This window comes from Prionailurus bengalensis, chromosome X (assembly GCF_016509475.1).
Source record: "Prionailurus bengalensis isolate Pbe53 chromosome X, Fcat_Pben_1.1_paternal_pri, whole genome shotgun sequence".
Lineage (NCBI taxonomy): Eukaryota > Metazoa > Chordata > Mammalia > Carnivora > Felidae > Prionailurus > Prionailurus bengalensis.
This window is the reverse complement of record NC_057361.1, coordinates 103,803,182-103,947,360: the sequence shown is the minus strand read 5'-3', so window position 1 is coordinate 103,947,360 and position 144,179 is coordinate 103,803,182.

Genomic DNA, 144,179 nt, shown 5'->3' with positions numbered 1-144,179 from the left:
TTACTTAAGCACTCTGTTTCTCTGGTTTCTGTAAATTTAAAATAATAATAGTAACCTACTTTATGGATTTAGAAAGTTAAAGAAATCAATACATGTAAAGAACTTTAAAGAGGCTGTAGAATATCAAGTACTATGCCAGTGTTAGCTTTTGTTGTTGTTGTTGTTGTTATTAAATTTTATTTCAAAATAATGGGAACAAAGAGCGATCTCATAAAAATTTCATTTTCCAAAGATACTTTTAACAATTATATAGCAAACACTGGAGTAAAGAAATGCTAGAAATGACCCTGTTGCTGTAATCGAAAGATTGGATGATAAGGACAAGAGAGGTGGCACAAATGTTGAATGAAAGGGCAGAAACCAGAATAGATTTTATGGTGGGAAATGTACAGATCTTGATAGTGTGAAAGATGAGGGATAGTAGAATTGGGGAGGCTGGGAGATTGGTGGAGCCAATTGTAGTGAGAAAATTAGTAAGGGGCTGACTGTTGGCAGGAGGTTGGGGGGCATATTAAGTTCGAGGTATCATTTAGATTCCAAAGAGAAATGTCATGTGGATGATTGAGAATGTGGGACAAAATAGAGGAAGAGAGATTAGCGTTGGAGCTGTAGATCTAATAATTATATTTAGGTAGTTCCTGAAATCATGTATGTGTCTCAATTTTTTTTATTTGATCACAATATCTTTTTCTCAACTTTTTTAAAAAAGCTTCCAAAACTGTACTTGTTCCAAAATACAGACTTGGATTGAAAATGAGAATTTGAGGATGAATAAAGAATGCTGATTTACATAAAATTATTCAAACAACTGAGGAGAAAATGAGATGCATAACATAGGCATAATAAAATCAACAAGAACTGCCTGATAGTGTATTCTGATCTCTGAAACAATTGCCCAAATTATACTCCAATCTAGATATTGCCTGCACTTGGAAAAAGTAAACAATAATAAAGTACTCATTTTGAAATATTGTGTCATTCAACTAAAGTAAAACTATATTTGAAAAGTTAGAGTTGCAATATAGTATAAAATAATATTTTCTCATTCCTTAGAAAACTGGTCATTAATGCCAATCTCTGTAAATCTATAAAGATGTACTTTGTTTTGTGAAATAGATGAATTCCTGAAAAATTGTATGCAAATACATTATATCTTAAATGTATTGGAATGGTTAATATTTTATAAGAAAACTTTTATCTGATTAATTATAACCTAGTTTATCTGTGTAGCTAATTTGGAAATCTATGTGATTTAAAAAATAGATTATTTTGTCTAAAATTAAGATAATTAAGAATAGTGGGCTACTGGGTAATGTACAGAATTGTTGAGACATTATATTGTACACCTGAAACTAATATAACACTGTGTGTTAATTACACTTCAATAAAAATAAAGAAAAGGGAGATAATGGCATTAACTCTCCTAGGGTTCTTAAAATTAAAGGAAATGATGCCTACAAAGTCACAGCATAGTGCCTGGAACACACAGAATATGTCTAATAAATGTTTAATACAGTGTTTAAACCATGATAGTTATTGTTTTTAAGTTAATCAAGCATTATTAAATGGAGTATATTTTCAAAAGCAAGAAAAAAAAGAATAGTGGGCTATTATATGTCTACTTTTGTCTGGGAAAGATTTGTTTCTATGCCCACTACTAATACATAGGTGTGGGCTCCCAGAAGCCATTTATTGTACTTTGTGATTGAACACTCCTTATTATGTGTGAACTAGATGTGGAAGCCTGATCACAGTTATTCAGATAAGAATATTTCCCCTAGAAATTTGGAATTAGGACTTAGTATTAGACTGTAGCGGGAAATGTATCATGTACATTAAGAGCTGAAGGGTTGCCATAGTTTACTGAATGGAAGGAAAAACCAAAGCTCAACTGAATAAAGAAAAGAGAGAAAGAAAGAAAGAAAAAAAGAAAGAAAGAAAGAAAGAAAGAAAGAAAGAAAGAGAGAAAGAGAGAGAGAAAGAGAGGGAGGGAGTGAGGGAAGGAGTGAGGGAAGGAGGAAGGAAGGAAGGGAGGAAGGGAGGAAGGGAGGAAGGAAGAAAGAAGTACAAAACAAATAAGTAGATGTAAACAGAGATGAGAGATGAAGAGATGAAGCCTTTTCAGTCTTTGTTTGGCTCCAGTCACCCTCTGCGGCCTGGTAAATATCTGCCCTTCAGCTCTGTGAAACAATTCCTTATCCTTAAACTTTATTCCTCTTTCTTTCTCTCTTTCTTTCTTTCTTTCTTTCTCTCTTTCTTTCTTTCTTTCTTTCTTTTTTTCTTCCTTCCTTCCTTCCTTCCTTCCTTCCTTCCTTCCTTCCTTTTTCTTTCTTTCTTTCTTTCTTTCTTTCTTTCTTTCTTTCTTTCTTTCTTTCTTTTTCTTTTCTTCCTTCCTTCCTTCCTTTTTTCCTTCCTTCCTTTCTTTATTTTCTTCTTTCCTTTTTTCTTTTCTTTTTCTTTTCTTTTTCTTTTTTTTTTTTTGCCTAATCTGGTTTGGTTTGGTTTTGCTACTTGCAACCAAAAGGTCTTACTAGAGTAACTGGTATCAAGATGCAACTGCCAAAACATGGAATTAGTTGAGCCAAAATTATGTGAATCATAGTGAGGATTTATGCTTCTCATGATTTCTCTAGATGGGGAGTTAGCCATCCATATAAAAAAAACTAGGAAAACAGCTTTTTAGAATATTGTCTCTTCCCTCTTGGCATAAGACTAATTGTACCCCATGGGTAATATTCAATGGAAAATGGCTACAGATTTGAAGATAAGAAAATGTCTTAGTTACTCCATGTAGTGTTCAATAAACTATAATGAGAAAGAGGACAGTCAAATCTAAGGTTGTCAAGTTAGAAACAGATGGTTGAAAGTGAGATTGTCTAACTTGAATCTCTGAAGTCTACACTTTAGAATATTTCACATGTAAATTTGTATACTAAAATAGACAATTTTTTAAATGTTTCCTCTTTTCTAAGAATAAGGTTGATGTTTCACTTGGGAAATAGTGGTATTTTGGCAATTTCAATAGGCAAATCTAAGAGGAGCCAGAGATTTTAGAAAACTCAATTCCAACAGGTTTCTCCAGTACACTTTTCTTTGCACTCTTCAGAACTGATTCATTCTACCCAATGTTAGGTATGTTCCACTACTTAAGTTAAAATACAACATGGAGGCAAGATCATAATTTTGAGACAACTTAGAATGCAAAACCAATTAACTAAATCATTTATTCATTGCTTCATTTTATTTTTTTATTTTTTTTCAACGTTTATTTATTTTTGGGACAGAGAGAGACAGAACATGAACGGGGGAGGGGCAGAGAGAGAGGGAGACACAGAATCGGAAACTGGCTCCAGGCTCTGAGCCATCAGCCCAGAGCCTGACGCAGGGCTCGAACTCACGGACCACGAGATCGTGACCTGGCTGAAGTCGCCGCTTAACCGACTGCCCCACCCAGGCGCCCCCATTGCTTCATTTTAAATTGAGGTGAAGAGCACTACCACTCAAGCTAAATTACTTGGATTCTTGGGGCGCCTTGGTGGCTCAGTCGGTTAAGCGTCTGACTTCAGCTCAGGTCATGATCTCACGGTCTGTGGGTTCGAGCCCCGCGTCAGGCTCTGCGCTGACAGCTCAGAGCCTGGAGCCTGCTTCAGATTCTGTGTCTCCCTGTCTCTCTGACCCTCCCCCATTCATGCTCTGTCTCTCTCTGTCTCAAAAATAAATAAACATTTAAAAAATTAAAAAAAAATTACTTGGATTCTTTTCATGCATTCACTTCTTAGTTGTCTGATCTTAGGCAAATTGTTGACTGTATTTCTTAGTTTCATTGCATTTAAAATTGAGCTAAAAACTGTATCAATCTCATTGTATTTTTAAGGAATAATACAGATAAAAAGGCTCCATGCAATGCATGGTATGTGGTAAGAACTCAACAAGTAATTATCATCACCATTCTCATCCAATAATTATTTCTATGTTCCTTCTTTTTGCTAGTCACTATCCTAGGTGCTAGGGACAAAATAATAAAAAGACAGACAAGGTTCATATATTTAGAGAGTTTGCATTGTAGTTGAGACAGGAGAAGACCAAAAATAAATGAATAAAAATAAAAAATAATTCCAAATAGCATTAAATGTCATGAAGAAAATAAAAACAGGATACTGGGATAGAGAGTGGTGAGAGTGGGGGTGAAAAGGTTCGATACAATGATCAGGGAAGTCCTCTATGAGCTAAGATATGAATATGAAATAAGTTATGAAACAAGTTAGGGAAGTTTTTTGAGAGAAGATAGCAAATGGAAAACTCTGATTGGAGTTGGAAATAGTAAGGACTCAGTGTTTGAGATAAAGAAAAAAAAAGGTCTTTACAGCTATAATGTTGTGAGTAAAAGGAAAAAGAGGGACCAGATGAAGTTGGATATCATACAAGGACTTTAAGGCCATGCTGAAAGTGTGAATTTTTTTCTAAGTGCAATGGAAAATTATTGAAGGGGTTTTAAAAGCAAAAAATTATTTTAGAGGAACTATCTTATATCTTGAGAAAAACATAAATGAGGTAATTCTGGATACCTAGCATAACACATCACTCATAATCAAGTTTTGATAGACTCTTGTTTCTGGAAAGATATGTAATGCAACAGACTTAGTTATCTTTGTCACTTATTATCAGTGTAGCCTTGGGAAAGTTACTTAACTTCTGCAATATAGTGTCTTCACTGATTCTGAAGCATTAGGAATAATCACACTGACATCACACAGTGTTTGAGGATCAAATTTGATATTTTATTTACTCATTCAACAAATACTTACTGAGCCCTTACTATGTGGCAGGTACTACTCCAAGAGCTGAGGATACAGCACTGACTATAATGAATGGTTGGCTTTCATGGAGCTGACATTCAAATAGATGAAATAGATAATAAACACAAATAAATGTTTATAATACTATACGCCATAAAGAGGAAAAAAAGGGTGAGAGAATAGAGAGGGATCAAGAAGAGTTTTTCTGAGAAGTTGACAGATCTCCTAGGCAGAGATCTGAATGAAAAGAGACTTTGAACAATGCAAATATCTGGGGAAGGGATTTCCATAAAGAACTACAATTTCAAAACTTTCAGATAGGACCCTGATTGTTATACTTAAAAGACATCAAAATCTGCATGTTTTGAGGTCAAAGAATAAAAGGAAGAGTGGTACAGAAAAGGAGCTCAAAGAGATAACATGGGGGCAAGATTATTTAGAACCTTGTATGCGAATATAAGAACTTTGGAGAATGACATGATCAGAATTACTTTTTCACAAGAACACTGGCTACTGGGTAGAGAATAGATTTTTTATACATTAGTAAGGGTGGTTTAGATGTCTAAACTCAATATTTAGACCCTTTGCTGTATAAAGTTATAACCATAAAAAGATGGCACAGAACTCAACTTCTGTGAATTAACAGAAACTGAAGCCTCTCCATGCTGACTGGGGTATTTGGAAATGAGATATCTGTAGCAAAGCCTCCTCCACCTCCTCACAACATGGCTAAAAATTCTGGGGTCGCTTCCAAAGGCTGTAGTTAGTGTCAATCTGTTGCCAGAAGAGTCAAGAGGTAGCAAGCCACCTTCTGCTCTAGAACAAGCTCTGAAATTTTCCTCTAGGAAAAGAGATCTCCAGCCAGAAAGCTAAGACCTGGTTTTAATCTAAGAAGTCTGATTGGTTTGGTGGAGGTAAATGTAAAATCTTTAGACACGCAGAGATAAGAAAAGGGAGAAAAAACACACATCAAAAAATATCAGAGAACAGAAGAAAGACCCACTAAAGATGAGCCTGTAAACTGAAAGTTCACAGCAGAGAGGAAAACCGTGTTATGAAAAATACTTAATAAGTGGGTGAATCACTTATAAGGGTTTTCACAGTATAGAACAATTTTCCATAATGAATATTTAAATGAATATGTTTTAAAAGGAATAGAAGGGATTTTCCTAAACTGACAAACCACATAGACTAAAATTCTACATTTAACATCATGCCTAATAGTGAAGCTTGGAAGAGAATGCCCATGGATATCAGAAAATGACAAGAATTCCTGCTAACATCATTATTAAATATTTTAGTGGATAGTCTGGCTCACACATGGGAAAATAAAGAAGACATAATAATTGTAAGAATTAGAAAAACCTAATTGTTATTTGTAGTTGATCATTTTTTTACATTGTAAATCTAAGGGAATCTACAAATTTTTATAACTAATAAAAGGCTTAATCAAATTTGCTGAATACAAATCAACAAACAATAATCAACAGTACTATATATCAGTAATGACCAATTACACAATGTAATAGTAAAAAATAACCTATTTTATAATAACAGAAAAAAAGACCAACCCAGAACTATGATATACTTAGACATGAATTTGGAAAGATTCTATATCATAAAGGTGTTAATTTCCCCAAATTGTCTTGTAAGTCTAATGCAGTTCCACTCAATATCCTAACAGGACTTTTCATGTAGCTTTTGCCAAAGGCTGTAAATTTAAAAGAAGGCATTTTTATTTAAAAAATGACTGAATGTAACCACAATAAGGATTCATGAAGCACAGAATCAAATAGATGATATAGAAGATAAATTTATGGAAAATAAGGAGGCTGAAAAAGAGAAACAAAGCTATTAGATCACAAATATATCACAAATATAGGGAAATCTGTTATTCCATAAAGCACAATAATATCTGTATCATAGGAGTCCCAGAACAAGAGTGTGGGAAAGGGAGAGAGGGTTATTTGAACAAATTATAGCTGAAAAATTCCCTAATCTGGGGAAGGAAACAGTTATTCAAATCCAAGATCCAAGAACTCTACTCAAAATCAACAAAGCAGGTCAATACCAAGGTGTATAATAGTGAAACTTAAAAAAATACAAAGATAAATAGAGAATTCTGAAAGCAGCTAGGGACAAAAGGTCCTTAACCTACAAGGGTAGACACAAAAGGTTAGCAAATCTGTCCACTAAAACTCTGCAGGCCAGAAGGGAATGGCAGGAAATATTCAATGTACTGAATGGGAAAAATATGCATCCAAGAATTCTTTATCCAGAAAACCTGTCATTCAGAACAGAAGGAGAGATAGTTTCCAACACAAGCAAAAACTAAAGGAGTTCATGAACACTAAACCAGCTCTTCAAGAATTATTGATGGGGACGCTTTGAGCAGGACAGAGACCAAAAGCAATAAAGACTAGAAAGTAACTGACAAAATACAGGAACAGCAACCCTACAGGTGATACAATGGCCCTAAATTCATATCAATCAATAATTATTCTGGATGTAAATGGACTAAATGCTCCAATCAAAAGACACAGGGTATCAGAATGGATAAACAAACAACAACAATTGATATGCTGCTTATAAAAGACTCATTTTAGACACAAAGACATCTCCAGATCATAAGTAAAGGGGTAGATAACCATTTATTATGCTAATGGACATTAAGAGAAAGCTGGAATAGCCATACTCATATCAGACAAACTAGATTTTAAAACAAAGATGGTTGCTTGTTCTAGCTTCGAGAAGAATGCTGGTGCAGTTTTCATTTGGATTGTATTGAACGTGTAGATCGCTTTGGGTAGTATTGACATTTTAACAATATTTATTCTTCCAATCCATGATTACGGAATGTTTTCCCATTTCTTTGTATCCTCTTCAATTTCCTTCATAAGCTTTCTATAGTTTTCAGCATACAGATCTTTTACATCTTTGGTTAGGTTTATTCCTGGGTATTTTATGATTCTTGGTGCAATTGTGAATGGGATCAGTTTCTTTATTTGTCTTTCTGTTGCTTCATTATTAGTGTACAAGAGTGCAACTGAGTTCTGTACATTAATTCAAAAGACCCCGAATAGCCAAAGTAATTTTGAAGAAGACCAAAGCGGGAGGCATCACAATCACAGACTTTGGCCTCTATTACAAAGCTGTAATCATCAAGACAGTATGGTATTGGCACAAAAACAGACACATAGACCAATGGAATAGAATAAATACTCTAGAATTGGACCCACAAATGTATGGCCAACTGATCTTTGACAAAGCAGGAAAGAATATCCAATGGAAAAAAGACAGTCTCTTTAACAAATGGTGCTGGGCAGCAACATGCAGAAGGATGAAACTAGACCACTTTCTTACACCATTCACAAAAGTAAACTCAAAATAGATAAAGGACCTGAATGTGAGATGGGAAACCATCAAAACCCTAAAGGAGAAAGCAGGAAAAAACCTCTCTGACCTCAGCCTCAGCAATTTCTTATTTGACACATCTCCAAAGGCAAGGGAATTAAAAGCAAAAATGAACTATTGGGACCTCATGAAGATAAAAAGCTTCTCCACTGCAAAAGAAACAATCCATAAAACTAAAAGGCAACTGACAGAATGGGAAAAGATATTTGCAAATGACATATCAGACAAAGGGCTAGTATCCAAAATCTATAAAGAACTCACCAAACTCCACACCCGAAAAACAAATAATCCAGTGAAGAAATGGGCAGAAGTCATGAATAGACACTTCTCTAAAGAAGACATCCAGATGGCCAACAGACACATGAAAAGATGCTCAAAGTCACTCCTCATCAGGGAAATACAAATCAAAACCACACTCAGATACCACCTCATGCCAGTCAGAGTGGCTAAAATGAACAAATCAGGAGACTATAGATGCTGGCAAGGATGTGGAGAAATGGGAACCCTCTTGCACTTGTTGGTGGGAATGCAAACTGGTGCAGCTGCTCTGGAAAACGGTGTGGAGGTTCCTCAAAAAATTAAAAATAGATCCACACTATGACCCAGGAATAGCACTGCTAGGCATTTACCCAAGGGATAAAGGAGTGCTGATGCATAGGGGCACTTATACCCCAATGTTAATAGCGGCACCTTCAACAATAGACAAATTATGGAAAGAACCTGAATGTCCATCAACTGATGAATGGATAAAGAAGTTGTGGTTTATATATACAATGAAATACTACTTGGCAATGAGAAAGAATGAAATCTGGCCTTTTGTATCAACATGGATGGAACTGGAGAGTGTTAGGCTAAGTGAAATAACTCATATAGAGAAAGACAGATACCATATGTTTTCACTCTTATGTGGATTCTGAGAAACTTAACCGAAGACCATGGGGGAGGGGAAGGAAAAAAAAAAGAGAGGTTGGGAGCCAAACCATAAGAGACTCTTAAAAACTGAGAATAAAACGAGGGTTGATGGGGGGTGGGAGGAAGGGAAAAGTTGGTGATGGACATTGAGGAGGGCACCTGTTGGGATGAGCACTGGGTGTTGTATGGAAACGAATTTGACAATAAATTTCATATTAAAAAATATATTAAAAATATAAATAAATAAATAAATAAATAAATAAATAAAAGAAAAGTCTCAAATACACAACCTAACCTTGGAAAAAGAACAGCAAATAAAGCCCCAAACCAGCATAAAATGGGGAATAATAAAGATTAAAGCAGAAATAAATGATATAGAAATTTAAAAAAACAGCAGAAAAGACCAACAAAACTCGGAAGCTGGTTCTTTGAAGGAATTAACAAATTGATGCACCCCTAGCCAGACTTATCAAAAATAAAAGACAAGGGATCCAAATAAATAAAATCATGACTGAAAAAGGAGAAATCCCAACCAACACCACAGAAATACAAACAATTTTAAGAGAATATTATGAGCAATAATATACCAACAAATTGGGCACTTTGGAAGAAATGGATAAACTCCTGGAAACATAAAAACTACCAAAACTTAAAGAGGAAAAAGTAGAAAATTTGAACAGACCCATAACCAATAAAGAAATTGAATCAGTAGTCAAAAATCTCCCGAAACAACAGCCCGGGGCTAGATGGCTTCCCAGGGGAATTCCACCAAACATTTATAGAAGAGTTAATACCTTTTCTTCTCAAAACTGTTCCAAAAAATAGAAATGGAAAGAAAACTTCAAAACTCATTCTATGAGGCCAGCATTACCTTGATTCCAAAACCAAAGACCCCACTACAGACCAGTATCCCTGATGATCATGGATGCAAAACTTCTCAACAAGATACTAGGAAGTTGAATCCAACAGTACATTAAAAGAATTATTCACCATGTTTAAGTGAGACTTATTCCTGGGCTGCAAGTCTGGCTCAATATCCACAAATCAAGCTACATGATATACTACATTAATAAAAGAAAGGATAAAAATCATATGATTCTCTGAAGAGTTGCAAGAAAGCATTTGTCAAAATATAGCATCTTCTTGAAAACAAAAACCCTCAACAAAGTAGGGATAGCAAGGACATACCTCAACATCTTAAAGGCCATATATGAAAGACCCACAGCTAATATCATCCTCAATGAGGAAAAAATAAGAGCTTTTCCCTAAGGTCAGGAACATGACAGGGATGTCCACTGTCACCACTGTTGTTCGACATAGTACTAGAAGTCCTACCTCAGCAATCATACAACAAAAAAGAAATAAAAGGCATACAAATTGGCAGGGAATAAGCCAAACTTTCAGTATTCACAAATGACATGAAACTTTATATGGAAAACCCAAAAGACTCCACAAAAAATTGCTAGAACTAATATAAGAATTCAACAAAGCCTTAAGATATAAAATCAATGTACAGAAATCCATTGTGTTTCTATACATCAATAATGAAACAGCAGAAAGAGAAATCAAGGAATTGATCCCATTTATAACTGCACCAAAAACCATAAGATACCTAGGAATAAACCTAACCAATGAGATAAAAGATCTGTACTCTCAAAACTATAGAATACTTATGAAAGAATTTCAAGAAGACACAAAGAAATGGTAAAACACTCCATACTAAGGGATTGGAAGAACAAATATTATAAAAGTGTCTATATTACCCAATGCAATCTATACATTCAATGCAATCCCTAGCAAAAAAAACACCAGCATTTTTCACAGAGCTAGAAAAAACTATCCTAAAATTTGTATGGAACCAGAAAAGACCCTGAATAGCCAAAGTAATGTTGAAAAATAAAAGCAAGCTGGGAGGCATCACAATTCCAGACTTCACATTATATTACAAAACTGCAATCATCAAGATAGTGTGGTACTGGCACAAAAACAGACACACAGATCAATGGAACAGAATAGAAAACCCAGAAATGGATCTACAACTATATGGTCAACTAATCTTCAACAAAGCAGGAAAAATATCCAATGTAAAAAGGACTGGCTCTTGAACAAATGGGGTTGGGAAAAGTGGACAGGGACATGCAGAAGGATGAAACTGGATCGCTTTCTTACACCACACAAAAATGAATTCAAAATGGATGAAATACCTAAATATGAAACAGGAAGCTATTAAAATCATAGAGAAGAACATATAGGCAGCAACCTCTATTAAAGTCATAGAGAACATAGTCAGCAACCTCTTGGCCTCAGCCAGAGCAACTTCTTACTGGACACATCTCCAGAGGCAAGGAAAACAAAAGCAACAATGAACTATTGGGACTTCATCAAGATAAAAACTTCTGCACAGCAAAGGAAACAATCAAGAAAACGTAAAGGCAACCTATGGAATTGGAGAAGATATTTTCTGATGACATTGGATAAAGGGCTAGTATCCAAAATATAAAGAATTTATCAAACTCAACACTCAAAAAATAAATAATCCAGCTAGGAAATGGGCAGAAGCATGAACAGACACTTCTCCAAAGATGTCCAGATGGCGAACAGACACATGAAAAAATGGTCAACATAACTCATCATCAGGGAAATATAAATCAAAACCACAATGAGATACCACTTCACACCTGTCAGAATGGCTAAAATGAACTCAGGAAATAACAAATGTTGGTATGGATGCACAGAAAGGGGAACCCTCTTACACTGTTTGTGGGAATGCAAACTGGTGCAGCCACTCTGGAAAACAGTTTGCAGCTTCCTCAGAAAGTTAAAGACAAATCTACCCTATGACCCAGCAATTGCACTACTAGGTATTTACCCAAAGGATACAAAAATACTGATTTGAAGGGGTACATGCACCCCAATGTTGATAGCAGCATTATCAACAGCGGTCAAATCATGGAAGGAGCTCAAATGTCCATTGACTGATGAATGGAGGAAGAAGATGTGGCATATATATAATGGAACGTTACTCAGCTATGAAAAATAATCTTGCCTTTTGCAATGACATGGATGGAACTAGAGTGTATTATGCAAAGCAAAATAAATCAGAGAAAGAAAGATACCATATTATTTCACTCATATGTGGAATTTAAGAAACAAAACAGATGAACATAGGGAAATGGAAGGAAAAATAAGATAAAAACAGAGAAGATGGCAAACCATAAGAGACTTGTAAGCATAGAGAACAAATAAAGGGTTGCTGGACGGGAGGTGGCTGGGGGGATGGGCTAAATGGGTGATGGGCATTAAGGAGGGCATTTGTTGGGATGAGCACTGGATGTTATATGTAAGTGATGAATCACTAAATTGTACTCCTGAAACTAATAGTACACTATATGTTAACTAAGTTGAATATAAATAAAATCTTGCAAGAAAAAAACAAGTCATTTGTGAGGTGTGATTCAGTTAGCCCAGCCTTTGAAAAAAGGACATAGCCCTACAGCTAGTACAGGGTATTAATTATACCTCATGGTATTTTTTCCATATGTACTTTTTGATATGTTAATTAAAGTCCTTGAATTTTAATATACTAATATTCCAATGTTAAGAAAAACTCTCTTAGAAACATTAATTGAATTATGGGAAAAGCAAAATACCTGTGGAACAAAGAAAGTTGTTATCTGTCAAAAAATGTTGGAAAAGATGCTTACCAAATAGATGTTCTAAGCAATAGAAAAACCTTAAGCACATTTTTAAAATATAATCTACAGTATGTTGTTCTGGATGTTGAAGACTCTCACCTGCCTGAAGACAGGGGGCTGGATATGATGAATTCTGGAAATTATTTACTAGTTCTAATCCTATCTTCCTAATCTCATGTTAATGTTAATATTCGGTCAGAAACGTCAAGAGTAAACTTCCCTGCTCATTTCTGCTTGCTGTCCTCTCACATAACTCTGTCCTGCTCTTGACTGGGGTCACCCTAAGCAACATGCCTGGATGAGTTTAGTGTATCACCTTTACCAATCTTGTCATTTTTTAATTTTCTGATAACTAAAAATTTTTATTTCTTCTCTCTGAATCAGGTCATGTAATAACAGGTATTTGTGGCTCTTATATTAATTAGTGCTATGCTATGTTATTAAAAGATGATGAAATGACATATTTTTATAAACAATGTAACCAATTTTTGCAATAGTTTCTACTTGGTTGGGTGTAAATGTGAAACCACTTTATGCTTTTTCTCCATTCTCTGCCTGCACCTGAGCTATTTTGCATCTCCTTGTCCTGTCCTTTAATGACACCTTGAGTAGATTACACAACTCCCAGTCATGTGTGGTTATTAAAAGCTTAGTTTAGACTATAACTAATTCAAATTTTCCTCTCTCCTATTGTTAGCCAGGATTGTGTATATACAAATGAACCTGAAATGGGGAGGAATGTGTAGTCTGATACTTTTCTTTTGTTATCTTGCTATCTTTTTCACCTTAAAGTGGTCAGCCTCTAAAAAACCTATTCCCACCTCCTTCCCTAGGTTCTGGCTTTTTAAATGTGTTGAAGGGTAGGATCATGATAGATGATAGATTAGATAGATAGATAGATAGATAGATAGATAGATAGATAGATAAAGGAAGAACAGGCAGGTGTCTCTTATTTAAGTGGTCATTGATTACAGTCTTCTACATGCTGTTGCTGCTTTTCGGGCAAAAACTATATAGTCATTAGAGCTAGGATTATAGTGATACAAGTGAGACATTCTACTGGGTGCAAAATTTAAATAAAAACAAAATACTTAGTAATCAAAAATAAATAATGTTTTAATACAATTTTTCCTGAAAGTCAAAGTTAATGCAAAAATCTATGATGGAGAATATATCACACAGGAAGGTTGGTCATCCTGATGAAGAGTTCAGTGAAATTGTGAAAAGAGTGGCAATGACCATGCAGGGTAATTCCCAATGATATTGGTGAGGGAATTTTATTTCCAAAGAATGTGGGACGATTCAAATATGTTGATTTACATATTAAAGGAAAGGATGACCCACAAATCCTGGAACATGTGGAGATATTTAGGTTGTATACATAATGCTCCAATGAACAACTTTTAGCTTCAGATAAATTATTTATTAAGAATTACTTCTTATCAGTGGAATTTCTGGGTTAAATGCTAGGAATGTTTTATGATTTGTTTTTAGAAGCATAATCTAGTGGAAAGAACTTGGCTGTTGGATTCAGACAGACTGGGTTTCAACTCCTGCTCCATATTTGTTATCTTTGTGATTCTTGACAACTTACTAACCTCTTTTAGAATCAGTTTCTTTGTCAATAAAATACATATAATTATTTCTACTTTATCCAATACTAGATAAATTTTGGAGAACCTGCCCCATGATTCCTTCACAGAGAATATACTCTCTCCACAGTTTTTAGCTAAGCAGTTGGTGTGCCACATGGCCAAGCTTTATGGCCATCCTTTTATTGAACCAAGAGTAAACATGGTTTATCCATAAGGTGGCTAATGTGTGCCTGATGGGGACTGACTCAAGAAGAAATAAGTTTATCAGGATATCATGTTTAAGAAACTTGAATTAAGAGTAGAAATAAGCAATTAGTCATAGAAAATTGACCTTTTTGGTATTTCTGTTAGCAAAAGAAGTAACAATTTGGGGAGCATTTTACAAATAAGGAAGGGAATATATAGAGACAGATACAGAGAGATATGTGTTGTGTGCATATACAAATATGTGTATATGTGCATAGAGAGACGGAGATAGAGAGATACAACTACACAGACAGATATTCAGAAAAATACTCATGTACAGACAGCCAGAGAGACATTTGGAGAAAAACAGACTCACTGATCATATACAAAGAGATGACAGAGAAACAGACAATCAGAGATGATTCATACATACAGAGTAACAGAAAGAGATACACAGACTCAATGCGCCACACAGAGAGAGAAACTAAAGGAGAGAAATAAATAAAAGACCCAGAGCAAAGAGCAACAGAAGGAGACAAAGGGAGAGGCAAACAGAGTGAAATATATAATAGAGACCTAAAGAGAAAGAGAGCGAAAACACATTCTCACCTAAAAACATAATGAGAGTGACGACATAGACAGAAAATGACAGACACACAAAAAGAGAGAGAGACAAAAAAAGAGATACAGACACAGAGAGATAGACACAGATACAGGACACAGATACACTGACACAGATAGGCAAAAAGAACTGATGCTGACCCAGAGAGATGAGACATCCTGAAAAATCTAGAAATGGAAATGGGAAGAACATGAGTTCTGGTACTCACTTGATTCCTAGTCTCCCTGTCACTGGGTCAGTTCTCTTTTACTCAGTTACCATGGAGCTTTCATTGGTATTCCTCTTGATTTGCAATAGGTTGAGTTTTCTCTTCCTAGAACCCAAAGAGCCCTTGATAGCATGATAGACACAAAGCCTGATTTCATGCCAGTGCCCACTAGTACTGTGTTAACGTTAGTCCCCATACTTCATGTGACTATGTTGCTTCATGAAATGCCCAACGAATTGACAGAGCAATCAGCAGTTAAGGAATATTGCAAAAATTATTTGAAATAGGACTGAAGAATGGTCACTTTCTCAAAAACCACCGAATACTAAAATTAATCAAACAGAAAGAAACAAAACTATTTTTATCTGAAAGTGAGTAACCAAGCAAACAAGTATTAAGCATTCTCATTCTCTTTTAAATCAGTTTAATCTCAATATCCAATTCCTACATGAGAATACACTTCTAAAGCAACCCTTCACTTCTTTTGCCTGCACTTCTCCCTTTCTCAAAATCCTTCCGCCCCTACATTTTTTCCCATCTTTACCCCTGACCTGTATCTGAGTGACAATTCACCAGTGGTGGTAAGGGTTCAGGATCAAAAACAGTAAAAGGGACACACACACACACACACACACACACACACACACACTGCTCTTGCACTGCTGAAACTCAATGCCCTTATTGAAGTCTACTGCTTCAGAGAAGTCTTCAGAGAAGTCTTTTCTGACCTTAAGATTCCCTCACTCCCAGTCTGAGTTAAGCATGCCTTCATCTGTGCTACAACTATTGATGAACTTTACTAAATGGCACAAAATCTTTACATGCCTATTTTCTCTACTAAACATATGAGTTTCCCAGGGGATCTGACAGTATCCTATTCTCCAATTTATCCATAATTATATGGCACAATGTTTGAAACACTATAGAAACGCAATAAGGGCTTGAAAAATAAATAAGATGTTGGGGCACCTGGGTGGCTCAGACGGTTAAGTGTCTGACTTGGGCTCAGGTCATGGTCTCAGGGCCCATGAGTTCAAGCCCCCTGTCAGGCTCTGTGCTGCTAGCACAGAGCCTGGAGCCTGCTTTGGATTCTGTCTCCCTCTCTCTTTGCCTGTCCCCTGTTCATGCTTTGTCTCTCTGTCTCTGTCTCTTTCTCAAAAATAAATAAATATTAAAAATTTTAAAAACAGTCTTCTCCAAATAAACTTGTACCCCTTTAAACTCCAAAAAATTTTAATTTTAAAATATTTATAAAATGAAAAGCTTGTAAAAATGTATTATATTCCTTTTTAATAAAGAAAATACTAAACACAAGGGACAGTACATCACACTGCTCATACTGGATAAAAAGCGTGTGTTGTAGAAACAGCAAAATTGAGTTTAATTCCTTATTCTGATCACTTACTATCCATATGATCTTGATCAAGTTACTTAATCGCTCTAAAGTTCATTTTCCTCACCTGTAAAAAATGGAAATAAAAGGACTACACATATAAATAAAAAGTACTGTGAAATCAAAATGAGTCAATAAATTTAAAAAGCTTAGAAAAGTACTTGGCATATAGTAAGTGCTCAAAAAATATTAGCTATTATTATCTTCACCTTTCCCTTAAGATATCAGGAACTGACATACGTGTCTGTTTTATGCAATGCTTTAATAAAGTGATGCATTTAGAAGCTATTGGGATATGTAAGGACGTTTGCCCTTGTATTAAATTGATTCAGATTGCTGAGGTTTTAAAATCCTTATGTCTATCATTTTCCTGTTTTCTTTCTTGCTATCAGCTGCTACTTCTTGCTAATACCAATGTCTCTCCATGGCACTCCCACTACAATTTTTATATAAGATATTTAACATTCTATGGATTAGGAAAACACATTACTAAGCTTCTTAGAATAGTGTTTGAAGTAAGAAATAAGGGACTATGAACAAAGTCTTAATCAAAGCAATTTTCATGTGAAAAAAAAAGTATGTTATTGCATGGACATATTGATTTCTCAGATGCATTTTGTGCTTTCTTCCTGAATGTCAACAGAAAATACTCTAAGTTTGTGCGTAATAGACTTCTGGGATAATCAAAGTAGTATCTCACTAATATGCCATCTGTAAAAAGATAATATGGCATAGTGGAAACAGCAAAGATAACACAGATCTAGAACTAAATCTTTATTTTATTTTCCCACATTAACTTGATCAATTTGTTTAGAATTACTGAGCCTCCCTTTCTTCACATTAAGAAAAAAACAGCCTTGAAAAAAGAAGAAAAAAACAGTCCTAGAATAATAAGACCTATAGGATTAGAAATTGTCTGTGTACATGTGGCAATAAACAATAGGGCTCAATACACAATAATTATTAAAGTTATCTTCTGTCCACCCATAATTTTCTTTAGATCATCATCCAAATATTTAAATATTTTAACTTTTTATAACTTTATATTGAACTCCCTGAAATACCTCTATTTTGGTTTATAACAAATCTAAATATTTTACTGGATCAGTAATGCCTTGATAAAATGAATTATCTCAGTCTGCTTTTATTTTTTAATCTCCATTTTTAAAACAATGTTTAATATTAAAATTTTAATCCAGTATGTTTAAATTATTTACAGGTAGTTTCAGTAAAAGAATGAAAACTTTCATTTCTTTTGTTGTCTGCCTTGATTTGAATAATTTGAATGGTTCTGGCTTGTTGGCTAATACTCATCCACTATGTATTCTGCTGATGGCTTTCTTTGAACAGTTCTGTCTCCATCTGTCTCCAAATCTGTCTTGCATTTTTCAAATAAATATTAATAAATTATAGATGTTTTTGTTAAACAGACTGAATCAATAATAAAAGGAAATAAGATAGGAGTAAAGGAGAAGTATATAAAATGAATTCATTCCATGCCAATTAATATGACATCAATGGTTTATCTAATTTTTAGGGAAGCAGCAAGCATACAGTTTATGTAAGGAACATTTTTTTATTGCTTGATCTAGCTATTTTTCAATATTCATGTACAAATAGTGATATCTAATGTATATAGCAGGTTATAAATTCTAATTTAGATCACAACTTCCCATTCTTGGAGCGATAAACTACAATATTTATCATCATGTCATGTACAAGACACATTGGGCCATCTTTTTTTGATTAACTTCCAAATATAGTCTAAACTAAGGCAGAATTGTCACTTTTATTCCTCTTGAAGATATCTGAAAATTTAGAGGTGGGAAAGGGAGGGAATTGATATATTGTGACAGGATGGTTATCTCTGTCTGATTTATTACTCCTTAGTTTGAGATGTCTACATTTTAAACTTCTCATTATTTGTCCTCTCAAATGAAATATATCTTTCAGATCTCCAGAACATATTTAAAATTAAATTTTATTATTTTAACATTTGAAAGTAGAATTTCTGCTAGCTTAGATTCATGACTGATTTTGCTGTGTCACCTAAAATTTAATTATAAAGATGACACTTTAATCCTAGTGAAACTGTTTTGGTTTGTTATAAGTGAAGAACAAAAATGTCAACAGTCATATCAGAGCTCCAGAAATATTTTTGATTTTTTCCAACAGAATGAGTTCTATTAAATTGTAAATGTACGCAACAATAAACAATTGGTATTCGTGTAGCTATAAACATTCATAAGGTCAATGATACCTGACATTGTGGTTCCTTTTAAGGCACTTAATGACTTGTTGGATCATTAAACATCGTTTGCTCCCTGCTTTTCATGGCCCCTAGAGCTAGTCATTAACTCCATAGTAAGGAATGTGGACAATAGAATTATTGCCTAATTGTAGTTACAATCCATTCTCATCTGTTTAACTTGTATCTATATCACTAATACCAGAAAGTTTGTGATTTCTACTACTGTAGTGACTGATAGTTTCACTAAATGATTTTTAAATCATTGTTTTGTAAGAGAAAATTGTTACAGATATAAATTAGATACACAGAATTTCATTTTTCAATTTTCTGGAAGATAAACAAAATAAAATAATCCATATAAAAATAACAATTTAAAACTGACACTTGAACAGTACTGAGAAAAATTAATGTGGAAATCTATATTTGAAATAAATTTTGCTTTCTGATTATTAATTAGCTTAGTTTATATATACTCACTTTTTAAACTGAACTATGATTTACATATATATATATATACTCACTTTTTAAACTGAACTATGAATTACATATATCATATTAGTTTCAGGTGAATAACATAGTGAATCAACAATCCCATACATTAGGCAATGCTCACCACAATAACTATAGTCACCATCTGTCACCATACAATATTATTACAATATTATTGACTATATTCCCTATGCAATACTTTTCATCCCTGTGACTTATTTATTTTATAACTGAGCTTGTACCTCTTAATCTGCTTCACCTATGTTGCCCATTCACATACCTCCCCCCCACCCTTCTGGGAACCACCAGTAATGATTTCACTTACATGTGGACTCCAAAAAACAAAAGAAATAAACAAACAAAAATTACTGATTTTTGTTTCTTACCCAATGAATAAATATGTGATATATGAGTACATATTCTATCATTTTAATGGTGAAATATTTTAATGTGTATTTTTAAAGTAAAAATGTATACTATTTTAATTTAATATATTTTTTAGATGCAGAAGTCCTCAACAAAATATTAGCAAACTGAATCCAACAACACATTAAAAAAATCACCACGATTAAGTGGAATTTACTTCAGTGATACAAAGGAGGTTCAATGTTTTCAAATCAATCAACATGATATATCACATTAAGAAGAGAAAGGATAGGAGTTCAGATGGCAGAGCAGCATGGAGAATTTGAACTTGTCTCCTCCCATAAATGTAGCCAGATCATCACCAAACCAATTTGAACACCTACGATATTGATTTGAGGATTAACACAACAATCTGCATAACGTGAGCCACAGTATTCAGCAGGAATTCATTCCGAAAGAGAGTAGGAAGAAATGACAGTCAGGGGTTTAATCAAAACAGATATAAGCAAGATGTCTGAACTAGAATTTAGAACGACAATAGTAAGACTACTAGTTGGGGTTGAAAAGAGCATAGAATCCCTTTCTGCAGAGATAAAAGAAATAAAATCTAATCAGGATGAAATTAAGAAAGCTATAACTGAGATGCAATCTTGAATGGATGCCACAGAGACAAGGATGGATGAAGCAGAGCAGTAAATCAGTGATTTGAAGATAAAATTATGGAGAATAATGAAGCAGAATAAAAGAGGCAAAAGAGCATGATACAAGACTTAGAAACACAGTGACTTATTAAAAAGGAATAACATCTAAATCATAGGAGTCCCAGAAGATGGAGAGAGAAAAATGGGCAGAATGTTTATGGGAGCAAATTATAGTGGAACAGTTTCCTAATCTGGGGAAGGACACAAACACCAAAATACAAGAAGCACAGATAAATCCCATTGGATTCAACAAAAGCCGACCATAAAGCAGGCATATCATAGTAAAATTCACAAAATACACTGACAAGGTAAGAATTATGAATGCAGCAAGGGGAAAAAGTCCTTAACCTACAAGGGAAGACAGACTGGGTTCACAGCAGACCTATACAAAGAAATGGGGAAGGCCAGAGAGGAGTGGCAGGATACATTCAATGTGCTGAATTGTAAAAGTATGCAGCCAAGAATTCTTTATCCAGCAAGGCTGTAATTCAAGTAGAAGGAGAGATAAAGAATTTCCCAAACAAAAACTAAAGGAGTTCGTGACCAATAAACCAGCCCTGCAAGAAATTTTAAGGGAAAACCTTTGAGCAGAGAAAAGACAAAACAAAACAAAAAATACCAAAAGCAACAAACACTACAAATCACCAGAAACACCAACTCTACAGGCAATACAATGGCGCTAAATTCATATTTTGCAGTACTCACTCTAAATGTCAATGGACTAAAAGCTCCAATGAAAAGACACAGGGTATCAGAATGGATAAGAAAACAAAACCTCTCTATATGCTACCTACAAGAGACTCATCTAAGACCTAAAGACACCTGCAGATTGAAAGTAAGGGGATAGAAAACCATATATCATGTTAATGGTCATAAAAGAAAGCTGGAGCATCCATACTTATATCAGTGAAACTAGATTTTAAAACAAAGACTGTAACAAGAGATGAGAAAAGGCAGTATATCATAATTAAGGGGTCTATCCACCAAGATATCTACAATGGTAAATATTTCTGTCCCCAATAGAGAAGCACCCAAATATATAAATCAATTAATCACAAACATAAAGAAACGCATTGATAATGCCATAATAGTAGGGGAATTCAACACCCCACTTACAACAATGGACAGATCATCTAAGTAGAAAATCAACAAGGCAACGATGGCTTTGAATGACACTGTACCAGATGGACTTAACAGATATATTCAAAACCTTTCATGCTTTAGCAGCATAATACACATTCTCGAGGTACATGGAACATTCTCCAGAATAGATCACATACTGGGACACAAATCAGCTCTCAACAAGTACAAAAAGATTGAGATCATACCTTGCATACTAAAGAATGAATGGGTTAACCAAGAAATGAAAGAGGAAATTAAAAAATACATGAAAGCCCATGAAAATGAAAATGAATACAATACTGCCCAAAACCTCTGGGATGTAGCAAAGGCAGGCATAAGAAGGAAGTATATAGGAATATAGGCCTTCCTAAAGGAGGCCTAACCTTACACATAAAAGACCTGGAAAAAAAACAGCAAATAAAGCCCCAAACCAGGAGAAGAAGTGAAATAATAAAGATTAGACCAGATATCAGAGATACAGAAATCGAAAAAACAGTACAACAAATCAAGGAAACCAGTAGCTGGTTCTTAGCATTAACAAAATTGATAAACCCCTAGCCAGTATGATCAAAAGAAAAAAGGTAAGGACCCAAATAAATAAAATAATGAATGAAAGAGGAGAGATCACAACCAACACCACAGGAATACAAACAATAATAAGACAATATTATGAGCAATTACATGCCAACAAGTTATGCAATCTGGAAGAAATGACCAAATCCCTAAAAACATATAAACTACCAAAACTGAAACAAAAAGAAATAGAAAATTTGAACAGATACATAACCAATAAATAAACCAAATCAATAATCAAAAATCTCCCAACAAACAAAAGTCCAGGGCCAGATGGCTTTCCAGGGGAATTCTACCAAACATGTAGAGAAGAGTTAACACCATTCTTTTGAAGCTGTCAAAAATATACAAATGGAAGGAGAACTTAAAAACTCATTCTATGAGGCCAGCATTACCTTGATTCCAAAACCAGACAAAGACCCCACTAAAAAGGAGAACTACAGACCAATTTCCCTGATGAACATGGTGCAAAATCTCAACACGATACTAGCAAACCAGATCCAACAATACATTAAAAGAACTATTCACCACAATCAAGTGGGATTTATTCCTGGGATGCAGTGCTGGTTCAATATCAGCAAATAAATCAATGGGATGCATTGCATTAATAAAAGAAAGGATAAGAACCACATGATCCTCTCAATAGATGCAGAGAAAGCATTTGAGAAAATATAGCATCATTTCTTGATAAAAACCCTCAAGAAGTTAAGGATAGAAGGATCATACTTTAAGATTATAAATGCCATATATGAAAGTCTCACCACGAATATCATTGTCAAAGGGGAAAATCTGAGAGCTTTTCCACTAAGGTCAGGAACATGACAAGGATGTCCACTCTCACCACTGTTATTCAACACTGTTGGAAGTCCTAGCCTCAGCTCAGAAAACAAAAAATAATATAAGGCATCCAAAACAGCAAGTAAGGAGGAAGTCAAACTTTCACTTTTTGCAGATGACATGATAATATATGTGGAAAACCCAAAAGACTCCAAAAATTTCTATAACTGATAGGTGAATTCAGCAACATTGTAGGATGTAAACTCAATGTTCAGAAATCAGCTGCTTTTCTGTACACCAATAATGAAGTACCAGAAAGAGAAATCAAGGAATTGATCCTATTTACAACTGCACCAAAAAACATAAAATACAGAGGAATAAACCTAACCAAAGAGGTGAAAAATCTGTACACTGAAAACTATAGAAGCTTATGAAAGAAATTAAGAAGACACAAAAAAATGGAAAAACATTCCACGCTCATGGATTGGAATAACAAATATTGTTAAAATGTCAATACTATCCAAAGCAATCTACACATTCAATGCAATCTGTATCAAAATAACACCAACCTTTTCCACAGATCTAGAAAAAGCTATCCTATAATTTGTATGGAACCAGAAAAAACACCAAATAGCTAAAGTGGTCCTGAAAAAAAAAAACCTCAAAGCTGGAGGCATCACAATTCCAGACTTCAAGCTGTATTACAAAGCTGTAATCACCCAGACAGTATGGTACTGGCACAAACACAGACACACAGATCGATGGAACAGAATAGAGAACCCAGGAATGGACCCACAAATGTATGGCCAACTAACCTTTCACAAAGCAAGAAAGAATATCCAATGGGGAAAAAAAAAGTCTCTTCAGCAAATGGTGTTGGAAAAACTGGATAGGGACATACAAAAGAATTGAACTGGACCACTTTCTTATACCATACACAAAAATAAACTCAAAATGAATGAAAGACCTAGATGTAAGACAGGAAGCCATCAAAATCCTACAGGAGAAAACAGGCAACAACCTCTTTGACCTTGGCTACAGCAACTTCTTACTTGACATGTTTCCATAGGCAAAGGAAACAAAAGCAAAAATGAACTATTGTGACCTCATCAAGATAAAAAGCTTCTGCACAGGAAGGAAACAACCAGCAAAGCTTAAGGCAACCAACGGAATGGGAGAAGATATTTGCAAATGACATATCAGATAAAGGGTAGTATCTAAAATATATAAAGAACTTATCAAACTCAGCACCCAAAAAACAATAAACCAGTGAAGAAATGGGCAAAAGACATGAAGAGACAATTCTCTGAAAAAGACATCCAGATGGCTAACAGACACATGAAAAAATGCTCAACATCACTCATCATCAGGGAAATGTACATCAAAACCACAATGAAATACTACCTCACATCTGCCAAAATTGCTAAAATGAACAACTCAAGGAACAACAGATGTTGGCAAGGATGCAGAGAAAGAGGAAATTTTTTGCACTGGTGGTTGCCATGTAAACTGGTGCAGTCACTCTGGAAAACAGTTGGAGGTTCCTCAAAAATTTTAAAATAGAACTACTCTATGACCCAGCAATTGCACTGGTAGTTATTTATCTAAAGGATACAGGAGTGCTGATTCTAAGGGGCACAGGCACCCAATGTTTATAGCAGCACTATCAACAATAGCCAAAGTATGGAGAGTCCAAATGTCCATCAACTTATGAATGGATAACGAAGATATATATGTGTGTGTATAACACACACACACACACACACACACACAATGGAATATTACTTGGTGATCAAAAAGAATGAAATCTTGCCATTTGCAACAATGTGGATGGAACTAGAGTGTATTGTGCTAAGTGACATAGGTCAATCAGAGGGGTGCCTGGGTGGCTCAGTCAGCTAAGCATCTGACTTCAGCTCAGGTCATAATCTCATTGCTCATGAGTTCGAGACCCACATCGGGCTCTTTGCTGTCAGCACAGAGCCCGCTTTGGTTCCTGTCTCCCTCTCTCTCTGCTCCTCCCCAGTTTATGCTTTCTCTATGTCTCAAAAATAAATACAAAACATCCAAAAAAATTTTTAAAGAAACAAGTCAGTCAAAGAAAGACAAATATCATATAATTTCACTTGTGGAATTTAAGATACAAAACATGAACATAAGGGAAGGGAAGAAAAAATAAGATAAAACAGAGAGGGAGACAACCTATAAGAGACTCTTACATGCAGAGAACAAACACGGTTGCTGGTAGGGTGCTGGGTGGGAGGAAGGGCTTAAGGGATGAGGTGCATTAAGGAGGACACTTGATGGGATGAGCACTGGGTGTTATATGTAAGTGATGAATCATTAAATTCTATTCCTGAGATTAAAATAATTTTAAATAAATAAAATTTTAAAAAACAAGAGAAAGGATAAAAACCTGACGATCATCTCAAGATATACAGAAAGCATTTGACAAAGTACAACACCCATTCATGATAAAAAGTCTCAACAAAGCCTTTGACAAAGTGCAATATCCATTTACGGCGAAATCTCTCAAAGTAGTTTTAGAGGGAACACACCTCAACATAATAAAGGCCATATGTGATAAAACCATAGCTAACATCATACTCAATGGTGAAAAACTGAGAGCTTTTCCTCTAAGATCAGGAACAAGACAAAAGAGTTCCACTCTCACCAGTTTTATTCCACATAGTCCTAGAAGCAGCAATCAGACAAGGAAAAGAAATAAAAAGCATCCAAGTTGGTAAGGAAGAAGTAAAATTTTCACTCTCTGCAGTTGACATGATACTATATACAGAAAACCCTAAAGACTCCATCAAAAAAACTATTAGAACTAATTAATTCAGTAAAGTCACAGGATACAAAGCTAATATACAGAAGTCTGTTGCATTTCTATACATTCATAATGTATTAGCAGAAAGAGATATTAAGAAAATAATCTCATTTACAATTGTACCAAAAATAATAAAATACCAAGAAATAAACAAGGAAATGAAAGGCCTGTACTCCAAAAACTATAAAATATTGATTAAAAAATAGAAGATGACACAAAAAAATGGAATCCATATTCATGGATTGGAAGAATCAATATTGTTTAAATGTCTATGCTACCCCAAAAAAATCTATAGATTCAGTGCAATCCCTATCAAAATACCAACAGCATTTTTTCACAGAACTAGAACAAATAATCCTAAAACTTGTATGGAACTACAAATGACCCCAAATAGCGAAAGCAATCTTGAAACAGAATACAAAACTGGGAGTTATCAAAAACACAGATTTCAAGATATACTTCATAGCTATAGTAACCAAAACTTTGTATGGTACTGGCACAAAAACAGACACATAGATCAATAGAACAGAATAGATAGTTCAGAAATAAGGCCATGCTTACAGGGCCCATTAATATGACAAAGAGGGACAAAGTACACAGTGTAGAAATGACAGTCTCCTCAACAAATGGTACTGGGAAAACTGGATAGCTATATGGAAAAGGATGGAACTGAACCACTTCCTTTCACTATACTCAAAAATAAACTCAAATTAATTAAAGGTCTAAATATGAGATCTGAAACCTTAAAACTCCTAGAAGAAAACATAGGCTGTAATCCCTTTGAAATCAGCCATAAAAGCATTTTTCTAGATATGTCTCCTCAGGTAAGGGAAACAAAAACAAAACTAAACTATTGGGACTACACCAAAATAAAGAGTTTTTGCACACTGAAGTAAACCATCAACAAAACAAAAAGCAACCTACTGAATGAGAGAAGATATTTGCAAATAATATATTGGATAAAAAGTTAATATATGAAATATATAAAGGCCATATACATATCACTGAAAACATCCCATTAAAAAATGAGCAAAAGACCTTAACAGGAGTTTTTTCAAAGAAGACATACAGATGGTCAACAGACACTTGAAAAGATGCTCAACATCACTAATCACCAGGGAAAAGCAACTTAAAACCACAATGAGATACCACTTTACACCTGTTAAAACAGCTGAGGTCAAAAACACAAGAAATAACAAGTGTTGGTAAGGATGCAGAGAAAAAGGAACACTCATGCACCATTGGTAGGAATGCAAATTGATTCAGCCACCGCGGAAAACAATATGGAGGTTCCTCAAAAAATTAAAAATAGAATATCCATATGATCCAGTAATTCCACTAATGGGTATTTACCCAAAGGAATTGAAAGAATATATATATATATATATATATATAACATATATATACATATATATACATACATATATATATACATATACATACATACATACATATACATATACATATATGTATACATATATATACATACATATATACATACATATACATATATACATACATATATATACATATATATGTATATATATATATGAAAGAATATATATATGTACATATATATCTATATATACATAGATATACATATATACATAGATATAGATATGGATATATATTGAAAGAATATATATATGTATATATATGTACATACACACACACACACACATACACACACAAACACACAGACAATGGAATATTATTCAGCCAAAAAAAGAATGAAATGTTGCCATTTGAGACAACATGGATAAACATAGAGGGTATAATGCTAAGTGAAATAAACAGACACAGATAAATGCCATATGACTTCACTAATGTGTGGAATTTAAGAAAGAAAACAAATGAACAAAGAAAAAAGACACAAAGAAACAAATAAAAAACAGACCCTTAAATACTGGTGGTTGCCAGTGTTGACAGTATAACACTATCAATTATACTTTAATAAAAACTTAAAAAATTAAAAATATTTAATTTAAAAAACAAAAAATTAATTTGAAGTTCAGATAAATAACCTGGGACATACATAAAAATTAAAAAAAAACAATGAGTATGCCATTGGGAATAAAGCAAACACAAATCCTCACATTTGTAGAATTTATATTCTGGAAGTGGGAAACAGATAATTAGAGCATAAATATGCAAAATGTATAGGAATTCAGATGTTGATGTGTGCTATAGAGAATAATAAAGCAAACAGTTGACAGAGTCCACGGTGGAGAATTGAAATGAAAACCAACATAGATAAGGAAAGCTTTAATAAGAAGACACATTTGAACAAACACCTGAAGGAGATGTGGTAGCTACATATACATTTTGCTGTATTGCAGAAAGAGGGAAAGGGAAGGGCAAAGGCCTTGTGACAGGACTATACCGGGTATGTTCAAGGAGCAAGACATTGGCTGGTATGCCTGAATTAGAGTGAATGAGAGAAAGAATAATAGGAGATGATGTCAGAAAGTTAAAAAGAGTCAGATGGGGCATGGCCTTGTTTTTCATTATTATGGAAACCATTAAAGTGTTCTCAGAACAGAAATGACATGATCAGGCTACTAAGACTATGAATGGGAAACGTAGTAGTAGCAAGGCTAAGATACTATTATAATAATTAAGATGAGGAATAATGAGGGGTTGGATAAGTTTTGGCAAAGTAGATATAGAGAGATGTTGTTCAATTATGATATATTTGGAAGAAAAATTAAGAGGATGTCCAAATATTTGTAAAATACGGGATAAAAAATGAGACCAGTCAAAGATGACTATAAGGTTTTCTACTTAAGAAATTATAGAAGTGAAGTTATTATTTACTAAGGAGAAGCAGATTTGGGGATGAGGAATATTTAGAGTTGGGTTTTAAATAAATTACATTTGCAATGCCTAATAGATAGCAAATTGGATATTTGCCTCCTCAGGGAGGCAGTTGTGTATATGATTTTGGAGATCAAGTTTAGAAATACAGAAAGGACTTATATCCTGAGACTGGATGAGATTAATGAGAGAGTGAGTTTAAATGGAAATAGTATAAATAGTATAAATATAAAAGTGAAATATTCCAAGAACTAAACTCAAAACCACTCCAAAGTTTAGAGGCCAGAGAGTAGAGAAGGAACCAGCAAAGTAAATTAGAAGGAGCAATAGCTAAGGTAGGAAGAAAACCAAAAGATTATTTCCCCAGAAGCCAAGTGAAGAATGTGTTTCAAGGGGACAGGAATTAATAATAAATTGTGTCAAATAGATATGTCAAGACAGATGAGGACTGAGAATCAAGAAATGGATTCAATACAATGGAGGTTATAGGTGACTTTGGTAAGAGACATATCAGTGGAATGATAGGGGATTCATTGGAGTGGGATCCAGAATGAAATGAAAGGAATTGAAGACAGTAAGTGACATTCTCTTTTTTTTAAAGAGTTTTGTTGTCAGAGGAAGAACAAAATGCCATGGCAGCTGAAGGGTATCAAAGGATGTGGTGCATAAAAAAAAGTTTTTAGTTTTTGTTTTTTCCCAAGATAAAAGGATATCTCTGAGTTTGACGGAGATGATACTTTACAAAGGAAAAATTTATAATGTGGGAGCAACTTTGCAAAAATTGCTGAAAACTTGTCTTTGAACTTGCTAGAGGGAACAGGATCTAACGAACAAATAGTTTAGATTTTTTTTTCTAGAAACATAATTCATTTATAGAAGGGAAGACATCTGGGTACAGATGCTGGTATAGGCAGATGGGCAGATATGGTGATGGGAGATTCTGGAAAGTCATTTCTGATTGTTTCTATATTCTCAGTGAAATTGGAAGAAAGATTGTCACCTGATAATGAGGAAGAAGTGATAGAGACCTGTGAATAGAGGGCAGGTGTGAAATAGTCATTTTGGTGAGTAAGAAGGTGAATGAATGCAACCTGTCCTGACAAATAAAAAAAAATGGAGAATCTTGGCCCACATTTCCATGTCACAATATGACTTTCAATTGTACTCTTTCATGTGTGGGAAGGGGGGCTGAACAAACATTCACAAGAAGTAACTAAATTTCAAGTGATGGCAATGATGACAAGGCATGCTGCTATTTATTGAGCATCTACTATATACAAAACATTTTACATACATAAACTCTAATTCCCACAACAACCCTGCCAAGTTCATAAGTATTAATATCCTACGTTCACAGAAAAAGACCCCAACTTTAGAGAAGGTAATTTAGTTGAGATTCCACAACTAAGAGCATCACATTATCACTTAAACTCTGATCTGTTTCTTTTGAAAGAGTATTTGAAAGTGATCACCCTAGTTCAGTGGCTTTTATCCTTTTTTTTCTGTTCCAAGACATCTGAGAAATAGATAAATTCTCATAAGTAACAGTGGAACTGTGTTTCCATCAGTAATAAGGAAGAACTTTGAGCAAGACTGTCGAAGGGAAGCATAGTTTGAAAAAAGAAATGATAATTTTTAAATGGTTAGAGATCTCTCAGTACAAAAGAAATATGTCTCTCACCTTCAGTCTCTTTTGTTCAAACTCATTCTCCTTAACTGGCAAATTTAATGTAAATCTACTTCTCTGAATATATTTTCAACTTGTAAAGCCTTCTCATTTAATTGTGCCACTATTTTTTGTTAGAGTTTTCAAGTACTTATATAAATATGTCATGTTTGATATAAAATATTAAAATAAGCTCAATAATAAATGTAAATCTCCTTGCCTAAGTGAATGCATACCAAAGTATGATGAGAAACTGCAGAAATTGAACAGTCCTTAATAAGTGACAGTTGAGGACTGTGGAAAACGGGACAGATCCTTAAAGACTAGGAATGACACTTTACCAAAACTCCAAGAATGTCTAGTGACATTGACATCGATCGTCAACAATATTCTGTATTATTAATATAAGGAAGCAAGATCACTTAGAAAAATAAATGGAGACTCTTAAAGCCAACACTACTTACTAAAACTGTCATACTAGATTATTATTTCCTGACTGGTTGCTCAAAGAAACAGAGTACATTTCTTCAAAATAAATTTCACGAGACTCTTCAGGTTATCTTTATGAAAAGATTGAGAAGTATACACTTTATGGTAGTACAAATAGGTGAAAAATAAATATTTACATAACTGCTACTCAAAGGGTATAGGTTGATTTGGGCAACTGGCCAGGGATAGGGGGCTTATGCTTTACCTTATGGAGTAAGGAACATCTGTATATGTGATTTGGAATTCTTCCCTGAGGAAAATTTGTCATTTCATCCCTGCTTATTTATTTATTTATTTATTTATTTATTTATTTATTTATTTATTAAATAATTTATTTTATTAGTGCCAACCTGAATTATAAATGGCAGCTCAGAAGTATAGTTGTTTTTAGATGCAGAAGAGGAGTTACAAGTAAGAATGTTGCTATAGTCAGTTTTTTCCTGCATTGTAACTAATAAATCATGTTGCTATCACCACAGTCCCTACATCATGATGCAAGTTGACTTCTACCTTATATATTCATTTCTACTGTGGAAATATTATTATGCATCTGATAAAGATTATAACCTAACATTCTATTTTATTTTAAATAAACATTCATAAAGCAAAAAGTAAAATACTGCCATCCAATAAGAGAATAAACATTACCAGGGTGCCTGAGTGGCTCAGTCGGTTAAGTGTCCATCTTTGGCTCGGGACATGATCTCACACTGTGGGTTCGAGCCCTGCATTGGGCTCTGTGCTGACAGCTCTGCCTTTCAAAAATGAATAAAAATTTAGAAAAAATTAAAGAAAGAGAATAAACATTACCTAAAAATAGATAGAGAACATTAATCAAAACAATTTGTTAGATCAACACATCTCAATAATTTTAAATACAAGTTATACAGTATATGTTTGCTGATCACAGAAACATTAAATTAGGAATTAATACATGGAAGATATCTGGAAATTTATAAAATATTTATAAATTAAACAACACATTTGAAGTAAACCATAGGTCAAAAAGGAATTCATAAAGGAAATTAGAAAAAGTTTCAAACTGAATTAAAATGAAAATAAAACATATCAAAATTTATAGATATGCAGATAATACAATAGAATGCAGATAATACAATACTTAGCAAGAAACTCATAGCTTTATTTTTTTATATATGAAGTTTATTGTCAAATTGGTTTCCATACAACACCCAGTGCTCATCCCAAAAGGTGCCCTCCTCAATACCCATCACCCACCCTCCCCTCCCTCCCACCCCCCATCAACCCTCAGTTTGAAGAAACTCATAGCTTTAAAAGCTCATATATTTTTAAAAGTCTAAAAGCAGTGATCTAAATTATCATCTCAGAAAGATAAATATAATTAAAACAGCAAGCTACCCTAAGTAAGGAGGAGGGAAATAAATTTAAGAATGGTAACCAGTGAAAGAGAAAAGAGAGAAACAATAGAGAAAAATTAATAAAACCAAAACCTGGTTCTTTGAAAATATAAACAAACTAATAAACTTCCAACTAATTGATTAAGACTCAAATAAAAATATGAGAAATAAAAGAGAGATCATTATTATTAATCATATACAATTTAAAAGAAAAGACGTAAAAATTTATGAAAATAAATTTGAAAACTTAGATGAAAGGAACACACTTCTTGAAAGAGTTAAATCACTAAAATTGACACAAAAATTAGAACATGAATAACTTTATATTCATCAAAGAAACTGAATTTGTAATTTATAACGTTCTTAATAACAAAATTCAGTGCCCCTGAGAATGCAAGCTGGTGCAGCCACTCTGGAAAACAGTATGGCAATTCCTCAAAAAACTAAAAATAGAACTACCCTACGACCCAGCAATTGCACTACTAGGCATTTATCCAAGGGATACAGGTGTGCTGTTTCAAAGGGACACATGCACCCCCATGTTTGTAGCAGCACTAAACAACAATAGCCAAAGTGTGGAAAAAGCCCAAATGTCCGTCAATGGATGAATGGATAAAGAAGACGTGGTACATATATATAATGGAGTATTACTCGGCAATCAAAAAGAATGAAATCTTGCCATTTGCAACTACATGGATGGAACTGGAGGGTATTATGCTAAGTGAAATCAGAGAAAAACAAATATCATATGAATTCACTCATATGAGGGCTTTAAGAGACAAAACAGATGAACATAAGGGAAGGGAAACAAAAATCATATAAAAACAGGGAGGGGGACAAAACAGAAGAGACTCCTAAATATGGAGAACAAACTGAGGGTTACGGGAGGGATTGTGGGAGGGCGGATGGGCTAAATTGGTAAGGAGCACTAAGGAATGTACTCCTGAAATCATTGTTGCACTATATGCTAACTAATTTGGATGTAAATTTTAAAAAGTAAAAAATAAAATTTAAATAAATAAATAAATAAATAAATATTCAATGCCCAGACTGTTGCACAGGTATTCTTTCAAATAATTAAAGAAGAAATAATACAAAGCCCACAGTTTTTTCTCAAAAAGTATAAGATAAAAGAACTCTTCTCAACTCACTCTCGGAGTTCAATATTGTCTTTATGCCAAAGCCAGACAACTTTATAAGAAAATTACACAGCAGGGGCGCCTGGGTGGCTCAGTCAGTTAACTGTCAGACTTCGGCTAAGGTCATGATCTCACAGTTCATGAGTTCAAGCTCCTCGTCGAGCTCTGTGCTGACAGCTCAGAGCCTGGAGCCTGCTTCAGATTTTGTAACTTCATCTGCCCTTCCCCGACTCATGCTCTGTCTGTCTGTCTCTCTCTCAAAAATAAACATTAACAAAAATTAAATAATAAAGAAAATTACAGACCAATATTTCTGATGAGCACATACTCAAAAATCATTAACAAAATATTAGCAAATCAAACACAAAAAAGATATTAGACAATACATTCTGACCAAGTGGATTTATCCTAGAGATGCAAGTTTGATTAACACTCAAAAATATATCAGTGTAGTTCTCCATACTAATATAATAAAGGGAAAACACCCCAGAGAATCATCACAACTTAACTAAAGATGTGCAAGATAAAGATTATTGTTACACTGAAAACTGAGATATTGCTGGATAAATGAAAGAAAACCTAAATAAATTTACAGATACACCATGCTCATGGATTGGAAGACTCAGTATTAAGATAGATGTCAATTCCCCCTAAGCTTATATATATTTGATGCAATTCTAACTAATATCTCAGTAGTCTTTTTCATAGAAACTGACAAGTTGATTCTAAAATTTATATGGAAATGCAAAGGACAGAGAATGTTAAAACAAATGTGAAAATAAAGAAAAAATGAAGGAATTGTTCTACCTCTTTGTTAGTATTTTTCTATCACAATCAAAAGAGTGATATATTGCTGCAAAAACAGATCTACAGATCAATTAATCAGAATAAACAGTCCAGAAATAGACCTTCACATTTATGGCCAATTGGTTTTCAACAAAAATGTCAAGATAATTCAATGGGGAAAGCTTTTCAAAAACTGGTGTTAGAACAACTGGATATCCATGTGGGAAAAAAATGAACTTGATCATTACCTTATATACCCAAAAAGAAATTTGAAATGGATCATAAACCCAAATGTATAAGTGAATCTATAAAAACATTTGGAGGGACGCCTGGGTGGCTCAGTCATTGAGCATCTGACTTGGACTTGGGTAATGATCTCATGGCTTGTGGGTTCGAGCCCCAAGTCAGGCTTTGTGCTGACAGCTCAGAGCCTGGAGCCTGCTTCGGATTCTGTGTCTATCTGTCCCTCCCCCACTTGCACTCTGTCTCTCTCTCTCTCTCTCTCTTAAAGTAAATAAACATAATAACATTTTTTTTAATTTGGAGAAATGAGAAGAAAATTTTTGTGAATTCAAGTGAGGCAGAGGTTTATGAGATAGGGCACAAATGTCACAAATCATAAAAGAAAAACAAAATTTGATTTCAACAAAATTAAAAACGAAATTTGATTTCAACAAAATTTAAAATGTCTGCCTTTAGAAAGACAATTGGGAAAATGAAAAGCAGGTTAGAACTTAGAAAAATATTCCCAATGCATATATCAGATAAAGAGTTTGTATCAAGAGTATATAATTATAACTCACCCAATATGACAAATAGATGAAAAACAACTCCCATTAAAAACAGGTAAATGATTTGAACAGACACTGCACAACAAAAGATGAGCATCTTATAGGTATGCAAATTTTGAAATGTTCAATATCATTAGTCATCAAAGAAATGCAAATTAAAATCACAATGTAATATCATTACATACTCACTAAAATGTGTAAAATTAAAAGGCTGACAGGTATTCATGATGATGTGGAGCACCTTCAGCTTTCCTACTCCTCATAGGAATGTAAAATACTTCCATTTTGGCAGTTTATTGTCATATGAAAAATACATTTGCCCATTTTGGCAGTGTATTGTCATCTGAAACATACATTTGCACTTATTATATGACCTAGCAATTCCACTACTAGCTACTAGCTTCAAAGAAATAGGGGCGCCTGGGTGGCGCAGTCGGTTAAGCGTCCGACTTCAGCCAGGTCACGATCTCGCGGTCCGTGAGTTCCAGCCCCGCGTCAGGCTCTGGGCTGACGGCTCGGAGCCTGGAGCCTGTTTCCGATTCTGTGTCGCCCTCTCTCTCTCTGCCCTTCCCCTGTTCATGCTCTGTCTCTCTCTGTCCCAAAAATAAATTAAAAATGTTGAAAAAAAAAATTAAAAAAAAAAAAAAAAGAAATAAAATACATTCAAAGACTTGTACAATAATGTTCCTAGCAGCCTAATTTATAATATTCCCAAATCTAGAAATAACCTAAATATACATCAACAGGTGAATAAGTAAACCAATTGCAGCATTTCCATAAATGGAATATCACTCAGAAGCAACAAAGGAATACAACTGAAACAAACAAAAACATGGATGAATCTATAAAGCATTATGCTAGTTAATGGAATCTATGTTTGTGTCCCTCTAACATTCATATGTTGAGACCCTAACGTCCAGTGTGGCTGTATCTGGAGGTAAGACCTCTAAGGAAGCAATTAAAATTACATAAGGTATTAAAGATGGGACTTTAATCCAATAGGATTAGTATCCTTATAAGAAGAGACACCAGAACACTCTCTTGCTCTCTCTCACTCTATGTTTCTCACTTTCTCATTCATGCTTTTATGCTCTCTCTGAATAACACACTGAGGAAAAGCCATGTTCGAGAATACAGCAAGAAGGTGGCTGTCTGAAAGCCAGGAATAGAGCACTCATTGGAAACTGACCCTGCTAACACCTTGATCTTGGACTTCCCTGGAAGTGTTAGAAAATAAATTTTCATTATTTAAGGTACCCAGTCTGTGGCATTTTATTACGGCAGACTGAACAGACTAGCATTGTCAATGCTTGTAAAAATCCATATACAAGAGAATACATAATGTATGATACCATTTATATGAAGTTACAGAATAGGGAAAAAACTAGTGACACAAATCAGATCAAGGATTGCCTGAACCTAGGAGTGGTGGGAAGACTGAATAGGATAGGGTAGGGAAACTTTTGAGGTGATGGACATGTGCTAAATCTTTATTATGGTGGTAGTTACACAGGTTTGTAAATTTGTCAAAACTCATAGACAGTACTCTTAAAGTGTGGATGTTTTGCTATGTGTCAATCATGCTTCAAAAAAAAAAAAAACAAAGCTTGTTTGGAAAAAATGTAATTCAAGCAAAAAAAAAGCCAGATTATATAGAACAAAGTGAAATAATCATATCAAAATTTCTAACTTCTATACCACATCTAGGGTACTGTAAAATTTTTGGGAAAAATACTACAAAATATCCAGAGGAATGCATTGAAGATTCTTAATAGCTTGAAAAACATATCCTGTGATGAACAATTGAGAGAAACTGCATTGTTCAGCCTGGAAGAGGAATAACATGAGAGTGAGATAAGGCAAAGATAGCGATCTTCAAATATTTGGTAACTGCTATATGGGAAGTTAAGTGACTTAGAGTCTGTGTAACTGCACAAAGCAGATATGGATTATGATTAGATAAAAGTTGCAATGAAAACTTTAAGACTCAATATGATGAAGCACTTTCAAATAATTAGAGCTTTCCAACAAAATCCTTGGACCCTAAAAACCAGTGATTTGGTCAGGGGAAAGTAATGCCAATTACTGTCATTTTCCACAATATTTTTTGAATAATTACCATGCACCACATTAATAATTTTGCATACTATAAAGCATATGTCAATTTAAATTTGTTGTGAGTTTTATTACTATACTAAACCCTGTCCTTGCATTCTGTTTTTAATAATCTTACTACTCATCCTCAACTCATATGATAAAACAATTAGAATATTGCTCACCAATACTACGTATGCTTGCTAAATGCTGTAGAAGTGAAAAATTCACTTCATGTTTCTATGTTGGGCTAATTTTTGGTACATTTATATCAAACAGATATAACTTCCAATATAAATACTTGAAAAAGCCATCTTTATGTGCTGACAGTGATATAGTGTTATCACAATGAGAAGAAATGGTGGCACAGCTGAGAAGTTATTTATTGTGATACTTTGTGTTCCATTTTAAAATGTAAGTATACTCAGTTTAGATGTCAGGAAAAAGAAAAGAATTATTTTTTATCATTAATGGCAATAAATCATGAATCAATTGTACAATTAATTTCTTTGTTACTCTTGTTTTGAAACTTGAGAAAATTAACACATGTACGTGAATCATACATATGCAACTATATAAATCACAAATAGAACTTCCGACGCATGTAGGTTTCTATCTTACTTTTTTTAAAACCATCTTAACCAGGGGCGCCTGGGTGGCGCAGTCGGTTAAGCGTCCGACTTCAGCCAGGTCACGATCTCACGGTCTGTGAGTTCGAGCCCCGCGTCAGGCTCTGGGCTGATGGCTCAGAGCCTGGAGCCTGTTTCCGATTCTGTGTCTCCCTCTCTCTCTGCCCCTCCCCCATTCATGCTCTGTCTCTCTCTGTCCCAAAAATAAATAAAAACGTTGAAAAAAAAATAAAAAAAAAAAAACATCTTAACCATGTTTAGGTGTAAATTTTGGTGGTATTAAATACATTCATAATGTTGTGGCAACCATGGCCATCATCCATCTCTAAAACTCTCTTTACTTGTAAAACTGAAGCTCTATATCCACTAAACAATGACTTCCTATTCTCCTCTCTCCCCAGCCTCTAACAACTACCACTTAACTGTCTCTATAAGTCTGATTACTCTAAGTATCTCATACAAGTGGAATCATATACTACTGGTCTTTTTGTGACTGGTTTATTATGCTTAGCATAATGTCCTCAAGGTCCATCCCTATTGTAGCCTATGTCAGAATTTCCTTTAAGGGTGAAAAAAAATTCCATTGTATGATTACACCACATTTTGCTTTGCCATTTATCTGTGAATGGACACTTGGGTGGCTTCCATATTTAAACTATTGTGAATAATGCTGCTATAAACATGAGTGTACGAATATCTCTTTGAGACTCTGCTTTCAATTCTTTAGCTATATACCCAGAAGTGGAATTTCTGAATCATTTGGTAGTTCTATTAGTAATTTTTTGAAGAGCTGCCATACTGTTTTTTATAGTGGATGAACTATTTTACACTTCCATCAATAGTGCACAAAAGTTGCAATTTCTCAATATCCTCTTTAACACTTACTTTGTTTTTTTCATAGCAGTCATCCTAATGGGTCTGAATTGGTATCTCATTGTAGTTTTCATTTGCATTTCCCTAATAATTAGTGATATTAAACATTTTTTCATGTGCTTATTATACACTTGCATATCTTCTTTGGAGAAATGCCTATATAAGTCCAGTTATTTATTAATCAATTTGTTTGTATTTATGATGTTGAATCTGTGATGTTCTCTGTATACTTTGGATATTAACCTCTTATCAAATACATATTTTCTCCCAATATGTCAGTTTTTTATTCTATTGTCTTCTGACATAAAAATATTTTTAATTTTATAAATTCAATTTCTCTATTTTTTCTTCAGTTGCCTGGCCTTTGGTGTCATATTCAAGAAATCATTGTCAAATCCAATGTGATGAAGCCTTTGCCCTCTGGTTTTTCTAAGAGTTTTATAGTTTTGGGTCTCATCTTTAGGTCTTTGGTCCATTTTGAGTTAATTTTTGGATGTGGCATTAGATAAAGGTGAAACTCCATTCTTTTGCTTGTGAATATCCAGTTTTCCCAGAATTACTTGTTGAAAGACCCTCCTTTCCCCCATTGAATGGTCCTTGGCAACCCTGTCAAAAACATTTGAATATGTAAGTAAGGGCTTATTTCTGGGCTCTCCATTCTATTCCATTGATCTGTATGCATGTCTTTATGTCAATATCACACTGTTTTGATTGCTGTAACTTTGTGGTAGTAACTTTTGAAATCAGGAAGTGTTAGTCCTACAGCTTTATTCTGCGTTTTCAAGATTGTTATGGTGATTCAGGGTCCCCTGAAATTACATATGAATTTTAAGATGGATTTTCATATTACTACAAAAACATCACTGAGAATTTGAGAGATTGCACTGAACCTCTTTGAGGTGTAAGGACATCTTAAGAATAGTATGTCTTCCAACTGATAAACATGGGATGCTTTTCCATTTATTTATGTCTTCTTTAATTTCTTTCAGCAATATTTCATGGTTTTCATATTACAAGTGTTTCATCTCCTTGGTTAAGTTTATTCCTAAGTATTTTATTATTTTCATTCTATTGTAAATGGAATTGTTTTCTTCATTTTCTATTCAGATTTTTCATTGTTAATGTATAGAGATGCAACTGATTTTTGTATGTTGATTTTGTATTCTGAAATGTAACTGATTATGTTTATTAGTTCTATGAGTTTTTGGCGGAGTTTTTAGAATATGCTATATATAAGAAAATGTCATCCACAAGCAATTTAATATCTTCCTTTCCAATTTGGATGCCTTCTTCTCTTTTTCTTTCCTAATCGCTCTGCCTTGGATTTCTAGTACTGTGTTGAATAGAAGTGGTGTGAGTGGACATCCTTGCTTTGCTTCATATCTTAGAAGAAAACTTTCCAGTTTTCATTGTTGAGTATGATGTTAGCTGTGGGGTTTTTCTATATGGTCTTTATTTTATTGAGGTGAGATCTTTCCATACTTAATTTGTCAAGAGTTTTTTATCATGGAAGAGTGTTGAATTTTCTCAAATGCTTTTTATGCATGTATTGAGATAATTACATAATTTTCTCTTTCATTCTATTAATATGATGTATCACATTTAATGATTTGTATATGCTAAACCATCTTTGCATCCCAGAGATAAATCCCACTTAATCGTGGTATATAATCCTTTTAATGTGCTGTTGAATTTAATTTCTTAATATCTTGTTAAGGATTTTTGCATCCTTGTTCTTCAGGGATAGTGGCCTGTAGATTTCTTTTCTTTCCCTTTTTTTTTTTGCCTTTGTTAACAGAGTGACGCTGGCCTCCTAATATAAGTTTGGAAGGGTTCTCTCTTCCTCTATTTTTTGAAGAGTTTAAGAAGGGTTATTGTTAATTCTTCTTTAAATGTTTGGTAAAATTTGCCTGTGAAATCATCTGTTCTTGGGTTTTTTTCTCTACTAGGAGATTTTTTATTACTAATTCAATTTCCTTATTTGTTACTGGTTCAGATTCAGTCTTGGTGGGTTGTATGTTTCTAAGAATTTATCCATTTCTTCTGCATTGTCAAATATGTTGGTATACAATTGTTCATAATCATCCCTTATGATCTTTTTCATTTCTGTGGGATCAGTTGTGATATCTTCTCTATTATCGCTGATTTGAGTCTTTTTTTTCTTAATCTAACTAAAAGTTGGTGAATTTTGTTTTTTTTTCAAGAAACCAACTTAGTTTTGTAAAAAAATTTAAAGAGTATTTCTATTTCTTATTTCATTTATTTCTGTTCTAATCTTTATTTCCTTTCTTCTGCTGACTTTAGACTTAGCTTGTTCTTCTTGTTCCTTGACATGAAATTAACGTGTTTATTTGAGATCTTTCTTCCTCACTTAACATAGACATTTATCAATGTAAACTTCCCTCAAAGTTCTGATTTTTCTATATCCCATAAGCTTTGGTATGCTATGTTTTCATTAAAATTTTTTTAATGTTTATATATTTTTTGAGAGAGAAAGAGAGACAGAGTGCGAGTGGCAGAGGGGCAGAGAGAGAGGGAGACACAGAATGCAAAGCAGGATCCAGGTTTCAAGCTGTCAGCACACAGAGCCTGACACAGGGCTCGAATTCATGAACTGCAACATCATGACCTGAGCCAAAGTCAGACGCTTACCTAACTGACTGAGCCACCCAGCTGTTTTCATTTTTGTTTCAGGAAATTTTCTAATTTCAGGGTGCTCAGTTAGTCACGCGTCTGCCTCTTGATTTCAGCTCAGGTCATGATTTCACGGTTGGTGAGTTTGAGCCACGTGTCATAGAGCCAGGCCATATGTGCTGACAGTGAGCAGCCTGCTTGGGATTCTCTGTCTCCCTCTCTCTCTGCCCCTGCCCTGCTCATCTCTTTCTCCAAAACTAAATAAATAAACATTTAAAAAATAAATTTTCTAATTTCACTTTTGATTTCTTCTCTGACCCAATGGTTGTTGAAACATGTCTTTAAGGGGAGCCTGGGTGGCTCAGTCAGTTAAGCATCTGACTCTTGATTTCAGCACACGTCATGATGCCAGGGCCTGGGATCAAGCCCTGGGTTGGGCTCTACACTGAGTACGGAGTCTGCTTAAGATTCTCTCTCTCCCCGCCCCTGTCCCTCTCCCTGTTTCACTATCTCTCTCTAAAAAAAAAAAAATTTAATTAAAAAAATGCATTTGCATTTTAAGTTTTCCCAATTTTTTTGTTATTTATCTCTAATTTTATTCCATGTGGGACCAAACCAAATGTCTAAAAACAGAAGACTGAATAAATTTAAATATATATATATATACATATATATATATCCATATAATGGTTTACTACAATACAGTGATACTGAATAAGTAATAATTATGTACAATGATATGGATAAATATTTCAAACATAACGTTGAATGAAAAAACAAACCACAACAGATTTAAGTCATATAACAGCTCAGAAAAAAATATAATATATGATTTTAGAAGTAAGGACAGTGGTTGCTTTGGGGGAATAGGGTTGAGGTAGTGATTGGGAGGTAGACAAGAGTGACTGGTGTGCTGGCAATGCTCTATTTCATGATCTGGGGAGTAGTTACATGGATTTATTAATTTTTTAAAGTTTATTTATTTTGAGAAAGAGAGAGAGAGGAATAGAGAGATATTATGGGAGGGGCAGGGAGAGAGAGAGAGAGAGAGAGAAAGAGAGAGAGAGAGAGAGAGAGAGAGAGAGAGAATCCCAAGTAGGCTCCATGCTTGGCACACAGCTCAATGGGGAGCTCGATCCCATGACTGTGAGATCATGACCCCAGCCAAAATCAAGAGTCAGACACTTAACTGACTGAGCCACGCAGGCACCCCTGGATGTATTAACATTTTAATAATTAATTGAGTTATGATATGTGTACTTCTTTGAATAATTCAATAAAAAATTAAATATAAAATATATTAAATATATATAAAAACAGATAGTAGACAAGTATTAGCAGGTTTACTGGAAATGAATCATTTTCTGAATTTCAGATTTAGATATAGAATTGTACAATTGCCTTTCTATAAGTGATACAGTTCTTTGGGATTTTTCTATAATGGGCCAAAAAGAGAGTAAGAGGGAGAGAAAGAGGGAGAAACCTAGAGTTTCTTCAAGTTTAGATTTGGAAAGGTGTCTCTTTTAGTGCCACTAGGATTTCTGAAACAGGAATGTTTAGAGTAGTCTGTAGCAATAATGCTTAAAGTTCTTGATAGAAAACATCTTGTAACTCTGAATCTAAAGCACATTTAGGCTGCCAGTGACACTTCTTAAAATCAGACACTTTAAAGATAGCAATCTGTGTTTTATTAATTCAATTTTTATATGCAGGTAGTCAGTTTCAGTGCTGCATACCTTCTATTGTAGAGCAATCATCCATAACTTTGAGATAGGAAACATATGCTACCCATTTTTCAATATGAATATTCAGGATATAGAGTCAGATTTTTTCCAATAAAAATAACAAATCAACCTGATGTTTTGGACATTATTTTGATTTGCAAATGCTTTTATTCTTTTCTTCCACGTTTCAGCACCTTTCCCATAGACAGCAGAGGGTTTCAAGAAATGTCCCATTGTCATTCTTTCTTGTTTTTCTTGTTTTGAGTTTTATCAAATATAATGCTCATATTACAAGTATGTTATATACATATTTATGAAACTTTACATCTAATATCACAATTACTATGGTATCTTTCATGAGTTTTAATTTCAATATGTTAATGTTTTATGAAGATGATTTAGGTTAATTCTGCTGTGTTGGGGGTACAGGAGATCCTGCTATGCTGATCAATCTATGATCTTCAACACTGGCAGAAAAAAAAATCATGATTAAATATGCATTGTAAAGGAAAGGGGAAGCAGCAGATAATTTAAAAAATCAATTGAGAGGGATTGAGGCTCAGCTGTGAGCCATCAGCACCCTATACTCTTGTCTGCTGAAGGAATGAGTTCTTCCACTCAGAGGGGAGAAATAGCACAACACAACATCCTTCACAAGGGGGCATGAAAACAAAAACTAAGCTAATTTGAGTTCTTGTAAAATCTGAGTCAGAATTTTCTAAAGTACATTCTGTGATATTCTGTTACCTATGTTGTTTTCCAGAACACTGAATGTAAAATCTTGATCCAAGTAAATAAAAATATGACAGTATGACCTCAAAATTGGAAAGGCTCTTAAAGCAGTGTTCCTCAAAATCTCGAGATACATGCTAAAAATGCAGACAAGACTCCATCCTCAGAGTTGCCGAAGAAGGACTCTGTATTTTAACAGGTTTCTCTAAGAATTCTTATGTGCATTAAATCGTGACAACTACTGTCTTAGAGAACCACAGCCTATTGTGGTTTCTCATTTTCTAGATGGAGGAATGATACCCCACACAGCTAGTTAGAACAGAGACAGGATGTTAACAGAGCTTTTCCAGGCTTTTAGTCTTTTCACATTGCCGTGATGTTCCCTATGGCAATTTATCATTCACAAGTACCTTTACAAATACTATTGTAACTTATTCCTTCAATATCCTAACAGGTAGGAAGGTCAGGTTATTATTTAACCCATTACACAGATAATATACGTATACATGGATGGATGGATGGATGGATATTCATTCAATCAGTATCTTGAATTAGCTGGACTCTGTAGAGTAAGCTTTTGGATAGTTTTTGTTTTCATGCCTCCTTGTGAAGGATGTTGTGTTGTGCTATTTCTCCCCTCTGAGTGGAAGTACTCATTCCTTCAGCAGACAAGAGTATAGGGTGCTGATGGCTCACAGCTGAGCCTCAGATAAGGCCTCACCTTGAACAAGGCGCCACCCTCTTCCCAGGGGTAACCTGATTGCAATGACTGTTGATGTCTGGGTCACAAAGGCTCAGCTGTATTGCTTCAGTTTTGGAACTGTTACAGAACCAGGCTGGAATGCTGGTGGAAAAACCAAGCAGCACTCAGAGATCTTGGTGGATCAGAGATTTATTTAACACCGGCGGGCTCAGAGGAGACCGTTTCTCCAAAGATCTGAGCGCCGAATGCAAGTGGGTAGGGTAATTTATAGTCATCAGCTTCCATATCTGTGGGGGGTTTTGTGCACACAGCAAACAAAGGAAGAACCCAGAGGAGGGGTCTCTATGCTAGAGACCAGAGCTTGTTTTAGCCTCATTGGCCATCTTTGGTGCAGTACTTTATTCACTTCTCCAACAGAACCATCTGGAAAGGTCATGCCAGTTCCAGAACTTTCGGTCAGAATGGTGAAGGCCTTTGTTGCTACTGTTTGACTTCAATCTCTACCCAGTCTTTCATTCTTCACCCCTCACACCTATTACCCCAAGTACTTTTAAATAAATCTCCTGTATGTGATTTCTTTTTTAATTTCAAGTTTTTATTTAAACTCCAGTTAGTTAAAATACTGTGTATATTAGTTACAGGAGTAGAATTTAGTGATTCATCACTCACATACAACACCCAGTGCTCATCACAAGTGCCCCCCTTAATACCCATTACTCATTTAATCCATCCCCCTGCTCACTTCCCCTGTAGCATCTCAGTTTGCTCCCTATATTTAAGAGTCTGTTTTATGGCTTGCCTCTCTCTCCCCCCGCCATGTTCATTTGTTTTGTTTCTTAAATTCCATATATGTGTGAATTCATAAGGTATCTGTTTCTCTTTGACTTATTTTGCTTCACATAATACTCTCTAGCTCCATTCATGTCATTGCAAATGGCAAGATTTCATTCTTTTTCATGGATGAGTGATATTCTTTTATATATATATTTACTACAACGTGCTTATCCATTTATCAGTCTATGGACACTTGGGCTATTTCCATAATTTGGCTATTGTAGATAATGCTGCTATAAACATCAGGGTGCATGTATCCCTTCAAATCAGTATTTTTGTATCCTTTGGGTAAATACCTAGTAGTGCAAATGTTGGGTCATAGGGTAGTTCTATTTTTAACTCATTGCGGAACCTCCATACTGTTTTCCAGAGTATCTGCACCAGTTTGTATTCCCACCAACAGTGAAAAAGAGTTACCCTTTCGCCCATCCTCACCAACACCTGTTATTTCCTGTGCTGTTAATTTTAGCCATTCTTACAGGTGTGAGGTGATATCTCATTGTAGTTTTGATTTGTACTTCTGATAAGTGATGTTGGGCATCTTTTCACATGTGTATTAGCCATCTGGATGTCTTCTTTGGAAAAATGTCTATTTCATGTCTTCTGTCCACTTTTAAACTGGATTACTTGTTTCTTGGGTGTTGAGTTTGATAGTTCTTTATAGATTTTGGATACTAACCCTTTACCAGATATGTCATTTACAAATATATTCTCCCATTCCAAAGGTTGTCTTTTAATTTTTGATTGTTTCCTTTGCCGTGCAGAAGCTTTTCATCTTGATGAAGTCCCAATAGTTTATTTTTGCTTTTGTTTCCTTTGCCTCAGGAGACATATCTAGTAATAAGTTGCTGTGGCCAATGTCAAGGAGGTTCCTGCCTGTGTTCTCCTCTGGGAATTTTATGGTTTCCCATCTCACATTTGTTTTTTCATTCATTTTGAATTTATTTTTGTATATGGTGTAAGGAAGTGATCCAGTTTCTTTTGTATGTCGCTGTCCAGTTTTCCCAACACCATTTGTTGAAGAGACTGTATTTTTTCCATTGGATATTCTTTCTTGCTTTGTCAAAGATTAGTTGACCATGTAGTTGTGGGTCCATTTCTGGGTTTTCTATTCTGTTCCATTGATCTATGTGTCTGTTTTTGTGCCAGTTAAATCTCCTATAATGAATTTATGCTTAAGAGTCAGCTTCCCAGAGAAGTTTACCTAGGACACCTCTGAATAAAATCTTGGGCAATCCCTCAGCCTTTTCAGCCATTCTCATTCAGAACAAGAAGACTTATTTCGGTAATTAAATTTTCTAGTGGAGAATACTTCCTATTTCACATAAGTTTAAACTTTCTTCTTTCCCTAGCTTGAACCTGTTTCAGACTTAGAATCTGACTATGGGAGACAAGGTCGTGTGGTTGCTCTCTTTTTCTCAGTCCAGCCTTTCCCTTCATTCTCACAGTTTCTTACCCCTCCAAAAAAGGGGCCTGAAGAGAGGGTGAAATTTGGAAAAAAAATAATAGTCTTACATGGAAACAACTTAAGTGCCCATTGATGAATGAATGGACAGATAAAATGTGGTATATATATATTTTAATGGAACATTTTCAACTATATAAAAGAAGGAAATCCTGCCATTTGAGACACCATGGATGGACACTGAAGGTATTATGCTAAATGAAATAAGTCAAAGGCAAATACTGTATGATCTCACTTATATGTAATGTACCCAAAAAAACCCACCCTCAACAGAATTCAGTGATATAGAGAACAGATTGGTGGTTGCCAGAGGTGGATGTGGAGAGATGGAAGATGAGTAGGGAGAGGGCAAAACAGGTCAAGGAGGTCAAGGTGATACAAACTTCCAGTTATAAGACAAATAAGTTCTGGGATATAATGTACAGCATGGTGACTACACTGAATGGTACTGTATCGTATATTTGAAAGTTGCTAAGACAGTAAATCTTAAAAGTTCTCATCATAGAAAAAGATTGTAACTATGTGGAAATTGATATTAACTTACTAAGGTAGTTGTTTTGTGATATGTACATGTATTTAATCATTATGTTGTACACCTGAACCTAATATAGTATATCAATTATATTTCAATAATAAATAATGTAGAAAAAAAGGAATAGTCTTAAATAGTTGGAATGGTTCCTACCTAGCATCTGCATCCTATGGGTGACAAATGTATTGCCGACTCCTCTTATAGGACATTTAAAAGGTATTGTTTATTTTTTAAAAAATTTTAATATAAATTACTGTCAAGTTAGCTAACATATAGTGTATACAGTGTGCTCTTGGCTTTGGGAGTAGATTCCCATGATTCATCACTTACATACAACACCCAGGGCTCATCCCAACAAGTGCCTTCCTCAATGCCCATCACCCATTTTCTCCTCTCCCCCACCCCCATGAACCCTCAGTTTGTTCTCTGTATTTAAGAGTTTCTTATGGTTTGCCTCCCTCTCTATTTGAAACTATTTTTTCCCCTCCCCTTCCCCCATGGTCTTCTGTTAAGTTTCTCAAATTCCACATATGAGTGAAAACATATGATATCTGTCCGTCTCTGACTGATTTATTTCACTTATCATAATACCCTTCAGTTCCATCCACATTGTTGCAAATGGCAAGATTTCATTCTTGCTCATTGCCAAGTAGTATTCCATCATATGTATAAACTACATCTTCTTTATCCATTCATCAATTGATGGACATTTGGGCACTTTCCACAATTTGGCTATAGTTGATAGTGCTGCCATAAACATTGGGGTACACGTGCCCCTATGAATCAGCACTCCTATATCCTTTGGATAAATTTCTAGTAGTGCTGGGTCATAGGGTATTTCTATTTTTAATTTTTGAGGGACCTCCACACAGTTTTCCAGAGTGGTTGCACCAGTATGCATTCCTACCAACAGTGCAAGAGGGTTCCCATTTCTCTACATCCTCACCAACATTTGTTGTTTCCTTAGTTGTTAATTTTAGCAACTTGACCAGTGGGAGGTGGCATCTCAATGTGCTTTTGATTTTCATTTCCCTGATGATGAGTGATGTTGAGCATCTTTTCATGTGTCTGTTGGCCATCTGGATGTCTTCTGTGGAAATATTAAAACAAAACCTCATGTACTTTTTCTGCTTTGACAATTATCAACATTTTGCCAATATTGTTTCATCTACATCCTCTGACTATTACTATTTATTTGTTTGTTTTGTTTGCTTGTTTGCTCTCTTCTTGGTTTCTAGTGTATTTTTAAGCAATCCCTGACTAATAAATGCCTGATTTCACTCTTGAACACTTAAGTATTTATTGTCTTTACAATATGCTATCTGTTGGCAAACTATAATACCATTATAACATCTAAGAAAAGTAATTGTCCTTTCTTGACATCATCCAATAGTGGGTCATATTCACAATTGATCAAAGATTTTTAATTTTTCAAGAATAGGATCTAAACAAGTTTTGCATTCAGTTGATATGCCCCTTGTCTCATTTCCTCCAATCTTTTATTTTCTCATGGCATCTATTTGTTGAGGAAATAGGGTCATTTGTCCTATAGAGTTTCAACTTGCTGGATTTTATTGAGTACAAATGTGTACTTTATAGTTTTTCTCTGTCTTCTATTTCTTCCTATAAAATAGGAGGTAGATATAAAGACGAATTAGATTTAGTTTCAGGTTGTTGGTAAGAATACATCATAGGGGGTACTACATATTTCTTATTCCATCACCTCATGAAGCACATATGTGTAGTTGTCCGAATTTTATAGATGTTAAGTTTGATCAATGAGTCCAGGTATTATCAGCAAGGTACTATCAGTTCCCACCCAGCATAAAGATTCCCCCATCAAATTTTTACAAAATGATTTCAGCATCCATTGATAATCCATTTCCTAGGCTCATTATCTTATTAGAGGGTACAAATATGACATATTTAAATTCTATGAATCCTACATTAATTACCTAGGATTCTTCTATAAAGAGGAAATTTCCCTTATTAACTATTAATAGCTTGGAAATATAATTCATACAGTAAAGCTATAAAAATGGTTATTATTGTTGTTTACTTATTTTTAGGATAATGAGTTGGTGGTCTAGCAACCTATAAAGATGATTGTATTACTTTCCTAGGGATGCCATAACAAATTAGCACAAACTGGGTGGCTTAAAATAACAAACACTTATTCTGTCAGAGTTCTGGAGGCTAGAAGTAAAACATCAACGTTGGCAGAGACATCCTCCTCCTGAAGGATCTAGGAAAGTATATTCCCTTGCCTTTTCCTAGCCTATGTCGCGGGCTGACAATTCTTGGTATTCCCTGGCTTGCAGTTGCATTGCTCAAACATCTGCATCTGTCTTCACAATACTGTCTTCCCTCTATGTGCATATGTGTGTCTCTGTGTCTCTCGCTCCTTACAAGGACAACAGCCATTGGCTTTATGGCTCACCCTAATCAGGTACGACATTATCTCAACTTGATTCCATCTCTAAAGACCCTATTTTCCAAGTAAGGTCATATTCACAGGTATGGGGGGGGGTCAGGACTTCAACATATCTTTTTTTTTGGGGGGGGGACACAATCAACCCACAACAATGACCAGTGAGGTTTTTGTTGTCATTATTTTTACATATTATTATGACTTCAAAATGTATATAATTTGATATGGTTCAATGCATTCCAATTATTACTAATGATGCTAAAATTGACCCATCTTTGGTCAGTGAGAGGCTTTCAGATTGCCTCCTCTATCTTGTCTGTTGACATGACCTCAGTCGTCTTCCATAACTTCCTTCCTGTCTAGTATGATGAGATTTCCCATGCTCATCTTATACATTTCCTGTTCCAGACCTGGATTCAGCCATTTCTTCAAGGAAATCATATTTTGAGACCTGTGTTTAGGCTACATTGTTGATGTAGTTTTAGACTCCTTCCGTGGAAATTTGGAAACACATACATATACATCTTTGAAAATGAAAAATAAATTATTTTATTTCCAATCACATTTAGGATTACAAGTCCTAATTTAAGTCCTCTGAGTTTATTTCCATCTTACTCTAAAAATTTTGGTAATTAAAGACATTTTTGTACTTAATTGTTTTACCTGATATATATGTTAGTGTTAAAATAACTTTGTTATCACTACGAATACAAGAATACCCAATTTAGTTTTTGGATTTCTTCACAGTTCTTTTTGTCCTTACTATATATCCCAGTAAAAATATATAGCCAAAATATTGTGTTTTAAAGTCTTTAAAAATATTTCTCATTTCTCCAACTTGAGGTATATATAAGTTTATTTACTTTCATGTGGTTTTTTTTGGTTTAATTTTGTCATTTTAATTATATGAAACATTGGCATGTGCTATAGGAAAACTTTCTCTACTCATAACACTCCTGACATCAAATGTGTGGGTTCTGCAAACCAAGCAGACACCAACTGGGTGTCCTAAAACTGAATTCAATTCTGACACTATCTACCTGGAGTTAGTATCATATTCCACAGATCAAGGGCTCAGTCCCACAAGACCACCTCCTACTTCAGACATCAATTGCAAGTATTGGGTCCCCAAGTTACCTATATTTCTGTATGATTTGTCTACAGATCAGGAATCCCTACACCCTGTCTTCAGTTTTAATAATTTTCTATAATGTTTCACAAAACTTAATAGTAAGTAAAGTGCTTCCCTGTTTATTATAAACAGTATTTATTATAAAGAATACAAACAAATAGCTGTATGAAAAGTTACACAGGACAAGGTTGACAAGGGTCTCAATTACAGTAGCTGTTCTCCCCATGGAGTTTAGTATGCAACACCCTTCTGACACATGAATCTATTCACAACCCTGGAAGCTCTCCAAACCCCTTCATTTAGGGTTTTAATGAAGGTTTCATCATGTAGGCATGATTAATTAAATCACTAATCATAATGATAAACTCAACATGAAGCTCCTCTTCATTCCTTGGAGGTTGAGGTAGAAGTGTGGATGGAGTAAGAGGCTGAAAATTCCTACCCTCTCATCACATGGCTGGCTCCTGTGTCAACCAGCTCCCATCCTGAAGCTATCTAGGGGCTTCTAGTCACCAGTCATCTCATTAACATAAACTCAGGTATGGTTGAGAGAGGTTTGTTTTATATAACAAAAGATGCTTCTATCACCCCTATCACTCAGGAAATTCCAAGGGTTTTAGAAGCTCTGTGCCAAGGACTGGGGACAAAGATCAAACGTATATTTCCTATTATATCACAACATCACATGTACCAAAATATAAAAAAATAAACAATAAGTAACTTCAGAAAAGTATACTTCCTGGCCCTTACCTATATTTATCTACATGTGTGTGTATAGCCACTTATATCTATTATCATGTTACCCTACTTCTCTTCATAAAAGGTAGTATAATAATAAAAATATTGCTCTGTATTTGGTCTTTTCCATTTTTCAATATATTCTAGAGCTCATTCCATGGCGTTATTTAGAGAACTCCCTCATTCATTTTTACACCTTCATTGTACTCCACAGTGAGGCACGTATAAATATTCCTTGGAGATTCTCAATTAAAGACCCACCTCTGAGGTCCCCCTAGCATAGGCAATGCTTCTGATCTCTTTTTAGTCTATCTGACGGGACCTCTTCAGTCGTGTAAACTTTCCTTTTTACTAGAGAAAATGCCATGTTGGAGAAAGTATAGTTTGCTCCAGATGCATCTGTCATTTGGTTTCATCATTTCTGACTGACCGAGGCTCAGTCTCTTAACATGTTTTCCTTTTTTAGGTGTGATTCCAAAACCAGGCCCTGCATTCTCCTCATACCAAGAGACCACCTTTCTGAGTGGTTCTCTTGAAGCTCCCTCTCAGTTGGCTTAAAGTGAGGATAAACACTGATTTCCATTCTTTCCTAAAATGTTGACAACCCACTCCAAATGTTTTCTCTTGTTATCTCTGTTCCCCCAACCTTAACCATTTATGTAGCATTTCAGCATGTCCTGCAAATATACAAGGTCCAACACCGTGCTTTGGGAAGTGGAGATATTTCTTGCTTCTCCTTGTATTGGTCTCAGCTTTTGGTGTCTCTGATGAATATCTGAGACAATAGGATAAAGATTCTCATTTATTTTTCTCATCCATTGCTAAGAATAAGAAGCTGTGTTGGGTAGTCTGAAATGAGTAAATAGTAATCCTTTAAAAGGAGTATATAGTGATTAAGGGCACCGGTTCTAGAGTGAGATTTAAATCCAAGCTCTTTGACTTATTGGGTATATGAAATTTGGCAATTTTCTTATAAAATCGGTGCCTATAGAGGGTAATACCTATATCATGAGGTTATTATGAAGACTAACTGGATTAATATTTGTAAAGCAATTAAAATAGTGCCTGGCATATGATAAATGTTCTATATGGAATAAATTTAAAATATTAAATAAATGAAGAAGTATATTACTTGGCCTTTGAATTTTGGCTGCTCCAAAGACCTGAATATTAATTACTCACTTGTTTTGAGATCTGAAAACATGAACTTTTGACTGTTTACTAATTTGAATCTCTAATAGTTTTACGACACTTAGCTACTAGCCCAGCTAGTGCCCTACTTATGACACATGCCACCAAATGCTTCCATCTCTTCAAATTTCCTTGGCATGTTATGCCATATTTTTTCAAATTTTTAATTATTTGTTTCCTTTGCCTTAGATCAAGACCATATTTAGCACCATACTCCTAAATGGGTGCAATGTTTTCAAAATTAGGTTATTAGGAATATGTGAAGTTTTGATTCAAGATTATTTATTGAAGATATGCAGGAAATGGAAGATATAAAGTGAGCCTGAGACATAAAGTAAGGAAATAATGAGACAACCTATTGTATGCTATACTTTCTCTTTTTAGATTTTTTTCAACTTTTTTATTTTTATTTTTTTACATTTATTTATTTTTGATAGTTGGAGAGAGACAGAGCACAAGTTGGGGAGGGGCAGAGAGAGAAGGAGACACATAATCTGAAGCAGGCTCCAGGTTCTGAGCTATCAGCACAGAGCCTGATGCAGGGCTCAAACTCACAAACCGCAAGATCATGACCTCAGCCAAAGTCAGATGCCTAACTGACTGAGCCACCCAGGTGCCCCATGTTTTTTTTCAAAATTTTTAAATATTTATTTTTGAGAGAGAGACAGACAGAGTGCAAGCAAGGGAGGGGCAGAGAGAGAGGGAGACACAGAATCCAAAGCAGGCTCCAGGCTCTGAGCTGTCAGCACAGAGCTCAACGCAGGACTTGAACTCAGGAACCGTGAGATCATGACCTGAGTGGAAGTCGGGTGCTTAACCGACTGAGCCACCCAGGTGCCCCTCTCTTTTTAGATTTTTAAAATCTGTATGTATGAATCTATTATAATTGGAATATAAAATCTACTCTGACTACACTCAATTGTAGATACACAATAAACTTTAAATACCATTAAATCCAATATAACCCAAGAACTTCTAAAGTGCAAATACCTCTCTAGAATCAGTTACTGAGCATATCTTTTCTACATATTAATACTTAGATATAATTTTGTTTTAATGTTAAAATAAACTAGCTAATGTTGACAGGCAATGTTAGAACTTTGGCTTCAATATATAAGTGAAGTTACATCATTCTGTTTCTGAAGTGACATTGCTTCTGACCATCAGCTATATGCATATGCGGTTGCACAAAAGATAAAAAAATATAAAGGCAGTGAATTTAAATTAGGAAACTCATCAAGAAATTAACAGAATAACAATAACCTTCATAATCTCAAAATGTATATTCTGTGAAAGCAAAAGTATTAGAACATTGTATCATTGGAGTGGACCATGATGACCAGTATATACCAAAGAAGATCTTTGAGATGAGACATAACTTCTCTAAGAACATTTGCAGGTTGAATTTAGGACTACTACACCAAATTCTCTAGCTGCCATGAATTCACAACTAGAGCCAACCTGCCTAATCACATTTTTTGTCAAATAAATTTTCTTTCTGCATCTCTTCCACACCCTTGTAGCAGTATGAATATACTTGCCTCAAATGCTCTGAAAGCAGAAGGATATCTAATTTCTATCCTCATTCCTCAGCAGACTGTGACAATAAATAGGAAACTAGGTAATTTTGTAATTAGATTACTCCATTTTATCTTAAATCCTGCATGTCAGAACACACAGCTATCTTTATTTTAAAATATAAGAAAATTCTCAAGGTTGAATTGGTAGCAAAAAGAGCACCTTCTAAAAAGGCACTAGTAATTTCACTGATCATGTCGAGCTCACACACACAAAAATGTAATTACACATTTCTGTTAATCTCAGTAATTTATTTAAATTTGCTCCTGAACCAATTTCCTGGTATTTATGAAAATTGCTGTTTGACTTTGTTTTCTTAGGTCTTTGACCTGGCACTAAAGAGTATCAAGTATCTGTCTGATATTTTAGTTAACCTGGCTTTTCTGTTTTTGAGAAATCAAAGAACAAATTAAGTCCAAAACTTGTGCTTAAAAGTTTTATACTATACCATGAGGGATATGGAAGAAGTCAAAAGCTAAAGAGTTTAGTTGTAAATATTTTTAGATGTGAGGCACAATTGCTGTCAAGTGGAGGGAAGACTTGATAACTCACATCAAGTTCATGGATCACTTAATTCATGCACCCATATCACTTAGTGCAGGGCTCAGCCCATAGATTAATACAGATTTGTTGAACTAATGAATTACTATCAAAATGTAAAGGAAAGGTGCAGTTAACATTATACAAGATATAATGTTAGACATAACATCAACTAATTATCCATTGTAATTAATTTTATCTTTCAAAATTTTTATCCAAGATGTGCCAGATTATCTAAAAATGAAGGCAGAATGATATAAAACAGTATTCTTCAATGTTTTGAAAGCCTCTTGCTCTTTTAATAAATAAAAAATTTCATGTCTCTGCTTGAAAATTCTGAAATCCATCCCTCTTATGTATACATAGACAATTATTGCTATTTTTTACATATTCTCAGCACCCAAGGAAATTGTGCAAAGCTTTGTTTTCTATAGCATTTATGAAAACAATGTTTTTGTTTTCAGAACATAAAATTGTATGTTCTGAATATGTATTTTGAAACCTTACTCCAAGAGCTCATATATTACACACCTGTCCACCACATATCTTGAGAACTCTAGTAATTGGATCTGTACTCAAGGAAGGTATATAACTTAAAGGCCACCAAACCCAAACTCTGACATCTCCCTTCAAAAATAACAAAAGTTCAATTGCAGGCAGTTAGTTGTAGGTAAAAGCACTAGACTAGAGTCAGCCCTGAGTTTAAGGTTTATTTTTTTTTGAGACAGAGAGTCAGAGAGAGAGAGAGAGAGAGAGAGAGAGAGAGAGAGAGAGAGGCAGCATGAGTAGGGGAAGGGCAGAGAGAGACACACATAATCTGAAGCAGGCTCCAGGCTCTGAGCTGTCAGCATAGAGCCTGATGTGGGGTTTGAACTCAAGAACCATGAGATCATGACCTGAGCCAGTCAGACACTTAACTGACTGAGCCACCCAAGTGCCCCAGACAGCCCTGAGTTTAAATCCCAGCTCTATGACTTACAGATTGGTTTTGATCACTAGTTGTTTGGTCTATCACTTATTAGTTGTTTGACTAAATTGATTAATCTTTTCAAGTCTTTCTTTATAAAATATGGATAATCACATTAATTTTCTGTATAAATTACCAAGAATTTAGAGGGCAATCATTAATCATTATTTGAAATTAAATAAGACAACAGTAGTTCTACATTGGCTCTTACATTAGCTCAGCTCTGTAGCAGATCATGTAATTTTGAACATATAAGTTCACTTCTCAATGTTTAGATTATAAAAACATTACATTTCCCTATTGCCTCCCTAATGCCTTTATAGGAACTACATGAAATAATTATTAAGTGATGTATTAGCTTTTCTCTCTTATATTTACCATTTTTTTAAGTTTTATTTATTTTTGAGAGAAAATTTGGGGATAAGAGAAATAGTAAACTGAGATATATCAGGAAATACTAACCAAAAGAAAGCTGGGGTAGCTATATTAATATCAAAAAGTACAAAGTTCAAAGACAACATCATTAGGGAAAAAGATTAATATTAAATAGTTTAATATTAAACTATTAAGGTTTAATATTAAAAAGTTTCATTCACTAAGGAGATATATTTATTTAAGCTTGTAATGCCTAATAATATAGCCTTGATTGTGTAAATCAATAATTGATAAAATTTTTAAAAACGACAATTCTATCATAGTAGGAAATATCAGCATACCTCTTTCCAATATTTATGGGTCAAGAGACAAAGTTAAAATAGTAAAGATATAGAAGATTTGAATAACAAAATTAGTGCACTTAATTTTAAAGAACACACACACACACACACACACACACACACACACCTGCCTCCAACAGTTTTAAAACACACAAGCCTCTAAAATGCACACGAAATATTTGGAAAATTGATTGCACATAGCACATCTCGAAACATTTTTAAAAATTTGTATCATGCAGGGGCACCTGGGTGGTGCAGTCGGTTAAGTGTCTGACTATTAATCTCGGCTCAGGTAATGATCACCAGTTCGTGAGTTCGAGCCCCACATAGCGCTCTGCACTGATGGTACGGAGCCTGGTTTGGATTCTGTCTCTTCTTCTCTCTGCCCCTCCCCCGCTCATTCTCTCTCTCTCTCTCTCTCTCTCTCTCTCTCTTTCTCTCACTTAATAAATAAACTTAAAAAAATAGTATCATGTAGACCATGTTCTAGAACCACAATGAAATGGTTGAAACCCTGTACATTTGGATATTAAAAAACACATTGCTAAAGTTCTACTAGTCAATCCTTATAAGAATTTTAAAGTAATTAAAACTGTACGATAAAATTTTTTACATGAAAACTTGTAAAATACATGTAAATTGATATTTAAAAAACTATTTAGGTATGATTGACATACAAAAAGCTGTACATAATTAGTGTATACAATTTGATGGGTTTGGAGACAAGTATACGCCTGTGAAACCATCACCGTAATCAAGACCGTAAACCTATCCATCACCTCCAAAAGTTTCCTCCTATTCCCTTTAACGTTTTTCTTTTGTGCTAAGAGCACTTAAGATAAGATCTACCTTCTTAACAAAATTTTAGGTAAACAATACGGTATTGTTAACTAGGTACTTTTCTTTAAAGGGTAACAGAAAGCAGGTCTTTCAGGGTTATTAGGTACTATTTCACTGATAAGGAACTGAAGCTTAGAGAGAAGAAAGAATAATCAAGGTCAAACTGCAAAACATGCAGCTAAGAAAAGCAAAACCTTTTTCATGGAATTTGTGAAATATTAGTGAGAAACTGACTTGCCCAAGGTCAAATAATTATTAAAGAGAATAGCACTTGGACTGCAGCAGTGTAGCTTTAGATCTATACTGTTAATGAGTATACCATGCTGCTTTCTCTCTTTTTCCTTCTCTCCTCCATTCTTCCTTCTCTGAAAGAGACTTACATGGAAACTACCTCTTGTAACTGTCTACCAACATCTTTACTAGCAGCAAAAATTGTTGAGGACAGTTGAGCTTGTGAGGCTGAGACTAGGGGGCACAGAACTATGTCAGAGCTGTCATCAATGTCATGTATCAAGAACTGCAATTGGGCTGCTTTTATTGTTGTTCTATTTAAAAATTATGGAAAATAATGTCTTTAATAGTGTTAAAAGTGTCAATCAATTGTATTTTAGAACATATTTCTAAATGTTAAAGAAGCCTTCTTTTAGATAGACGATAATATGTTACAAATCATATGGCTTGCAATCAGGTGTTTATATGTGTGCCATCAGTATTTCTGATTCTTTACACATACTAATTAAATTCTCAATATTTTTACCTAGCTAAAAATCAATATTCCAAAGAGAAAAATGAAGACTACTTTGTACCTTTAAAACAAACTATGTACTGCAAGTTGCAACTTCCTTGTTAAACTGTTGACAAAATCAACAGGCAATGATCATACAATTGTTTTCCACTCAAGTCATGACAATGATGTTTTCATTAATTCCACCAAAGTAAACAAAATGTTGAGGCACTAAGTTGAAGATAATGAAAAATATTTTCAATAATGTTCAGATATAGTTTTCCACCATATATTTTCACTGAGATACTTCTAATGTTTATTGGCTAGTGACTTGCATCAGGAAAGATATGTAAGAGAATATACTATCCTTCTGTTTACCGCAGTATTACAAAAACCTAAATATTGGCTATTCATAGTTTTGTATCTTGATCAGAGATGATAATATATATAGCTGCATACTAAGCACAACTCCTAAGTGTGAAATTCAGGATGATAAATATTTGTTAAATCCACATCTGCACTTTTATATTTTTATTGTCCTCTACGTGATATCCTCTCTTTTCTTAATAATGTCTCTTATATATTTCCCATATTGTTACATATTTACAATTATAATTTAATGCTTTCTAAACTGCAATTTACTTATTTAACTACTTTTATACATATTATCTGACTTCCAATTCTTTGCTATTATAGATAATCCTCTAACAAATATTTCCTGAGGTTCAATTCTCAAGAATAAAATAAGTGGTCAAAATTTTATGGGTCTTGCTATATTTGGCCAAATTGCTTTACATGTTATACTAGTTTACATTGCCATCAATAATGCTAGATGGCACTAATTTAATCACAGGCTTGGCTGATTTAAGTGGACCCAATTTTTCTCATTTAATAGGTGCAAAATTATTGTTTCAAATTGTATTGCCTTACTTACTAGTGAGTCTGAGCATTTTCCTTATGTTCCTTCGCTGTTTTTTTTTCTTTTCTATTTTACTGTCTGTTCCTTCCCTTACTCTTTGGCATCTTAATTATATGCTTATGAATTAGAACTCTCTTTTTGTTCATTATTGATGTTAATTCTTCATCTGTCATACCCAATACCAGTGTATAGTTTTCTTTTTTATTTTCATTGCATGTTCTGTTGAATAGGTGTTTCACATTTTATATAATTGAATCTGTCAATCTTCCCTTTTAAAACTTTTTTTACTTCAAAATGTGAAAAGTTATCATCCATCCAATGATCTTATTCTATTTTCTGCTAGTTTTTCTATGGCATGGTATAATGTGTGATCCTTAATTCTTCTGGAGTTTATTGGAAGTTGATATAAAATATATATCTAAACAGATTTTTTAATCAAAATTTTCTCCCAAATACTATCCAGTTATCCTAGCACTTATTATTCAATAATTCTTCATTTTTTGTGTTATTTTGGGATGCTTGATTTTATTATATATTTAAAGTTCCTATATAATTAGGTTGATTTTTAGGATGACATGATAGGTGTGTTTCACTGAGAATAATATAATAACCACAGTCCAACATCCTCTACAGTAGATTACCTTTGTTGCTTTAGTATTTTCTGATTTTTAAAATCTTACATGCTTATTTTAAAAATTAATTTCAAGAAGAATGTTATAGTTTTTTAGAACAAATTTTGTTGGTATTTTATTGGTATTGTATGGGTATATAAATTAACACAAGACAGAGTGACATGATTTTGTAGATAATTCTTTTAGATAATCTAGCATTTATAGAAGCTATCAACAAATAAGAACACATTAATTTATTCAATTATGATACTTTTCCATGTATGTATTTTTCAAATATCACTGCATTGGTCAGAATTCTAAAAAACCAAATTAAAAATGCCCATCTAGAGAAAAGTAACCTGGAAACATCACAATAACTTTTGAAATCTTTGGCAGATTTGTGCAGTACAGATAGAAGAATTAGGATAAAGTATCTCAATAACACCATCATTAACATTACTCAATCACTGACTTAATATTTGAATTCCATGATTCCTATGTATGGTTATTTATATAGAGAATAACATGCCTTTTTTTATATAGAGGTTATATATAGATTATTTATATAGAGAATAACATGGCTTTTTTATATAGAGGTTATATATAGGTTATTTATATAGAGAATAACATGGTAACAACATAGCATTATGAGTTTTTTTTAATGGCAATATTTTCTTCCTTTTTCCATTAGGCATGTCTCTAGGGTTTATATAGTAAATAAGCAAGTATATCACTACTCTTTGAAAACAGTTCCTCCTTACCATTTTAAGGAAGTTTCCTGTATTGTTAATGTATTTTTTATTTGTTTAGGTTGCAAGTGTTAAACTTTATCTGATGCTTTTAGTATCTATTATGATTATATATTGCTTTTCTTATTTAAATAAATAATATGGGTTATTAATAGATTTCCTGGTGCTAATAACAATAGCTACTATTGATTATATGCTCACTCTATAAGTACTTTACATACATTATCTCATTTAATTCTCACAACAAACCCCTAGTTAGATATTTTATTAGTGTCCTAGGATCAACATAACAAATTATCACAAACTAGGTGGCTTAAAACAAGAGAAAATTATTCTCTTATAGTTCTGGAGGCTAGAAGTGCAAAATCGGTGTATTGGAAGGGCTACACTCCCTCTGAAGGTTCTAAGAGATGATCTTTCCTTGCCTCTTTCAGCTTTTGGTGTCTACAGACAATCCCTAGTGTTCTTGGGATTATAGATGCATCATTCCAGTGTCTACTTCTATCTTCACATGGCCTTCCCCTACATGTCTCTCAGTGTCTTTTCCATCTCTTATAGGGACACTGTCGGTGCATGTAGGGCCCATCCTAAATCCAGGATAATTTCACTTTGAGATTCTTAATTTAATCACATCTACAAGGTCCCTATTTCCATATAAGGTAACTGTCACAGGTACTAGGGGGTCAGGATTTGAACATATATTTCAGGGCCATTATTCAACCCACTAAAGTCCACCCTCTGGCCCCAAAACTCATATTCATTCCATATGAAAAATGCATTCTCTCCATCCCAACATCCCCCAAAGTCTCAAATCATGACAGCTTCAACTTTAAGTCTAAACTCTCCTCTAAATATAATCAGCTCAAAAAGTTCCACATCTCATCTTCTAAAATCATCTAAATCATGTAGGAGTGAGATTGTGGATATGGGGGGGGGGAATTCCTCTGCATCTGTGGACTTGTGAACCTAGAAAACACATTATCTACTTCCAAAATACAATTGCAGGGTAGGCACAAGATAGATATTCCCATCGAAGAGAGAGAAAATGGGAAAAAAAAGGTAAATTACATAAGGTTTCAAGGTTTGAGAATAATTCTCTGTGGCTTTGTGTCTGCCCTCTGGACCTATGGTGACTACACCCTATAGGTCTGTGATGGATCTATTCTCTGGACCAGTGGCAGCTCCCCTTTTGTCCTTGGCCTATGGGCTTACAAGAGTGGCTCTACTGGCTTTTGCATCTGGGATGGTGGTTTGGTTGTCCTCTGCCTCTGCTTTAAAAAAAAATTAACATTTATTCATTTTTGAGAGACAGAGTGTGAGTGAGAGAGGGTCAGAGAGAGAGGGAGACACAGAATCTGAAGCAGGCTCCGGGCTCTGAGCTGTCAGCACAGAGCCAGACGTGGGGCCCAAACTCACAGAGCACGAGATCATGACCTGAGCTGAAGTCAGATGCTTAACTGACTGATTCACCTAGGCACCCCACTGCCTCTGCTTTTACAGCACCTGCCTCTCTAGCCTCTGCTTCTGCATCTGTGACTCTACCCTGAGAATCATTATTTCTTTTTTTGAAGGAACATGTTTGCTGTCAACTAGCTATATAGAAGCTCATTTCATGCATGAGGAATTTTGGAAGTCCTACTGCTCTCTTTCACTTAGTTCTGTCTCTATCCCCTTCAGTACAAACTGGCAATGCTTTTGCTAAATCAACATTGTGAAAAACCTTATCAGTCTCCTGTGTATGTGAAGGGGGTCCACTCTATTAGACAGAAGGGTTCTCATAGATCCTCCCTGGATAACCCCTTCTGTATTCCTGGCCTCTGCGGAGATTGCTGACTAGATCCATGAGTCATACCCCTAATCTCTTCAGTCAGCAAAAGTTTTCCAGCCTCTCTCTTGGCCTTCTTTCCAAAGCATATTTTCTGAACAATGAAATCTGCCAACATTGGCATCTTTTGCAGTCTGCAGAGCCTGAGAATTTCCCAAATCATCAAGTGCTGGTTTCCTTTTTCTTAACAGTTACTTCCTCAATATATTTGTTTCCTCTTGCATTTTACTAGAAGCAGCAAGGAGAAACACTTTGCTTGGAAATCTCAGCTAAATATCTAGGTTCATTACTTAAATTTTCTGTTTCCTACCCAAAAGTAAAACACAATTTAGTCAAATTTTCTGTCACTTTAGGATAAAGATAATCTTTCCTACAGTTTCCAACATGTTCCTCATATTTATCTGAGCCTTAACCAGAATAACCCTTAACATTCATATTTCTATCAACATTCGGTTCTTGATGACATATATATTCTTTAAGATGATAGAAGCTTTCTCCACAGTGCTTCTCACTTCCTTTTAAGCCCTCACCAAAATAACCCTTAATATCCATATTTCTACCAACAATCTCTTCAAAGCAATGTAAGCATTTTTTATCATGTGCCTCAAAATTCCTTCAGCCTCCGCCCATGATCCAATTTCAAAGCCACTTCCATGTTTTTAGGTACTTGTTAGAGAAGCACCCCACATGCTACTACCAAAATATGTATTATTTTCCTAGAGTTGCTGTAACAAAATACCTCAAACTGGGTGGCTTAGAACAACAGAAATTTATTTTATCTTAGTTGTGGAGGCTAAAAGTCTGAAATCAAGATGTTGGTAGAACTACACTCTTTTTGAAGGCTCTAGGCCAATTCATACTTTGCCTCTTCCAGCTTTTGATGGATGCAGACAATTCTTGACATTCCTTGCTTTGTAGATGCATCACTCCAATCTCTGCCTCTGTCTCTACATGAACTTTCCCCACTGTGTTTTCACTGTGTTTTCCCCTTTTCTGTTTCACATAAGGGATTCTGTCATTGGATGTAGGACTCACCTTAACTCCAGGATTATCTCATCCTGAAATCCTTAATTACTCCATATTTAATTTTTTAATGTTTATTTATTTTGAGCGAGACAGACTGGGGGAGGGGCAGAGGGAGTGAGAGAGAGAGACAGTCCCAAGCAGGTTCCATGGTGTCAGTGCAGAGCCCCATGTGAGGCTTGAACTCATGAACTGTGTGATGATGACCTGAGCTGAAATCAAGAGTGGGACGCTTAACCAACTGAGCCACCCAGGTGGCCCAAGACCATATTTCTAAATAAGATCATATTCACAGGTAGTAGGGGTTAGGACCTGAACATATCTTTTTGGGGCCATTATTTAACCAACCATAGATACCCACATATTACTTCTACCATCTTAACAATATTTTTAACATTCTTCGCTTATTTCTTTTAGATAGTAGAGTAGTTATGCCAATTTAATTCTTAAACCACATCCACTTTTGCTTGTATTTGTTTTTTACTGTGGCTGTTATTTGGCAAGTATATATTAATACTATGTATTATTACTAACCTCCCTTTTGTCATTATGAATATTTACTTTTTATCACCTCATGGGTTTTTGCTTAAAAATATGCTCTTTATCTGATTAATATGTATTTATTGAGTAATTTTCTTTTCTGGGGACTTTATCATAAAAGTAACTCTTAAAAGTCTATATATTCCTGTGTTTTCCTAATAATTATGAGGAATTTTACCTTTACATTTTAAAGGAGTAGAAGTGGGATTTAGCATTATACAAATGCAATTTTATAGTCTGCATATGATTTTCCTCTGTCTTCGTATTTTATACTTATATGCTGTCTCTTTTCTATCGTGTCTCTTTTGTAAGTAATATGTTATAACTGTTTCTTTTTAATAAACTTCAAAAATTTGTATCTATCTACCTGTGTGTTTACACATGTTATATATATACATACACACATATATACATATATCAGATATAGACACAGAAAAACATTTACATTATAAATATTCAACAGCTTTAGTAATTTTCACAAAGTGAACACACCTATGTGACATCCCATGAATTGAGAAACAGAACATTACCAACACTCCAAAAGTCCACTGCATGCCTCCTTACAGTAAATACCCTACTTGTTTCACAGAGGTAATCACTCTCTCATTTCTTTACCATTTATCAGTTTACTTATTACTGAACTTTATAAATGCATTGTGCATTATGTCTTTTCTTTTGTCCAACCTATTTTGTTCAACATTATGTTATGTGTTATCGCATGTAGCAATAATTAATTTGTTTTCATTGCTGTATAGTATTCTACTATATGAATATACCATAATGCATTTAGCTATTCTAATATTGATGAATATTTAGGTTGTTTTCCATTTTATTTGTTATGAATAATGTTGCTATAAACATTCTAGTACATGTCTTTGGCTGAAAATAAGCCAGTATAACTTGTGTAATAAAATACAATTAATTTTTGAGTGTTGACCTTATACCATGCTACCTTGCTACACCCTCTAATTAGTTCTAAGGGTTTTTGTGCAAAATACTTGGGATTTTCTACATGGACAATCACATTGTCTGAAAATAGGGACAGTTTTATTTCTTCCTTTCCATTATGTGATGCCTTCCATTCTTATATCTGCCTTATTGTATTGACACGGGGCGCCTGGGTGGCGCAGTCGGTTAAGCGTCCGACTTCAGCCAGGTCACGATCTCGCGGTCCGTGAGTTCGAGCCCCGCGTCAGGCTCTGGGCTGACAGCTCAGAGACTGGAGCCTGTTTCCGATTCTGTGTCTCCCTCTCTCTCTGCCCCTCCCCTGTTCACGCTCTGTCTCTCTCTGTCCCCCCAAAAATAAATAAACATTGAAAAAAAAATTAAAAAAAAAAAGAATGCAACTGATTTCTGTACATTGATTTTTGTATCCTGCAACTTTGCTGAATTCATGTATCAGTTCTAGCAGACTTCTGGTGGACTCTATCGGATTTTCCATGTATAATATCATGTCATCTGCAAAGAGTGAAAGCTTAACTTCATCTTTGCCAATTTTGATGCCTTTGATTTCCTTTTGCTGTCTGATTGCTGATGCTAGAACTTCCACCACTATGTTAAACAACAGCGGTGAGAGTGGACATCCCTGTCGTGTTCCTGATCTCAGGGAGAAAGCTCTCAGTTTTTCCCCATTGAGGATGATATTAGCTGTGGGCTTTTCATAAATGGCTTTTAGGATGTTTAGGGTTTAAGTATGTTCATTCTATCCTGACTATCTTGAGGGTTTTTTATTAAGAAAGGATGCTGAATTTTGTCAAATGCTTTTTCTGCATTGATTGACAGGATCATATGGTTCTTACTTTTTCTTTTATTAATGTGATATATGACATTGATTTGCGAATGTTGAACCATCCCTGCAGCCCAGGAATGAATCCCACTTCATTATGGTGAATAATTCTTTTTATATGCTGTTGAATTCAATTTGCTAGTATCTTATTGAGAATTTTTGCATCCATATTCATCAGGGATATTGGCCTGTAGTTCTCTTTTTTTCCTGGGTCTCTTTCTTGTTTAGGAATCAAAGTAATGCTGGCTTCATAGAATGAGTCTGGAAGTTTTCCTTCCCTTTCTATTTTTTGGAATAGCTTCAGAAGGATAGGTATTATCTCTGCTTTAAATGTCTGGTAGAACTCCCCTGGGAAGCCATCTGGTCCTGGACTCTTATTTGTTGGGAGATTTTTGTAACTGATTCAATTTCTTTGCTGGTTATGGGTCTGTTCAAGTTTTCTATTTCTTCCTGTTTGAGTTTTCGTACTGTGTGGGTGTTTAGGAATTTGTCCATTTCTTCCAGGTGGTCCAGTTTGTTGGCATATAATTTTTCATAGTATTCCCTGATAATTGCTTGTATCTTTGAGGGATTGGTTGTAGTAATTCCATTTTCATTCATGATTTTATCTATTTGGGTCATCTCCCTTTTCTTTTTGAGAAGCCTGGCTAGAGGTTAATCAATTTTGTTTATTTTTTCAAAAAACCAACTCTTGGTTTTGTTGATCTGCTCTACAGCTTTTTAGCTTCTATAGTGTTTATTTCTGCTCTGATCTTTATTATTTCTCTTCTTCTGCTGGGTTTTGGGTGTCGTTGCTGTTCTGCTTCTATTTCCTTTAGGTCTGCTGTTAGATTTTGTATTTGGGATTTTTCTTGTTTCTTGAGATAGGCCTGGATTGCAATGTATTTCCCTCTCAGGACAGCCTTTGCTGCATCCCAAAGCATTTGGATTGTTTTTTCATTTTCATTTGTTTCCATATATTTTTTAATTTCTTCTCTAATTGCCTGGTTGACCCATTCATTCTTTAGTAAGGTGTTCTTTAACCTCCATGCTTTTGGAGGTTTTCCAGACTTTTTCCTGTGGTTGATTTCAAGCTTCATAGCCTTGTGGTCTGAAAGTATGCATGGTATGATCTCAATTCTTGTATATTTATGAAGGGCTGTTTTGTGACCCAGTATGTGATCTATCTTGGAGAATGTTCCATGTGCACTTGCGAAGAAAATATATTCTGTTGTTTTGGGATGCAGAATTCTAAATATATCTGTCAAGTCCATCTGATCCAATGTATCATTCAGGGCCCTTGTTTCTTTATTGATCCTGTGTCTAGATGATCTATCTATTTCTGTAAGTGGGGTCTTAAAGTCCCCTGCAATTACCACATTCTTATCAATAAGGTTGCTTATGTTTGTGATTGTTTCATATATTTGGGGGCTCCTGTATTTGGCGCATAGACATTTATAATTGTTAGCTCTTCCTGATGGATAGACCCTGTGATTATTATATAATGCCCTTCTTCATCTCTTGTTACAGCCTTTAATTTAAAGAGTAGTTTGTCTGATATAAGTATGGATACACCAGCTTTCTTTTGAGTTCCAGTAGCATGATAAATAGTTCTCCATCCCCTCACTTTCAATCTGAAGGTTTCCTCAGGTCTACAATGAGTCTCTTGTAGACAGCAAATAGATGGGTTTTTTATCCATTCTGATACCTTATATCTATTAGTTGGAGCATTTAGTCAATTTACATTCAGAGTTATTATTGAAAGATATGGGTTTAGAGTCATTGTGATGTCTGTAGGTTTCAGGCTTGTAGTGATGTCTCTGGTACTTTGTCTCACAGGATCCCCCTTAGGATCTCTTGTCGGGCTGGTTTAGTGGTGACGAATTCCTTCAGTTTTTGTTTGGGAAGACCTTTATCTCTCCTTCTATTCTAAATAACAGACTTGCTTGATAAAGGATTCTCAGCTACATATTTTTTTCTGTTCATCACATTGAAGATTTCCTGCCATTCCTTTCTAGCCTGCCAAGTTTTAGTAGATAGATCCGTCACTAGTCTTATTGGTCTCCCTTTATATGTTAGAGCATGTTTATCCCTAGCTGCTTTCAGAATTTTCTCTTTATCCTTGTATTTTGCCAGTTTCACTATGATAGGTCATGCAGAAGATCGATTCAAGTTATGTCTAAGGGAAATCTCTGTGCCTCTTGGATTTCAATGCCTTTTTCCTTCCCCAGATCAGGGAAGTTCTCAGCTATGATTTGTTCAAGTACACCTTCAGCACCTTTCTCTTTTCTTCCTCCTCTGGATTCCCAATTATGAGTATATTATTATGTTTTATCGCATCACTTAGTTCTCTAATTCTCCCCTCATACTCCTGGGTTTTTTTATCTCTCTTTTTTTCAGCTTCCTCTTTTTCCATAATTTTATCTTCTAATTCACCTATTCCCTCCTCTACCTCTTCAATTCCCGCTGTGGTCGCCTCCATTTTATTTTGCAGCTCATTTTTAGCATTTTTTAGCTCCTCCTGACTGTTTCTTAGTCCTTGATTTCTGTAACAATAGATTTTCTGCTGTCCTCTATACTTTTTTCAAGCCCAGAAATTAATTTTATGACTATTATTTTAAATTCATTTTCTGTTATATTGCTTAAGTCGCTTTTTATCAGTTCGTTACCTGTCGCTACTTCCTGGAGTTTCTTATGAGGAGAATCTTTCTGTTTGGTCATTTTGGATAGTCCCTGGAGTGCCGGAGAACTGCAGGGCTCTTCCTCTGTGCTGTCTGGAGTAACTTGCGTTGGTGGGCAGGGCCATAGTCAGACCCGATGTCAGCCCCCAGCCCACCGCTGTGGCCACAGTCAGACTGGTGTGTACCTTATCTTCCCCTCTCCCAGAGGCAGGACTCACTATGGAGTGGTGTGGCCCCTGTCTGGGCTACCTGCACACTGCCAGGCTTGTGGTGCTGCTTCTGTGGGATGTGGCGTATTAGCCAGGGTGGATCTGCATGGTGCACAGGGGCGGGAGGGGTAGACTCAGCTCATTTTGCCTTTGGTGGTCCACTTGGGGAGGCGCCCTGTGGCACCGGGAGGGAGGCAGACCCAACAGAGGGATGGATCCACAGAAGCACTGCGTTGGGTGTTTGCGCAGTGCAAGAAAGTTCCGTGATGGGAACTGGTTCCCTTTGGGATTTTGGCTGGTGGATGGGCGAGGGAGATGGCACTTCCCAGCGCCTTTGTTCCCTGCCAAGCTGAGCTGTGTCCTCCAGAGCTCAGCAATTCTCCCTCCCATTGTCCTCTAGCCCTCCCACTCTCCAAGCAGAGCTGTTGAGTTATAACATCCAGATGTTAAGTCCCGCTGGCTGTCAAATTCATGCAGTCCGGCCCCTCTGCTTTGCTAGCCAGACTCAGGGGCTCTGTCTTGCCGGGTGGGCTGCCCCTCCACCACCCCAGCTCTCTCCCACCAGTGTGTTTAGCACGCACTGCCTCTCCGCCCTTCCTACCCTCTTCCTTGGGCCTCTTGTCTATCCTTGGCTCTGGAGAGTCCATTCTGCTAGTCTTCTGGTGGTTTTCTGGGTTATTTAGGCAGATATTGGTGGAATTTAAGTGATCAGCAGGACTCAGTGAGCCCAGCTTCCTCCTATGCCACTATCTTCCCCTTAATCTTGTAAACTCTGCAGTTTTAAAAGGTCAGCCACCAAGAGGTGCCTAGGTGGCTCAGTCAGTTAATCATCTGACTTCAGCTCAGGTCATGATTTCACAGTTTGTGGGTTCAAGCCCCACTTCAGGCTCTGTTCTGACAGCTCAGAGCCTACAGCCTGCTTCAGATTCTCTCTCTCTCTCTCTCTCTCTCTCTCTCTCTCTCCCCCCTCCCCATGCTCTCTCTCTTTCAAAAATAAACATTAAAAAATAATAAATAAATAAATAAATAAATAGTCAGCAACCTTGATTCACATAGAACCTGGAGGGGACTGGGGCTGCTCTTGCAGAGAAAGCAGTGCAAAAAGCCTGAAGACATATAGCATGGAAACAGAAATCTGAAGAGCACTTGGGACACACAGAGGGGAGGTTATTTGCTCATTTCGGAGCATGTTCCAGAGAGTCAGAATTTGCCAAGAGATCTCTCAAGGAACAAAAAAACCCAGTAAGTGCCATTTCCCTCCCCTGCCCCTCAGCATAAGCACAGGGCCACCTGTTGAACCAGCCCAGCACCAACACTTGCTACCTAAATTACTTACACCAAGACCTGCCCTCTACAGTCCATTGGAACGACCCTTTGCAGTCAGGTTTGCCTCAGTCCAAGAACAGTAGGGCCCCTACCTCAAGATCAGCCCCAATTCTTGCCAACACCATGTCTCCCTACCTGCAAGTTTTGCAGAGTCTCAATTCCAGCAGCAGTGGTGACAGGTCTCATTTCACAAGTAGACCAGCCCACACCTAGTTAAACATGCTACATTCAAGCCAGGGATCAAACACTGCCCACAAGCAAATAGAGACTCTACAGATGACTAGCCTGAAGGATAAAGCCAGAAGGACGAAACAGCACAGCACACAACACATTGGAGAGATACCCACAAGCACCAGGTCCTGAGGAACAGGAGACAGTACATGACAAAGTACTACAGGATATCTTCTTTGTAAAGCCATTACACTCAAAACAGGAGACATAGCTGACTTTCCTAACATAGAGAAACAGACATAGAGATTTAGACAAAATGAGGAGACCTAGAGAAATTAGTCCCAAATTAAAGAATAGGACAAGTCCACAGTCAGAGAGCTAAGCAAAACAGATACAACTAACATGCCTGATGGGAGTATTTAAAGTAATGATCATAAGGATGCTCACTCGACTTGAGAAAAGACTGGAAAAATCACTGAGACCCTTAACACAGACATAAAAAAGAACCAATCAGAAATGAAAAGAACAATAATGAGATTAGAAACATGATTCAAGGAATGAACACCAGACTGGAAGAAGTGCAGGAAGGAATTAATGACCTCGAAGAAGAGTAATGGAAGCCAATCAAGCTAAATAAAACAGAGAAAAAAGAATTATGCAAAATGAGAACAGACTTAGGGAACTCAGTGACTCCATCAAACATAATAACATTTCTATTATAGGAGTCCCAGAAGAATTAAAAGAGAGAAAGAGGGGCAGAAAATTTATTTTAAGAAATAATAGCTGAAAACGTCCCTAATCTGGGGAAGCACACTGAAATTTAGATCCAGGAGGCACAGAGAACCCACAACAGATCAACAAAAGTAGATCCACACCATGACATATTGTAATCAAATTGGCAAAATATGGTGAAAGAAAAAAATTTGTAAAGGAGTGACACAAAAGAAGACAGTAACATACAAGGGAAAACCCAAGCTATCAGAGGAATTTTCATCAGAAATTTTTGAGCCAGAAGGGAGTGACATAATATATTCAAAGTGCTGAATGGGAAAAATATGTAGCTAAAAATAGTCTATCCAGCAAGGCTATCATTCAGAAGAGAAGAAAAGACAAAGAATTTCCCAAAGGAGATCATGACCACTAAAGCTCACATCATGATGTCACAGTTCATGGGTTAAGCTCGCATCGGGCTCTGTGCTGACAGTGTGGAGCCTACTTGAGACTCTCTCTCTCTGTCCCTCCTTGCCCCTGCTCCACTTTCTCTTACTCCCCCTCCCTCTCTCAAAATAAATATTGTTCAAAAATATTAATAAAAAGTAAAAGAATAACAATACTTATATCAGACAAAATAGATTTTAAAACAAGGACTACAAAAAGAGACAAAGAAAGACACTATATAAAAATACAGGAGAAAATCCAACAAGAAGATACAGCAATTGGAAATATTTATGCACCCACATGGGAGCACACAAATAGACAAAAGAGTTACTAACAAACATAAAGGAATTAATCAATAATAACACAATAATAGTAGGGGGCTTTAACACCCCACTTACATCAAGGGAAAGATCATCTAAGCAGAAAATCAACAAGGAAACAATGGCTTTAAATGTCACACAGGAACACATGGATTTAACAGATAAAATCAAAACATTATATCCTAAAACAGCAGGATATACATTGTTTTCAAGTGCACATGGAACATTCTCCAGAATAGTTCACAGATTAGCCCAGAAAACAAGGCCCAACAATTTCAAGAAGATCAAAGTCTTACCATGCATCATTGCTGACCACAATGCTATGAAATTAGAAATCAATCACAAGAAAAAAATCTGGAAAGACCACAAATACTTGGAGACTAAATAATGTGCTATTAAACAATGAATGACTCAATGAGGATTAAAAGAAATAAAAAACTATATGGAAAGAAATGCAAATGAAAACACAATGGTTTTGGTTATGGTTATGGTTATGGTTATGGTTATGGTTATGGTTAGGGGTTAGGGTTAGGGTTAGGTGTCTGGGTGGGTGCCTCGGTGGCTCAGTCGGTTAAGCTTCTGGCTTCAGCTCATGTCATGATCTCATGGTTTGTGGGTTCGAGCCCCGCATCAGGCTCTGTGCTGACAGCTCAGAACTTGGAGCCTGCCTCGGATTCTGTGTCTCCCTCACTCTCTTCTCCTCCCTTGCTCTCTCTCTTTCTCCCTCTCTCTCTCTTTCAAAAATAAACATTAAAAATTAACAAAACAGAAATACACTGGTCCAAAACCTTTGGGATGCAGCTAAAGCTGTTCTAAGATGGAAGATTCAAGCAATACAGTTCTACTTCAAGAGCAAGAAAAATCTCAAATACACAACCTAACCTTACACCTAAGGGAGTTAGAAAAGAACAGCAAACAAAATTTAAAACAAGTAGAAAGAAGGAAATAAAAAAATATTAGAGCAGAAATAAATGATACCAAAACTAAAAAAAAATATGTAGGCCACTGAAACCACGATATTGTTCTTTGAAAAGATCAATAAAATTGACAAACCTCTAGACAGACTTATCAAGAAAAAAGAAAGAACTCAAATAAATAAAATCACAAACAAAAGAGGAGAGGAAACAACCAATTACAGAAGTGCTAACAAGTATAAGAAAATCTGATGAAAAACAATACTCCAATAAATTGTACAATCTGGAAGAAATGGATAAATTACTAGAAACATATAAAGCACTAAAACTGAAACAGAAAGAAATAGAAAACTTGAATAGACTAGTACCAAGCCAAGAGATGGAATCAGTAATCAAAGAACTCCCAACAAACGAAAGTCCAGGACCAGAACACTTCACAGGCAAATTCCACCAAACATTTAAAGAAGAGTTAACACCTACTCTGCTCAAACTATTTCAAAAAATAGAAAAGGAAGGAAAATTTCCAAATCCATTCTATGATGCTAGCATTTCCATGATACCAAATGTTGATAAAGACTCCATTAAAAATGAGAACAGGCCAATATCTCTGATGGACATAGATGCAAAAATTATCAACAAAATACTAGCAAATTGAATTTAACAATAATTTCAAAAAGTCATTCACCATGATCAAGTGGGATTTATGCCTGGGTTTCCAGCATAGCTCAATATTCACAAAATAATCATTGTGATACATCACATCAGTAAGAGAACAGATAAGAACCATATGATCATTTCAATAGATGCAGAAAAAGCATTTCACAAGGTACAACATTCATTCATGATAAAAACCCCCTGCAAAGTAGGTTTAGAGGGAACATACCCCAACATAATAAAGGCCATATATGATAAATGCACAGTTAACATCGTCCTCCTCAATGGGGAAAAACTGAGATCTTTTCTCCTAAGGTAAGGAAAGAAACAAGGATGTCCACCCTTACCACTTCTACTCAATTTAGTACTGAAGATCCTAGCCACAGCAATCACACAACTAAGAGAAATAAAAGGCATCTAAATCAGTAAGGAAGAAATACAACTTTCGTTATTTTCAGATGACATGATACTATATGTAGAAAACCTGAAGAAGTCCACCAAAAAACTGCTAGAAATGATCAATTAATTCAGTAAAGTCATAGGATACAAAATCAACATACAGAAATTTGTTGCACTTTTATACACCAATAATGAAGCAGCAGGAAGGGAAATCAAGGAATCAATCCCATTTACAATTGCACTAAAAGTAATAAGATACCTAGGAACAGACCTAACCAAACAGGTGAAAAATCTGTATTCTTAAAACTCTAAAACACTAGTCAAAGAAATTGAAAACTACATGGGTGCCTGGGTGGCTCAGTCGCTAAACATCTGACTTTGGCTCAGGTCATGATCTCAGGGTTCATGAGTTTGAGTCCAATATCGGGTGAGCTCAAGCCCTGCTTTGGGTGAGCTTGAACCGTGCTTCAGGTAAACATGAGCCCCACTTCAGGTGAGCCCTGCTCCTTTCTCTCTCTCTCTCTCTCTCTCTCTCTCTCTCTCTGTCTTTACCCCTCACTCACTTGCACCCTCTCTCTCAAAAAAAATTTTAAAAACTACGGAAATAAATGACCATTCCAACCTCATAGATTGGAAAAACAAATATTGTTAAAATGTCTATAGTTCCCAAAGTAATCTATACATTTAATGCAATCCTTATCAAAATGTCATCAGCATTTATTACAGAACTCAAACAACTAATCCTAAAATTTCTATGGAACCACAAAAAATCCCTAAAAGTCAAATAAATCATGAAAAAGAAAATCAAAGATCAAGGCATTCACAATTCTGGGCTCCAAGTTATATTACAAAGCTATAGTAATCAAAACAGTATGGTACTGGCATAAAAATAGACACATAGATCAACAGAACAGAACAGAAATCCCAGAAATAAACCCACATTTAAATTTTTTTTTCAACGTTTATTTATTTTTTTGGGACAGAGAGAGACAGAACATGAACGGGGGAGGGGCAGAGAGAGAGGGAGACACAGAATTGGAAACAGGCTCCAGGCTCTGAGCCATCAGCCCAGAGCCTGACGTGGGGCTCGAACTCACGGACCGCGAGATCGTGACCTGGCTGAAGTCGGACGCTTAACCAACTGCGCCACCCAGGCGGCCCAATAAACCCACATTTAGATGGCCAATTAATCTTCAACAAAGCAGGAAAGAATATCCAATGAAAAAAAAAGTCTCTTCAACAAATGGTGTTTGGAAAACTGAAGAGCAACATGCAAAAGAATGAAACTGGACCACTTTCCTACACCATACACAAAAATAAGTTCAAAATTGATAAAAGACTTAAATGTGATACCTGAAACCATAAAAATCCTATAGAACACAGGCAGTAACTTCTCTGTAGCAACTCTTTTCTAAATATGTGTCCTGAGACAAGGGGAAAAAAAAGCAAAAATAAACTATTGGGACTTCATCAAAAGAAAAATCTTCGGCAAAGTAAAGGAAACAACAAAACTAAAATGCAATCTATGGAATGGGGGAATACATTTACAAATGACACATCCAATAATGGTTTAGTATCTGGAATATGTAACAATGAATTGATACAACTCAGCATCAAAAGGAAAAATAATGTAATTAAAAATTGGCAGAAGACATGAACAGACATTTTTCCATAGAAGACCTACAGATGGCAAACAGAGACATGCAACGATGCTCAACATCACTCATTATCAGGGATATGTAAATCAAAAGTACAATGAGATATCCCTTACACCTGTCAGAATGGCTAAAATCAAAAACAAGAAACAACAGGTGTTGGTGAGGATGTGGAGAAAAAGAACTCTCTTGCACTGTGGGTAGGAATGCAAACTGGTACAGCCACTGGGGAAAGCAGCAGTATGGAGGTTCCTCAAAAAGTTAAAAATAGAAGTACTCTACAATCAAACAATCGCACTACTGTGTATTTGGCCAAAGAACACAAAAACACTAATTCAAAGGGATACATGCTATGTTTATAGAAGTATTATTTATAATAGCCAAATTATGGAAGCAGCCAAGTGTCCATAGATTGAAGAATGGATAAAGAAGAGGTGATGTACACACATAGACACACACACACACACACACACACACACACACACACACTGGAATATTACTCAGCCATAAAAAATGAAATATTGCCATTTGCAACAACATGGATGGAGCTAGAGAGTATAATGCTGAGTAAAATAAATCAGTCAGAGAAAGACAAATGCCATTCAATTTCACTCCTATATGGAATTTAAGAAACAAAACAAATGAGAAAAAGTAAAAAAGAAAGAGAGACAAAGAAACCGATTCTTAATTATTGAGAACAAACTGATGATTACCAGAGGGGAAGCTGGGTGGGGGATGGGTGAAATAGGTGATAAAGATGGAGGAGGGCACTTGTGATGAGTAATGGATGATGTATGGAATTGTTGAAACACTATATTGTATATATGAAACTAATATAACACTGTATGTTAACAAACTGCAATTAAAATTAAAACAAAAATAGTAAAAATAAAAATACATACTTATCTTTTCACAATCTACTGAGCATAAATATTTTACCACATCATATTAGAATATAGAAATTTTATACTTTTATAGGTACCTTTATGCACCTATGTTTATATCTTTATTACACATCCATTCCTGATATATATTTTCATGGATGTATAACTCCAACTTGACAGCATTTTGAATATACAATTTCATTTTCTTTAAGTCTTCATCTTGTCTCATGTGACATCAACAATCTTTGGAATAATACTCCATCAGTAATACTTCATTGTTGTCTGGTAGAATTTAAGATTTTCTTTTTCTTTAGTTTTCAGCAATTTGATTATGATGTGTCTGAGCCTGAATTTCTTTGGGTTTATCCTATTTGGCATTTTATTAAGCTTCTTAAATCTGTAGGTTTAATTATTTACTCAAACTTAGGAGTTTCTTCACTATTATTTCCTCAAATATTTTCCAGCACCATGTGTTTTCTCCTCTACTTTTTGATTCTGATGATGTGAATTCTAGATGTTTTGTTATGGCTCCACTGGTATCTGGGGTTCTGCTCATTTTAATTCTCAATAATTTTGTTCCTGTTGCTCAAATTTGATTATTTATATAGATCTATTTTCATGTTCACTGACACTTTCCTGTGATGTCTGTTCTGTTATTGAGCCTATCTGTTGAATGTCTTACACATTTCTGTCAATGAACCTTTCAGCTCTAAAATTTTCATTTTTTCTACATTATATCTTCTGTTTCTTTGATGAGAGTTTCTGAGTTTCTATTTCAACAGTTGTAAAAGTACTGAAAATTTGGGGCACCTAGTGGCTTAGTCGGTTAAGTGTCCGACTCTTGATTTCAGCTCAAGTCATGATCTCATGGTTCCTGGGTCAAGCCCTGCATTGGGCTCTGTGTTGACAGGTAGAAACCTGCTTGGGATTCTCTTTCTCCCTCCCTCTCCCTCTCTCTCTCTCTCTCTCTCTCTCGTTCTCTCTCTCTCTCTCTCCCTCTCCCCTGCTCACCCTCCCCCCTCCCCAAATAAATAAATAAATAAATAAGCATTTTTTAAAAATGCACTCAGGGGTTCCTGGGTGGATCAGTTGGTTAAGTGATTCTTGGTTTCAGCTCAGATCGTGATCTCACGGTTTTATGAGTTCAAGACTTGCATTGGGCTCTGCACTGGAAGCATGGAGCCTGTTTGGGATTCTCTGTCTCCCTCTCTCTTTGTCCCTTCCATACTCATGCTGTGTCTTTCTCTCTCAAAATAAATAAATAAATAAACTTAAAAAAACAAAAAATAAATAAAAATGCATTCAAAATTTATTGCTTAAGGATTTTTATAACACCCACTGTATTTTGGGTTTGTTTTTGGGTTTTTTTCCAGATTTAAGATATAATTGACATACAACATGTATAAGTTGAAAGTGTACAATGTATTGATTTTATACTCTTATATATTGCAATATGATTACCACTAGCATTATCTAACACCTCCACCACATGACATAATTACCTTTTTTTGGTGCGGTTAGAACATTTAAAATCTACCCTCTTAACAACTTTCAAGTACTTAATAAAGTATTGTTACCTATAATCACAATGCTATGCCTTAGACCTACAAAATTTATCTTCCGACTGGATGTTTGTACTCTTTAACCAATATCTACCCATTGCTCACATCCCCAGCCCCTGGTAACCACCATCTTACTTTCTGTTGCTTTCAGTTTTGCTTCTGTAAATTCTAAATATAAGTGAGGTTATACAGTATCTTTCTCTAACTTATTTTACTTAGCACAAGGCCTTCAACATCCATCTATGTTGTCACAAATGACAGTATTTCCTACTTTTTCATGTAAGATATATAATATACATATATAACACATATATATACCATGTTCTTTATCCCTTCATCTGTTGAAAATACTTAGGTTGTTCCCATTTCTTAGCTATTATGAATTATTCTACAATAACCATGAGAGTGCAGATATCTCTTGGATATGCTATTTTCATTTCCTTTTGATTAATACCAAGAACAGAGATTGCAGAATCATATGGTAGTTCTATTTTTAATTTTTTGAAAAAGAACCATAATATATTCCATAGAGTCTGCACCAATTTACATTCTTACCAATAATGCACAAGGGTTCCCTTTTCTCCACATTCTCACCAACACTTGCTATTCTTATCTTTTTTATGATATCCATTCTAACAGGTATAAGGTGACATCTCATTGTGGTTTTGATTTGTATTTCCCTGATGACTAGTGATTTGGGGCATCTATTCATGTGCCTGTTGGCCATTTGATGTTTTCTTTGGAAAAAATGTCTATTAACTTCCTACATACATTCTTTAATCAGATTGGTTGTTGTTGTTGTTGTTGTTGTTGTTGTTGTTGTTACTGAGTTGGGTGAGTTCTTTATATATTTTGTATATTAACCTCTTATTAAATGGATGGTTTGCAAGTATTTTTTTCCATTCTGTAGGACACCTTCTCATTTTGTTGATTGTTTCTTTTACTGTGCAGAAGCTTTTTAATCTTATTGAGTTCTGCCTTTGTCACTTTCACACTTTTGATGTCATATCCAAAATGACATTGACAAGACCCATGTCAAGGAGCTTTCCCCTGTTTTCTTCGAGGAGTTTAACAGTTTCATGTCTTATGTTTAAGTCTTTTATTCATTTTGAGTTAATTTTTGTGTATGCTGTAGGATAGGGGTCTAGTCCTATCCTTTTTCGTGTGGCTGTCCAGTTTTCTCAGCACTATTGATTGAAGAGACTATCTCAGTTGAACATTTTTGCCTTTCTTATCAAATATTAGTTGACCATATAAGCAGAGGTTTATTTCTGGGGTTTTAAATCTGTTATGATGGTATATGTGTCTATTTTTATGATAGTTCCATACTGTTTTGATTACTTTATCTGTGTAGTACAGTTTGAAATCAGGAAGTATGATGCCTCCAGCTTTGTTCTTTCTCAGGATTGGTTTGACTATTCAGAGTCTTTGGTAGTTCCATAAAAATTTTAGGATTACTTTTTATTTTTTTTTTCCAACGTTTATTTATTTTTGGGACAGAGAGAGACAGAGCATGAACAGGGGAGGGGCAGAGAGAGAGGGAGACACAGAATCGGAAACAGGCTCCAGGCTCTGAGCCATCAGCCCAGAGCCTGATGCGGGGCTCGAACTCACGGACCGCGAGATCGTGACCTGGCTGAAGTCGGACGCTTAACCGACTGCGCCACCCAGGCACCCCTAGGATTACTTTTTCTAATTCAGTGAAAATACCATGAGAATTTTGATAGGCATGGCACTGAATACACAGATGGTTTGGGATAGTATAAACATTTTTACAATATTAATTATTTTGATCCACGAACACAGGATATCTTTCCATTTGTTTGTGTCTTCAATTTGTTTCATCAGAGTCTTGTCCTTTACAGTGTAATGATCTTTCCCATCAGTTAAATTTATTCCTAAGTATTTTATTTTTTCATGCTATTCTGAATGAGATTGTTTTCGTTATATAATAGCTACTTTAGAATCTTTGCCATATAATTCCAAATCAGTGTCATCCTGGCCTTTGGTACCTGTTAACTGGTTTTTCTCATAGGATCTAAATGCTTACCATTTTTTATTGCATATTATCTTTTTAAATATAATTTATTGTCAAATTGGTTTACATAAAACACACAGTGCTCATCCCAACAAGTGCACTCCTCAATGCCCATGACCCAATTTTCCCTCTCCACCATCCCCATTAACCCTCAGTTTGTTCTCTGTATTTAAGAGTCTCTTATGGTTTCCCTCACTCCCTCTCTGTTTGTAACTCTTTTCCCCCCTTCTCCTCCCCCATCGTCTTCTGTTAAGTTTCTCAAGATCCACATAAGAGTGAAAACATATGGTATCAGTCTTACTCTGACTGACTTATTTCACTTAGCATAATACCCTCCAGTTCCATCCCCATTGCTGCAAATGGCAAGATTACATTCTTTCCCATTGCCAAGTAGTATTCCATTGTATATATAAACCACATCTTCTTTATCCATTCATCAGTTGATGTACATTTAGGCTCTTTCCATAATTTGGCTATTGTTGAGAGTGCTGCTATAAACATTGGGGTACAAGTGCCCCTATGCATCAGCACCCCTGTATCCTTTGGGTAAATTCCTAGCAGTGCTATTGCTGGGTCATAGAGTATTTCTATTTTTAATTTTTTGAGGAACCTCCACACTGTTTTCCAGAGTGGTTACACCAGTTTGCATCCCCACCAACAGTGCAAGAGGGTTCCCATTCCTCCACATCCTCACCAGCATCTATAGTCTCCTGATTTGTTCATTTTAGCCACTCTGACTGGCATGAGGTGGTATCTGAATGTGGTTTTGATTTTTATTTCCCTGGATTATTAGTGACGTTTATTTCCCTGGATTATTAGTGACTGGATTATTTCTTTTTCAGGTGTTGAGTTTGGTAAGTCCTTTATAGATTTTGGATAGTAGCCCTTTATCCAATACGTCATTTGCAAATATCTTTTCCCATTCTGTCAGTTGCCTTTTAGTTTTTTTGTTTCCTTTGCTGTGCAGAAGCTTTTTATCTTGATGAGGTCCCAGTAGTTCATTTTTGCTTTTAATTCCCTTGCCTTTGGAGATGTGTCAAGTAAAAAACTGTTGCAGCTTAGGTCAAGAGTTTTTTTCCTGCTTTCTCCTCTAGGGTTTTGATAGTTTCCTGTCTCACATTCAGGTCTTTTATCCATTTTGAGTTTATTTTTGTGTATTGTGTAAGAAAGTGGCCTAGTTTCATTCTTCTGCATGTTGCTGTCCAGTTCTCCCAGCATCATTTGCTAAAGAGACTGTCTTTTTTCCACTGGATACTCTTTCCTGCTTTGTCAAAGATTAGTTGCCCATACATTTGTAGGTCTAATTCTGGGCTCTCTATTCTATTCCATTGGTCTATGTGTCTGTTTTTGTGCCAATACCATACTCTCTTGATGATTACAGCTTTGTAGTAGAGGCTAAAGTCTGGGATTGTGATGCCTCCTGCTTTGGTTTTCTTCTTCAGTATTACTTTGGCTATTTGGGGTCTTTTGTGGTTCCATAAAAATTTTAGGATTGTTTGTTCTAGCTTTGAGAAGAATGCTTGTGCAATTTTGATTGGTGTTGTATTGAATGTGTAGATTGCTTCGGGTAGTACCAACATTTTAACAATATTTATTCTTCCAATCCATGAGCATCGAATGTTTTTCCATTTCTTTGTGTCTTATTCAATTTCCTTCATAAGCTTTCTGTAGTTTTCAGAATACAGATCTTTTAGATCTTGGGTTAGGTTTATTCCTAGGTATTTTATGGTTCTTGGTGCAATTGTAAATGGGATCTGTTTATTTATCTTTCTGTTTCTTCATTATTGGTGAAAAAATGCAACTAATTTGTATACATTGTTCAAATTTTCTATTTCTTTCCATTTGAGTTGTGGTAGTGTGTGGGTGTTTAGGAATTTGTCCATTTTTTCCAGGTTGTCCAGTTTGTTGGCATATAATTTTTCATAGTATTCCCTGATAATTGCCTGTATTTCTGATGGATTGGTTGTAATAAATCCATTTTTATTCATGATTTTATCTATTTAAGTCCTCTCTGTTTTCTTTTTGAGAAGCCTCGCTAGAGGTTTATCAATTTTGTTTATTTTTTCAAAAAACCAACTCTTAGTTTCATTGATCTGTTCTACCATTGTTGTTGTTGTTGGGTTTTTTTGTGGGGGATTCTATATTGTTTATTTCTGCTCTGATCTTTATTATTTCTCTTCTTCTTCTGGGTTTGGAGTATCTTTGCTGTTCTTAATCTAGTTTCTTTAGGTGTGTTGTTAGGGATTTTTTCTTGTTTCTTGAGATAGGCCTGGATTGCAATGTATCTTCCTCTCGGGACTGCCTTTGCTGCATCCCAAAGTGTTTGGATTGTTGTACCTTCATTTTCGCTTGTTTCCATATATTTTTAAATTTCTTCTCTAATTGCCTGCTTGACCCATTCATTCTTTAGTAGGATGTTCTTTAACCTCCATGCTTTGGGAGGTTTTCCAGACTTTTTCCTGTGGTTGATTTCAAGTTTCATAGCATTGCAATCTGAAAGTGTGCATGGTATGATCTCAATTCTTCTATATTTATTGAGGGCTTTTTTTGTGACCCAGTATGTGATCTATCTTGGAGAATGTTCTATGTGCACTCTAGACAAAAGTATATTCTGTTGCTTTAGGATGTAGAGTTCTAGATATGTCTGTCAAGTCCATCTGGTCCAGTGTATCATTCAGTGCCATTGTTTCTTTACTGATTTTCTGTCTAGACGATCTGTCCATTGTTGTAAGTGGAGTATCAAAGTCCCCTTCAATTACCACATTCTTACCAATAAGATTGCTTATGTTTGTGATTGTTTTATATATTTGGGTTTCTCCACATTTGGTGCATAGACATTTACAATTTTAGCTCCTCCTGATGGATAGACCCTTTAATTATTATATAATGCCCTTCTTCATCTCTTGGTACAGCCTTAATTTAAAGTCTAGTAGAACTTGGATAAGTATGGCTACTCCAGCTTTCTTTTGACTTCTAGTAGCATAATAGATAGTTCTCCATCCCCTCACTTTCAATCTGAAGGTGTCCTCAGTAGTCTAAAATGGATCTCTTGTAGACAGCAAATAGATGGATCTTTTTTTTAATCCATTCTGATACCCTATGTCTCCAATCAGAGCATTTAGTCCATTTACATTCAATGTTATTATTGAAAGATATGGGTTTAGAGTCATTGTGATGTCTGTAGGTTTCATGCTTGTAGTGATGTCTCTGGTACTTTGTGGTCCTTGCAACATTTCACTCACAGAATCCCTCTTAGGATCTCTTGTAAGGCTGGTTTAGTGGTGATGAATTCCTTCAGTTTCTGTTTGTTTGGGAAAATCTTTATCTCTCCTTCTATTCTGAATGACAGGCTTGCTGGATAAAGGATTCTTTGCTGCATACTTTTCCTGTTCATCACATTGAAGATTTCCTGCCATTCCTTTTTGGCCTACCAAGTTTCAGTAGATAGGTCTGCTACTACCCTTATGTGTCTACCTTTGTATGTTAAGGCCCGTTTATCTCTAGCTGCATTCAGAATTCTCTCTTTATCCTTGTATTTTGCCAGTTTCACTATGTTATGTTGTGCAGATCAATTCAAGTTATGTCTGAAGGGAGTCGTCTGTGCCTCTTAGATTTCAATGCGTTTCCTTCCCCAGATTGGGGAAGTTCTCAGCTATGATTTGTTCAAGTACACCTTCAGCCCCTTTCTCTCTCCTTCTGGAATTCCTATGATATGGATATTGTTCCATTTGATTGAATCACTTAGTTCTCAAATTCCCCCCTCATGATCCTGGATTTTTTTATCTCTCTTTTTCTTAGCTTCCTCTTTTTCATTAATTTTATCTTCTAATTCACCAATTAGCCCCTCTGCCTCTTCCATCCATGCTGTGGCTGCCTCCATTCTATTTTGCACCTCATTCATAGGAATTTTTAATTCATCATGACTATGTTTTAGTTCCTTGATCTCTGCAGCAATAGATTCTCTGCTGTCTTCTATGCTTTTTTCAAGCCCAGAGATTAATCTTATGACTATTATTCTAAATTCTTGTTCAGTTATACTGCTTATATCTGTTTTGATCAATTCTTTAGCTGTCATTCCTTCCTGGAATTTCTTTTGAGGAAAATTCTTCCGTTTCATCATTTTGGCTTGTTTTCTGTCCCTTATGTGTGTTAAAAGCTTGCTGTGTGCTTAGCACCTGCAAGCACTGCTATATTAAAGTGGGGTCATACACTGTCCAGGGCCTGGTCCTTCAGGAAGTGTTTTTTGGAGAGTGTTGCTTCCTCTCTGTTGTTGTAACTTTGGTTATTTTATTTCCCTACTCTTAGTGATGTTTTGGTCCCTCCACCAGCTGTGTTTTGATTTGTTCCTTGAAGTAGCCCTAGAAAAGAAAACAAACAAACAGGAAACAAAAACATGTAAACACACAAACAAATAAAACAAACAAACGGACAAAAAAAAATCCAAAGGTAAAAAACCAGATACATCAGCTACAAGTAAAAAACAGGGTGGAGGTGGTGCTGATGGAAGAGCACATACAAAGAGAGAAATGACAGGGGCGGGGGAAAAAGAAAAATAAACATTGGCCAGGCAGAGAGACTAAAGGGCTTAATCCGGAGAAAGAGGAAGGAAAATGAAGAAGGAGGCAGGGAAAAAGAAAAGAAGATAAAGTTACCCAGACAGAGAAACTATAAGGCTTGATTATTCCAGAGAGAGAGAAAGGAAAGTAAAGGAGGTGTAGAACATGTATCAAGAGAATGGATAAAATATGTGTGCTTAAACAAACCAACAACCAGAGTAACCAGCCTAAGGGAGGGAAGAAATAAGAAGGAGAAAAGGAAGGAAGAATATATCTAAATAACAAGAATTGTCCTAGAATTAATCCAGGCAATGCAGCAGCACTGGCCTAGAGGAGTGGACCATCTGGTTTCTCAGAGTCTATCCCATCCCAGTAGGTAGGCAAGGAGGGGCATGGTTTGGTGTAGGCGTCCCCCCTCCACTGTGTAGCCCCTTGGGCTGATTCCTGAGGCTCCACCTTGGTGGTGGCAGGGAGAAAAATGGCGACTCCCCAGTCTCTTCCCCATGGACTCGGTATCCCAAATCACTCCTTTCGAGCTGTCCTCACTGTGCTGGAGGTGCAGATGAGGCGGTCTGTCTCACTCCTCCGAGTCCCGAGCCCCGGCATTTGGCTGGGGCTTAAACTCCGCTCTGTGCGCCCCGGCACTTGGGAAGTGCCTCTCTATGCCATCCTATATGTGGTCCCGGCTTGTTTTGTCCTGTCCTGCAGGACTTCAGGAAGGAAACCACTTTCTCCTACTGTGGACTGTGCCCCTGACCTACACGGAAACCAGGGGAGGCTCCCTCCTCCCCAGGTGCACAAACAGGGCAGCCAGCCCCAGTCTGGAGAAAGCCCCACAGTTAGAGATGGGATCCCTCTCCATCTTGGTCTGAGGTTTTTCTCTTGTCCAGATATAGTCCTACACTTCCACAGCCGTTCTTTCTCTTCCCTTTGTCTCTCTGCAGAAGGGGATCCCTCCCCTCCATGCCTATGCAGCCCATTTTATCTCCCCCAGTTCACAATCACCCACCTATGGCCCCTCAGGTTGTCCTGGTGTCTCCCTGGTAGACTCACTGTCTCTTTTCCTCCCAGAGTCTTGGTGTTCAAAGTGCTTTGGCTTCAACCCTTCTTTGTTTGAGAGACATGGGAGGTATGGTTCCCACTACTTCTCCACCATGTTGGCCTCTGTCCCTGTTGATCATTCTTCATGACATGTGATTTAGGATTTTATCCTGAGAATTTTGATTATTAGCTTATGAAACTATGTATCTTATTTAAGTTCCACAGAGAATATTGGGTTTTGGTTTTTTTGTTTTAGTCCTGGATAGAATCAGACTGTAAGTTCTAGGCTTCCCTGTATGGCCTATGGTTCCCTGTATGGCATATCAGTTCAGTTCACAGCCTTTGTAATGCTTGTCAAATATGTCCTTGGTTTACTACCTGTGACTTAAGTGGTAGTATACCATTGGTTCGGCTCTCAATGACTCATGTATGCTAATTTTGATTAGTTCCACACATGTATGCATTTATAAACTTTATAACTTATAAACTTTATAAAGTTGATTGATGAAAGTAATTTTATAAACTTTATTGGGTCACTTTCCAAAGCTTTTTCCCAACCGTGATTTCCCAGTATTTTCTGGGTTCAAGTGACACAAGAACAGAGACCTCTTTCTTGGAATCACAGCTCCACTAAATGAAGAGGAAGGCTATACTTCCTCAGAGTTTGGCTCATACAGTCTTCTATTATTGGCTATTGCCTCTGTCATCATGGGATTTCCTGATTGTTGGCGCACAAAAGAAGAAAGGTAGGAAAATGGATGACTGATGCACTCTGAGCATTAGGATTCCCTTTCCTGGCCCTCAAATCAGCTAGAGGGCTTGTCTGGAGCTATCTCTGTCTGTGCTATAGTACTCACTTCTAGGTATCTTGCTGTGGCATGTTTAGGTTGAAGGAAACAGAAAAACAATAATAAACTCACTACCAATTTGGTGGTACTTCAAATTCTGATAATCTTCCCCAGTTTGCCTGCTGCTAGTAACTTTTCATAGTTCTCAAATAGCTATATAATGCATATGTCCATGTTTTATAGGTTCATTCAGTAAGAGAGAAAAAAAATGTGCTTAGTCTATCTTCCCGAGAACTAGAACTGCTCCAGTATAATTTGAATATGTGATGATATAAGTTATTTTTACATTGTTTCTGAGATTAGGAGAGACCTTTCAATCATTCAGCATTTACTTTTGTTAGCTGTTTTATTCTTGTGGTTTTCATTAGATTAAGAAGTTCTCTAATATCTCTAGTTTCCTAAGAATTTTATCAAATATTTTTACAAATCTATTAAAAGGATCATATTGTTCTCTCCATTATTTTGGTATGATAGTAAATTCCATTGATTGGTTTTTCAAATGCTGAACAACTTCACATTTCTGGAGTAAAGTCAAATTGATTGTAATGAATTATCCTTTTTGCATACCCAACAATTTGCTTCTCTAATTTTTTTAAGGAATTTTGCATTTATGTTTGAGAGTCTGGTCTGTAATTTTCCATTCTTCTAGTGTCCACATCAGCTTTTGGTATCAATGTTATTAAGACATCATGAAATAAGTAGGGATTTTTCCTGTATTCTATTTCTCTGAGAAATAGAGAATTTCTATTCTCTAGAAAGTTTTGTATAAGATCCATGTTATATCTTCTCAGAGTTTGGAATAATTTACTGATTAAGCCATATGGCTATAGAATTTTCTTTGTGGAAAAGTTTGAAATTAGATTGAGTTCCTTAATTGGTATAGGACTGTACAAATTTACATTTATTCTTGTGTCAGTCTTGGTATGTTGTACTAGTCAAGAAATCTATCCATATATTTCAAGAAATCCATTCATATATTCAAATACATTGGTTTATCATTGTTTCTCATGTTCTTTAAAAAATTGTTGATGTAACATCTGTAGTAACATCCTCTTCCTTTCTGATGTTGGTAATTGGTGTGTTTTATATTTTGTTTCTAATCATTCTTGCCAGAATATTTTTATTAATTGTATTTAGCCTGTTAACCAACTTTTAGCTGTGTTGATTATGTTTATATTATTTCATCCATTTCATCTCTTAATATTATATTTCTTTCTTTCTACTTTATTTGGGTTTCATTTTCTCTTCTTTATCTACATTCTTAAGATGGACACTTAGATCATTGGTTTTTGTCCTTTTCTCTATTCTTATACACAAATTTAAGTATAAATACGACCATCTAAGTATGGCTTTAGCTGTAGCCTGCATGCTTTGATACATTTTGTTATTATCACTAATTTAAGAACATATATTCCAGTTTCCATTGAAATGTATTATTTTATATATGAGTTACCTAGAAATAAAATTTATTTCCTAATTTGCAAACATGTGGGTCTTTTATAGTTCTCATTCTGTTATATATTTCTAGTTTAATTTCCTTGTCAGAAAACATACACTAGTATGATTTCAGTCTTTTAAAGGTGTTGACACATGCTTTATGGCCTGACCATCTATGGTCATGTGCACAGAAAATAATGTGTATTCTTTGGATTGCTCATCTCTACTTTCAATATATATGTCAGTTAGGTCATCTTTGTTAAAATGTCATTCAAATCTTCAATATCCATCCTGGTTTCGTATGCTTTACTATCAGTTACAAATATATGTGTTAATATATCCTATTGTGATTATGAACTTGTCTATTTCTCATTTTAATTCTGCCATATATACTTTATATATTTTGATAGTATGTTATCAAGTAAATAAAAATTTGTAATTGCTATATGCTTTTTGTAGGTCGACTTTTTATCATTAGAAAATATTCTACTTCATATTTAATAATGCTTCTGGACTTAACATCTATTTTGTCTGGTATTAATAAAACAAAATCTCATCACATTTCTTTTGGTTAGTGTTTGCATGGTATATTGTTTTGTACCCTCTTAGTTGTAACATTACTGTCTTTATACTTAAGGTGTGTCTCTTAAAAGTAGCATAGATATTTTCCTTTTGAAAATTCACTCTAATGTTTCTTTTATCCTTGACTTACAGGAGTATGATATAAATTAGTACTTTTACCCCTTCCCAACAATATAAAGTTATTTTTCCCTCTACCACATCTTATGCTATCATTTTCTTATACTTTAGCTTATCATATATTTCAACACCACATTTTCATTTTTCTTATTTTATACACTATTTGTCAATATTCACTCCCATAGATTATTTGAAAGAAATTACTATTCAATAAATCTAGTCTCTCTTCTTCATCCAGAATAATTTTCAAATGGCTCTCAGATTTCTCTGGCAACAGACATTTATAAGTTCAGATCTATTCACACTCAAAACCAATAGAAAGAAGATAACTAAGCTTTGCTTTACTATCATGAGGTCACATATGTACTTGCTTATTCATTTCCACTCTAAAACATTAAGAAACAAATCACTTAGAACAACTAGTACAAAGCATAAAATCCATTTTACTCTGTAAGATATCACCTGGAATTTATATGATGGAAATGGATTGTGTTGATCTACTTGATCCCCCTTGATTATGTTGATCTCATAATTTATTCCAGCCTATTTTGACATATATGATTTTTCCCATTTATGCACTAACTGATTCAATGATTCTCCCTATTTATCTGCCTAGGCTACTTTCGTTTATTTAGACATTATACCTCAACCTGCCACAGATGATACCTCCCACACTTCAGCTGGAGGAATGGGACTTACGGGATAGATACAGAGGTGAAACTTATAAATATACATTTTCATGATTTTTTCTTTTGAATCATATAAATATTTTATATGTTCAAAAAATAATAAAATGAGAAGGGAAAATAGTGGACTCTAACACCGAAAACAAGCCAAAATAAACACACATAACTGCATGCCAAATTGGTAAAATAAACATACATAAAAAGAATTGTTTCAAGTGACTTTTGTAACTTGAAAGTGTGCAGAAAGTGCACAGTTGAGACCACACTTTAGTGTGGGTACATTGTAAGGACAAAGAAAATAAGGCACAAAAAATTTCAAATCCACTTAATAATTTTACTCTAAGTAGCCATATAGGCATTGTAATTTTGAAGCTATTGTATATACTGTAGCATAAATCAAATAAATAAATGTTTATGTGTTAATCTTTCTTAAAGAAAAAGATATACTTAATGTAATATAAAAACATTTTAAGAAAAATTGATTTAATGTTTAATGCTAACTGAGCACATACATGAGAACTTGTGACCTTCTTTATTGTTGTCACTAACATATTTCCTAGCTTGCTCCACTGAAGGCCTAGAAACAGTGACACCAGTAACAATGAGCACACCTAGTCCTCAGATCTTGGTTTCTAAATATTATTACCAATTAAATAGAGAAAGTACGAGATTAACCATGGACATCTGGTTAGGGAAGAATGTAAAGAAGTGGATTCATAATTTATAAATAACAGGAACTGGCATTTTTTAAACAGAGTTTTTGATGTCAAACGATAACTTTGATGTCAAGTGATAATGAAATGAAGATTTAGTGTTATAATGCCAAATTAAAAGTAGTAGCAAAATAGAACATGTTTTACGTGTTTACTATATGAAGTTTTTTTCCTCTCATGACACTTTATTGTGAATCAACTTTCCTTATGTTCTTAATGTTTCCCATAGCTTCACCTTGGTGATTATTTGATCCACCAAAGCATTCATTTAACACTAATTTTGGTCTGAGTTATATATTCCACATTATCTCTGCAAAAACTGTTTATTTGAGATTGGTATCTCAAAAACATATTACTAATGCTTTAATTAATGTTTTGGATGGTTTTGAGTAATCATATGGTATGCGTTACATCCCTCAATTATCCCCTGAATGGTATAACGTATGTATTGTAAAATCTGTTGATTTGTAATTGCAGAGTAAAATGTGTTTGCATGTAAGTGAAGATATATATGCATAAATGGATAATGCTGCAATTTGTTTTTCTAATAGCTATTGCTAGTTTACACCACTTATTTACCAGTGAATATAGCCTTTGCATAAACTTCTTTTTAGTATAATTTGATACCATACTAGTAATCCATAAATTATATCAGCCCTGAGGGGTTGGTCTGGTTGAAACTACATTATTAATTCATTTAGGTATTAACTTTAAAAAAGAATTATACATAACCCCTTCCTTACTTTTACTAATGCCTACTTATATATAATCTATGTTGATAAAACACACTGAATATTCACTTTATTATGTTATAGTATCTTTATTGAAATATAATTTACATAACACAAAGTTCACCATTTTAAACTGTACAATATTTTTAGTATATTCACAGAGTTATGTAACCTCGCCACTATCTAAATTTAGAACATTTTCATCACTTATGAAGAAACCCCATACATATTAGAGTCACTTGCCATTTCCCCTGTCCCCAGCCTCTGACAAGTACTAATCTTCTGTTTCTATGGATTTGCCTATTCTGAGCATTTCATGTAAAAGGAGTTATACAATAGGTGGTCTTTTTTGACTGGCTTTTTCCACTTACCATAATGTTTTCAAAGTTTATCCACACTGTAGCAATGTATTTCATTTCTTTTTATGGCTGAATAATATTCCCTTGTGTGGATATAATACTATATTATATTTCTTCATCAATTGATGGATATTCAGGTAGTTTCCACTTTTGCTATTATGAGTAATGCTGTTATAAATATTAACTTACAAGTTTTAATGTTCATATGTTTTCAATTTTGGGGAGTATATAATTAGGAGTGGAATCAAAAGGTTATAAAGTACATTTTTGTTTGAACATTATGAGAAACTGCCACACTGTTTTCTGAAGTGATTGCACTATCTTATAGTGCCACCAGTGATGTATGAAGGTTCTAGGTATCATTGCTAACATTTGTTATCATATGTCTTTGTGATTACATCCATTCTAATGGATGTTAAGTGATATCTCACTGTGGGTATGGCTTGCATGTCCTTAATAACTAACGATGTTGAATATCTTTTCATATGTTTGTTGGCCATATATGTCTTCTTTAAAGAAATGTCTGTTCAGATCCATTCATTATTTTTTAAATGGGCTATTAGCCAAGTTACTGCAGAGTTGTGAGTTCTTTACAGATACTAATATAAGTTCCTTATTAGATATAGCTTTATAATATTTATCTCCCATTCTGTGTGTTACCTTTTTAAATTTATAAATACTCTTTGAAGTACAAATGCTTTTAATTTTGGTGCAGTACAATTTTTCTATTTTCTCATTTACTATTTGTGCTTTTGATTTGTACTGAAGAAATCTTTGCCTCATCCAAGGTTACAAAGATATACTCCTGTATTCCCTTCTACTAATTTTGAATCTTTTGTTCTTACATTTAGATCTATGATCAATTTCAAACTAATTTTAGTACATAGTGTGAGCCAGGAGTCTGACTTCATTCTTTTGCATCTGTATATCCAGTTGTCTCAGCACCAAGTGTTAAAAAATCTATTCTTTACACTATTGAATTGTCTTGGCAATTTTGTCAAAAATCAATTAATTATAAATATGTATCCTTAATTCTATTCCATTGACTTATATGTTTATCCTTATGCCAGCTCCACACTCATTATTACTGTAGCTTTGTAGTAAGTTTTGAAATTGAGAAGCCTGTCAAATTTGTTCTTTTTCAAAACTGATTTCATTATTTAGAAACCCTTGCATTTCAATACTAACTTTAGGAGCAGCTTATCAATTTTCAGGAAAAAACAATAGCTGGAATTTTGGTAAGGTTGCACTGAAACTTTGATTCAATTTGGGAAGTATGCCCATCATAACTATATTATATGATTCCATCATAACATGAACATGGGAGGTATTTCCATTTATTTAGATCTTCTTTAACTTCCTTTAATGATTATTTTGTAGCTTTCAGTTTACACATATTGTACTTATTATGTTAAATTTATTACTGAATATTTTAAAAATTTTTGATGTGTTTATCAAATATAGCTGTATTATTTTATTTTATTTTTGTTCATTGTTAGGACAGAGAATTCAATTTATATTTTAATTTTGATCTTATATACTATAACCTTGTTGGAATTGTTTATTACTTCTAATAATAATTTTGTGGATTCCTTTTGATTTTCTATATATAAGATCATGTTATCTGTGAATATATATTTAATTCTTCCTTTCTAATCTGAATGGTTTTATTTCTTTTTCTTGCCTAATTGCCTTGGCTAGGACCTCCAGTATAATGTTGTATAGAAGTAACTAGAGCATATGTCTTGTCACATTTTTTAGTAATAAATATTAGATAAGTATTTGCCAAGATTAATAATAATTATTTGATATTAGAGTTGGATGTTATAATACATACATATTTTGAAGGTTTTTAAATGTTTATTTATTTATTTATTTATTTTTATTTTGAGAGAGAGAGAGAGGGAGAGAGAGAGAGAATCCCAAGCAGGCTCTGTGCTCTCAGCACAGAGCCCGACACAGGGCTCGATCCTATGAACCATGAGATCATGACCTGAGCTGAAACCAAGAGTCAGATGCTTAACCAACAGAGCTACCCAGGCCCCCCTTATATTTTGATCCTTTGAAATGTCCTTACTGGAAGTTATGATAAGGGAATTATCTCCGTCTCTCCTAAAAAAAATGTGTCTTCTCTGACAAGTAGGAAATTATAGTGTAATAAGACACACATAACCTCCTTGTGTGATAGTATTTCCTGTATTTACCAGACATAGGTGACAACTATTATTATTATTACTAACAACTAACCACGAAGAGTAAATGGAAAATATTCAGTTTCTCTGTGGATTGTGTTTTTTTCTACCCCATAGGTGACTAAGTTTGTGTGTGGGGGGCAGATAGAACACTCACTATATATTAGGTTTTGGAATAAAATTTTTAATTTCTATACCCAATATTAAAATCATTTAGTATCATTGCCTAATAGCTCTTTTTGTATAAGCTTATGGGTGGTACATTTCCTTTCAAGGCTTTTCTTCTTCCTCTTTCCTTAGTTCACATGACTGTAAAAATTCAAAATTCAGTTTTAATCCAGATGCAAATGACCCTTCTCAGTAATATACTATGACAGAGAATTTCACAGGTCAACCATATCTATTGCAAACCGTAAGTTCCTTTCATTCATTTCAAATTAATTGTCTTTCAGTCCCATCAATTGTCTCCTTATTTTCAGAAATATGTTCAAGCCATTGGGAAGCTGTGGATATTGACATTCACTATGTTCATAATTATTTAGGGAGTATCAATCAAGGTCTTTTTTTGAGTGTTAAAAGAATAATTTTCAGTCTCTTTTATGACTCAGATTTTTCTATTTTAGAAAGAAGGAAAAATATAAAATACATATATCACCATCTGTGGAGATAGTATTAAATTATATAATTGTTGGTATTTATTTACAAAGTATTTTTGGCACTTAATTTTATTTGTAATCATACCTTTTCAATAATTATTGCTGGCTTCTTTGTTAAAAGAATTTTTCAAACATACATTCAAAATATGTTTGGAACCAAATAGTATGTTTTCTTCAAATAATAAAGAACTTGCTTTGAACACAATCCTAAATTCTACTCCTCCCCAGAGGGAAGCATTATTAAATATTTTAATTCCTTCTGGTTATCATTACCATGTCTCTAAATAATATGCTTATACTGATAAAACTTGACTGATCAGTTTTGCACATTATCTTTTGACTTTCAGATACAATAGCTTAGGAATAAGCTTACTTATCCCCACCAAATAAATATCATGCAGATGTAATTACTTCTCTTTTTTAAAGTACTTCTACTTACTCTTTTAAGAAATATACCCTAATGTCTTATTCTATCAAATATAAACAGGACCTCTCAATTTGCACTTTGTAAGACTTTGTAAGGTATTAGCACTTGTATTTTCACTTTGGTTCCCGTACTCCCTTCCACTACTTCACATTTGACATCAAAACCTATACTTTTTCTTTGCAAATGTCAGATGCATTTATACAATTTTTAGTATAATTTAAGTTATCATATTATGCAAATTATTATAAAAGTTGAAAATAGGAGAATAATGTTTACATTGGCATGAGAACATAAAGGACATAAACCAAGTTATATACTATGACTGTGCTTTTTATTTTGTTACAGTATTTTGCTTTGCTGAGGTTTCTTTTTACATAATCTTCATTGAGATACAAATCACATACTAAAAAATTTATCCTTTTAAAGTTTACAGTTCAGGATTTTAACATATTCACAGAGTTTTGCTGCCACCACCACAATTTAAGATTAAAGATTTTCATAACTCCAAAAAGAAACTTTATACCCACTGCCACTCCCAATATCCAACTCTGGAGATCTAATGTACAGCATTATGATTATAGTCAATAACACTGTACTGTATATTTCAAAGTTTCTAAGAAACTAGATCTTAAATGTTCTCTACATAAAATGGAATGATACTTACATGATTCAATGGAGTTGTTAGCTAACACCACAATGGTAATCATATTGAAATATATAAATGTATCAAATTAACATACTGTACACCTTGAGCTTGCACAATGTTATATGTTATATCTCAAAAAAAAGTAATCAAACAATATATGTCCTTTGTGGCTGGCTTCTTTTACTTACATTAATATTTTCAAGATCTACCCGTATTGTTGCATGCTTCAGTATTTTATTCCTGTTTATAGCCAAATAATATTGCAATGTAGGATATATCATATTTTAGTTATCCATTCATCAGTTGATGGATATTTAAGTCGTTTCTAGATTTTGGCTATTATGAATAACACTGCAACAAACATTTGTATACAAGTTTTATGTGGAAATTTGTTTTCACTACTCATGGATATATAATTAGTAAAATTTCTGGGTCATATAAACTCTATGTTTAAATTTTGAGAAGTTGCCAGATGGTCTTCCAAATAGGAAACACCATTCTACATTCCCAGCAACTGTGTAGGGAAGTTCCGATTTCTTCATATCATCTCCAACACTTGTTATTACCTATTTATTATACACACCCTAGTAGATATGAGGTTATATCTCATACAGGTGCTGATTTCCATTACCCTGATAACTAATAATGATGAGCATCTTTTCATATACATATTTAATTTGTATATCTTTTTCAAAGAAATATCTAAGCAGATCATTTGACCGTTTTTTAACATTTATTTATTTTGAGAGAGAGAGTGAGAGAGTGAGAGCGAGCTCATGTGTGTGTGGACAAGGGCGGGGGAAGGACAGAGAAAGAGTGAATCTTAAGCAGGCTCTGCACTTTAAGCACAGAGCCCAAAGTGGGGCTCAAACCCACAAACCATGAGATCATGATCTGAGCTGAAATTGAGTTGGACGCTTAACCAACTAAGCCACCAAGCTGCCCCAGCCCATTTTTAATTAAGTTGTCTTTTGTTGAATTATTAAGAGTTCTTGAAATAGTCTGCATACAGGTCCATTATCAGATATATTATTTGAAAACATATTCTCCCATTCTGTGTGCCATCTTCTCACTTTTTGATGGTATCACTTGCAGCACAATTTTTTAAAATTTTGATGCAGTAAAATTTATTTGCTTTTGCTGCTTTTGATTTTGGTGTATCAAATATATCATTGCCAAATCCAAAATAACAAAGATTTACTCCTAAGTTTCCTTCTAATAATTTTATATTTTTACCTCTAACAATTGAATCTATTATCTATTTTGAGTTAATTTTTAATATGGTTTGAGGTAAGGGTCCAGTTTCATTATTTTGCATGTGGATATCCACTTGTCCAAGCACCATTTATTGAAAAGGTTATTTTTCCCATTTAATTTTCCTGAGATAATGTTGAAAATCAACTGATCATAAATGTAAATCTTTATTTCTGAATTCTCAATCTCTTACATTAACTTATATGTCTACCTTATGCCAGCACCACACTGTCTTGATTACTCTTGTTTTGTATTAAATTTTGAAATCAGAAAGTGTGAGTCCCTCAACTTTGTTGTATTTTTCAAAATTGTTTTAGCTATTATGTGTCCCTACATTTAAATATGGATGTTAGGAATAGCTTGTCCCTAAATTCTGCACTGGTACCAGCTCAAATTTTGATAGGGATCACACCAAATCTGTATTATATTGGGGAGTACTGACATCACATCTATGTTTAATCTACCAATCCAAACCATGGGTATGTCTTTCCATTTACTTAGGGGTTCTTTAATTTCTTACAATGATATTTTGTAGTTTCTGGTATACAAATCTTGCATTTTTTGTTAAGTTTACATCCAGTTATTTTATTTTTGATACTATTTTAACTAGAATTATTTTCTTAATTTCACCTTGGAACTAGCTAGCATGTAGGAATATAATTGATTTTATATGTTGATATTAGATCTTACAACCTTGCTGAACTTATTGGTTTTAATAGTGTTTTTTATAGTTAATGATATTGTAATAATGTATGGTGACAGATGATGACTACACTTATGAGCACTGAGTAATTTATAGAATTGTCAAATCAATATATTGTACACCTGAAACTAATGTAACATTGTATGTCAATTATACTCCAATAGTACAGTTTTAATAGTGGCTTTGATGGATTTTTTTCTCCATAAAGAATATTTTCCCTGGCTGGCTCAATCAGAAGAACATGTAACTCTTGATCTCAGGGTCTTGAGTTTGAGCCCCATATTGGATGTAGAGGTTACTAAAAATATCTATATAGTTTTTTTTTCTTTGTGAATATGGATACTTCTTTCTTTTCAATCTAGATGGTTTTAATTTCACTTTCTTGTCTAGTTGACCTCACTAAAACTTTCAGGGCAATGTTGAATAAATGTACTGAAAAAAGGCATCTTCACCTTGTTTCTGCCCTTAACATAAGGCATTCAGTAATTCACCATTAAATACTATGCTACCTGTGAGGATTTTTTAATAGAAATCCTTATTCAGGTTGAGGAGGTTCCCTTCGGTTGTTATTTTGTTGAATTTTTTATCATTAAGTGTTGGACCTTTGTCAAATAATTTGTCACCATCTGCTAAAGTGATCATGTGCTTTTTTGTCCTTCATTCTATTAAAATTGTATATTCTTGGCACCCTTGTCAAAAATCAGTTCACTATACATGTGTGGATTTATTTCTGGGCTCTTTGTTCTATTCTATTAGTCTCTACATCTTACTGTTTCATTTGATGATTTCCTATACTTCATGTAGGCTTTCTTCACTCTTTTTCATTCCTTCTTTTTTCTCCTCTGACTGGATAATTTCAAATAACCTATCTTCAAGTTTACAGCTTTTTTCTTCTTATTTATCAAGTCTCCTGTTAGTGCTTTATATTGCATTTTTCATTTCAGTTATTGCATTCTTCAGCTCCATAATTTGTTTGGTTCAGAATTTCTATTTACGATTTCTAATTTATGATTCACTTTGTTTGAACAGTTTTCATGATTTTTTTAAATTTTATTTTTTATTTTTTAAAATTTACATACAAATTAGTTAGCATATAGTGAAACAATGATTTCAGGAGTAGATTTCTTAGTGTCCCTTACCCATTTAGCCCATCCCCCCTCCCACAATCCCTCCCGTAACCCTCAGTTTGTTCTCCATATTTAGGAGTCTCTTCTGTTTTGTCCCCCTCCCTGTTTTTATATTATTTTTTTCCCTTTCCTTATGTTCATCTGTTTTGTCTCTTAAAGTCCTCATATGAGTGAAGTCATATGATTTTTGTCTTTCTCTGACTAATTTCACTTAGCATAATACCCTCCAGTTCCATCCACATAGTTGTAAATGGCAAGATTTCATTCTTTCTGATTGCCGAGTAATACTCCATTGTGTATATATATATATATATATATATATGTACCACATCTTCTTTATCCATTCATCCATCAATGGACATCTGGGCTCTTCCCATACTTTGGCTATTGTTGATAGTTGCTGCTATAAACATGGAGGTATATGTGTCCCTTTAAAACAGCACACCTGTATCCCTTGGATAAATGCCTACTAGTACAATTTCTGGGTCGTAGGGTAGTTCTATTTTTACTTTTTTGAGGAACATCCATACTGTTTTTCAGAGTGGCTGCACCAGCTTACATTGCCATCAACAATGCAAAAGAGACCCTCTTTCTCCACATCCTCACCAACATCTGTTGTTGCCTGAGTTGTTAATGGTAGCCATTCTGACAGGTGTTAGGTGGTATCTCATTGTGGTTTTGATTTGTATTTCCCTGATGATGAGTGATGTGGAGCATTTTTTCATGTGTCGGTTGGCCATCTGGATGTCTTCTGTGAAGAAGTGTCTATTCATGTCTTTCACCCATTTCCTCACTGGATTATTTGGTTTTTTGGTGTTGAGTTGGATAAGTTCTTTATATATTTTGGATACTAACCCTTTATCTGATATGGCATTTGGAAATATCTTCTCCCATTCTGTCAGTTGCCTTTTAGTTTTCTGATTGTTTCCTTCGCTGTGCAGAAGCTTTTTATTTTGATGAGGTCCCAGGAGTTTATTTTTGCTTTTCTCTCCCTGTTCTCATGATTTTGTTGAATTGTATATTTGTGTTATCTTGTAGCTAGTGAGATTTTTTAAATATTTATTTTGTGAGAGAGAAAGGGGAGATAGAAAAGGGAGAGCAATGGGAAGATATTGGCTAAAGAGTACAAACATCCAGTTGGAAGATAAATTTTGTAGGTCTAAGGCACAGCATTGTGATTATAGGTAACAATACTTTATTAAGTACTTGTAACTTGTTAAGAGGGTAGATTTTAAATGTTCTAACCGCACCAAAAAATGGTAATTATGTCATGTGGTGGAGGTGTTAGATAATGCTAGTGGTAATCATATTGCAATATATGAGTATAAAATCAATACATTGTACACTTTAAACTTACACATGTTGTATGTCAATTATATATCTGGAAAAAAACAAAAACAACCCCAAAATAAAGTCGGTGTTATAAAAGTCCTTAAGCAAGAAATTTTGAATGCATTTTTATTTATTTTTTGTTTTTTTAAAGTTTATTTATTTATTTTGAGAGAGAAAGACACAGCACGAGTATGGGAGGGACAAAGAGAGAGGGAGACAGAGAATCCCAAACAGGCTCCATGCTTCCAGTGCAGAGCCCAATGCAAGTCTTGAACTCATAAAACCGTGAGATCACGATCTGAGCTGAAACCAAGAATCACTTAACCAACTGATCCACCCAGGAACCCCTGAGTGCAATTTTTAAGAATGCTTATTTATTTATTTATTTATTTGGGGAGGGGGGAGGGTGAGCAGGGGAGGGGGAGAGAGAGAGAGAGAGAACGAGAGAGAGAGAGAGAGAGAGAGGGAGAGGGAGGGAGAAAGAGAATCCCAAGCAGGTTTCTACCTGTCAACACAGAGCCCAATGCAGGGCTTGACCCAGGAACCATGAGATCATGACTTGAGCTGAAATCAAGAGTCGGACACTTAACCGACTAAGCCACTAGGTGCCCCAAATTTTCAGTACTTTTACAACTGTTGAAATAGAAACTCAGAAACTCTCATCAAAGAAACAGAAGATATAATGTAGAAAAAATGAAAATTTTAGAGCTGAAAGGTTCATTGACAGAAATGTGTAAGACATTCAACAGATAGGCTCAATAACAGAACAGACATCACAGGAAAGTGTCAGTGAACATGAAAATAGATCTATATAAATAATCAAATTTGAGCAACAGGAACAAAATTATTGAGAATTAAAATGAGCAGAACCCCAGATACCAGTGGAGCCATAACAAAATATCTAGAATTCACATCATCAGAATCAAAAAGTAGAGGAGTGCTGAAAAAGTGCTGAAAAGTAGTGCTGAAAAATATTTGAAGAAATAATAGTGAAGAAATTCCCAAGTTTGAGTAAATAACTAAACCTACAGATTTAAGAAGCTTAATAAAATGCCAAGTAGGATAAACCCAAAGAAATTCAGGCTCAGACACTGTCAGTGCAGAGCCTGATGCAGGGCTTGATCTCAAAAACTGCAAGATCATGACCTGAGCAAAAATCAAGAGTCCAGTGCTTAACTGACTGAGCTACCCAAGCACCCCACTCATGAGTCTCTAAAACAATTATTTTTAATTCTTTTCCAGGCAATGTGTATATCTCCATATCTTTAGGGTAATTTACTAGAAAATTATTGTATTCTTTTAGTGTTATCATGTTACTTTGATTTTTTGTGTTTCTTGAACTTTTGTCTTCACATTTGAAGAAGCACTCACTTCCTCCAGTCTTTACTGACTGACTTCAGGCAAGACCTTCACCAATTAGCTGTTATAGGGATTCTGAAGCTTTCTCTGAACTTTTCTGTGCATGTTCCACTCCACATTTTTTGTTTCTTCTTGAATGACAATTCTTAAGATTATTTACCTTCTCTTGATCCTGCAAAACTAATCCAGGTGCTGAGAGACCCTCACTTGCTTTCTCTAGGATGGTATCCTGAAATGCTCAAGTTTTTGTGCTTTCTTCTAATCCTGAATAGTTAAGCTGGCTTTCTGCATATGCTCACTAACTATATATAAAGGCTTGCACCTGATGCCCATATGGCCACATATAGAGCAGTGGCTATGAGGCCATGTATGGGTAAAATGTGTGCAGCACTGGGGGGTGTCTGTGGACCAGTTGGGAGGTCCATAGGTAAGGTGTTCCCATTGGCTTCTGGACAGACTTCTTGATGAAGTCCATGAAGCCACAGTAGGATCCATGCCTCTTTGATGAGTTATGAACACTGGCTGCTGTGATTCCAGTCTCCCTTAACTCCTCAATTGTACAGATAACTTCAGTATACTGTGTGGACTGGATGAGAAGTGGGCCTCTTTGGCAGCATCCCACAAAGCTGGGGAAGCAGGCATTCATTCACTATGCTCTCACTCTCCTGGAAGAAATCACAAGCTTAGGGTTTCTCTCTTGGCATTGAGTAATGCCACCTTGGGGGAGAGGTAACATGGGTAAAATGAAACTGTTCTTATCTTCTTCAATGCATCATTCTCAGACTTTTTGCTCCAAAGGTGTGTTGAAACTTCTATGTTGTACTCCTAGATTCCTACAAAGGTGGATACCATTGTTGAATATCAAAATTGACGTCCTTTGGTGGAATAATAGTAGAAAACTATTCTATCATCTTGCTGATGTCACTTTTCTTATATTTAAACTTATTTATCATTTATAATTTCTTCATTTATTTGCAAGGATTTGAGTTACCATTCAGTTTCATATCCTTACTCTAATACTGCTTTTCTCCCATCTGCTGCCTTTGTGCTGCAATTGTCAAATGGATTACATTTATATATGTTACAAGCCCAAAATACAACAATTTGCTACTGTTTTATTCAATTGCTTTTTAAATCATTTGAGAGATGATAAAGTAATAAATATGCATTTATACTATTATATTTCCCTAAGTGGTTAACATTACTGGCACTAATTATTCCTTCTTTTGGATCGAGTTGCTGTTTAGTTTCTTTTTATTTTGGCCTGAAAGATTCTCTTTAGTATTTCTTGTGGTGAAGATTTTCTAGTGACTGATTCTATCCGTTTTTGTTTACCTGAAAATGCCTTAATTACTCCTTCATTTGTGGAAGATAACTTTGCTGAATATAGTAATCTGAGAGGTTTTTCAGCAGTTTGAATGTGTCACCCTATTGCCTTCTAGCCTCCATTGTTTCTAATGAAAGCTCAGTTGTTAATCTTATTGGTGTTTCTTCTTATGTGATAAACTGCTTTTCTCTTTCTTTTGTTCTTTCTCTTTCAACATTTTGACTGTGATGTGTCTAGGTGTGGATCTCTTTGTGTTTAATCTAGTTGGAGGTTTTATGCACTACTTGGATATATACATGAATATTTTCATCAAATTTGGCAATTTTTCAGTCATTATTTCTTCAAATATTCTTTCTGCCTCTTTCTCATTCTTTCCTCTCTTCTGGTATTCCCATTATATATATGTGTTCCACATTTCTCTGAGACCATGTTTTTCTCCATTCTTTACTATTCTTCTGATTGCATAATCGCTATTTGTCTATCTTCCAGTCTTTGATTCTTTCTTCAGCTAGCTCAAATGCTACAAAATTTCATTGTTTTTACCAAGATTCAGTGGATTTCCTTGACTATTTCCTCATTTTTGTATACCCTCAGGACAATTTATAGAAATGCTCAATGATCGTTGTTGTGTAATATACATAAATTTATAATATGTGTTATTTATAACTAGCTATTTATATATATGTGTATATATATGTGTGTGTAAATATATATTTGTATTTATTTACATTTACATTATTTATATATATGTGTATATATATGTGTGTAAATATATATTTTTATGTATTTATTAATGTGCACATTATTTATATATGTATATATATTTGTAAATATATGTATACATATATTATTTATATATGTATATATATTTGTATATATGTATTTACATACAAATATATATACATATATATACACACAAATGTAATACATATGTAAATTTTCTTTATTTAAATGGTTGTTTCTTGAACAAAAGAGATTCCTCTATGCTTACCCATAAGTAACCCCTACTTGGGATTTCTAATTACCTTTGTCTTAAATGTAGGTTTTAAATTGATTGTGATAGGCAGAAAAGTGTCTCCCCAAAGATACCATGTCCTAATACCCAGAACCAGTAGATATGTTAGTTTTAGGGAAAAAGAAATTTGAGTTCACAGATAGAATTAAGGTTACTAATCTGCACACCTTGAGATGGGAAATTATTCTGGATTATCCGTTGGATACAATGTAATCAAAAGGGTCCTTAAAAGTGGAAGTATAAGGCAGAGGAAGAGTCAATGTCAGATTGAGGCAATGTGAGAAAGATCCAACCACCCATTGCTGGCTTTGGAAATGGGGGGACAGATTATGATACAAAGAATGTGGACAGCCTCTACCAGCTAGAAAAAGCAAGGAAATGGACTTTTTCTTAGAGCTTCCAAAAAAAGAATACAGCCCTGTTGACATTTGATTTTAGCCCAGTCGTATCCACACCAGACTTCTGAACTAAAGAACTGTAATATACTAGATTTGTGTCATTTTAACCTATTAAAATTGTAATATTTCAAAGCAGCAATAGGAAACTTAATGCACTCACCAACATTTAACCCTCTTTGCCTTCCAGAGTTGTTCCATGCTTTGCTGGTGGCACTCTAGGTCAGCTGCACATCTACACAGATATCACCTGAAGAAGTAGAAGATTTGAATCATTATTTTTTAAATCTCATGTTGTATTAAGTTATGTATGTCACCTTAAGTTTTTAATTGTTGTGAGGGTAATAGGATTCACACTGTTTATATTCATAAAATAGCTTCATAACAGGCAAAGGATGTGATTCAGCATTATAAGACGACTATGCATTGGAAAAATGCCCAAAGGTCTTAGGTGCTGGCTTTCTTTTTTTCCAACTGTTGGAACATGAAAAGATCCACTTTGTCTCCAGATCTCAAATTATTACCAGCATGGATGCAAAGTGTTTTGATACCAGGAAGCCCAAAGCCTATTCATTGCAGGGGTCTTTTATAGCAAGCTGGTCATGTAAGCACGTACTAGCTATGTGTCTAGCTTACCCATCACAATTCCCCAAGCCTCACTAAAACCGACTGCAAATCATCAATCCAGTAATTATGAAACAATGTTGACAGAATTTAAGAGCATCATTTATCTTTATTTAATATATTTAACAGTACTGACCAAGGATCAATACTTACAGATAAGCAAAAAAAAACTTAGACTAGATGAGATTAATCCATGCAATACAATGTGTTTCTCTTCCTGTACCATTTGCTTTGCTAAATTAGAGTCAAGAACTATCATAAGAAAGAAATTGTAGGAAGACTGATTTTTGTGTCCTTATATGTGCAAATATTTTTAACAGGAAAAGCAGACAAAATTTATGTTATAATTTAATAATTTTACATGTACATGGGAATTTTCAAAAGGAAAATGAGGGCCCCCCCAAATTTTTGAAGCTTAAAAGCTTATGTACCATTTTAATTTAATTTACTTATTTAAATTCATGTTAGTTAACATACAGTGTGGCATTGGTTTCAGAAGTAGAATTTAGTGATTTATCACTTACATATAATACCCAGTGCTCATTCCAACAAGTGCCCTCCTTAATGCCCATCACCCATTTAGCCCTTCCACCCACCCACCTCTCCTCCAGAAACCCTCAGTTTGTTCTCTGTATTTAAGAGCCTCTTATGGTTTGCCTCCCTCTCTATTTATATCTTATTTTTCTCCTTCCCTACCCCTATGTTCATATGTTGTGTTTCTTAAATTCCACATGAGTGAAATCATATGATATTTGTCTTTCTCTGACTGACTGATTTCACTTAGCATAATACACTCAAATTCCATCCACGTTGCTGCAAGTGGCAAGATTCATTCTTTTTGGTCACCAAGTAGTATTCCATTGTATACATATACCACATCTTCTTTATCCATTCATCAATTGATGGACATTTGGGTTCTTTCCATAATTTGGCTACTGTTGATAGCACTGCTCTGTGTCCAACCATTGTCTTAATAGTTTGGTTTGATGAAGAATTATAAATTAAAAACATTGTACATCAGAACATGGAAGATACTTTTATCCAGTGTTGATTAAAAGTCTGATGCTAGTTTGAGTACTGCTTTTGTATAAATGATCTGTTTGCTTTTTTGTCTTGTATAATTTTCTCCAGAAATTTCTTTTTATCCTTGGGGTTCCAAAATTTCAGAGGGATCCAGTTAGGTTTAGATGTTTTTTCTGTTATTGTTTTTCCAAGTATTTATTTCTTTCATTTATTATGCTGGGTATATAATGAGCCTTTAAAATCTGAAGACTCATGTTCTTTAGTTTTAGAAAATTTTGTTATTACTTTCATAGTTTCCTCTCTTCTATGTTGTCTATTCTCTGTTTGGGGATTCTCATCAGATATTGGGCCACCTGAACTGATAACCTGGTCCTCTTAATGTTTTTCTCTAATATTTTATTCTTGAGTTTGTTTCCTTCTAGAAATTTGTTCATACATAGTTAACTGATTTTTGACATACAATTATTCATATTATTATCTTATACTCCTTTTTTATTTCTGTTAAGTCATAATTCAATTGTAGTCAGATAACATGTTTTATATGCTTTAAATCATTTTAAATTTATTGGGCTTATTTTATGGCTTAACACATCATCTATTCTAGAAAATATTCCATCTTCACTTAAATAGAATGTTTATTCTGCAGTTAAGGGAGGGAGTGTTTTTTACAGATACCTAGTAGGTCTAGTTGGTTCATAGTGTTGTTCAAGCCTCCCATTTCCTTGTTTCTAACTGTCTTATCCACTTATAAAAGTGAGGTATTTATGCTTATTTCTCTCTTAAACTATTTGTTTCTACCTCTTATATTTTGGATTTACATATTTAGGTAAATTTATGTTTATAATTGTTATATTAGTTAGAAGAACTGTCCTTCTCAACCTTATAAAATTGACTTTTTTTACTTCAAGCCTATTTTATCTAACATTAGTGTACCCACTCCAGCTTTCTTTCGGATAACCTTTGCATGATATTTCTAATTACATTCTTTTAGAAGGAAGCAATAGGTGTCTTTAAATCTAAAATGTTGTATACCACTCTTGTATACCACATACATTTGGAACATTCTTTTATCCATTGATGCAAAAATTCTAAACAAAACATTAGCAAATTGAATCCTGATATATGCAAAAAGATAATACAACATAATCAAGAGAAGTTTGTCCCGGGGGTGCAATGTTGGTTTAGTAATCAAAAATAAATAATAATTCAATGAAAAAATCAGTAATCATAGTTTCTTTTATTAACAGAAAAAGGAGAAAATAACACTATGATGAACAAATATTTGATAAAATTCAGCTTGTATTCATGACAAAGATTACCCTGATAGGAATTAAAGAAAACTTTCTTAAATCTAAAAAAAATCTACAATAAATTCTGCAGTAAGCATTCAATTTGGGGATGGATGTGGGCCAACATGGCAGAGAAGGAGGGGGCCCGAAGTTCCTTTGTCCCTCAAATACAGCAGTATTGAGGCCAGAAGACTTGGAATTCCAGGAATACAAGGTATAAAGTGACAGAAACCACTCCAGGGGCCCATGGAGATGGCTTGGCGGGACAGAGGTGCATGCTTGCGAATTGGGAGAGTTAAAGCAGGCAGCATAGGCATGGATCAAGGAATCCCTTTGGTGGAGAGACAAAAGGAAGAGAAAGAGAGGCTGTGGAAGTGTGGGATTATATTTGGACAAGAGAAAAACCTCTCCAGACTACCACGGACTGGGAAGAGGAAAAAACAAGGCCAGTCTAACTTGCAAACAGTCTTAGGAGTGACAATCCAGGGTTGGCATGACTTTCTCCAGACCACAGCTGCCCTGAGGGGAGGGGGAGCCAGCCATGGGCTTCATAGCTAGCTCACAAGTGCATTGGGAGAGCAGTCTCCTCCCTTGAGTGGTGTGGAAAGATTGTGCTCCTAGGACAAAGGACCCTGCAGGCACCAGCCAGAAGTCCTTTGTTGGTTGCACAGAGTGGCACTACCCCTGAACCAGGGTACATGGAGGAGGATTTTTTAAGACCTAGAGGTTTGAATCCCATCCTAGCACCTGGGAGGCACAGGAGGCTATGGAGCAGAGACAAAGTGACCCCTTCATGCCCGTGTGGTGCTGAGGACTGCCTGAACCATATGGTTTGGAACACCTGGTCAGTGGAGGAGAGACCAGGGTGTTGCCATTTTTCTCCCCATCATCAACACAGTGGGGCTTCAGGAACTAGGACAGTTGGCCCCCAGTGGACCACCAAATCCTGCCCCTCCATGCTTGGCAACCAAGCAAGATTGACACTGACCAACCAGAGGGCCCCTCCTCCAGAACAGCACAGCCACCAGTTTCAAGGCACCATCATACAATGGTCCCATGGTTTTGCATTTTCTGATTTTATTTTTAGTCAATTCTTATTATATATCTATATATATTCTTATTATATATCTATATGTAGATATATAGATATATTTGTTTTTCTTTTCTTCTTTGTTCGCTTCTCTATCCTGGTTGTTGGTTTGTTTAAGCAGGCATTTTTAATCTATTATTTTTACTCCTCTTGTGTATCTTTTCTTTATTTTCCTCTGTCTCTGGATTAAGGTGTATAGTTTTTCCGATTCTCTGCCTGGTCATTTTCCCCCCACCCCTGTCATTTCTCTCTTTGTATGGGATGAGGCTTTTCCACCACTTCCCACTTTTAATTTTTCCCAGGGTTACTTCAATGAACAAATCAAAGCACACCTGGTGGATGGTCCAAGACAACACTATGAGTAGTGAGATAAAGCAACCAGAGTCATAAAAACAGAGCACACAACACACTCCAAAAACACCTCCTGAAGGGACAGGCCCAGGACAGTGTGTGACCCCTTTTAACATAGCAGTACTTGCAGGTGCAGGGCACATAACAAGCCATTCAAACATGTAAAAGACAGAAAACTAGCCAAAGAGATGAAACAAGAATTCTCCTCAAAAGCAATTCCAGGAAGAAATGACAGCCAGAGAATTGCTCCAAACAGATATAAACAATATGTCTGAACACGAATTTAGAATAATAGTCATGAGACTATTGGGCTGGGCTTGAAAGAAGTGTAGAAGATAGCAGAGAATCTATTGTTGCAGAGATCAAGGACATAAAAAATAGTCACAACAAATTATGAAATGTTGTAAATGAGATGCAAAATAAGCTAGATGCAGCGACAGCAAGGATGGTGGAAGCAGAGGGGAGAATAAATGAAATAGAAGACAAAATTATGGAAAATCATGACCCGAAGAAAAGAGATAGAAAAATACTAGACCATGAGGGGAGAATTAGAGACCTAAGTGATTCAATGAAACATAACAATATCCATATCATAGGAGTTCCAGAAGAAGAAGAGAGAGAGAGAAAGGGGCAGAAGGTTTATTTGAACAAATTATAGCTGAGAACTTTCCTAATATGGGAAAGGAAGCAGACATTCAAATACAGGAGGCACAGAGAATTCCCTTTAGAGTCAACAAAAACAGGTTAACTCCATGGCACATCATAGTGAAACTGGCAAAATATAAAGATAAAGAGAGAATTCTGAAAGCAGCTATGGACAGAAAGGCCTTAACCTACAAGGGTAGATGCATAAGGGTAATAGCAGATCTGTCCACTGAAACTTGGCAGGCCAGAAGCAAGTGTAGGAAATATTTACTGTGCTGAATAGGATAAATATGTAGCCAAGGAACCTTTATCCAGGAAGGTTGTCATTCAGAATAGAAGGAGAGATAAAAGGTTTCCCAGACAAACAAAAACTGAAGGAGTTCATGACCACTAAACCATCCCAGCAAGAGATAATCAGATTTATCAAAAAAGAAATGAAGAAGGGCCCAAATAGATAAAATCATGAATGAAAGAGAAGAGTCACAACCAACACCACAGAAGGGAGTAGTATGAAATATTATATGCCAACAAACTGGACAATGTGGAAGAAATGGACAAATTCCTAGACACCCACACACTACCAAAACTCAAATGGAAAGAAATAGAAAAGTTAAACGATCCATAAGCAGCAAAGAAATTGAATAAGTTATCAAAAATCTCCCAACCAATAAGATTCCTGGGCAAGATGGATTCCCAATGGAATTCTACCAGAAATTTAAAGCAGACGCCTATTTTTCTCAAGCTGTTCCAAAAAAAATAGAAATGGAAGGAAAGCTTCAGACTCATTCTGTGAAACTAGCATTACCTTGATTCCTAAACCAGACAGACTGCACTAAAGAATGAGAATTATAGGCTAATATCCCTGATGAATATGGATGCAAAAATTCTCAACAAGATACAAGCAAGTCGAATTAAACAGTATATTAAAAAAAAATTATTCACCATGATCAGGTACGATTCATTCCTGGGCTTCAGGGCTGGTTCAATATTAAACATCATAAAATCAATATATGAAAGGCCCACAGCTACTATCATCCTCACTGGAGGAAAACTGAGAGCCTTCCCCCTGAGATCATGAACACTACAGGGGTGTCCACTCTCACCACTGTTTAACATAGTGTTGAAAGTCCTAGCTCCTAGCCTCAGCAATCAGACAACAAAACGAAATAAAAGGCACTGAAATTGGCAAAGATGTCAAACTTCCACTTTTACCAGATGACATGATACTCTACATGGAAAACATGAAAGACTGCACAAAAAATTGCTAGAACTGATACATGAATTCAGCAAACTCACAGGATATAAAATCAATGTACAGAAATTGGTTGTATTTCTATACACCAACAATGAAGCAATAGGAAGAGAAATCAAGAAATAGATCCATCTGCAATTGCACCAAGAACCATAAAATACCTAGGAATAAACCTCACTAAAGAGGTAAAAGATCTCTATCTGAAAACTATAGAAAACTTATGAAAGAATTTGAAGAAGAAACAAAGAAATGGAAAAACATTCCATGTTCATGGATTGGAAGAACAAATATTGCTAAAATGTTGGTACTACCGCAATCTACATATTCAATGCAATCCAATCAAAACTGCACCAACATTCTTCTCAGAACTAGAACAAACAATCCCAAAATTTGTACGGAACCACAAAAGACCCAAATAGCCAAAGTCATGTTGAAAAAGAAAACCAAAGCAGGAGGCATCCCAATCCCAGACTTTAGCCTGTACTACAAAGCTGTAATAATCAAGAAAGTATGGTATTGGCACAAAAACAGACACATAGACCAATGGAATAGAATAGAGACTCCAGAATTGGACCCACAAATGTATGGGCAACTAACCTTTGACAAAGCAGGAAAGAGTATCCAATGGAAAAAAGACAGTCTCTTTAGCAAATGATGCTGGGAGAACTGGACAGCAACATGCAAAAGAATGAAACGGGATAGCTTTCTTACACCATATACAAAAATAAATTCAAAATGGATGAAGTACCTAACTGTGAGACAAGAAACCATCAAAACCCTAGATAAGAAAATAAGCAACAACCTCTTTGACCTCAGCTGAAGCAAATTCTTACTCAACATGTCTCTGAAGACAAGGGAAACAAAAGCAAAAATGAACTCTTGGGACCTCATTAATATAAAAAAACTTCTGTACAGTGAAGGACATAATAAACAAAACTAAAAAGCAACCGATGGAATGGGAGAAGATATTTGCAAACGACATATCAGATAAAGGGTTAGTACCCAAAATCTATAAAGGACTTACCAAACTCAACACCTGAAAAAGAAATAATCCAGTGAAGAAATGGGCAGAAGACATGAATAGACACTTCTACAAAGAAGACATCCAGATGGCCAACAGACACATGAAAAGATGCTCAACATTGCTCATCATCAGGGAAATAAAAATCAAAACCACACTGAGATACTGCCTCACACCAGTGAGAGTGGCGAAAATTAACAATTCAGGAAACAAAAGATGTTGGCGAGGATGTGGAGAAATGGGAACCCTCTTGCACTATTGGTGGGAATGCAAGCTGATGCAGCCCCTCTGGAAAACAGTGTGGAGGTCCTCAAAAAAATTAAAAATAGAACTACCCCACAATGCAGCAATAGCACTACTAGGAATTTATCCAAAGGATACAGAAGTTCTGATTCATAGGGGCACATGTACTCCAATGTTTATAGCAGTGCTATCAACAATAGCCAAATTATGGAAAGAGCTTAAATGTCTATCAACTGATGAATAAATAAAGAAGATGTGGTATATATAAACAATGGAACACTACTCTGTAGTGAGAAAGAATGAAATCTTGCCATTTGCAACAATGTGGATGGAACTGGAGGTTATTATGCTAAGTGAAATAAGTCAGTCAGAGAAAGACAGATATCATATGTTTTCATTCATATCTGGAATTTGAGAAATGTAACAGAAGACCATGGGGGAAGGGAAGGGAAAAAATAGTTTCAAACACAGAAGGAGGCAAACCATAAGAGACTTTTAAATACAGAGAACAAACTGAGGGTTGATGGGGTGGGGTGTGGGGGGGAAATGGGTGATAGGCATTGAGGAGGGCACCTGCTGAGATGAGCACTAGGTGTTGTATGTAAGTGATGAATCATGGGAATCTACTCTGAAAGCCAATAGCACACTGTATACACTGTATGTTAGCTAACCTGACCATAGATTATATTTAAAAACAATTTAGGGACATATAATTGAACTCAATTCTCCTAAAAACAGACACATTGCATGCATGGATGCCAACTCTTACCACTTCTATTAAATATTGTACTGGAGATCCTGGTCGGTGCTATTAAGCAAGAATAAAATATAGAAGACGCAGGAATTGGAAAGGAAGAAATAAAGTTTCCCTTATTTGTAGAGTTAATTTTACATGGTTATGTATGTAGACAATCCAAAATGATTTCCAATTTGTATTAATGAGTTAACTGAGCAAGGTTGCTTGATATAAGTTCAGTATTTTATGCACTGTATTTATTTATATAACAACTACAAATAGAAAATGAAGTTTAAAATAAACAAACCATTTTTAGTAATACCAGAAATATCAAATCCGCAGGGTAAACATAATAAAACATGTGCAAGGCCTGTAAAATGAAAATTAAAAACTTATTAGAGAAATTAAAGACCCAAATAAGTAGAGAAATTCAACATGTTCATATATAAGAAGATGCAATATCGTAATAATGTCACTTTACCAACAAATTGATCTATTCAATAAATCCTAATAGTAATCCCAGAAGTTTTTTTGTGGAAATTGACAATCTGAAAATAAATCTACATGGAAATGCAAAGGGACAAAAATAGGCAATGCAATATTAAAGAACAGGAACAAGGCTGGAGGACTTACATTACTAGATAAAAAACATTATTATAAAGCTATAATAAGACAGTATGCTATTAGTAATATAGAATAGTGGATCACTATAGTGAGTCCAGAAGTAGAACCATATGTATATGGATACCTACTGTGAAATGTGAAAAAAATAAAATTTTTGACAAATGACTTAATTACTCATATGGGAAAAAAACACCCTAATCTTGCCTCCAGCCTGTCATACACAAAAATAAATTCCATATGGATTGTGTTACTAAACGTGAAATATAAATAGAATTAGATAATTTCTTCAAGAGAACACTAGAAGCACTAAACAAAAAGAAAAAAAATTTAAATTTGTATTTATCAAAAGAGAACTTTAAAAGAGTACAAAGTCAAGGAACAGTGGAAAACACTTTTGTAATCCATGTATCTGAGAAAGGACTTGTATCCAAAATATGTAAGTAATCCTTACAAACCAATAAGAATAGAAAACAGTCCTACCCCCAAAAATGGACAAAATAGTTGAACAGGCACTTCAAAGAAGAGCATATGTTCAATTAACATGAAAAGATGTTCTTCATTAGTCATCAGAGAAAGAAAACCAATGTCATGGTGCAATATCATTATATATTCACCAAAATGCTTAAAATGAAAAAAATGAAAAATAAATTCTTGCATGAATGTGGAGCAACTAGAACTTTCAGGTATTGATAGTAGTAGTGTACAATGGTAAAATCACTTTGTAAAACTAATAGGATCCAATAAAGCTGGATACGTTAGATGTTTTAAAAAATCAAGCCACAAAGACTAAGGGGTGAAAAACCTTCACTATGTGGAGCCACCAACATAGTCAATATTTAAAATGTTGAATTAAGTCAATATTTTAAAGTATCTAGAATCAGACCATTTCTCTCCACCATTTCTCTCCACCTCTACTCATAATGCTCTGTTGCCAGCATTACCTCTCTTCTGGATCACTGCTAAAGTTCTCCTTCCACATTTGTCCTTTTGTATTCTGCTAAATGTAATCCAGCCCATACCACTTCTCAAATTATTTAAAATCCAAAGTCCTTAAAAGGACTTGCAGGGCTCTATATAATATGGACCCCTTTATCTTCTAATCTCATCTTATACTACTGTTCCCCAAATGAATTTCATTCTTGTTAAAATGGCATCTTTGTTCTCCAACACTCAGGCATAGTTCTGCTTCACAGTTATCGTATTTGCTGTTTACTTTGGCTGGAGCACACTTCTGTAATATATCCATATAGCTCTCTCACTTGCTCCCTTCAGATATTTGTAGCCTTTTCAGTGAGGTCTTCTCTGATTATCTACTGAAAGTTGGACCAATTATTTTACTTCTCAACAGCCTTTACTATTTTCTAACTTACTTTCCTCGGTAGCACTAATCATTCTTTAATGTATTTGTCTGTTACATGTCCCCTTGCATTAAAACATATGCCAAGAACAGATTTGTGAAGATCTTTTGTTCACCACTGTATGTAACTATAAAGAAATGTGTTTGAATGAATTAATGTATAAGATTATTTTACATTAATTTAAATTAAAGTTTACACTAATGCCTAATACATTCAGTGCTTTTTCACATCTACTGTCTCGTTCAATTCTCTCTGCAACTCCATCAGAGAGTATATGTCACTATCCTACTTTATGAATGAGGAATTAGATTCAGAACTCATAAGTAATATGTCCAAGATCACAATGTCAGTGTATGATTAAAGAATTTGATTCTGATTCTCAGCTTTGTACACTTCTCACTACATTACTGCAGGTATATATCTAGAATTTTAAAATACAAGATATAATGATTTTTTCAGGTATCTGTTAAGGAAATCACTGGCAAAATTAGAAGCATCCTCTTTTTGTTTGTTTCAAGTTTTATTTAAATTCAAGTTAGTTAACATACGGTGTAATACTGGTTTCAAGAATAGAATTAGTGATTCATCACTTACACATAACACCCAGTGCTCATCACAAGTGCTTTCCTTAATCCCCATCACCCAATTAGCCCATCCTCTGCCCACCTCCCATCCATTAACCTCAGTTTGTTCTCTTTAGGATGGAGCTAGAGTCTATTATGCTATATGGAACAAGTCAGTCAGAGAAAGACAAATAACATATGATTTCACTCATATGTGGAATTTAATAAACAAAACAGATGAATATAGAGAAAGGGGGGAAAAAAAGAGAGAGAGGAAAACCATAGAAGCATCCTTTATTCTCTCAGCTTCCTTTGTTTAATGTCCTAGCAGGCCACCTTATTTTTGTCATTCAAGAGGGAAAAATGGTAGCTTAGATTATGTCTTGAAATAACTAATAATTCTTAAGTGCCTATCATTTAAATATTTTCATATTCTCTCTAATATAGTTTCTTTTCAAAGACATTACAAGCATTAGTCAAAAGAACACCTAGTCTTGATTCAGTGGAAACATGGCCTTTGCATAGATAGAATGACAAACAGATAGATAGGTAGATGACTGATAGATAGGTAGGTAGATAGATAGATAGATAGATAGAGACATAAATAGCAGGTGTCAGAGGTTTAATTATACATTTTTAAAAATTTTTATAAATCCAAGCTATTGAATCCTATTATGACAAATCCCTCATAGTGGCTCAACTGAAAATTTAATTTTCTATGTGGCAAAATACAAAAATATTTGAATACTGTCATTTAAAAAAATTATTTCATATATAAAAAATTTTTTTAAAGTAATAAAAAATAAAAAAAATAAAAATAAATAATAATAAATAAATAAAAATTATGAAAGGCCCAATTTGGGGGCAGATGGAGAGAAAATTTTTGTGTGGCTCTGAAATACTCTATTTACTGCATTTCACAGAGAGGAAATACTGAATGTTTCTAGAGAGTCAGGGGTTTCAGAATTGCATATATGTACCCCTCACTCAAATATGTCAAGAAAGTGTGTACATGTGCATATGTATAGATTTCTATATTTTTATTTCTTTGAATATCTCCTCTTCTCCTTCTTCTGCTTGGGAATTTATTTTACAAAGTATTCCATGTCAGAACATTTCACTCACACTTTTCATCTCTTTACCCTTTTGTACTACCATTTTGAAAAATCCCATTTTGAAATCCCCCATTTTGAAAAATGACCTTGGCTGTCCTTGGTCGTTAAATCAATATTTAGTTATATTAATCTGATTTTTAAGCACTTTATCATTTCCAAGAACTCTGATTTATTTTGTTGGGGGGTGGTGAAGAAGTGTATCTACAAGTTTTCCTTTCTTAGGCAACCACTATTCTGATTCTGTCATATTACTCTGCATTCCTTAGAACTTCATATAAATGGAATCATGAAGTATTTAGTCTTTTGTGCCTACTTATAATCAGCATGTTTATTTTGAGATTCATCTCTTTTGTTAAGAATGTCAATAATTCATTTCTTTTATCACTGAGTAGTATTCCATTGTATGAATATACTATTTATCCACTCAACTATTGATGGAAGTTGGGTTGTTTCCAGTTTGTTATCCATATTATGAATAAACCTTCTATCAATGCTAGTGTACAAGGTTTTGTATGGATATATAGTTTTATTTATATTCAATATTTAGAAGTGGAATAACTGGGTCACATGCTAATTGTATGTTTAACTGTAAAGTGTACATTTTTAAAGTTACAATTTGACAAGTTTGACATGTGTCTTCACCCTTGAAATCATCACCACTATCAAGACAATGAACATATCCATCACCTTCAAAAGCATTTTTATACACCTTTGTAATCTCTCCCTTCTGTTTCTACCCATATTCCCATCTGGAATAATTTTTCTTTTGCCTGAAAACCTTTCTTTAATTTTCCTGTAGTTCAGGTTTGCCAGTGACAAATTATTTCAGCTTATGTATGAGGTTTTTTTCCTTTTAATATTTTAAAGCTGTTATTCCACTGACTTTTCACTTGTATTGTTTTTGATGAGCAATCTGATGTCATCCTTATGTTTGGTCCTTTGTATATAAGGATCTCCCCCTCTCCCTGGTTACTTTTAAGATTTTTCTCTTTATTGCTGATTTTGAGTAATTAATTTTGATATGTGTTGATGTAGTTACCTTCATGTTTCTTGTTTCTGAACTACTTGGGTATTTGGGGTTATGATTTTCATCAAATTTGGAAATACTTCAGCCATTTTTCTTCAAATTCTTTTCTGTTCCTTCCTATGCTTTTGAAGACTCTAAATATACATACATGAGGCCACTTGAAGTTGTCCCGTAGTTCATTAATACCTGGTATACTTTTAACAAAATTAATTATTTTTTCTGAATTCCTTTTGGAAGTTTCTACTGCAATTTCCTCAGGTTCACGAATCTATGTTTAATCTGCTGTTAAGCCCATTCAATGTATTTTCATCTCAGATATTATAGCGTTATTGCTATAATTTCAATCTGGTATTTTTGTATCTTCAATGGAGCGGGTTAACCATTCTGGCATTCTTTTTAAATAAACTTTTATTTTAGAATAATTTTAGATTCACAGAAAAATTGTAAAAATAGTACAGCTTTTCCCTATACTCCATAGCCAGTTTCCAGTAGTAACCAACATTTATATTAGTATGGTACATCTGTCACAATAAGAACCAATATTAATTATTATTACTAACAGAAGTACACACTTTATTAAGATCTCCTTACTTTTTACCAAATATCCTTTTTATATTCTCAGACTCCATCCAGGATATCAAATACATTTAGCTGCATGTCTCTTTAGTTTCTTTCAGGCTGTGATAATTTTTCAGACTTTCTTAGTTTTTTATGACCTTGACAATTTCAAGGAGTGTGGGTCAAATATTTTGTAGACTCAGTTGGAATTTGTTCAATGTTTCTTCATTTGTCTGATGATTAAACTGGGGTTATAGGTTTTTGGTGGGAAGATCACAGAGGTAAAGTGCCATTCTCATTTCATTTCATCAAGGTTACATGGCTTATCACTGTAGATGTTAATTTTATTCACCAAGCTGAGGCAGTGTTTGTTAGGTGTCCTTCTTTCCTGAGCAACGTACTCTGTGAAGGGAACTCACTATGTGTATCCCAAAAATCCTAAGGGGAATTATGCTTCACCTCACTGAGGATGGAATATCTACCTAAATTATTTGAAATTCTTCAGAATGTGAGATTTGTCTCTTCTCTCCCATTTATTTGTTATATCATTTATTTTCATCTTTATGGACATGTGGATGTCTATTTTATACTTCAGTATATAATTTAACCTACTTTATTTATTTTTATTGTTCAAACTATTCTATTTGGCCATTGGGAGCTCTTTCAGTTGGTCCTTATGTCCTTTTGACACACTCCCATTATTTTTTTCCTCTTAGCCCTTATTTTCTGGAACTAACAGACCTTCCAGGCTTACATATTTCCAGTCCCTGTTCTAGAATCAGCTGTTTCTCCAAAGAGCCCTGATTCTTTCTGTGATACAATACTAATAAAAACCAAGATCTGGGTGTTAAAGGTTCTTTTATTATTGGGATGCCATTGTTTCTAGGTCCTCTCAGCTAAAACAGCAAAGAAATATACGTGTGTGTACTAACTCGTGTATAAACACACACACACACACACACACAAACACATGCACACAATCTTCATCTGTATCTATAGTAAGCTAAACATGTGTTCATACTGATGTGTTCAATTCTAATTCATCATCACATGAGTCACAGCCTCCTTCCACTGCTTACCTATAATCTCAAACTCCAACTGTAAGAAATCAGGCTTCCAACACCCATCATCAACTAACTCAGTGATTCACTTCTTATATACTTATATAATAGTTTTAGAATTATTGACTCATACTCCCATAAGAAAAAATTTTATCAAGTTTAGTACAGTGCTTATGTACATTTCCCTTTAACTTTAGTCTTATAGATTCTACTCATGTCCAAAGTTACTCAAATCAGTATCATTCTCCCATCCTCTTCAGTAAGGTTATTTCATACATTTGTGCTACAATTAGATTCTTTTCTCACAATCTGCATTCTTCCCTGAGATGCCTCAATTGTTATAATTATTAAAAAATATATTAATACATTAAAGTTCACTCTCTTTGTTATAAAGGTCTATGGGTTTTGACAAACACATAATGTCACGTATCCACCACTACAATATCATATAGAGCAATTTCACTGCCCTAACACTTAACTTTTTCGAGAATATGGAATACAATATACATTGCTTATATTTCTCCTAAATAATGTTTGTGAAATAATATTTCATATTTCCTTATAATATTCATATACTGTTGCTTAATTATATTGTTCTAATATCAATAACAACATTAATCCATTAAAATGTTTCAAATTTCTCATAATATTTTTCAAGTTTTCCTTGGAATTACTTTCTGCATTTTTAAGCATGTTTATTATATCTGGGGGCTGTATTTTATGTGACTATATCTCACAGTTTGCCATGCATGTTGGTGTGGAAATGGCTTAAAGTATAGGGATTTTCTTTATATTTAAATTGTATAATATATCTTGAATACAGTGATACAATCAAATCATCACCTTTGTATTTTAAAGGCATCAATTTTCCTCAAACTGTTGATATACAACATTATGGTGGGGATAATCAAGCAGAGTATGGGTCTGAGCAGTAAGCCCAAATAAATAGGCAATGTGCTTAAAAAAAGCTGATTAAATACTTGAGGCAATCAGATATAGATGATTAGACAGAACACACTAAAATTACATGATAAAAAAGGATTGGAACATTACTAGAAAAATAAATATTTTTGGCAGTCTCTCTTCTGCTGTCCTGCCCACCACTCTCTTGCAGTGTATTCAATATACTTCTATCTCCTTAATAAATAAATAAATAAATAAATAAATACATAAATAAATAAATATTTTTAAATAAAATTTAGAAAATACATCTGCTCACTTTGTAATCACACAATGTGGAATCATCATTCTGCTACACTGAATTAGGAGACAAACTATTGCCCATAATATGATGCAATTCTAATTTTTTCAAGAAATGGGTATGTTTAGAATATTATATTTGTTTTTAAATATATATCCACTATCATTCTTTAAACACATCTGATAGTCACTTATATCACTGTTCTAATTCTTTTAAGGCAATGGATTCTTTTGATAGTTCATCAAAAATAATATGAATTATCCAAATGATTTTTTGTATGCATTGAAATAAATTGTTAGTATCTACACATAACCTTTCTAATATGGTTTCAATAGAAAATAGTCATGTCTCATAGAGAATACAGCGTGTATTGGACTTGGAAATGTACACTGAAAAGTGTTTTCTTTGTAAATCCACCTGTTACCTATAGTAAATTTCAATTTGCTTTTCACAAAGTACTTTTTAAAAAATGGCTAATATTGGTGCACACTGTATTAAAAAGAAGCAGAAAGAAAACAAAACAATAACAATAATTATTAATGGATCAGAGGAAGTATTTATATACCAAATGAATATAACTGGCAAAGAGATATAAAGTGACAGAAATAATAATCCATAAGAACAAGTAAAATAGAAAGTTCAATTTATTTATGAAGGCCATTATATTGGCTTTATGAGTGAAAGAGTATAAGGATGACAGATTCCAGGTAAGCTGGTCACATAATCAGAAGTGTTAACTTTCCTCCCTCCCACACTCCTATAGAAATTAATTGCAAAATATAAATATAGGTTAAAACTTACAATGGTGCTTAAATGCAGAAAAGGCATATCAACAAATATAAGAAGATTCCCAGAGTGTTTTCTCTTATGAAAGAACAACAAGTTTGGGAAGCAAATGGAGGACCTTGACATATCCCTCCTGAGACCTTCTAAACCACTGACAGCAAATGAAGAATAACATGGACACTACCCTTCCTGACAAGTCATATTCCCTTCAAGAATAGAGTGTAGTCAGGAAAGGAGGATAAGTAGACACAAGCAAAAGCTGATATACCTAAATATTTCTATAAAGTGAGAAAATTTAAAAGGTGGCTGGATTTACAAAGAGATACCATAGATCAGAAGAAGGGGAACACTTCAAGAATCAAACTCAACATGTTTTATCTAGTCTTATGATAACATAGGAAAAAAGCTAATTTGGTTTTTTGAAGTGATTAGAAAGAATCCTGCATTTATGAAGCCTAAGCAAGTAGTTGTAAATAAAGAGTAACCTGGGGGCGCCTGGGTGGCTCAGTCGGTTAAGCGTCTGACTTCAGCTCAGGTCACGATCTCGCAGTCCGTGAGTTCGAGCCCCGCATCGGGCTCTGTGCTGACGGCTCCAGAGCCTGGAGCCTGCTTCCGATTCTGTGTCTCCCTCTCTCTCTGCCCCTCCCCCGTTCATGCTCTCTCTCTGTCTCAAAAATAAACGTTAAAAAAATTTTTTTTAAAAAAGAGTAATCTGAAATCAGAAAAGATAGCAAATAAAAGATTGCTGAAGAAAAACAATAGAAAATTAACTGCAAATTGGCCTTCTTAACTATAAAACCTATTTTTAAATAGGAGCAAAATATTTCATCCATTACATAATATAACTGTTTATTTCAAAACAACAAACAATTTCATGTTTAACGGTGAGAAACAAAAACAGTGGTTTTCTAACATGGTTGTACATTAGAATCACACAGAGAGATTTAAAAAGAATTTTTTTATTCCCAGGTCCCACCAGAGATCAATTAATTCAGAATCCCTGGAGGTGGGATTCAGACACCAATATTTTTTTTAAAGCTCCACATTGATTTTATGTGCAATGAAGACTGAGAACCACCACACTCTAGCACCATTTTTTCAAAGTGTTCCTTTAACATGCTAATATAAATTGTGACTCTACTAGAGAAGGATATGTATGTAGCACTTACACAAAAACTATTTAATGTCAAGCATCTGGTTGGACCACTGTTCTGTGAAACATAATTTTGGAAATGCTGAACCAAGGGTATTGCCATTCAAAACAGAAATGAGACTACAATGTTTTTAGTCATCATCATTATTAAACCTTCTGGACACTCTGGCCACTGTAGTCAGATAAGAAATAAAATGAGATTCAAATATTTGAGAGAATGGGGTATACTACAGTTAAAATATATACATGAGGAATCCAAGATAATCAAAAAGAAAAAATAGAGTAAGAAAGTTCAATAAACTTGCAGTTACAAAATTAACATACTGAAAAAGAAAATAATAGCTTTATCTTATACTAGGGTTTTTCAATATTAACACAAATGGCACTTTGAGTCAGATAATTTTTGTTGTGCAGGGCTACCCTGTGCACTCTAAAATATTTAGCAGAATCCCTGATTTCTACCAATTTGTTGACAGTAGTACCACCCTACTCCCACAATTATGACAACAAAAATGCCTCCAGACATTGCCAATATCCTCCATGGCAAAAAAAAAAAAAATCAAACTTGATTGAGAGCCACTCCATTAAAGCAATAATACCCAATCTATACAACAGGAAAAAAAATAACCTCCTCAATAAAAGAATAAAAAATGCAAAGTGGTTATGAATAAATTTGGCAAGAAATGTTGAAGAACATATAAAGAAAACTATAAGCTTAATTAAAGTAAATACATGGAAAGATACATGCTTAGATAGAAAATCTTTTTTCTGTATTTATTTATTTTTTTATTCTCATGTTAGTCAACACACAGTGTAGTCTTGGTTTCAGGAGTAGAATCCAGTGATTCATCACTTACATAGAACACCCAGAGCTCATCCTAACAAGTGCCCTCCTTAATGTCCATCACCCATTTAGCCCATCCCCCCACCCACCTCTCCTCCAGAAACCCTCAGTTTGTTCTCTATATTTAAGAGTCTCATGGTTTACTTCTCTGTTTTTTTTTCTTATTTTTTCCTTCCCTTCCCCTATGTTCATCTCTTGTGTTTCTTAAATCCCACATATGAGTGAAATCATACAGTATTTGTCTTTCTCTGACTGACTTATTTCACTTAGCATAATACCCTCCAGTTCCATCCACGTTGATAAAAATGGCAAGATTTCATTGTTTTGCATCGCTGAGTAGTATTCCATTATATGTGTGTGTGTATATGTACATGTATACATGTACATATATATGTATATATACATGCATACATATATGTATATATATGTACATATACACCACATCTTCTTAATCCATTCACAAGTTGATGACATTTGGGCTCTTTACATTATTTGGCTATTGTTGATAGTGCTGCTATAAACATTGGGGTGCATGTGTCCCTTCTAGTCAGCATTTTTGTATCCTTTGGATAACTTCTTAGCATAATTGTTGGGTCATAGGGTATTTCTATTTTTAACTTTTTGAGAACGTTCCATACTGTCTTCCAGAGTGGCCACACCAATTTGCATTCTCATCAAGAGTGAAAAAGGGTTCCCCTTTCTCCACATCCTCACCAACATCTCTTGTTTCCTGAATTGTTAATTTAGGCACACTGACAGGTGTGAGGTGGTATCTCATTGCAGCTTTGATTTGTATTTCCCTGATGATGAGTGATATTGAGCATCTTTTTGTATGTCTGTTGGTCATCTGGATGTCTTCTTTGGAGAAGTGTCTATTCATGTCTTCTGCCCATTTCTTCACTGGATTATTTGTGTTTTTGGGTGTTGAGTTTGATAAGTTCTTTATAGATTTTGGATATTAATCCTTTATCCAATATGTCATTTGAAAATATCTTCTCCCATTATGTCAGTTGCCTTTTAGTTTTGTTGATTGTTTCCTTTGCTGTGCAGAAAGAAGCTTTTTATCTTGATGAGGTCCCAATAGTTCATTTTTGCTTTTATTTCCCTTGCCTTCAGAGACATGTCATGTAAGAAGTTTCTTTGGCTGAGGTCAAAGAGGTCGCTGCCTCTTTTCTCCTGTAAAAATGGAAAATCTTAATACTATATACATGTGAACTCTCCCCAAACTAATTTATACATTTAATGAAATTTAAATCAATATCTCAGTGGGCTTTATTGTGTATCTATATAAAATTATTCTTTAATTTACATGTAATACTGAGTAGACCAAAATAGCCAGATACATTTTGAAAAAGATTACTAATAAAAATAGAATGTACTATCAGATGAAAAGAACTGTTTTATTTTTAATTTTTTACAGCTTTATTGAGATATATTTGACATATACAATTATGTAAATTTAAGTTAAACAACATAATGATTTGATATACATATGTACTGTGAAATGATTTCCACAGTCAGATTAATTAACACATCCATCAATTTACATAGCTACCATTTTTGTGTGTGTGTTTCTGGGGAGAACTTTAAATATTTGCTCTTAGCAACACTCAAGTATACAACACACTATTGTTAACTATAGTCACCATGTTGTACATTATATCCCCAGAATTTATTCACCTTTTATCTGGAAGTTTGTACCCTCTGACCACCTTTGCCCACATCCACACCCCCAGTCACCACCAATCTACTCTGTTTCTGTGAGTTTTTTTTTTAAGATTCCACATATAAGTGTGATCATATAGTATTTGTCTTTCTCTTATCTGACTTACTTCACTTAGCATAATACCCTCAAGTTTCATCCATGTTGCTGGCTTTATTACACAGTCAGGTGGGACCACTAGCAGGGCTCTGCAATCACCTTTGATCAGTAGGTGTCACAGGCTTTGGACCATGTTCTGCAATCACTCCTGGTGATCACTCCAGGTTGTGTTCCCTGACCAGATGATGCTATTGGCTGGACTCCACATTCAGGTGGGGCCAGGTTTCATGGCTGAATGGGGCTTCCCACTGTGTTCTGTGATCAGGCAGGGCAGCAGGCTGTGCCAAAAAGTTGGGTAGAGCCTCAAGCTGGACTTTGTGATTGGGTAGGCTATTGGTTGTGCTCTGTTGGGTCAGGTTACTGGCCCCACTCTCTAGTCATGCAGGGCTTCTAGCTATACCCAATGTTTGGGTGGGGATGGAGACTGTGCTCTGAAGTTGGGCAGAGTTGCTCTGGTCAGGTGGAACCACAATGCTCTACAATTGGGTGGGATCAAGGATTGTGTTCCCTCCTTGGGTGAGACACCCAAGGCTGTGTTCACCAATCAGGTAGGCTGTATGCTGGGTTCAGCTGTTGGATGAGCTGGTAGGTTGAGCTCTGCAGCCAGATGATAGTATAGGCTGGGCTCCAAGGTTGCTCAGTGTCACTGTCCGGGGTCCCTGGTTGTCTGGGGTCAAAGTCTACAGTCAGTAGCTGGGAAGAGCTGCTGGCTTAGCCCCATATCCAGATGGACCACAGATTGTGCTCTGCATCAGCTGGTGGTCTGCAGGCATGCTTCCTGGAGGGGTAGGATTAGAGGCTATGTTCAGAAGTTGGGTGAGTGAACAAAAACTATTTTTAAACTATTATTGTCAGAATAACACTGCCCAGAAAAAGAATATAAAATGAAACTAGTAAAACAAAATGTACAGTCTAACATCAGGCTTACTTTAAATGTCAAAAGTATGAATAATAAAAAAAACTTTGAAGTGTGTTTTTAACATATGACAGATTATTTGTAAAGAGTTATTTAAATCAGTAAAGAGTAGACACAGGGGCACCTGGCTGACTCAGTCAATAGAGCATTTGAGTCTTCATCTCTCTGTGTCATGAGTTTGAGCCCCACATGGGGTGTAAAGATTACTTAAAAATAAAATTAAAAAAAAGTCAAGAGTAGACACACACCCCAATTAAAATCAGCCGAATGACATGATCAGCAACTGAAAAAAGTGAAATAAAATCTAACATTACTTTCGCAGCTTAAACTCTCCTTTCTTAAAGAAGGAAATACAAGGTTGTTTGATGGTTGTTTTGACACTAATACGTGTGTATTTTACATTTATATATATATATGTATACATATATAATAATTTACATATAGTGTACATATAAACATATACAAAATAATATTTAGAATAGTGCCTGGCAGAGAGTGTTATATGTTATATAAAATATTACATTTATTAAATGGATTTTGAATGCACCTCACTTCAATTTATTAGCCATTGATGCTAATTTATAGCTCAGAAATTTCACAAACCAAAACCTATATATTAGATAACATATGTGTATATATATTTATATATGTTATATATAGATAAAAATAATCAGAGAATATATATAATAACCAACATATAGTAACCACTATAATACTATACTTATATAGTAATTACTAAAATTACTTTCTATATAATTATATATAATTGCTTGAATCAGCTCAGGTCATGATCCCTGGGGTGTGGGGTCAAGGCCTGCATCAGGCTCTGTACTGAGCGTGGAGCCTGCTTAAGATTCTCTCTCTGTCTCTGTCTCTGTCTCTCTCTCCCTCTGTCCCTCTCCCCTACTCATGTGCTCTCTTTCTGTCAAAAATAGAAATAAAACCTTTTTAAAAAAACTACAATTCTCCATTTCCCCCTTCCACTAGCATACATTAAAATTCATCAAAATGTATAAACTAAATATGTGCAAATTTATATATCAATTATACCTCAACAGAGCTTTAAAAACAGAAAAAGAAAAGCTACCAAACAAAACTCCCTTTACTTATTCACTTTAATCTAGGATCCTAAGTTATTCATCTTGATAATCAAGTGTCAGAATAAAGAAAATGAATTCTGGACACAATGCAAATGGCTTAGAAAACTCATATGTGTATCAGAATATTAGATGTCACCCATATCTTGCACAAAATATACTGATATATTACTATTTAATTAATATGTTTAATATATCAAATATCTAAAGATGTCATATTAGTTTTATTCATTTTATTTTCCATACATATCAGTTATTATGTAAAAATTTTTGTTTTATTTAGATTTAATTTCTTTTCATCATGACTAGTGTACTCTTTAATCCCCATCACTTTTTTCACCTATCCTCCCCATACACACCTCCTCTGATTACCATCAGTTTGTCCTCTATAGGTAAGAGTCTGCTTCTCACTCTCTCTCTTTTTCCCTTTCCCCATTTGTTTTGTTTCTTAAATTCCACATATAAGTGAGATTATATGGTATTTGTCTTTCTCCGACTGACTGATTTCACTTAGCATTTACTCTCTAGCTCTATCCATGTTGTTGCAAATGACAAGATTTCATTCCTTTTTATGGCTGAATAATATTTGATTATACACATAAATAACATTTGATTATATATATGTATACATGTATGTGTATGTGTATACACACACACACACACCACATCTTTATCTATTCATCTGTCAATGGACATTTGGGTTGCTTTCATACTTTGGCTATTGTAAATAAGGCTGCTATAAACATAGGGGTGCATATATCTCTTTGAATTAGTGTTTTGAATATTTTGGGTAAATACTCACTAATGAATCATAGTGTAATTCTATTTTTAACTTTTTGAGGAACCTCCATATGTTTTCCACAGTGGCTGCACCAGTTTGCATTTCCACCAATAGTGCATGAATGTTCCTTTTTCTCCACATCCTCCCAACACCTGTTATGTTTTGTGTTGTTGATTTTAGCCATTCTGATAGGTGTGAGGTGATATCTCTTGTAGTTTTGATTTGCATTTCCCTGATGATAAATGATGTTGAACATCTTTTATACGTCTGTCGGCCATCTGGATGTCTTCTTCCCATTTTTTAATTCAATTATTTGGTTTTGCGGTGCTGACTTGTATAAGTTCCTATATATTTTGGATACTAACCTTTTATGAGATATGTCATTAGCAAATATCTCCCGTTCCAGAGGTTGCCTTCAAGTCTTGCTTACTATTTCCTTCACTGTGCAAAAACTTTTTATTTTGATGTAGTCTCTATAGTTCATTTTCGCTTTTGTTTCCCTTGACTCAAGACATATCTAGAAAAATGTTGCTGTGGCTGATGTCAGAGAAATTACTGTCCATGCTCTCTTCAAGGATTTTTATGGTTTCAGGTCTCACGCTCAGGTCTTTAATCCAGTTTGAGTTTATTTTGTATATGGTGTAAGAAAGTGGTCCACAGCTGTCCAGTTTTCCCAAAACCATTTGTTGAAGAGATTGTCTTTTTCCCACTGTATATTCATTCTTCTTTTGTTGAAGGTTAATTGACCATATAATTGTGGGTTTACTTCTGGATTTTCTACTCTGTCTCATTCTATTGGTCTATGTGTCTATTTTTATGCCAGTACCATACTGTTTTAATTAATACTTTATAATATGACTTGAAGTCTGGAATTGTGATACCTCCAGTTTAGTTTTTTCTTTTTCAAGATTTCTTTGGCTATTTGGAGTTTTTTGTGGTTACCCATGAATTTTAGGATTGGTTATTCGAGTTCTGTGAAAAATGCTGTTGGTATTTAGATAGTGATTGCATTATATCTATAGATTGCTTTGGGTAGTACAGTTTTAACAATATTTGCTCTCCCAACCCATGAGCATGGAATGTCTTTCCATTTTTTTTGCATCACCTTCAATTTCTTTCGTCAGTGTTTTATAGTTTTCAGAGTACAAGGCTTTCACCTCTTTGTTAAAGTTATTCCTAGATATTTTATTGCTTTGGTGCAATTGTAAATGGGATTCTTTTCTTAATTTCAGTTTCTGCTACTTCATTATTGGTGTACAGAAATGCAACAGATTTCTGTACATTGATTTTGTATCATATAACTTTACTAAATTCATTTATCAGTTCTAGTAGGTTTTTGATGGAGTCTTTAGGGTTTCTTATATATAGTATTATGTCATCTACAAACAGAGAGAGTTTTATTTCTTCCTTACCAAATGCCTAACACATTTGGATATCTTTTATTTCTTTATGTTGTTTAATTGCTATGGCTAGAACTTCCAGTACTATGTTGAATAAAAATGGTGAGATGGACATCCATGCCTCATTCCTGACTTTAGGGGACTCTAAGATCACCTCATCCCATGGATACAAATAAATAACACATCAGAAGAAATAACCCAGAAAACAATCTGAAGACTGATGCAACAAACTCCACTAAAGGTAGAGAAGAGGCCACATCAAAGAAGGTATGAAGGATGAAGGCATGGTCTGGGAACAAAATAGACATGGCATTCCTAAGTGGGGAAGGAGCCAGTGGTGTGGAGAAGGGCAAAGAACAGACTTTCATACCAGGGGCCCACAAACAGGGAGGTTGAATCCCCATAATGTTTGTCCTTGAAAACAAGAGAGTCTGAATTTTTTGTGTTTTAACCAGAGGGACTTAAAGCCTGGAGCTTTGAAAATCGGCAGTCTCTGCTTTGGTAGAATCCCAAGGGCCTTAGGAAGTGGAGTACTCACTCTCACAGTGACAGCATAACAAGCAGCCCCTGCAGATACAATGTAGAACCACCAGTTTGAAAAAATGTCAGGAGAAGACAGGAGGGAGAGTGATTTGCTCATCTCCCTGCCCAGAGAGACAAGAATTGTGGGGAGACCACTCCAGGAACAAAGGAGCTGGCAGGCACCATTTCCCTCTCTCACTCCCCAGCATAAACAATAGCCACCTGCAAGAACCAGTACAACACTGACACTCATTACCTAACTTTCTTGCACCAAGCCTTCCTCCACCACACTTCAGTGGAACCATCCTTCCCAGTCACATTTGCTGTAGTCTTGACACTGCAAGCTGCCTCCCCGGAAGACTCGTGCAAACCCTACCAACACCAGTATCTCCCAATCCACATGTTTTGCAAGACCTCAGTTCCTGCAGTGGCAGAGAAAGGTCTCATTTTGCAAGCACACCATTGCACACATTGTTAAAAACATGCCCCACCCCTGCTGGGGACCAAATACTGCCCACAATAGGCAAAGAGAGCCTCTGCAGACTGCAGACCCAAAAGCAGAGCACATGGAACACACATAGGAGACACTCCCTGAAGCACCAGGCCCTGCAGAACGAGGGATATTGTACTGCAGGGCACTATAGGACCTATTCTTCATCAGACTATTATCGTTAAGAACAAGAGAAGTAGCTGACTTAACTAACACACAGAAACAGACGCAGAGAGTTAGACAAAATTAAGAGACAGAGGAATATGTCCCAAATCAAAGAAGAGGACTAAACCACAGCAAAAGACCTAAGCAAAATGGATATAAGTAAAATGCTTGATAGAGAATTGAGAATTATAAATGTATAATAATTATAATTTATAATTAAATTACAAATTAAATGATCATAAAAATAATCACTAGACTGGAAAAAGGGTGGAGGATATCAGTTAGACCCTTAACAGAGAGATAAAAAAAGAACCAATCAGAGATCAAGAACACAATAAATGAAGTTAAAAATAAACTTGATGGAATAAACAGCAGGCTAGATGAAGCAAAGGAACATATTAATGACCTGGAAGACAGAGTAATGGAAAGTAACCAAGCTGAGCAAGGGACAGGGGAAAATATGCAAATTTAGAATAGTCTTAGGGAACTCAGTGACTCCATAAAGCATAATAATATTCACATTATAGAATGAGAGAGAAAAAGGGGGGTAGAAAATTTATTTGAAGAAATAATAGCTGAAAACTTCCCTAATCTGGGGAAGGAAACATATATCTTGATCCATGAGGCACAGAGATCTCCCCCAAAATTCAATTCAATCAGGTCCACACCAAAAGATACAGTAATTAAATGGCAAAAGTAGTGATAAAGAAAAAAAAAATTTAAAGCAGCATTAGAAAAGTAGACAGTTACATATGAGAGAAACCCTGTAAGTCTATCAGTGGGTTTTTCAGCAGAAACTTTGCAGGCAAGAAAGAAGTGGCATGATATATTTAAGTACTGAATAGGAAAAATCTGCAGCCAAGAATATTCCAGACAGCAAGACCATCATTCAGAATATATGGAGAGATAAAGAATTTCTCAGACCAACAAAAATTAAAGGGGTTCATGACCACTAAAGCAGTCCTATAAGAAATATTAAAGGGGACTCTGAGTGGGAAGGAAAGACCTTAAGTGAGAGTATGAAAAGGAAAAAAACACAAAAGCAGTAAAAACAATTATTACTGTAAAAATCAGTCAAGGGATTCATAAAATAGGAGGATATAAAATATGACTATATACCTAAAACCTGGGAGACAGAGGAGTAAAGAATGGGTTCAAACTTAAGCGACCATCAACTTAATATAGACTGCTGGGGCGCCTGGGTGGCGCAGTCGGTTGAGCGTCCGACTTCAGCCAGGTCACGATCTCGCGGTCCGTGAGTTCGAGCCCCACGTCGGGCTCTGGGCTGATGGCTCGGAGCCTGGAGCCTGTTTCCGATTCTGTGTCTCCCTCTCTCTCTGCCCCTCCTCCATTCATGCTCTGTCTCTCTCTGTCCCAAAAATAAATAAACATTTGAAAAAAAAAATTTTTTTTTTAAATATAGACTGCTATATACAGAACATGTTATGTACAAACTCAACAGAAACCACAAATCAAAAACTACTAATAAATCTTCAAAGAATAAAGAAAAAGAAATTCAAATATATCACTGAAGAAAACTACAAAGCAGGAAAGAGAAGAAGATATGAAAAGATCAGAGAAAGTCTTCAGAAACAATCACAAAACAATTAGTAAAATGTCAATAAATAGATATATATCAACAATTATTTTAAAAGTTAATGGAGTAAATGGTCCAATCAAAAGACATACGGTGACAGAATAGATTTTTATAAAAGACCCATCTATATGCTGGCTACAAGAGACCCATTTCAGACCTAAAGACACCTGTAGTGAAAGTGAGGAAACAGAGAAAGAGTTATGATGCAAATGGATGTAAAAAAAATATGTAGTAGCAATACTTATTTCAGACAAACTAGACTTTAAACCAAAGACTGTAACAACAAAGAAGGGCACTATAATAATAAAAGGACAATCCAACAAGACGATATAACAATTGTAAATATTTATGCACCCAATAGGAGGCACCCAAATACATAAAACAATTACTAACAAACAACAACAGTAGGGGACTTTAACATCGCATTTACATCAATGGACACATCATCCAAACAGAGAATCATTAAGGAAACAATGGTTTTGAATGACACACTGGATCAGACGGATTTAGCAAACATATTTAAGAACATTCCATTCTAAAACAGCAGAATACATGTTCTTTTCAAGTGCACATGGAACATTCTCCAGAAGAGATCACATTAGGCCACAAAACAAGTCTCAACAAACTAAAAAAAATCAAGTCACACCATGCATACATCTTTTCTGACTATAATGCTATGAAACTAGAAATCAACCACAAAAAAAAAATCTGGAAAGACAACAAATACATGGAGGTTAAATAACATGCTAGTTAACAATGAATGGGTCCATGAAGAAATCAAGGGGGAAATCAAAAATGACATGTAAATGAATGAAAATGAAAACATAATGGTCCAAAATCTTTGCAATGCAGCAAAAGCAGTTCTAAAAGGGAAGTTTATGGCAATACAGGCTTACCTCAAGAAGCAGGAAAAATTTCAAATTCACAACCTAACCTTACACCTAATGAGCTACGAAAAGAACAACAAACAAAATCTAAAACCAGCAGAAGGAAGAAAATAATAAAGATTAGAGAAGAAATAGATGATATACAAAATAAAAAAATTAAAAAAAAACAATAGAACAGATCAATGAAACCAGGATATGCTTCTTTTAAAAAATCAACAAAATTGATAAACCTCTGGACAATCTTATGTAAGAGAGAGAGAGAGAGAGAGAGAGAGAGAGAGAGAGAGAGAACCTAAATAAACAAAATTACAAATCAGAAAAGAAAAATAACAACCAACAACACAAAAATACAATTGTAACAGAATATTATGGAAACCTACGTACTAACAAATTGGACAACCTGGAAAAAATAGATAAATTCCTAGAAACATATAATCTAACAAAACTAAAGCAGGAAGAAATAGAAAATCTGAACAGACCAATTACCAGCAAAGACATATAACCAGTAATGCAAAAACTGCCAAAAAAATAAAAGTCCAGGATCAGACAGCTTCACAGGCAAATTCTACCAAACATTTAAAGAAGAGTTATTGTGGGGCACCTGGATGGCTCAGTCGGTTAAGCATGCGACTTTGGTTCGGGTCATGAACTCGTTGTTTGTGGGTTTGAGCCCCACGTTGGGCTCTGTGCTGACAGCTCAGAGCCTAGAGCCTGCTTCAGATTCTGTGTCTCCCTCTCTCTGTCCTTCCCCTGCTCATACTGTCTCTGTCTCTCAAAAATTAATACATGTTAAAAAAATTTTAGAGAAGAGTTATTGTTCTTTATTCTTCTCAAACTTACTCTTCTTTAACTATTCTTCTCAAACTATTACAAAAAATAAAGAAGAAAGGAAAACTTCCAAATTGAAACCAGATATCACTTGGATACCACCAGATAAAGACAAAATTAAAAAAGAGAACTACAGGTCAATATCTCTCATGAATATAGATACAAAACTCCTCAAAATATTAGCAAACTGAATTCAACAATACACTAAAAAAATCATATACCACAATCAAGTGGGATTTATTCCTGGAATTCAAGGATGTTTCATTATTCTCAAAACAATCAACGTGATATGTCACATCAATAAAAGAAATGGTAAATACTTATGATTGTTTCAATAGAAGCAAAAAAAAAGCATTTGACAAAGTACAACATCAATTTATAATAAAAATCCATGAAAATCAGGTTTAGAGGGAACATACCTCAGCATAATAAAGGTCTTTTATGAAAAACCCACAGACAACATCATACTCAATGCAGAAAAACTGAGCTCCCTTCCCTTAAGATTTTTTTTTCTATTTCAGCTTCTGATTGCTAGAGAATTTTGGTCTTGCATTGTTGCATCTGCCATTCATTTTACCTTCAGATACAGACTGTTTAACCTAATATTATCAACCACATATATCACTTCTATGGAATATCTTTTCCTTTTTGTAACCTTAAACATCCATTGTAATCCCTCTCTTGCTGTCATACCATGTGACCAGTAAAAATCTCATATTCCAGGTATTTAGGGAAGCCATCTCTTCTGTTGAATCCAATTAACAATCATTCTCCCTAGTTTTATTATTTGAAACAGTATTCTAATGATTAACTTTTATTCATTTACTGATTTATTTAGAAAATAATTAACAGGGGCTCAGTTGGCTCAGCATCCGACTCTTGATCTTGGCTCAGGTCATGATCTCATGGTTTGTGAGTTTGAGCCCCATGTCAGGCTCTGCGTTGATAGTGTGGTGCCTGCTTAGAATTCTTGCTCTCCCTCTCTCTCTGCCCCTCTCCCACTCATGTGCACTCTCTCTCAAATAAAATTTAAAAAATAATAATTAACATTGACATAGTACTATACCATACAACAGTTAATGGTGAGAGTTTTTATAATTCTTCATTCTTGAAAAAAATTATAAAAAGGCAACTTTATATTAAATTTCCAAAGGAAGAAAAAATTAAACTAAATTAGATATAATTCATTAATAGTGGTAGTTGCCATGGCTTTTAAGAAACCATTTGTGATACTTAAATGAATACAATTAAAACGATGGCGTTAGATTTGAGGGGCTGAAGAAAAGGGGTCAAAATATATTTTCATCATTTCTAGGGAAGAGCTTAGGCAATAGCATACACTCATCATCAACAGCAGCAGCATTATTCATACTAGCAGAAATACACCCAATAAATACATTTGTTGGCATGAGCCACACCTCTGAATATAAAAGGCATTGTTATTTTTCTGGAAGGAAAAATTAGAAAAGGAAAAAAGTCCAAAAAAGTAGCTAGTATAATGTATACAGAAGAAATACAGTTTCATATTTAGAAATCCAAACTTATAAAGAAATTGTTGTAACATATTTGCCTTTACAAATATGTAACAGACTTGGCTATATCTCCATTTTCCATTTTCATTTCCATGTATCACCCTTAGAGTTCCTTTCTATTAGGAAAATTTGGGGGAGTGTATACTTCCTAACTCTAAGAATATTTAGTAGCTCATTTCCTCAAGAATATTCTAAGAATTGCATTTCATATTTGAGTCATTTTGGCAGTTCAAACATATGAATTTCTCAAAAAATTAAAAATAGAACTACCATATGATACAGCAATCCCACTTCTGTATATATATACAAAAGAAGTGAAAGTAGGGTCTCAAAGAGACACTTGCACACCTACATTCATAGCAGCGTTATTCACAATAGCCAAGAAGTAGAAGCAACCCAAATGTTCATTGACTGATGAATGGATGAACAAATTCTGGTATATACACACTATAGAATTTTTTAAGTTTATTTATATTTTTATTTTGAGAGAGGGAGAGCAAAAACTATGGGGGGGGCAGAAAGGGAGAGAGAGAGAGAGAGAGAGAGTAAGAATCCCAAGGAGACTGTCCTGTCAGCGTGCAGCTCAATGAAGGACTCAATTCCAGGAACCATGAGATCATGACCTGAGCTGAAATCAAGAGTTGGTCGCTCAACCAACTGAGCCACCCTCGTGCCCCACACTCTATAGAATAGTATTCAATCTTAAAAAGGAAGAAAATCCCCCTAAAACACTATATAGAATAAATCTTTTTTTTCTGATAGTCAATGATCACAGGGTTAATGATGACAGACATTCTGAAATCTGAAGATGACTCTAAAGAAAAAGCAACATGAATATTAAAAGATAGATTATTCTTCCAAGAAGGAATGTAACTTTCCAAAGCTTCCACTCTGTGTCTTAACTGAATTAAAAAATGTCCATGAAAAAATTATTTACCATGTACAAATTTTCAGAGAAAAAATTCTATACAAAAATCATTTTTCTGTGACATTAACCACAAAGAATAATATGTCTTGAAGTAGAACACACTAACAAGAAGAACGAGGAGAAAGAGGAGGAGGAGAAGGAGGATGGGGAGGAGGAGGAGGAGGAATTCTTGTCTACAATGTAGATGAACACTGATGACATTATCCTAAGTTAAATAAGCCAGTAACAAGGTCAAATGCTGTATATATACATTTATATGCATTTATATAAAGTACCTAAAATACTCAAATTAATAGAAACAGAATATAAAATGGTGGTTACCTGAGGCTGAGATAAGGGGAAAATGGGAAGCTGTTTAATAGGCATAAATTTCAGTTTTACAACATGGAGAAGTTTTGGAGATCTATTGCACAATAATGTGAATATGTTTAAGACTACTGAACTATAAACTTTTAAATGAATGGTTATGATGGTAAATTTTATGTTATGTGTTTTTATCACAAATTTAAAAATTAAAATTAATTAAATGTGTGTGTGTGTGTATCTCCAATTGTGGAGAGTTGTCCTATTTTATGGTAGACTAAGATGATATCTACCCAAAGGGGCGACTGGACTCAGGAAAAAAAGGAAATGTTACGTGGATTATTACTTGACATTTCTTGGCCAAAATTAACTAGTTTGGGTATCATAAGTTCTGGGTAAAATAATTCATATCTATTGGTTGGAGTTTTGGGGGAATGTTTTCCTTAAAATATATCTAGTATATGAATATAAGAGTACATATAACCATAATAAGTAAGACAAATATATATATAATATTACGAGAATAATAGTTAATTTATATATGGCACACTAGTCTTAGAAGTAATTTAACAGCTAAATGCTTATCATTTACACTAGCAGAAAATATATCACAGATATTATAGTCTAGCATAGTTTATGACAGTAAACCAGAAAAGTTACAGATTGATTTTAAAATAAAAGTGCAGCACTGGCTCCTATAAATAAAGCCTCCAGTTCTTTGAATGCATTTTTTAAAGATTTTATTCCTGGAGGGGATGTGGGCAGGGGGGTGGGTCAAATAGGTGATGGGTATTAAGGAGGACACTTGCTGTGATGAGCACTGGGTGTTGTATGTAAGTGATCAATCACTAAATTCTACACCTGAAAGTAATATTACACTGTTAACTAACTTGAATTTAAATAAGAGCTTGGAGAAAAATAAAGATTTTATTTTTAAGTAATCTCTACACCCAACATGGGATTCAAACATACAACCCCAAGATCAAGAGTCACATGCTCTACCAACTGAGACAGCTAGGCGCCTTGAATGCATTTTTGAAGTAAATTTCCTTTTAGAAGAATACCATTAGTTGCACTGAGAATCACTATATTCATTTCATTTTGGCAGATCATGTTTGACTTTTATTTTGTATTATATTTAATTTGTTGTCCTAGGGGAGAGAGATACATATGACCCCTTTCATCAAATCTATTTTCTCCATATAAGTAATACCATTGCAACAAGTATGTAAGAAACTGAAGAAGTTTTCAAGATTGTCTTTGCCAGTCATTTATTGAACTGAAATCCAAACACAGGTATGGCCTCACTTTAATCAAACTTAATAAACAGAAATATAGGTTTATAAGACAGATCAGTTAATAAGTAACTGCTTACTTCAAAAAAGGATTCATCTGAAATTATATACTTCCTCAGCAAATTTTAACTAGAATTAAATTTTGTTTTATACAAGTTCTCAGTAAGAGGTTTACTATGTTGCTAATGCATTTCAGCCAAGGACCACCAGGAACATACCTATAGGTGAACAAGTTAGGTTTATTACTCATTTCAGTGTCTTCAGTAAGAAGGTGTTAGGAAGAATTTATGATAAGGTTTTGGTTGGGTGATATTGTGGAGGGTCTAAGGAAGCAAGGGCTTGCTTTGTATTGCATGCTGTCAGAGAGTTGGAGCAATTCTTTGACTAGGCATCTTAATTTTATTTATAGGGAGGACAGACTACATAAAGGATAAAGTTGTAATTCGTTAATAAGTAGCAGTAATTCATTATAATTTACTTTAGATCACAAAAGCCTCGTATAGAACGTCAAAACTTTTATGTTTCATACTATTAAAATTTTTTAACGTCTATTCATTTTTGAGAGACAGAAAGAGACAGAGCATGAGTAGGGGAGGGGCAGAGAGAGAGGGAGACAGAGAATACAAAGCAGGCTCAGGGCTGTGAGCTGTAAGTACAAAGACTCAATGAGATCATGACCTGAACCGAAGTCGGACGCTTAACCAATTGAGCCACCCAGGTGCCCTTATATTTCATACTATTAAATATGAAGAGTAATTGAAGAATTTTAGGTAAAGAATAGCATAATCAGATTTGAATTTAAGAATGATAATAAAAATTAGCAAAAGCAAATATTAGAAACAATGATTCAGGTTTTGTGGGCTCAAAATGACCATAAAGATATACAGAAACAGACTGAGAATGACCTGAGAGGTAAAATCTACACTTGATGACTAATTGTGATTTAGCCAGGGAGAGAAGGTCAAGGATGACTCTAAGATTTCTTGATCATTACCTGAGAATGAAAATATGAGAAAAGGTTCAGGTTTTGAGGGGAGACTGGCTGGGCAAAAGGAAAGAGACACTGAAGTCACTTTTCAACATAATTAGTGCTCCTGGAAGACATCCAAATGGCGATATCCAGATAGAAATTAAAATGTGAGACTCAAGGTGAAAGGGTCTGCCCTGAAGGTAATAATTCAAAGTCCTCTCCTTGTATAATGTGAATGTTTCTTTTATGTGTCAATTTGGCTGACCCATGGGATGCCCAGATACTTGGTCAAGCATTATTCTGGATGTGTCTGTGAGGGTACTTTTGGGTAAGATTAATATTTAGATCAGTGGACTTTAAGTAAAGCAGATTGCCCTCTATAATATGGGTTGGCCTCATGCCATCAGTTGAAGATCAGAATAGAACAAGAAGACAAGCCTCCTCTGACCAAGAGAGAATTTTCCAGCAGATTACCTTCCAACCTCATTTGCAACATCAGCTCATCCTGGTTCTACAGAAAATCATCTTCAGATCAGAACTGTAGTGTTGACTTTCCCAAGGTCCAGGCTGTCAGCCCACCATACAGATTTTAGATTTGCTAGCCTCCAGAATTATGTGAGTTAATTTCTTATTATATACATGTATAATTTCTTGTTATACATATGTATAATACATATGTATAACATGTATATTATATATGTATATTTTAAGACATTTGCTTCTTTTTTTAAGTTTATTCATTTTTGAGAGACAGAAAGCACGCACACACACTCGCACATGTGAGCAGGAAAGGGAAAGAGAGAGAGGGAGAGACAATTCCAAGCAGGTTCCATTCTGTCAGCCCAGAGTCCAATGTGGGGCCCAAACTCACAAACTGTGAGATCATGACCTGAGTCGAAATCAAGAGTCAGGTGCTTGAGCGACTGAACCATCCAGGTGCCCCTAATATATATTTTATATATGTATATTATACATACGTATGTATACACACATACACTCACATATGCACACACACACACACACACACACACACACACACACACACACATTCTATTTGTTCTGCTTCCCTGAAGAACCCTGAACTAATGCATACATATAAGTAGGAATCATTTGCCATCACCTAGGGACAAAGTATAAAATACCCCAAAAATGTAAAAATATTTAGAGGATAGGTGGAGCAAGAGGACTGATGGAAATGGAATGAGGAGAGATATTAAGAAATACAGGACGAGAAGCAGTAAAACACAAACAAATAAAAAAAGCTAGTGTCCAAGAAGTGACATGAGAGTTTCAAAAGTGAATGATGAAAAGGGTCAAGTGATCCAAGGAAGCACAGTAAGATAAGGACTAAAAAGTGCCCACATAGATTGGGTGTATAAGAGAGAGAAATTAGATCAGCCAGAGCATCATCCTATCTTTTATGAGATGCCATGACAGCAGAATATACGAATAATGCCTTATATTTGTACAGTACTTCACCATCTACACTGCCCTTTCATGCATTTATTTATTTGATTTAATCTTCACAACAATACACTGTGAGAGAGGAAGCTACACTTACTCTCATTTTGAATTTGAGGACCTGAAAACTTGAACAAGATTCCCAAAGGTTTAACTTTTAAATGTCAAAATCAGTACAAAAATCTAGGCCTGCTGACTCCTAATATAATTCAATTACACTATATAACAAGGAACTTCTATTAAGCTACATCAAGTTCTAAAGAACCTAGATAGATACTGGCAAGAAACTTAGTTATCCTTGACATCAACATCAGAAGTCCCTTCCCAAACATTCTTGGCTTGGAGTTATAAAAGTTTCTCTTTAATATAAACCCTGTGGAACTATTCATATTTTTGTTCTCTACCATTTTGTAGGGTAATTACATTCCATATGTGGATTACTATTTTCCATTCACTCACACTTCCTTTTAAAATAGCAATAATAATAATAGCTAATATTTACATAGCGATTACCAAGTACTTGACACTGTTCTAAGTATCTTACACATATTAAATCATTTAATCCTCACAACAGACTTATAAAGTAGGTATTATTATTACTCCTATTTTGCAAATGAGAAAACAGAGGCACCGATTATTTAAATAACTCCTCAAGATAATACAGCTAAAAAATAATGAAACTGGGATTCAAACCTATTCCTTTCCAGTACACTAACTGGTATTGTCCTCCAACTTCAAGGAGGTCCATTAACTGTAACATTCTAGCATTTAGTAAACAAATCCATATATATTCAGTTTATCCCCTTATCTTAGAGACTTAGATTTCACACTGTTTAAGAACAAAATTTTAATCCTCTTAGTCTGTATTCATATGATAGCCCTTCTCCTTCTCCTTCTCCCCGTCCCTTACCCCATTTCTTGCAGGCTCTTTTGGTCCTTTTCTGCATGTTATTCAACAATTAGAGTGTCCTTCTTCACATGTGGTGCCAGAATCTCAGGTAAGTTTTCATGAGTTACAGATTCTTGTGTTTTGGTATAGAATAAAGATAAAGGACTCAAATGCTCATAGCAATAATGTAATAAAATTATATTATTACTATGTTTATCTTTTAGACTGCAACAATTATTCATTTCTATTAAGTCACTACAGTCACATAAGTCTATTTCATCTGTTAAAAAAAAGTAGTATTACAAGAGCAATATGCTTATCCAGCTTTTGAAGGGACAATACCCTTGATCTTTTCCTCCTCCCTACTCCAAAGGAAGATTGCAATATAGTATTTTCATCAATCTTCATTCAGAACCTTTAAAAACATTAATTTAGTTAATCCATAGGACTAGTGATTAGAGCTGTAGAAAAGACTGTCCTGGACTTTACAATTTAAGTACTTTACATAGACACAAGGTTGATAGGTTTTTGAAATGTCTAACTGCTTAAATCACATCTACTCTGTCATTAATCGATTGCACTCTTTTGACTGTTTGTTCCACAATAACACAGGAAAAAAAAAAAACTTCATTACACATTTCAATGACACTTTAGATAGAGTGAATACTGGAGAGACAGTAGATTGCCTGAACTGGAAGAGAGAATACAAGTACATTTATATCCTTTTTTGTTTTTTTTTTTCTTGCAACTCTGCAAAAACACAAACAGAATTAAATAGCCAATCATTAAAACCCCTTTATTTTATTACATAAGCTTAGATCAAGATAATTTCTTTTTAACACAACAGTGATATCGCAATGCTTCTCAAATCAGTTCTCTCTCTAATGTTTCATTAGCTTTTTAAACTTCTTGCTTTGATCCAGAGTATTTTTTCTTTATTTCATTTGTAAAGCAAGTAAATGTAATAAGCTCCCTTTTGGAAAATCAGCCTGGCTTAAATCATGCATTCTTTATACAATGTTAGGAGGAGAATGGTTAACATTTGTAGCCTCATGACTTGCAAATGAAAGAAAATAATAACGCTTAGCAAGACATTAGAAGAACACATTCACCATGAATCATACTGCCCTTGAAGGTGCAGCTTAAAAAAGCAGAGAAATAGATTTGACACCACTTGGACTTGCAGCTCGGACATGCTGCATTAAACTGTTCAAAATTAATTTAATCTGAGCAAGGAGAATAATAGCCTCTCAGTTCAAGGCTTCTGATAGCAGTAATTTGCACTCGAAAGTACTTCCAAAGGGAAAGAATAAATGAAGGGCGACTCTCCAAAACTGAGTGAGCAAATGTATTCACTAAATGAAAGCCTCTTGATCACCCTATAAAAGATCATCCAAAAAAATGACACGTTCTATATCATTCTCTTGGGTAGGAATTTTCTCTTGCAACTGTTCAGTTGCTCTGCTTTGGGGACAGATTCATCCCTTTTTGAATTGTTGATGGCTCTGGAGGAAGTGTCTGGCTTTAGTTGCTACATTAATTCAGTGGCCCCAAACCAATTTGACAAAAGATCATGCAGTCATGGGCTTTGAGCCCAATATTCTCTTCCATATTCTTGGGAAAGGCATTTCTTGGTGAATAGGTGAGCAAGAATCATAGCAAGTATTTAGGGTGTGAAATAATCCATGACACTTTCTTATAGTCACAGAAATGCTCTCACCAAATCCAGATACCAAGATGCTGAGTAGAGGGAAGGACATGTACCCAAGAGAGGGTGCTCACACTAAAAGGCCTGGCTCACCAAATTAATTTATGGAATAAGTAACCAGCAAGGGCAAACTGGTATATAGGGTGATTTAAGGAAAATAGGATCTGCTTGCTCAAAATTCTCTCTTACATTGACTTACCACAGAGTGAAAAATTCTGTCCATGTGTCTTTCCCTTGAATATAATGCCCTCAGGAATCATTGACACATTTATTATATTAGCAATCAAATAGTACTTCACAAAACTCTGTGAGATTGGGACACAACCTAGACATAGAAAAAAAACTGGCTTTAAGGGTTGTAGACCCTTTGGAAGTAGACGGAAGAAGGGACTCCTGATTTAAATGCCTCTCACTTATAAATAGTAAAAAAAAAAAAGTAAATACAGACAAAAATAGTGATGCTAAGTTTCCTAATAATTACATGCATGGAAAGACAAAACTAACTTCATTTTAGACAATTTCTCTTCCTTGATGTTAATCAAGTAGTTTTCTGCATACACTGAGAGAAATTATTTTTCCCTTGATTTGAGCTCTAATGGTGGTTAGAAAGTACATGCAGAGAAATACAAAGAATGAGTTTTTCCAAATACCATGAGAATAAGTAATATATTAGTATTCAAGTTTCATTTCCAATTCCTTGGTTGCTTTTCTTTTGCAAATTTAGAGGAAGGAAAACCAAAAGGTCTTTTTAAATTCTCTGGTAACACTTAATTTCTTCTGAATAATTTACCTGCCAGTAGTTATTTGTTCTATAATAATTCAAGAAATGCTGGTTATGCCAAAGGCCCTTATAAAAAGAATGCCTCTAGGATATGTTAAAGATTTAAAATAAATTGAGGACTTTCAGGACATTCAACAACATACTCAGTTGCTGTTGATCAGTGTTTCCACTCTTCCCAGAAAAAAAAAACAAATAGGAATGAATATAATTTAAAAGTTGCACACAATGTTTTATATACTTATCTGGTCTTTAATGAAAACTAATGAAATTTATTCCCAGAATTATATCATATTCTATGGGTTAGACTGATATTAAAGAGTGGTTTTAAAACTTTTTTAGTTAACAGAAAATTTCAGAATGGCTAAAATGTTATTAATCTCATGTTAACCAGTGTCTTCACTTCAGAAGAAACAGAATTTTACATATTACCATGATAATAAATTAGGTCAAAGGGGGGCTGTGAACCATTTGTATCAGAATCACTTACGGTTTTAAGAATATATGTACTCATGCCCTAATTCCTAAGGCTCTCTCCTTATGGCATTCATTCTGAAGTTTGAGAACCACTGCTTTCCATATTTTAAATCCTGTCCAATGAAGAAACCCATCCTGAAATGTCACTGAAGGATAGGCTTATAGCCTCTGAAAACTTTGATGTCACTGAAATGAAACTTATGATGTCATTGATCAGCCATTATTAAATAGCTTTAATGGTCAGAAAAGTTTTCCTTATACTGAGTCAAAATACATCATGCAACTTCTACTTGTTGATTCTAGTTTTTCCCTCTGAAACCATGCAAAAATAAATGTAATCTCTTTTCCTTTTCAGTCCTTCAAATACTTGGAGATCACTACTATATTTCCTCTGTTTTCAATCCTGGGCTAAATATCTTCAGTCCCCACAACCATTCCTTCTGATACCATTTCCGTATGCTTTACTATTCTTATCACCAATCCCAGATATGTTCCAGTTTGTCACTGTCAATCTTAAAATACGGTGCCTAAAGCTGAACATAATATAGAAGATGTGGTTTGACCAGTATAAAGTATTTTGACACTATTCTTTCCTTCACTTGTTTAGGACACTAGACATTAATAAAGTACCTTGAGCTTGTACGGGCTTTTGTGACTCTGTGTGTGTGTGTGTGTGTGTGTGTGTGTGTGTGTGTGTGTACTGCATTTATATGTCACTGTAGCAGCATCTTTTGGTTACAGTGAATAAAAACCTAGAGGTTTTGGTTATGTACAAGCCTATCCCATAGCCCCTCCTCACAATGTATACATAGAGTTAAAGGCCAAGATATACATTTTATTTCTTTTGCATGATATTAATGGTAAACCACCACTGAAGCATATTGCCTTTTTTTCTTTATTGTTTTCTTTATATTTTAATTAACATATAGTGCAATATTGGATTCAGAAGTAGAACTCAGTGATTCATCACTTGTGTACAATAAACAGTGCTCTTTACAAGTGCCCTTCTTAATACCCATCATCATTCTAGCCCCTCTCCCACCCACCTCCCTCCATCAACCTTCAGTTTGTACTTCATAAGAGTCTCTTGAGGTTTGCTTCCCTTTCTTCTCTTCCCCCACCCTTCCCATATGTTTATCTGTTCTGTTTCTTCAATTCCACATATGAGTGAAATCATGGTATTTGTCTTACTCTGATTGACTTATTTCACCTAGCATCATATATTCTAGCTCCATCCACATCATTGCAAATGCTAAGATTTCATTTTTGAGGGCTGAGTAATATTCCATTGTGTACATATACCATTTCTTTCTTTTTCTAAGTATATGCATTTATTTTTAGAGAGAGACAGAATGTAAGTGAGCAAGACCCAGAGAGAGAGGGAGAGAGAGAGAATCCTGAACAGGTTCCACACTGTCAGCACAGAGCCCAATGCGGGGCTTGAAGCCACGAACCATGAGATCATTACCCAAGCTGAAACCAAGAGTCCAACATTTAACTGACTGGGCCACCCAGGCACCCCCACATCTTCTTTATCCATTCATCAGTCAATAGATATTTGGGTTCTCTCCACAGTTTGGCTATTGTTGACAATGCTGCAATAATATGGGGTGAACATAACCCTTTGAATCTGTATTTTAGTATCCACTGGGCAAATACCTAATAGTGCAGTTACTGGATCGTAGAATAGTTCTATTTTTAGTTTTTTTAAGGAACCTCCATACTGTTTTCTAGAGCGGCTGCACAAGTTTGCATTCCCACCAGCATTCCCACCAGCAGCACTTTCTCC